General features: G+C 37.8%; 7 protein-coding genes and 4 pseudogenes across 9 annotated transcripts in view; 8 read left to right on the plus strand and 3 right to left on the minus strand.

Annotated features, from left to right (window-relative positions):
- LOC116124046 (flavanone 3-dioxygenase 3-like) overlaps positions 1 to 1,917 on the minus strand; it is a 3,158-nt gene extending 1,241 nt beyond the window's left edge. The window contains exons 1-2 of the mRNA XM_031409760.1: positions 1,891 to 1,917; positions 1,673 to 1,778 (exon numbers count right to left, since the gene is read on the minus strand). Coding sequence (XP_031265620.1) covers positions 1,673 to 1,778; positions 1,891 to 1,917 — 133 coding nt within the window. The remainder of the gene's footprint in view (positions 1 to 1,672; positions 1,779 to 1,890) is intronic.
- Positions 1,918 to 7,328: 5,411 nt separating this feature from the next.
- LOC116124047 lies at positions 7,329 to 13,471 on the minus strand (annotated as a pseudogene).
- Positions 13,472 to 34,141: 20,670 nt separating this feature from the next.
- LOC116124048 lies at positions 34,142 to 60,242 on the plus strand (annotated as a pseudogene).
- A 475-nt stretch (positions 60,243 to 60,717) lies between these two features.
- LOC116124049 (probable LRR receptor-like protein kinase At1g51890) lies at positions 60,718 to 61,963 on the plus strand. The gene is made up of 3 exons (XM_031409763.1): positions 60,718 to 60,800; positions 61,258 to 61,374; positions 61,540 to 61,963. Exons 1-3 carry the CDS (start codon positions 60,718 to 60,720, stop codon positions 61,961 to 61,963), a joined length of 624 nt encoding a protein of 207 aa, XP_031265623.1.
- Positions 61,964 to 70,868: 8,905 nt separating this feature from the next.
- On the plus strand, positions 70,869 to 73,302 carry LOC116124023 (putative leucine-rich repeat receptor-like protein kinase At2g19210). 2 transcript variants are annotated; one of them, XM_031409740.1, is made up of 5 exons: positions 70,869 to 71,086; positions 71,211 to 71,760; positions 71,855 to 72,324; positions 72,407 to 72,514; positions 72,662 to 73,302. In XM_031409740.1, the coding sequence occupies exons 1-5, from the start codon at positions 70,927 to 70,929 to the stop codon at positions 72,694 to 72,696; spliced, it is 1,323 nt and encodes a 440-aa protein (XP_031265600.1). In that variant the 5' UTR covers positions 70,869 to 70,926; the 3' UTR covers positions 72,697 to 73,302. The 2 variants fall into 2 exon arrangements, with proteins under 2 accessions (XP_031265600.1, XP_031265599.1); XM_031409739.1 differs by having other exon boundaries at positions 70,870 to 71,086; positions 72,407 to 72,542.
- Positions 73,303 to 73,925: 623 nt separating this feature from the next.
- LOC116124025 (probable LRR receptor-like protein kinase At1g51890) lies at positions 73,926 to 75,266 on the plus strand. Its single transcript, XM_031409741.1, has 3 exons — positions 73,926 to 74,091; positions 74,184 to 74,373; positions 74,524 to 75,266. Exons 1-3 carry the CDS (start codon positions 73,989 to 73,991, stop codon positions 74,948 to 74,950), a joined length of 720 nt encoding a protein of 239 aa, XP_031265601.1. The 5' UTR covers positions 73,926 to 73,988; the 3' UTR covers positions 74,951 to 75,266.
- A 480-nt stretch (positions 75,267 to 75,746) lies between these two features.
- LOC116124022 lies at positions 75,747 to 80,081 on the plus strand (annotated as a pseudogene).
- A 3,279-nt stretch (positions 80,082 to 83,360) lies between these two features.
- Positions 83,361 to 92,591, plus strand: LOC116124076 (probable LRR receptor-like serine/threonine-protein kinase At4g29180). 2 transcript variants are annotated; one of them, XM_031409783.1, is made up of 6 exons: positions 83,361 to 83,582; positions 84,106 to 84,501; positions 90,969 to 91,049; positions 91,449 to 91,658; positions 91,836 to 92,004; positions 92,312 to 92,591. In XM_031409783.1, exons 2-6 carry the CDS (start codon positions 84,300 to 84,302, stop codon positions 92,574 to 92,576), a joined length of 927 nt encoding a protein of 308 aa, XP_031265643.1. In that variant the 5' UTR covers positions 83,361 to 83,582; positions 84,106 to 84,299; the 3' UTR covers positions 92,577 to 92,591. The 2 variants fall into 2 exon arrangements, with proteins under 2 accessions (XP_031265643.1, XP_031265642.1); XM_031409782.1 differs by having other exon boundaries at positions 91,449 to 92,004.
- Positions 92,579 to 97,323, plus strand: LOC116124074 (receptor-like protein kinase At3g21340). Its single transcript, XM_031409781.1, has 12 exons — positions 92,579 to 92,798; positions 93,022 to 93,154; positions 93,531 to 93,599; positions 93,972 to 94,043; positions 94,126 to 94,206; positions 94,420 to 94,553; positions 95,306 to 95,517; positions 95,626 to 95,752; positions 95,887 to 95,952; positions 96,055 to 96,238; positions 96,430 to 96,855; positions 96,973 to 97,323. Coding segments are annotated over exons 1-12 (1,572 nt in total). The 5' UTR covers positions 92,579 to 92,731; the 3' UTR covers positions 96,974 to 97,323.
- A 4,780-nt stretch (positions 97,324 to 102,103) lies between these two features.
- On the plus strand, positions 102,104 to 106,323 carry LOC116124050 (annotated as a pseudogene).
- Positions 106,324 to 112,219: 5,896 nt separating this feature from the next.
- On the minus strand, positions 112,220 to 112,636 carry LOC116124051. The gene has a single exon (XM_031409764.1). The coding sequence runs from the start codon at positions 112,634 to 112,636 to the stop codon at positions 112,220 to 112,222; it is 417 nt and encodes a 138-aa protein (XP_031265624.1).
- Positions 112,637 to 115,593: the final 2,957 nt, after the last annotated feature.

The following is a 115,593-nucleotide window of genomic DNA, read 5'->3' on the forward strand; positions in this document are numbered from 1 at the left end:
CCAGGCTCTGTACTGGTCTCTGAGCAACTCGTTGGAACTGATAATTACAACATTTGGAGTCGAGCCATGACAGTCTCTCTTTGTGCCAAAAACAAACTTGGATTTGTTAATGGTACTTGCACAAAATCGACTGTACATTCTAGCTTGGTTCCGCAATGGGAGAGATGCAACTCATTAGTACTTGCATGGATTTTTAATTCAATTTCAAAGGAGATCTTTAATGGTATAGTTTACTCCACGAATGCTGCACAAGTCTGGCAAGATTTGAAGGAGCAGTATAACAAAGTGAATCGGACTAGAGTTTTTGGATTACATCGAGAAATTTCTAATCTGACTCAAGGAACTAATACAGTAGCTAGCTACTACAGCAAACTCAAGTCATTGTGGGATGAACTGGATTCTTTGGTCAGTCTCCCTGCACCTGATAGTGTCTCAGCAAAGGCATATTTGGAGCACTTAAATCAGCAAAAGCTATTGCAGTTTTTAATGGAGTTAAATGAGTCTTATTCAATGGTTCGAAGCCAAATCTTGCTGATGAATCCTTTACCGAGTGTCAAACAGGCTTATTCAATAGTCAATCAAGATGAAAGCCAGAAAATATTGGCAGGAATGAGTTTGAATCCAGAGATAAGTACTGCACTTTATGCCAATCATACTGGAAATGAAAAAAATCAGAGTCAGGGCCAAAAATATAAGGGAAAAAAACCTTATATTGAATGTGAATTTTGCCATATTCCTGGACACAAACGTGACAATTGTTACAAGCTACATGGTTATCCACCTGACTATCAATTTACTAAAGGAAAAGGAAACTCTAAGTCAAAAGCCACTGCTAATCAAGTGCAAACTTTGGAACCATTGGATATTGGAAATTTGGGATCAAACACTGGGAATTCAGAGTCAATGGTTGGTCCTATTTTGATTGCTGAGCAATACAACCATATCCTTCAATTGCTAGGAAAGGAGAATGTTTCTCCACCAGCTGCAANTATAAACATTAGTAATTTACTAATTTACACAATACTTAATCAAATTATTATAACATTATATTATAAATTTATGGTATGATTATTTAATTAATTATAATATTCTATTATAAACAGTATTACAATACTTAATTAAATGATTAACAATTCAAGTGTTGCTTAGAGATTACAGGTTATGAGTTACATTGGACACAAATGAATGAATAATAAAAATTTGTTAGGGGTGTATTTGTAAACTTATAAGGTGTTTTTGTTATTTTTTAAACTAGTAGGGGGGTAATTGATTTTTTACAGGGTACCCTGAAAAGGAATCGGAACCTGCATTTTAGGCTTCGGTTCCTTGAATTGAAGAACATGCACTGTGCGGTTCCGGTTCCGATTCCTTTTTTTGAGAACCTGCACTGTGCGGTTTCGGTTTCGGTTCTCCCGGAAAATGCAGGGGACCCGGAACCGCTCACCCCTAAATTCTAGATTCATACCTTAAATTAACACAATTAGTTAATTTTGAATTTTGACTTATGCTATTACCATCATACCCTTCACTTTTTATTTTTCTCCACGTAGCCATCATCACCATCACCATCACCATCACCATCACCATCACCATCACCATCCAACCACCACCACAACCCAGCTGCCAGTGTTTTTAGCCTTGTTCCGGCTAATTTTTCACCCAAAATCACAGCCAACCTCTTCCTTGTAACCCCTACACCAAAACCTACCAAACTCCTTCACCGTTGCACCTTCCGATAGTCGGAAAACAGCCCCCTTGGCATTTGCGTTTTCTCCCAACTTTGTGAAATTCCAGACAATTCCCTCATTGAAAATTCACCCCAAAGCCACCAGTTGAATCCCCTTCATCGCCTCTGCAAACCCCAACCTCTCATCGGTCGTCATCACTCACAGTTTGCTGCCCAAGTTCCATTCCCATTGCCGTGTGATAGCTTTTTTTCGCCCTTTTTCAACATTTTTTAATCCTTTTTTTTTTTTGACGCCCATCCTCGTCTTTGTTGTGCGTTCTTTGGCCACTAGTTATCATCCATCAGCCCAAAATCTTCATTCAAAGTCACGCCCACGCACATGCTGTTTTCCAACGATTGAAGGGTGCAACGGTGAAGGATTTTGTGGGTTTTGGTGCAGGAATTACAAGGAAGAGGTTGGAGGTGATTTGTGTTGAAAAATAGCCGAATAAGGTTGAAAACGCCAGCAGCTAGTGCTGGCGGTGGCTGGATGGTGATTGTGGATGTGTGGAGGAAACAAAAAGTGAAGGGCGGATGTAATAGACAAGTCAGAATTCAAATTAATTAACATAGTTAGTTTAAGGGTTTGAATCATGAATAAATATAACCAGAGGTAGTGAAACTTCGATGGGAACATGTCGTTTGCTAAAAAGAAAACAATAAAACTTTTAAACAAGACATATGAATGCTATAACAGGTGAAGATAAAATACAAATCCTATCTAAAGTAAGTCGTATCACGTCATTTTGACATAACATTCAGAGAAGAAAAATCCTTGAATATATAATATTAATACTGTTCTACAAATTAAATTTGGCTTGGGGAGACTAACTTTGACCATCTGAACTGTGTGTTAAGCGTACATCTATACGCCCCCAACTTAGAAAAAGATAAGATCTCATCGATAAAAAGACTGACTTTGACTATTTGATTAGACATTAATCGCAGAGATTATTAAACAAACTGGTATAAAACCTAAGAAATATAGCCTTGTGGGCTACAAACAAATCGAATTAAAAAACACACGGCACAAAAGAAAAGTGCAAAAAAAACCTTTTTTTTTCTTCTCTATTCTATTTCCCTCTCAATTTCCCCTCTGTTGCCTTTTCTCTCGGTTACTGCCACCTCCAAAGGAAAAAGTGGAGAATCTTGACTCCTTATAAGCTCCCAATTAGGCAGCGCTTTGTTTATTTTGGAGCATTTAATGCTTAAGGCACAAATCTCATGTTGAATATCTTCTGAATTTGCCGACTTGCATTTATTACGTTGTCCTGGCGAACTTATTTGTCACCCCAAAGAACTATACTCTTACGTTCATAATGATCTTAATATTTAATATCTTAAACCCTATATTTCACCTTCTTCTCTCTAGTTTTTTAAGACCAATAAAGATTGAATTCTTTCAATCAATACCCTAAACTTTCAAGATACTTGAGGACATCAACATTCTCTTTCCTTTCCTCGAGTCACCCACTCTAATTATTATGTTAGAAAACAAGCTAATCCCAATTGACAATAGACAAATGACTTACACACTTATCAACCAATAAAAGTACTCTTCTATTTTTGAAATAAAGTCGTTTTAAGTCATTGTACGCTTTTTATAAACTAATTTTTTAATGTAAATTTTTTTTTCTTTGCTCCTCCCCCTGAAAGTGCACGGGAAATGGAATGAAGAAAAAAACAATGTTGATTGATGGAAAAATTGTGTTATGGCTTTTAAAGAAAAGAGAAAGAGAGGAGAGAAGAGAGAGAAAGAGGCGAGGGAAGAGAGAGAGGAGACATGGGCATACTTCGAGAAGAGAGAGAGGATTGCATTTGACCAAACAACATTTATTTGGAAAAAATTTATAAGGCTAAAACGATTTTTATTTCGAAACAAGGGAGTATTATTTAACATTTGCATTATATCATATTCATTTACCATTTTAACCTACAACATAAATTGTACCCATATAATCTAATTACCCCTCTAATAAAAATTCTAGTCATGTTTTCAATTGTTAAAAAATTAGAAGCTTCAAGAAGAAGTGAAGGAGTTTCTCAACTTTCGATAATTTAAGGGGGTGTAATTTGTACAGAAATATCCTTTGCAATTTAAAAACCGATATGAAATGCGAGTATTATAAACGACTTATTATCCACATATTATCATGTGAGCAAATTTGGGAGTCCTGGTGAGCTCTGGAGAACTATTGTGAAGCAACTATAAACTGAATGTGGGAGGCAACCCAAGTGCAATATGTGGTTTTGGGCACGGTAGGTAACAATTGACTGCCATTACTTGCATTTCGTCATCTATTTTGTTTCCTAAATATGTGGGACCTAATCCAAGACTTTCTGTAATCGCCACCATTAGCTCCAATGCTAGTTTTCTCTACTTCACGTAATATTTTCCCATTCTTTCCCTAAAACAAGGAAATTTACAGAAATAAATACATGTAGAAGAAGTGACAAGAACAATGACTTGTGATTTTTTTATATATAATATTCACATGCATGCAATGGAATGTTACTCATGTGACAGTGACATTGAAAAACTCACAAAGAAGGATTTTGGTACATGGAGATATTTAGTCTCATGTTATCCTGTTATAAGCAATTGCATGCGATAATATAATAAATATACTACATTTTAAAATATAAAAAGTCCATTTGATGACAATACGTTATCCTGATGGATGTCCATAGCCTTTATGATCCTGATTCACCTGGCGGCGCTCTAATTTATTGACTAAATAACATATATAAAAAGTATCTATTCACACATGCGGGTGCATTTATTGCTTTTATTTTAAATTGAATGTATGGACACTTACTGCCGCAAAATTACAACCTGACATTAAATGTAGAAAATAGATCTGTTATCATCAAGTTGCATGTAGAAAAACTTGAAATCTGATATTAGATGATGCATGGTATATAAAACATTAAGTTTATGAGCCCCTTCTTGGGCGCTTTTGCCTGTTAGAATGAGCTAGAACTCTTCTCTTTTTCCATTCAAAATATGAATATCTTAGACAAATGGATCGAATTTGTCTTCGCAGAAGAAAATATATGATTCATGGAAAGATTTGGGAAGAGTATTTATAGACTAGCTAATTGGCACAGTTCACATATGAAGGTTAACTTTGTATCGACTACAGATTAGAAACAAAGATCGTGTCACATCCACAAGAAAGGCCGGAGGTAGAAGGTTCAATGTTTCTCATGATAACAAATTAAAAATATATCGTATAATAGTAATAAAAACAAAGCAGCAGAACTTTAACATGATTCTTTTATGAAGGCCAAAAAACTGGAGCTAGAAAACATGAGCACTTTATGCAGAATATGGGGGATTAATCTAAATATATAAACTGGTTGAATCTGGTCATAGGTGTTTGGTGAGAAATATATTAATGGCCAGTGGCCAGGGAGTATGTATTGGGTCTACTTCAATTGGAAATGCTAGCTGATTATTAAACAGACTGGTTTTGGCTCATGCATTGCTTGTCTACTGACTAAGTAGTTAAAACGACTGTTGTGGCTTCTCTTGCGGCTTTCACTATTCTTATTATAAGTTCCTCCGACATAGAGCTACACAGCTAGCTCTCATGTACAGTTGCAAGTTGAGCGAAAAGTATTCATCAAATTATCATACTTTATGTATATATAAAGATAAGACGGATTCCATGGTATTTGTAATCTAGTTATAACGAAAACTCAATTGATCATTTTGTGAGGTTTTACTAGGTTTTTACGAGTTTTACATTAAATATAGGTCCTGTTTAATAGGATTTTTTTCTTTTTTTTTAATTGTGGCCTCTCGTAAGAATTGATGACTGCATCTTTTATTCAGAATGGCCTATAAATTATTAAAACTTCCCCTAGAGTTTGTTATTAAAGTTTTTAAAAAGCTTTGGATTCATGATAATTAACCAATATAATCTCCACATGAATTGTTTATTCTATCCATTTTTAAATATCTACTTCAACTCTATATTTTGAATTCATTCTTGCGTTTATAATCCCATTATCATAATAACAATGTTTGTCACTACGCTTATGCAATCAATTTTTCTTTGATCATCAAATTGCTGTTTGGTTGTGAAATGATATCTTCACAACATCCTAAATGACAGACGTTATAACTGATTAGATTTCGGTTAAAATGGTTTCCTTATTCAGATAATAGAGAAGAGCTATATGGAAAATCTTCAAATGAAATTTTGCATTTAAAAGATGCACAAGGTATATATATGAGCTACAATTTCTTTCCTTTGAATTTTTTTTCCTCATTTCTCTAACCCAAGTATGCCTAGAAAGTATAAGATATATATGAATTTGTTTTATATCTTGAAACATTAGAATTTGAATAAAGAATTGAAAAAGAAAATAGGATGGTAATGTCTAAAAATTCAAAAGATTATTTTCAGTGAATGATTTATATCAACTTTTGCAATTAACAATTAAAAATCAAATTTAACGAAATCAAAAGTGAACTATAACCAGGGAAACGTAGCTCAGACGGTAGAGCGCTCATTTGCATGCAAAAGGCAAGGGGTTCAGTCCCCTGCATGCAGTACTTCATCATATCAGATCTCCGAAGTTAAGCTTGATCAACAAGCTCGAGTTTGGTTGACCTCTCTTCGACTCCTTCCCTTTGGCTTGCTCGTGCAACTCGTTGTGCAGGCCGCACTTTGCCAAGTAGTCCATACTTCCTACACAATTATATCATTTATAAAAATTTCGTATGAGATTTATCTTAATCATGATCAAACATAAACTAATTATATGATTTCTATTTAAATGTCTCCTGTCTAGTTGCCTACTAAATAAATTCAGTGAAAAGGTGCAGAACCAAGGGCAGGGCACGTGTCCCTTTCCAAGGTCTTTTATTATCTTTACTAAGCGTAATAGAATCTTCGTAGACAGAGGAAGATTTAGTTCCTTAAAAGACATTATTAGACATCAATTTGGTTCAGGATATTATATCCAATTCTGACTTAAAATGAGAAATAAATTAATCTATCCTTCATTTGATTCTAATTTAATAGTTCAAAGAAACTTGAATGAAAATTTTTCCCTTGTTAATTTTTCACCTGAGAATTCCTATAGGATTTTTTATACTTTCTAACATAATCTCCAAAATTAAAATTGCGTGAACTACCTATTTATATACTATGTTTTTTAATTAAATTGGCAGTTAAGTTCAATAAAGCTGGTTGTGGCTCAATTCCAAGTCTTTACCGACAAGTTAATGGAATCATCAGTAAAAATAAAAAACAAAAGAAAAAGAGTGGTTAAATAAAAAGACTGCCATTAATACATTTTATATATTGAACAGGGGAATACAAACAGAGGACAACAACACCTTAAATCTTAAAATCCTAAGATCGTCCGCTTGTTGCAACTAGACATAACAGTTGACTCCAAAAGAATAAATAAATACAAACATTTTACGTTTGGACTCTCATAGATGCTGCTTTGTTCCCATTCTCTCGACAAAACCACACAACATATAATAATATTATATATATTATTATTATATATATATATATGAGCGGAAATAGAGAAGGAAATAACAGAGACTCAGATCAAGCATATGAGTAGTTATTATTTAATTCTTCATCTTCAGTGTATCCATTAAAGTTTTCCCCTCACCAATGTCATTCTGGAGATAAAATTCAGAAAACCTTGACGCTACTCTCTTTATATCTCTTCGGATTTTGTTCATCCACTAGCTCTTTAGCCGTTTCCATTTTCTCTTCCAACTCCAAACTATGTAAACTAGCAAGCGATATTCTAGTCCTTTCACTATTCAGAGTCGCCCTATGCACAACACTCTTGTAATGCCCTTGCTTAGCACTTCAATATGGTCTCCAAAATGGACTTCTAGGGCACCATGAACTTCAGGAACCGATTTCCATTTGCCATTTTTTGAGTCCAATTTGGAGACCCGGCGAGCTCTGAAGAAGAATGGTGAAGCAGCTATATCCGAATGCGGTGGCAAACCTAGTGCGATATCTGGTTGTGCGCACGGTGGATAACAATTGACTGTCATTACTTTCATTCCTTCATTGATTTTTTTGGCTAAATAGTTGGAACAATTCCGAGGCTCTCAGTAATTGCACCCATTAATTCCAAGGCTAATTTCCTCACTTCTACGCAATAATGCCCTGAAACAAAGTTTGAAAAAGGTGACCATTCAAGTCAACATGCCAATATTTTTCTTTTTTCATGCACTTTGTATGGGACAAGTGAGAAAGGGAATTGAAGAATCAGCTTATCCCAATTTCTCTCTTGTCAGCATATTAGCGGGAATTAGCTATACAGGACATTTGTGTATTTAAATTTCTGTTTAGTTAATTAACTGTTGTTGAGTTAGTTTTATTGCTACTGTTTAGTTAGTTAACTCATAAGTTGACTATTGTATATAAAGAAACAGTAATGCATTAGTAAAGAGTGACTTTCATTTTCCCAAAATACAATTCGTCTTCTCTTTTTTCCTGCTTTGTTACATGGTATCAGAGCACTCTTAATCTGGAAATGGGTCAAATCGAATAGCTTCTCTTTACTTCAGCCAAGCTCACTCAAGCTTAAAACCTGATTTTCTTCTTTCATTTCTTGAATTTCTAGTTCGAAATCTTGGATTTTAGGTTTTTTGTTTTAGCTCAAAATCTTGATTTAGGTTTGATTCAACCTGAATTCTTTGCTGATTTCTACTTGAATTTGATTTTGGAACAATCAATTTTGGTATTGGTTAACTGATATGGCCATCGACAGAAGAAGTAACTATTCAGACGATTTGATCTCCATTCGCCCTTGTATGTTCATCCATCGAATACACCAGGCTCTGTACTGGTCTCTGAGCAACTCGTTGGAACTGATAATTACAACATTTGGAGTCGAGCCATGACAGTCTTCTTTGTGCCAAAAACAAACTTGGATTTGTTAATGGTACTTGCACAAAATCGACTGTACTTCTAGCTTGGTTCCGCAATGGAGAGATGCAACTCATTGTACTTGCATGGATTTTTAATTCAATTTCAAAGGAGATCTTTAATGGTATATTACTCCACGAATGCTGCACAAGTCTGGCAAGATTTGAAGGAGCAGTATAACAAAGTGAATCGGACTAGAGTTTTTGGATTACATCGAGAAATTTCTAATCTGACTCAAGGAACTAATACAGTACTAGCTACTACGCAAACTCAAGTCATTGTGGGATAACTGGATTCTTTGGTCAGTCTCCCTGCACCTGATAGTGTCTCAGCAAAGGCATATTTGGAGCACTTAAATCAGCAGAAGCTATTGCAGTTTTTAATGGGGTTAAATGTCTTATTCAATGGTTCGAAGCCAAATCTTGCTGATGAATCCTTTACCGAGTGTCAACAGGCTTATTCAATAGTCATCAAGTATAAGCCAAAAATATTGGCAGGAATGAGTTTGAATCCAGAGATAGTACTGCACTTTATGCCAATCATACTGGAAATGAAAAAAATCAGAGTCAGGGCCAAAAATATAAGGGAAAAAAACCTTATTGAATGTGAATTTTGCCATATTCCTGGACACAACGTGACAATTGTTACAAGCTACATGGTTATCCACCTGACTATCAATTTACTAAAGGAAAAGGAAACTCTAAGTCAAAACACTGCTAATCAAGTGCAAACTTTGGAACCATTGGATATTGGAAATTTGGGATCAAACACTGGGAATTCAGAGTCAATGGTTGTGTCCTATTTTGATTGCTGAGCATACAACCATATCCTTCAATTGCTAGGAAAGGAGAATGTTTCTCCACCAGCTGCAAACCTGGCAGTAATTCTGTTGCCCTGATGTCTTCTTGATAAAAGTTGCTGGATAATTGATACTGGAGCATCTGATCATATGACATTTGACCATTTTATCTTACAATCATCCACTACTATAGAACCTTCTACAAAATACCTTGTAGGGTTACCTAATGAAACAAAGACTTATTGTAAACACGTAGGATCTGTAGTTCTGGACAGTACTTTACACTTGTCAAATGTCCTGCATGTTCCAGATTTCCATCACAATTTACTTTCAGTCTCTAAACTTGCTGTCTCTAACAATTGTTTGTTACTTTTATCCTGATTTTTCCTCTTCAAGATCTTTGCAATGGCAAATTGAAGGGATTGGTAAGCATAGGCAAGGTCTTTATTTTTTTTAAGATGCAAAGTCCAATATTTCTTCTTTTGTATCAGATTTAGGACAGTTAAATAAGGCTATTTGCCATACTGTAGAGTCATCACAGATTGTACCTCTTGAAATGAATTTAAATAAAATGCCTGTTTCTTTACTTTCGTTATCATCATCTAATCATTTTGAGTTATGGCATAAAAGGTTAGGGCATGCTTCTTATTCTGTTTTGCCCCTTATTCATCCTAGTCTGTCAAAGTCTAAAACAGATATAAACTGTCCTAACTGTCCTCTAGCTAAACAAACTAGAATACCTTTTCCAAATAGTACATCTCAAACACAGAAAATTTTTGATTTACTACACATGGATGTATGGGGTCCCTACAAAACACCTACACATGGCAACACAAGATATTTTCTCACTATAGTAGATGATTTCTCTAGGGTTACTTGGTTGTTTCTTATACAATTCAAGTCAGACACTTATTCTACTATTAAACATTTCTTTCAAATGGTCCATACACAATATAGTTTGACCCCAAAATGTATTAGAACTGATAATGGTTTAAAGTTCTTTAACAAAACCTGTCATGATCTCCTAACTAGTCAAGGCATCCTTCATCAAAGTTCATGCGCTTATTCTCCTCAACAAAATGGCATTGTTAAGAGAAAGCACAGGCACATCTTGGAGGTTGCTAGGGCTTTAAAATTTCAGTCCAACATTCCTACTCATTTTTGGGGTTACTGCGTCCAAACTGCTGTATACATTATTAACAGACTGCCCACTGCAGTCCTTAAAGGTCAGTCACCATTTGACAAGTTTTTTGCCAAACCACCATCTTTGGATCATTTTAAGGTTTTTGGATGTTTAGCCTATGCTACAATCTTATCGTCTAAAGACAAATTGCATCCTAGAGCTACACCTTCAGTATTCTTAGGGTATTCTCTTACACAAAAAGGGTATATTTTATACAATTTATCCACTCACATTGTCTTTGTTTCCCGGGATGTTTCTTTCCATGAGAATGTGTTTCCTTTCACTTTGCTAACTCCTTCCTCAAATCCTTTTCCCATAGATTCAGATTTTCTTGTTCTAGAATCAGTTCATTCTTCTTCTACAGATTCCACTCAAACTAATTCTTCTCCCTGTCTTGGTTCTCCATCTGTCCAGACTATAGACACTACTGTTTCACCTAGTTCTGTTCCAGTTTATTCAACTCCTCATGTGCCCAATAATCCTCAAATTTCAGCACCTCCTATTAGAAGATCTAGTAGACTTACCAATCCTCCCATTTGGACACAAGATTTTATTTGCCCTACAATCCATAATAATCCTACAGCCAATGTTTCTCATTATCCCATTACCAATTTTGTGTCCTATGCTAATGTGTCCCCTTCCTACAAAGCCTTCTTGTCCAATCTTTCTTTAGTAGAACCTCCCACTTTCACACAGGCCTCTAAGGATCAGAATTGGGTGAATGCTATGCAAAAAGAAATTCAAGCATTAGAAACTAACCACACCTGGTCTTTAGTGTCATTGCCCCCTGGAAATGTTTCCATTGGTTGCAAATGGGTGTACAAACTTAAATACAAGGCTGATGGCACTCTAGATAGATACAAGGTACGTTTGGTTGCTAAGGGGTATACACAGCAGGCTGGGATTGTTTATGCAGAGACTTTCTCTCCTGTGGTCAAAATGGTTACTGTTCGGACATTTTTGGCTTTGGCTTCTATAAATAGTTGGCCACTTTATCAACTTGATGTGGACAATGCTTTCTTGCAAGGGGACTTGCAAGAAGATATTTACATGACCTTACCCCAAGGTTTTCCAAAACAAGGGGGGAGAAACTTGTATGCAAGCTTCATAAATCTTTATATGGGTTGAAGCAGGCCTCTAGGGCCTGGAATTTTAAGCTGACTACAACCCTTTTGGATGGTGGTTTCCAGAATAGGTGTATTGAGATATTTCCTAGGATTTGAAGTAGCTCGATCATCTAAAGGAATTAGCATCTGTCAGCGTAAATATGCATTGGAACTTATCTCAGAATCAGGTTTATCAGGTTCAAAACCATCCTTGGTTCCCATGGAGTCCAATATTAAGCTTACCTTAGCAGCTTATGACCATCAGTTTCCTTCTGACAGTGCACAACATGATCATCTCCTTGAGGATCCAACTGTTTATCAAAGATTGGTAGGAAAACTATTGTACCTTTGTATGACCAGGCCAGATCTTAGCTACTCAGTTGGCCTATTAAGTCAGTTTATGCATCAGCCCAAGCAATCCCATATGGCAGCAGCTCTAAAGGTGGTCAGATATGTGAAATCAGCTCCTGGCCTTGGTTTATTTTTTCCTGCCCATACTACTCTATGTTTATCAGCATATAGTGACTCTGATTGGGGTTCTTGCTTAATGACACGGAAATCCATTACTGGTTTTTGCCTCTTTCTTAGCTCTTCTCTCATTTCCTGGAAGTCTAAGAGCCAAGCCACTATTTCAAAGTCTTCCTCTGAGGCCGAATATAGAGCTATGGCCTCTACTGTTTGTGAAATCATCTGGTTGGTCCAATTACTCAAAGAACTTGGCTTCTCAAATTTGCTTCCAGTCACCCTTCACTGTGATAATCAAGCTGCCCATCACATTGTCTCTAATCCTATGTTTCATGAGCGGACCAAACACATTGACATTGATTGTCATATTGTCCGTGAGCAGCTCAAGAATGGCCTTATCACTACTGCGCATATTTCCTCCTCTGAGCAGCCAGTTGATATTCTCACTAAGGCCCTTGGAAAGACTCCTCATCATCACCTATTACACAAGTTGGGTGTGCTAGACCTTTATCACCCTCCAACTTGAGGGGGGTATTAGCGGGTATTAGCTATACAGGACATTTATGTAATTTAAATTTCTGTTTAGTTAATTAGCTGTTGTTGAGTTAGTTTTATTGCTACTATTTGGTTAGTTAACTCATAAGTTGACTATTGTATATAAAGAAACAGTAATGCATTAGTAAAGAGTGACTTCATTTTTCCCAAAATACAATTCGTCTTCTTCTTTCCTGCTTTATTAACACAGCACATGCAATTTGCATGAGTTTCAAATCACTGGACTTGGCATACATATTTTTCTGGACCAAGGTCATGTCATTGTGTATGATTAGTAATTGCATTTTGGAATAAAAAAATTTCACGACTCATGTCATTGCTTATGTTAACAACGTGATATATTAAATGCAGTGTAGGTGCTTCCTCTGAATTTTGTGTGAAAAAAGGGATTGACAGTTTCTGCCGCCAAATTAAGTGTGAACCAGAGACGAAGCAGAATAGAAGAAAGATGCCCAAAAATATCCTAAGAATATCTGGAGAACGAATGAACAAGATGTGCTTAACTGGTTAATAGTTGAAATTTGAGAGAAAAATTAAGTTAAGAATTAGTATAACATACCTATAATTAGGAGGATTCTGGGGCCATGAATCAATCTAGTCATCAAGAGGATGTGCATAATGCTTAAGGAAGACCCTCCAGAACTGGATTTTGTCAATTCTATCCTTCAAGCTTCTGCCATACCTGACTGGCTTGTACACATCGTTAGACATGAATTTCACTTTCTCTTCTGCTGGTAACTTAAAAAAATCAAATGTCGAAGAAAGCGCTTCATCTAGTATTGATTGGCAAATTCCATGACTCACAATCTGTATGAAAATTCGTTAACACACAATGTATCATTATACAATGCTAATTAAAAGATAACACAATATAGAAGATTAATAAAGCCACCAAATTGCTTGAAAGAAACCCATGTGACGACAAGCATTTCTAAGTTCTTTGATGACCATTGATCATTGTTCCTCACTCCGCCTCAACCTAGCAAAATTAATAACAGGCATATCAACTGTCTCAGGTGTCAAAATTGGACGATGTGAAGATGGAATTTTGTAGCACTCCGGTACATATGGCAAGCCCATCTCCTGCGCGCTCTTTCCCATTGCTAATGAACTTGAATTCTCATGGTTTTCCATGTTAGATATGAGTATATCTTTAAGAGGAGTATCAAACACAAAAAGAAAATGAAAATATGATTGGGCGAAAAATGTAGAATTGGATATTTAAAGGATTCCGCAAAGTATCGCTTATGACGGTTATACTTGTTTTGTAAGTTTGTTGGAACTTTGTATAGGGACCATAGTCTAGGAACACTTCAGGAGAGAAATAAGCTGTTTATTGCTATTTTGTTGTTTTTACGCCAAAAGCGCGTTCATCCCAAGAGGCAAGTTTTGAATTTTTCTTAATTTTTTATGAAATATATATGTTATGCCTGAAAAAGTAGGACTGGCGCCAAGCCTTGTTAGCGTGGATGATCAGAGCTTAGGTAGGTTCTGTACCCGTTCAGACACAGCCACGTTGCATGCTAACGTTAGCGGCATGCTCCTGCCAGTTTAGTGGGTATACGCCAGATTAGCGAAAGGCTGGAAAAGGTCCACGTGTCCAATCCCTGCATAAGTCGAGGAAATCACTCGAGCAGCTGAGCAACGGGACACAAAGAAGGATTTGCATGGCAATCTGACCTACTCACAGATTTAGTAATCATTACTTCAATTCATCCCACTATAAATAGAGGGCTCCTTTTCTGTTTGTGGGATTATCTAATTTTTCTCTGAAATAGCATACATTATCTCTCTCTCTGGTGTATTTACTTGTATTCTCTAAGCTATAAATCAGCTCGCTGAACGCGACATGATCTCATATATTAATACAATATCAGTGGACGTAGGATTCGCTTATTTAAGAACCCGAACCACTTTAAACATTGTTTTTCTTCTCTTAATCAATTCAATACCCCCAATATACACATGTGTCTTTTGAGTCAGCTCAGCATTTCCCACGTGCGATTAGTTGGTGTCAAAATCAAGTATCAACAGTTTGGCGTTAGAAGCAGGGCCTGATTTAATACTTCTTCTTCATCAAGACACTCCCGAAGAGTTCGTTCGGACTCTCATCATTGCGGGAGTTCGTCCACAGACAGATTTGTGGAAAGAACTGCAATCTGAGGATGATGTTTCCCTTACTCGCTTCTACAGCCTTACGGAGAAATACCTCCGTATTGAGAACTTCGTGGCGGCGCTCAACCGCCACGACCCCGGCCCTTTGGGCGGTGCACTTGGTCGGGGGGAAAATAGGAGGGCTGATCACAGATGGGCTAATGACAATCAGTGAAAAGGAAAGAAGCAGCGAAATGAGCCCAAAAAATCCTATGCCCTAGTTCCTCGTCGCGATCGCGATAAGAGTCAGTACATTCCTTTGAATGCATCAGTCTTTGCTATTCTTGATAAGTTAGAAGAGGTTAGCCTGCTCAGGGAGACTAAGCCTATGAAAAATCCCTCTTCGGCCAGAAATAGTAAGAAGTACCGTCACTATCATAGGGATAACGGGCATCACACTAATGAGTGTCGGGCCCTTAAGCAAGCAATTGAAGACCTCATTAAGCAGGCATTTCAAAGAGTATGTTGATGACTCTGCTCCCGTGCAGGAGAAAAATCAGGAGGAACTAGGTAAGAAGCGTCGTGGTCGCAAGGGTATCTGCAGCATAGGGATAATCTTTGGACCACACCTCGAAGGGATTTCGCGAGGTGCCCAAGAGAGGTATGCTCGCGCAGCCCATCACGACCCTATCCGTGTAATGAACACGACGCGACGACCATCAAAGGTTCGTAGGGAGAAGGAAATCACCTTTTCGGAAAAAGAAGTAGTCTGATTGCATCATCCCTATGATGATGCTCTCATCATCACGCCCCAGATAGGGCATTGCGATGTCCACAGAATGTTAGTGGATAACGAAAGCGCTGTGAACATCCTGTTCCAACGGGCTTTCAAAAGAATGAAATTGGATGAGGCCGACCTCAAGCCTGCCTCCATCCCCCTATATGGTTTCACCGGGGATTACCTGATCCCTAAGGGGACGATCTCACTCCCGGTCACATTGGGTGACTTTGATGAGGTGACCAAGATCACTAAGTTCTTAGTAGTGGACTGGCCGCCTGCTTTCAATGGCATCTTAGGGTGACCTCTACTGAGAAACTTTAAAGCAGTCACTTCGATTTACCATTTCAAGATGAAGTTCCCCACCCTGATAGGGATAAGAGAAGTAAGTGGATCTCAGCGTGTGTCTCGCAACTGCTATGTAAGGGCAGTGCAAATGGCATGGAGGGGAAAAGGCACTCCAAATGACATTCCCAAACAGGCAATGGGGATCAGCCAGATCGAACCACAACCTGGTCCAGCGGAGGATAACTTGGATCCTCGTATCCATGAATGCCCTTCCAATAGGCTGGTTAAGGATTTATCTGAAGTGTCAGTCGACCAAAGCGAGCCGAGTCGAGTGTTGAGGGTTGGAAGCAATCTCAACCATAGCTCGCCAGCGACTTGACCTGCGTCCTAAAAGAAAACATCGACGTGTTCGCATAGACGAATGCCAACATGCTTGGGATTAGCCCAAATATCATTTGCCATGCCCTGAACGTCAATAGTGAAGCCAGGCTGATCCGCCTGAAGAGAAGAGCAATAGATCCAGAGCGATATGATGCCTTAAAGGTTGACGTAGATAATCTCCTTCAAAATGGATCCATCCGAGAGGTGCTCTACCTGAGCTAGGTTGCCAACCGGTTTTGGTAAAGAAGCCCAACGGTAAATGGCGGACGTGCGTTGACTTCACCGACCTCAACAAAGTATGTCCTAAAGACAACTTTCCTCTGCCAATGATTGACCAGCTCGTTGATGCCACCTCTGGGCATAAGCTACTGAGTTTTATGGACGCCTACTCGGGATACAATCAGATTCTGATGTACGCGTCAGACGAAAAGCATACCTCATTTGTTATAGAATGGGGGCTGTATTGCTGGAGCTACCTACTAGCGCCTAGTTAACCGGATGTTTTCCGAGCAGATTAAAAAGTTGATGGAAGTCTATGTTGATGACATGCTGGTCAAATCGCATGTCACTTCAGATCATATAGCGAGATGTTCGGCATACTCTGGAAGTACAGAATGAAGCTCAATCCTCTCAAATGCTCATTCAGAGTATCCTCAAGAAAATTTCTGGGGTACATGGTTAACCAAAAGGGAATAGAGATCAACCCCGAGAAAATCCAAGCTCTCCTCGACATGAAAAGCCCGACCAACCAAAAACAGGTTCAGAGTCTCAATGGGCAAATAACGGCACTTAGTCGCTTCATATCGAGGGCAATAGATCGATGCTTGCCATTCTTCAATATACTCCGGGCCAATAAGAAGTTTAAGTGGACTCCCGAGTGCGAATAGGCATTCTAGAGCATTAAAGAACACCTCGGAAAGCCACCTCTTCTGTCCAAACCTCTCCCGCAAGAAATTCTCCTCCTGTATCTGTCCGTCTCTCAGTGCGCGATCAGTGCAACTTTAGTTCAGGAAGAGAATAGGGTTCAATGGCCAGTATACTACGCGAGCAAGCGTCTGCTGGATGCCGAGATATGGTATCCAGAAATGGAGCGATTGACTTATGCCCTGCTGATTGCCTCCAGAAAGTTACGACCTTACTTCCACGCCCACACAATCCATGTAATGACCAGTTACCCGCTCAAGCAAGTCCTCTACAAGCCAGAGGCATCGGGTAAATTGCTCAAGTGGGCTATGGAACTAAGTCAGTTTAATCTGCAGTACAGACCGAAAGTAACCATCAAAGGGCAGGCTGTTGTCGATTTCATCTCAGAATTCTCATATCATCTAATGAAGGAATTCGAGCAACAAGCCAGCGAAGTCACTAGGAAAATATTTAGAACCTATCGATCTAGAGCCTCTATGTCGATGGGTCATCAAATAGGAAAAGGGTCGGGGCAGGCCTTCTCCTTCTAAGTCCCGAAGGGACTCGCATTCATGGCATTCTCCGTTTCGGGTTCAAAGCGACCAACAATGAGGCCGAGTATGAAGCTCTATTCGCTGGATTGCGATTGGCAAGAAAAATGGGATCAACCACGATCAGCATCCACAACGACTCCATGCTAGTTGTCAACCAGATTTCGGGCGAATATCAGGCCAAGGAAGAAAACATGATCGGTTATTTGAAGAAAGCTAAGGCCGCACTCGAGCCGTTTAAGCACTTCACGATCACGTAGAACCCTAGAGATAGCAATTCTATCGCGGATGCCTTGGTAAAGATAACCTCATCGTTGGACTTGAACACGCCAGAAAGCATTCATGTTCGGTTCATAGAGGCCCCCAGTATCAGCTCGCTCGAACAGGTCATGAATGTGGCCGAGTCGGTCTCCTTGATGACCCCTATCATTCAGTATCTCTGATGTGTAACAGATGAAGAAGCAGACTATATCAGGAGAGAGATACATGAAGGGATCTGTGGTAATCACATGGCCGCACGATCTCTCGCCAACAAAGTTGTTCGTCAAGGGTATTACTGGCCCCTGATTCAAGAAGACACCTACAACTTTGTTAAAAAGTGTGACAAGTGCTAGCGGTTCACGAACATACCGCGAGCTCCTTCCCACCAGCTGATAACTATGTCCAGCTCCTGGCCATTCTCCATGTGGGGAATCAATCTTATTGCACCCATGTCGGTTGGTAAAGAGGGAGTCAAATATGCGGTGGTCACGGTAGACTACTTCACCAAGTGGGTTGAAGCAGAGCCATTGGCAACGATCACCACCAAAAAGCTCAAGGATTTCATCTTCAAGAATATTGTGTGCCACTATGGGATTCCTCATACTCTCATCTTTGATAATGGGAAGCAGTTTGATAACGAGGAGTTTAAGCAGTTTTACGACGAGCTGGGTATCCATAAGAAATTTGCCTCAGTCGCAAGACTGTAAGCAAATGGTTAGGTTGAAGCTGTCAACAAAACCATCAAGCACACGCTGAAGGCTAAATTTGGCGTAGCCAAGGGAAATTGGGCCGATGACCTCCCTAAAGTCCTATGGGCATATAGGACAACTCCGAGAACCTGTACCTCAGAAACACCCTTCTCGCTAGCATATGGCTGCGAGGCAATGATCCCTGTGGAGGTAGGAACTGGTTCACTTCGGAGAGACCTGTTCAACGAAGCAGACAATGAAACGCTCATGCGCGCAAGTCTGGATTTAGTTGAAGAACATTGCAGCAAGGCTCAACTAAGAATAGTAGCCTATCAGCAGCACACAAAAATGTTCTTCGACTCTAAGGTTAGAAGAAAAGACTTCCAGGTCGGCAACCTCGTTCTGAAGGAAGTCCTTCTCGGTACGAAAGAACCAAGTGCAGGAGTATTGGAGCCAAATTGGGAAGGCCCATACCGCATCGCCAAAGTGATAAGATCGGGGACTTATCACCTCAAAAGGCTAAATGGTTCCGAAGTACCGCGAGCTTGGAATGCTGAGCATCTCTGCCCATATTATCAGTAATTCCGAACTCATTTTTTCCTTGTAAAGATTTTTACTTTTCTCAAGCTTTGTAAATAATATAAGTTCTTTTGTAATAGCTTTTTCTACATGTATACAATTCTGTTCACATAGATATTATTTGTACAAATGCTATTGTAAGCAGTTAGAATACGACCTCATGTGTAATGTTTGTGGGGTACGAAAAATTATAAGTACTCACAAAAGATTTAGAAAGCGATGTCTTTATTTATTATGATAAAAATAAAAAGTACAAAAAAGCGAGCATATGAAGGGCAGTACAAAAGCAAAGGCAATCATTGGCCTTCATCCCCAAGTCCTGGAGGCGCGACCTTAGTGTCCCCAGGGTGGTCACCAACCATCTGGCCAGCCACGAGCTCCTCTGGGACATACTTCGAATGCTGTTTCGGGTCAGGTCCTCGGGCTGCCTCCTCATCCTCAATTTGCGCCATGGAGGCAAGGATGTCCTGGTATTCGTCCGGGAGGTCGGTCAGATTGATATCAAGATTCTTCGGTCGTAGGGCATAAATGGACTGAATTGCCCATTCAGCAGCCCTCTTCTCGATCTCCAACTCTTGTCACTACATCTCTTCAGTCAGCGAAGCGACGCGACCCTAGTTGAGTTAGAGTTTGGCCTCAAGCGCCCACCTTTGCTTCTCGGTGGTCTCCTACAGCTCCGTTTTTTCCCACTCTACTCGCAAGGCCCGCTCGGAGTTCGTTTATAGCTCATTTTCTTTCTCGCCAGCCTCTTTGGTGAGTCTAGCCACAGTCCTTTGCAGCTCCTTTACCTTCTCTCCTCGTTTCTCCAGCTTAGCCTTCTGGAAGTCCACCGTGCGAAGAGCAACATTCCTTTCAGACAGATATTGATTCGCCTGAATAGTGGATAAGTCTTTCTCTGCTTAAGCAGTTTCTAAGTCCCGTTTAAGCTGCGTGTTCTCCTCTCTCAGCTCGACCAGCCCCTCAGCAACTCCCAGCTGAACCTTCTACAGGAACAAGTGCATGGAGAGCAGGGCTTGTGAATGAAGAGAGTAAAAAGTTAGTTTATTTTCTACTGAAAATAGTAAGTGCAAAGTCCTCACCGAGGACAGCCCGTTTTACCTGGCTTAGGTGCTGAAAGGATGTGGACATCAGGTCCCTGGGGTTGGAGGCCACGAACTTCTTGAACACCTTCATGAGCTTGCACTCTAGCAGGGTAAAAACCACCGGTTGCAGATGATCCAGAAGTTGCCCCATCGAGTCCAACACGGGTGTGCTCGTGCCTATGCCTACAACAGGTAGCGTCTCGCCTGCTGGTTCCTTGCCCGGTCTCCTCCCAGGATTCGTGGACTTGTTCTGCCTCACTTGCGGCCCCCTTAGAGCAATAAAGATGTCGGTTATGCCCTTGGAAGGCCCTCCCGAGCGAAATGCTTAGTAATGTTGTCACCTCTCGGGCTGAACACCCAGGCCCTCATGTTCGGACTCTAACTCTTTGGCCCGAAGTTGCTTTTGCTTCTTGGACTTTTGGGCCATGGTCTTATGCTTCGGGCGAATAGCCAAAGACTAGGGAGCACTTGTAGGCTGAGCTAGAGCACCTATCGCTGACCCTCTGACGAGGGGACCACTGGGAGCTGCTCAGCCGGTCCGATGACATTTACTTGGGGGAAGGTGAACTACCTTGGTCATGGCGACTTGGGCACTTTGGGAGGCATGGTCGCTGCACGTGAACATCGTTAGTAAAATAGTTTGCTGCATGTAAAGTTAAAAAAGAACAAGCTAAGGTTATGGTACTCACTCGGTATGGTCTTTAAGGTTGTCTCGGGATTGAAGAAACCATATCTCCGTAAGTTCGAGGTTGTCATGAGTAGTCTTGTGTCGCGACTCTCTTCGGGCAAAAAGTTGAAAGCGGTGATTCTGTCAGGATCCTCGAGAGTCGATAACCTGGTCGTCTTGTTAACTACGAAGAAACAAAAGCTCATTAGCGAAGACTAAAAGCAAATTCGCGAAATCAAAGAAAAGAGAACCTACTAAGCTCCTAAAATTGGCAAATGCCATCATATCGAAAGAAGAAAAACTTCATCTCGTACGCCCTAACATTGCTGGGGTAACTATGTATTTTTGCTTCGATTGTAGGTCGCTTCGAGAGATAGAAGGAATCCTTATCCTTACTCTTCTTCAGGATATACGAGCAACCGACCTCTAGCACAGTTAGCTCGCCCAAATCATTTTCGTCGCATGCGATATACATAGCCATGACTATCATATACGCATTTGACGTAAGCTATAGGAGTGCGATCCCGAAGTGATATAGGACCGACCTAACGAAAGGGTGGAAAGGGATAAACCCCCCACTCTTAAAGATATTCTTAGAAATCGCAGCCATTCCTTCTGGCGGATTCTGAGCTGTGTATGTTCTATGCTAAAAGACCTCTACGCTAAGGGCGTATTGGTCTACCACCTTCTAAATCTCCTCAGCAGTGATTGCCGACAGAATCTCCTAAGAGGGGTTGGTTGGAGCATTCTACACTGGCGAATTGGTTCCTTTATCTGTCCTGGTCGTTGAAGGGTCCATTCTTCTGCGGTCAGAAAAAAGCGACATGTAGGGATCACTCAGTCGTCATACACTGTTTTGTAGATGACGTGAAAGAAAAAATAAATACTTCCTCCGTAAACCCTAGAAAAACCCTAAAAGAATCCTTGAGCCACCCCCAATGGCTCAAACCCTAGCAGAAAGCTTATTCTCCAGCCAACCACCAGCAAACGATCATCGTTACCGCATGGCAACTATCAAAAACAAAAAAGAAATAAAATGGCAGAGGAACCATTCTTACCTCTTGAGGATGAAGGTTTATCCCTATGCTCTAAGTGTCAAGCGCGCACCAGTCTAAAAGACAAAAAACCAAGGCTCACGAAAGTTTCTTACTCTCTCTAAAGAAGTGAATATTGTGAAATTACCTGAGGTGAGTCTTGGGTTTTATAGTGAAGGAAATGGCGTTTTGTTTTCCCGAAGTCAAACGACATTTGAGCGGAAATCACTTCTCACTATTGATTGTGACCACGTGTCTCTAATCAGCGAAGAAGAGTGACTGTCATGCTTCGAGAAACCAAATCGTCGTTCCTTTCCGTTGAAGCACTCAAGTGACAGCTCGTTTCCTTCCTCCACATTAAATGCACTCACATCCGCATTTAATGGTCTAATAGGGAATGTCGTTTCAGCATGGCTCGCATTTGATGCGTATGGCTGGCACTTATTGCGCACAGGACACGTTTGCCAAAGCAAAATCTGCTTCATTTAATGTATCAGCTACAAAAGTGTAACGGATAACATCTAAAGAGGTTGTTACATTAAACACTCTTTGTCATGTCAGTCGCGAAGCGACGTGACTCTTTGCCCTCGTCGCATGTCAATTGCGAAGCAACGTGACTTTGCTTTCAACAAAAAATTCGCCAAGTGTAAATAGGTCGAGAACCTCGGTTGAAGACCATAATCATCGTTATGGCACTGGATAAGATCTAGAACAGGTCACGAACCTTGAGGAAGATCATTTTAGGTCGCTTGCATGGGAATATTTCTGCGGCTTCTTTGCAACTAGGTCGGATCGACCAGTGTCTATTTGAAGCATCAAATCAAGGCATAATTGTGTAGTTCTCAAGGTTCGATCCTCAAACCTTAAAAACTAGGGGACTTCTATTATGCCTAAAAAAGTAGGGCTGACGCCAAGCCTTGTTAGTGTGGGCAGTCAGAGCTTAGTTAGGTTTTGTAGTCGTTCAGATATAGCCACGTCGCATGCTGACATTAGCGGCATGCTCCTGCTAGTGTAATAGGTATGCGCCAGATTGGTGAAAGGCTGGAAAAGGTCCACGTGTCCAATCTCTGCACAAGTCGAGGAAATCACTCGAGCAGGTGAGCAACGGGACACAAAGAAGGATTTGCACGGCAATCTGACCCACTCACAGATTTAGTAATCATTACCTCAATTCATCCCACTATAAATAGAGGGCTCCTCTCCCGTTTGTGGGATTAGTTAATTTTTCTTTGAAATAGCATACATTCTCTCTCTCTGAGGTGTATTCACTTGTATTCTCTAAGCTATAAATCAGCTCGCTGAACGCGACATGATCTCATATATTAATACAATATCAGTGGACGTAGGATTCGTTTATTTAAGCATCCGAACCACTTTAAACATTGTTCTTCTTCTCTTAATCAATTCAATACCCCCAATATACACGTGTGTCTTCTGAGTCAAATCTGAATTTCCCACATGCGATTAGCTGGTGTCAAAATCAAACATCAACAATATATAAGAGATGATATCGTAGTACTACTCAGAGTGAAAACAAATTATCACTCTATTGAAGGCAAAAAGTCAGACAAGAAAACAAATTAGCACTTCATCAAAAAAAAAAAAAATTAGGAAGAATATTCTTAAGGAACTGTAAATTGACTGGCCTACATATTTGCTTGAATTTGGACATAATGTATGTTCTGATAGCTTTGTTTACATGATTACATTCATGATTCTCTGCTGAAACGCCTATAAAATTTTTACAGACTGGTGGATTGGCATAGTTGTTTTATGGTGAGGAGATAGATTAATGCAACTGGTTCGGTTTAACAATCCAAATAGATTCCACTCTTCTGTGAACTAGCTAGGGTTCTTTTCATATTTACCGAGGCAAAATAAGATGTTTGAGGGTAGGTTATGCATCCGAGGAGATAGCTAGCTAGATTGTGCATCCTATATATATGATGCCGACACGTTTCGCCTTCGCCTGAATATTGAGAAAATAAGGCATTAATTTGTATATTGGAATATCTTTAGCGGCAGTAGCGTCATAATTCATGAGTTAGATACACTGCTAATTCCAGTTCGCTAGCTTCATTGGTCAGTGTGGCTAGTGTTAAGAAATATGGGTTATTTTGTTTTATTGTTTATTAAGGGTAGATCTGTCTTTTCATTATTTCCTTTGTTTAGCCTATATATATCTTTGTATTTAGGTTAAATCATACTTTTTTGTATTCAATTGAATTATGCAGTATCAATGAAACCCTAGCCTCCTCTTTTTATTATTTCGTTGGTATTCGTTCAATTTCGGCAATCTGGTATTTCATTTTCCTCTCTTTTGCATTCTGGTTTTCTTTGTTTCTTGAATATGGCTACTAAAAGAGACGATTCGCTTCAGTCTATAAGTGTGAGGTTAGATGACAAGAATTATTCGTATTGGAGTTATGTGATGAGAAATTTTCTTAAGGGTAAAAAGATGTGGGGATATGTTAGTGGAATTTCTATGAAACCTAAGAATACAGAAGAGGGTTATGATGCTTTGATAGATACCTGGAAAGCAAACAATGAAAAAATTAATACTTGGATTAAAAATTCTATTGGGCATTCCATAGGTACACAGTTAGCGAAGTATGAGACAGCAAAGGAGGTTTGGGATCATCTACAAAGGTTATTTACTCAGTCAAATTTTGCAAAGCAATATCAATTGGAGAATGACATACAAGCTCTTCAGTAGAAGAATATGACTGTTCATGAGTTTTGTTCTGCTATGACAAATCTTTGGGATCAATTGGCTCTTACAAAATCTGCGGAATTAAAGGCATGTGGTGCCTATATTGCTTATAGGGAGTAGCAATGGTTGGTACAGTTTTTAACGGCACTTTGCAGTGATTTTGAAGGACTTAGAGGTTCAATTTTGCATCGTTCTCCAATGCCTTCTGTTGACTCAGTTGTCAGTGAGTTATTGGCTGAAGAAATACGTCTTAAGTCTCATTTGGAAAAGGGAATTCTTTCTGCTTCTACTTCTAATCCTTCTGTGTTAGCAGTACCTTCGAAGCCAATCTTTAATAATCAGAATAAACCTTACACAAGGGTTGCTTTCGACAAGTGCAGTTTCTGTAAGCCAAAAGGTCATTGGAAGGCTTAGTGTCCTAAGTTGAGGTAGCAGAATCAATCACAGTAGCAATCTCAAGCTTGGAAGCCTGGCAACCAGTCACAATCTAATGCTGATAGACCATCTCAAGGTTACAAACCACCACAGTCTAATACTGCAGCAGTAGTTTCATCAGGTCCTTTCACCGATCCTAGTACTCTGGCTGAGCAATTTTAGAAGTTTCTCTCTTTACAGCCACAAGCTATGTCTGCTTCTTCTTCCATAGTTACCTCATAGTTCTTCAGGTATGTCATATTCTGTATGGGTTTTGGATTCTGGTGCTTCACATCATATGTCTCCAGATTCTTCATCTTTTGCTTCTGTGTCTCCTTCATCTTCTATTCCTGTCATGACTGCTGATGGCACTCCTATGCCTTTAGCAGGTGTTGGTTCTGTTGTCACACCTCACTTGTCTCTCTCTAATGTTTATCATATTCCAAAACTTACATTAAATCTTGCTTCTGTTGGTCAGTTATGTGATTCTGGTAAAGTTAGTCATCTTTAGTCCTCTGGTTCTGAGTGTTAATGGTGAGCATCTACAGTCTCAGAAGCTGATGGGACAGGCCGTAGGAAGGGGGGACTATATATTTTGGATGAGTTAAAAGTGCCAGTTTCTGCTGCTACTAGTGTTGAGCTGTCGCTACTAGTGTGATGTCTTCTTTTCATCGAGTCCTTCTTCTTCTAGTTTTATTTAGGCATTCTCGTTTAGGTCATGTTCGTTTCTCATTTGAGATTTGGCTCCACAGGGCTTTAGAAAATTTGCAAACTTGTGATATTTCTGATTGTAGTGGATGTAAAACTGGCAAAATTTCCAGCTTTCCTTTTAATCGAAGTATTGTTTCTTCTTCTCCATTTGATTTGATTCATTCTATGTATGGGGACTTCCCTGTTGCCACAAAAGGAGGGTCTCGATATTATGTTTCTTTTATTGATGATCATACTCGTTATTGTTGGGTTTATTTAATGAAACATCGTTCTGAATTCTTGAGATAATACAGCCTTTCGAGCTCTTGTCAAAACTCAACATTCTGCTATATCAAATGTTTAGGTGTCATGGGTGGGGAATACATTCTAATAAATTGTGAGTTTTTGCATTAGATGGAACTGTCACCAAACCTCGTGTACAGATACTCCTGAGCAAATGGCGTTGCTGAAAGAAAACATAGGCACATTGTTGAAACTGCTTGTTCTCTCTTATTGTCTGCCTCTGTCCTAGTGTGTTTTGGGGTGAAGCTGTTCTTACTGTTGTGGTTGAGTATTAATACAATTCCATCTTCTCATATTTCAAGTTTTTCTCCATTCGAAAGGTGTATGGGTATGCCCCTGATTATTCTTCCTAAAGTTTTGGTTGTATTGTTTGTTTTTGTTTCCTCATGTAGAACGCAGCAAGTTGTCCTCTATCTCATTTGTGTCTTTCTGGTTATGGTGAAGGTAAAAAGCGGTACGTTGTTTTGATCCAATAACTCAAAAACTTATGTGTCTCGTCATGTTGTTTTCTTGAGCATATACCTTTCTTTTCTATCCACACCTACTCATACCTTGACTAGATCTGATCTAATTCGTATAGATCCTTTTCTGAGGATTCTGATAGTTTTTCATCTCGGTTTCTAGTACTGATCATGCAGGTACTGACATTTTACTCTCCAGCACACCTGAAGCTCCCTCTTCTCCTATGGTCATCAGACTTCGTCTGAGATTGTGGATCACCTTACGTCAATCCATACGCATTTGTAAGTCCACAAAGTACAGATTTGCTTATTCTTTATTCTTCATCTTTTTGCTTCTTTTTTAGCTTCTATACATTGCTCTTTGAGCCTCTTATCTATAAGGCAATTCTTGATCCTCTTTGGCAGCAAGCTATGGATGAGGATATTCTGCTTTGCATAAGATAGGTACTTGGGATCTGGTTCCTTTACTCCTGGAAGACTGTTGTGGTTGTCGTTGGGTTAAGATCAGACTAATTTGTATGGTCTATTAAGCGATACAAAGCTAGGTTGGTGCAAAAGGGTACTCTCACACAGATGGTATGAGTATGAGGAGACATTTGATCCTATTGCAAAAATGATTACTATTCGTACTCTTATTGCAGTAGTTGGTTCGGCAGTGGCATATCTCTCAACTTGATGTTAAAATGCCTTTTTGAATGGAGATCTTCAAGAAGAGTTATATGGCGCCCCCTCCTAGTGTTTCAGATGATTTGGGTATGTTTGCAAGCTGAAGAAGTGTTATATGGTCTTAAACAGCACCTCGTGCTTGGTTGAGAAATTTTCTATTGTGATCTCTTCCCTTGGATTTGCTTCTAGTAGTCATGATTCTGCTCTTTTTGTTAAGTGCACTGATGCAGGTCGTATCATTCTGTCTTTATATGTTGATGACATGATTATTACTGGTGATGATATTGATGGTATTCAGTTTTGAAGACAGAGTTAGCTCAACAGTTTGAAATGAAGGATTTGGGTTCTCTACGATATTTCTTGGGTATTGAGGTAGCCTACTACCTAGAGGTTATCTTCCTTCAGTCAAAATATGTTGCAGATATTCTTGAGCGGGCTAGACTTACTGATAATAAGCTGTCGATACTCCAATTGAGGTTAACGCAAAGTATTCTTCTTCTGATAGTTTACCTTTGTCAGATCCTACTTTATACCGTACTGTTGTGGGAGTTTGGTATATCTCACTATTATCGTCTAGATATTGCATATGTTGTTCATGTTGTTAGTCAGTTTGTGTTCTCACTACAGTTATTGGGCAGCGTTTTCTTATTTTGCGGTATCTTCGGGGTACAGTCTTTCAGAGTCTTTTACTTCCATCCACCTCTTCCTGGAGCTGCGTGCATACTCTAATGCTGTCATGGCAGTGATCCCAGGATCACAAGTCTGTTACTGTTCTGTATCTTTTTGGGTGATTCTCTTATTTCTTGGAAGAGCAAGAAACATTGTTTAACACAAATCAACGTGTTACTCGAAGCACAATAGCAGATTAGTGCTGACTTGTTAATTAGATTAGCTTTGTTGAGATAGTCATTCGATGGAATCGGTTTTATCCTCATGCCCAGTTAGAGAGGATATGGTGTCATTCTTTGAAACCAGGTAAACGTATTTATGAACTAATGTATAGATGAGATTGTGTTCATATTGTCATGCACTAGCATGTTGTAACTTTCTCTGCAGATTGCAGATTCTTTACAAGTGCTTCTATTTGTTTTCTTTTTTAGTGGCAAACTCTCGTTGCTTGTAGCCGCCGATCGTGAGTTTGAGGGGAGATGTTAAGAAATATGGTTATTTGTTGTTTATTAAGGTTGAATGTCTTTCATATTTCCTTATTTAGCCTATATACCTTTGTATTAGGTTAAATCATACTTTTGTATTCAATTGAATTATGCAGTATCAATGAAACCTAGCCTCCTCTTTTATTATTCTTTGGATTGTTAACAGCTAGCTAATGGTGCACCACCACATGGCTGAAGATTGGCTACACTAACAGGAGTTTGAGCATTGGTTATACCAGATGGGATGTGGTGTGGATTAGAGTGGCTACTTCATCTTCATTTGCAAATTGCACCATACTATCTGCTGTTTAATTTCTAAGTAATTAATTAAATTCTTAGGGTTTGGTATTTCGGGTTGATTTCGGAGACTAATTCCTCAACCCGCTCCGAACATGAAACTTAACAAAGAAAAGGTAAAACGTCATGCGCTCGCACGCACCATCATTTTCTCAAATTATAACAATAAATGTAAATGATAGACAAGCAAAAGGATCAAAATCTCTAAGGATCAGAGTCGCCCCTTGATCTGAGCTTTAAAGCTTGCGATTGATGTTACAAAATAAGAATTTATTAGATAATTTAAATCTGAACCATAAATAACACAAAGTATAAATATCATGAGATCCTTAAAAATTCAGTGAACTAAGAATGACTATATGTTTAAATAGTAACAACTAACAATAGACTTATAACTTTAGCCACAATTTGCCGCCCTGCACACTATCTTGGTTTTTTTTTTTTTTTTTTTTTTTTTTTTTAAAGTTACGTAGTGTTAATTAATTCGATTTTTTTATTATCTATGTATTTGGAAGTTTATCTCTATTTTTTCTCATTGGACTGCTATCAATTCTGAACTTTTTAATTTTAATACTTTGACGTTAAATCTAATTAATGAATCTAAATAGTAATTCATCAGAGTCCGTATCTTTCTAGATATTATTTCTTAAGGTCCCCTTCATCAAAATTCTTAAGACTGCCAAAGGACAGCCTTGAATAATTATAAAAAATTGTAACTACAGGCTCAAACAAACAATATTATAGGTTTCTATTGATAACAATGTTTTAAAACCCAACCCCAGGGTGAAACCGGCAAAGCTTCCGGGTCCCGGGTTGACTGGTTGAATTTTTTTAAAATTCAGCAAAAATACCCCTAAAAATTACAGTTAAGTCCCTATATATTTGAAAATTATCAAATACACCCCAACTGCAAATTGACCGGCGACTGATTAGGGCGATGACACCCCCAAATGCAACCCCAATCTCCCTGAGCCATTCCATCAAATATACTCAGAGCTGGCGAAATAGGTTCGATTTCGGCCGAGATCTCACCAACGTTGACGTCGGTATTCCAGGCCAGATCCCATCGACATCGATGTCAGTATTCCAGGCTAGATTATCTATTCCGGCAACAACAACCCTCCCCATCACCCCAGAATTACTCTTTTCCTCCGACCAAAACCCACCTCACACCCATGTTAGCCCTGTAAATCGCCAGAAAAATTCATCGTTGCGCCGCCAGTTTTGTTCGATTTCGGTGATTTACTCACGGAACAACTCTTTCACCACCATACATCACCGGAAATTGCTCTTAAAAAACCCCAACCATTCCGACAGTTAATCGTTCGCCGATCATCACGAAAATCCTGAGTATTGGGTGAATAGGAAAAATTAAACCCGACCATTGAGCTTCCGAGTCCCAGTTCAACCGGTTCAACTGGCCGGGGTAGGGCCGGGTTTTAAACATTGATTGGAACATATTTTCTCACTCTCTCGCTCTACCTGGACTATGATTATGATTTATGAATGCCATATCATATCTTATTTGATTGAGCCTCGGTTGTCATCTTCCATGTGTCAAAATGTCCAATCTGACAATTACCAAAAAACTATTAAAAACACAAAAAGGGGATGCAATGAGGCCAATGATTCCAGAAAGTGATTTGTATTATATACATGTATATATCCTGCGGTTGGCGACCACCATCCTGAACTGGTATTGAAGATTGACTATCTAATTAAGTTGGTGGAGTGGGTGACGGTGAAGTTTTTTTGGTGAGGGAGTTAAACACCTTTCAATCTCAAACCTTCTCGTTGACGTCGCCAATTACCATGTGCTCTTTTCAAGCAACATTACGATCGAAATTACTTTCATTTCAAAGCAATTTTATTTTTGCCAAAATATGGTTGATACTAACAATATCGTACTCGTAAGTTTCTTCCAAAATTGAGAAAAATTTTCATATATTTTATTAATTCTGTAGAAACCTCCCTCTGAGTTTATTGTGTTAAAGATGAATCATCCAATGTAGATAATTAACTAAGGTGGGGTCATTGACAAAAAATTAATCTTCAATCAAGCATGTACTTTATATTAATTTAAAAAAAAAAATTATGGAGTTTATCGAATGATAATAACATAACTAAAAAAAGATAAAGAAAGTTTCAGCTCAACACGATGAAAGGAATTTGAGTTAAATATATAGTAAGCCACTCAGTCAAATGCTCTTGAATCTTTGACTGTAAATGGGAGAAGTTATAACAAGTAAAATATGGGGTAGTTATTTTAAAGCATATTGCCTGTAATAGGTTGATAGCCGGCTATATATTTAGCTTCATTTTTTCCCTAACATTTGGATTGGAAGACCAAATTTTACCTGAAAAGCGGAGATTGGTAGCTTACCACATACGTATATAGTCTCCATAAAACAATAAATTAAACATGTCCATAGGTGATATATTGAGCAAAACCCATTGCCAGACTGACCTTGTGATAGCAAAAAGAGAAGAAATCAAACTGTAAAATCCTTCAAGAAAGAAAAATTATCCCAATTTTATTACAAACATGATCATTGTACTTTAGAATAACGAGAAAACTTATCTTAGAGTTTGAAGAGAAAAACCCTCTTTACAAAATTAACCGCTCTGAAGAAAAAAAAATGGAAAAATAATAACCCGCTTATTTAAGGGCAATAGTTCCCCAACAAAAACTTCCTAAAACACAACTTTAAATCTCTAAAGTGACATGATAATTTTCATCAAAAATCTTTCATTTATTAAAACTATTTAAAATTATGGCCATAATTTCCAATAGATTTTGACGAAATCATCATCTCTTTATGCTAAGGTGTAGATAGGGTATATTCAACTAGATTCCACTCAATCTTTAATTGAATTAGACAATGGATGTATCACAAGCACAAGTATTTACAGATTTTTAAGTTGGTCATCTAAATTATAAGACCCCTCACAATAATATATTATAGGAGACCAATCTTCCTCTGCATAATCATAATAATTCATTCATCAATCTCTCATTAACATGGCGTAAGTTCTTCTGGTTTATCGTCTTGTCCTCTTAGCATCGCATTAACAAACCAATGCGACGACCTATGTGTAGGAGATAGCTCCGGATGGGACATCAGCTCCGACCTCGATTCATGGGTACAGGACAAAGTATTAAAAGTTGGCGATTCACTCCAGTAAGTCTACCTGGTCTCTAATAACATATAAAGATTTTAATCGCAATAAAAGAAGGACGTAAAATTTATGTGTTATTTGGTTTTGTAGGTTCCAAATACTCATCATCCAACAGGTGAGTGAAGTGAAACGAAAAAGCTTTAAAGCATGCAACACAAGACGATGCTCTGAATACATTGCAATGGAACACGACGGTTCCGTGACACAGCCAGGCGAGAGGTACTTATTATGGCAACAAGTTATATGATTGGGGGGAATGAAGCTTCAGGAATGTGGTGGGCGATGCATCTCATCACATTGTTTCGCCTCAGAGCAGCCGGAGTATAATCTTCCACGGTCTCTTCAAAGAGCAACAACCTCCATCTGTTATTTCCAATTCGTCTGAGTTTCTTATGTGAAGGGGTCTCTTTTAGTAGTTTTTCTGGGTTTTATGGCTACTATTTTGGGGTAGTGTAAGTTTGATGTTTTGTTTATAAACAATATTAAAATGATGTCTAATTCAGGGTGTTTTGGTCTCTTTTGGAATACTAAATCAAACGATTGAATTTCTTTGTTTGAGCAGTTCCGCTTCATGCAGACAAGTTTTTTTAAGTTTTTTTTTTTTTTAATGATTTTAGTAATATAATCGCTTCAATCCAATCTGCAGTACTTATCAATTGAATGCGGGTAGTCCATTAAAGTAATCAAAATTTATTTGCACTTAGGAAACCAATTTTAGGTTTGGAATATCATCAGTTCCGAAGAAAGTGCACTTATTCATATTTGGTTTGAGTCATGGAATGGGTCAGTATAAAGAGAATCGATGTAAAGGAGAAAAAAAAATGTATAAGAATTTATAAAATTACTTATTCATCCCGTATTTGAATTGAAACAAAGATTTATATATATATATATATATATTATATCATATATAGAATATATATATATATATTGTGAGTAGTTACGAAAATAAGGGGATTATTATTTTGGAAATCATCAATAAAGACTAAGGATATGTATTTCATGTATGCTGCATAATGAAAAGTAAAAAAATACCTCCTAATCCTCTCATTCATTACAGATAGCTATGGTACACACATCACCCGTACCACCGATTAATACATTGTTGCCACATAGACCGTAAAGATACTAGTAGAAAGAAAATTTTCATAGATGGTGTGAATACATTGATGGGTGGTATGGGTGATGTGGTTATCCTTGCTCATATTCTAGTTTTTCATTCACTTAACAAAATCTCGTCGTCTTCTCTCTTTTTTCATTTACTATTGTGTGCTCCATTTACATTACTAACGTGCTTATTTGATTTCTTTGTCCGATTATTGGACCGTTAATTCATTAATCATATAAGGATGTATATAGATATAAAAAAACAAAAACAAAAAACAAAAAAAAAAAGCTCATATATATATTGATTACCCATTATCACCGTTATTCATTAGAGTCATAGTTAATAATGTATGACTAAAAAAAATCAGAGCTGACGCAAGCTTACAATTAGCAAGTGTCAATCAAGCGTCAGGAAGGCTTTGTGTCATCCAAGAGCTGCCACATCGTCAAAGACAAAAAGAGTATGGTTGTCATCAATTGGCGACTCAGGTTTTATCTATAGTGGATGAGTAGTTGCCCACATGTCACAGCCTTACACGATTTGAGGATCCTCCTATGTAATCAGCCAATAGAGAGTGTGGTAGGAATTGTACTACACCTGCCCACTTGTAGATTTGTAATCATTACCCTGAAATCTACTATAAATAGAGGTTCCCCCTCTCATTTTCGCGATTTTGATATAAAAAAAAAAAAAAAAAAAAAACCCGCATTCTGATTGTAACATTTTATTCTCAAAATATAGATAACTTGCAAGAAAGAGACTGACTCGATATTCTCTTTGAATAATCAGTCATTTGTACCTCTGCTCGCTATTCGCTATACGCGACCTCCTGTAACCTCATATATATATATATAAGAACAGTGGACGTAGGATTCGCTTTAAGCACCCAAACCACTTCAAAAATCATCTTCCATTTACTTCATTGCATTGTTCATTCACGTGTAATTTATAAGTCAGCTCAGCACTTTACACGTACGAATCGTTGGTGTCAAAATTAAGCATCAACAATTTGGCGCTAGAGGAAGGGCGCAATTTAGTATCCACTCTTCACCAAGAATCTCTGATCAATCAGCTCTACTCGCTAACGAATGGCTCGTGGTTTTGAAACCGAGCGAACTAGCCTCAACCCCGAGGAGATCCCTCATGTACAAGATGATAATTCTTCTGAAGTACCTCCCATTCCGCAGAATACAGCGACAGATTTTCCCTCGAGCTCACAGCTTGATCCAACTGTCAGGAGTTACTAGGAGAGGTTCAACAATACTCTCTAAACGGTTAGCCAAAGGCTAGACCGTTTGGATCAAGTCGTATTGCCCAATTTTGATAAGGTGATGCCACCGCCAAAGACGCCTGTAGGTCACGCTAAAGCACGAAAATGAGCACAAGCCCATGCCGCGCGCACTACAACGTGTAAAGACAAGGGAAAACATGTGGCAGATAATGGGCCAAAGGGCTCCAAGGGAGAAGCAAATGCTGGTCATGAAACAGGTAGAATACCTGTGGCTTTACGACTTGGCAATATATTGCATCATGAGCCATCCCATGGCACATCGCATGGGCATCCCCGTAAGAGTGCAAGGTAAGGAGATTCCCTTCATCACCAGCGTGATGGTCTCGACCATCACCGCGAGGGAAATGCCCACCATACACGGGTCAGTTCTAACCACCGTGGAGGTCGGTAGCTCCCCTGGATGTTCAGTGCCTACACATGGCTCTAATCAGTATGTGTCAAGGCACATCGAAGGCCTTGGATGAGGTGAGGAAGAGTCTAACCTACGGTTTTTCCTCAACCGTAATCGTGAGGGTTGAACCCACGTTGCAAAAAGCCATCTCCAAGTAGCTCCGCTTCCTCATATTGAGGAGCTACAACAAACTCTGGAACAACTTAGAGCTCAGTAGAATAAGCGCAGGCAAGCTGCTGAAGCGTCTCCTTTTTCTCCAGCAGTGTTAGCTGGTCCTCTCCCTTCAAGATTTAGAATGACCGATATGCGAGCATTCGATAGGAATTCTGATCCGCAGAATCACCTCTATGAGTTTAACGACCTCATGAAGCTTCACCAAGTTTCCAGCTTGGCCAAATGTCGCTGTTTGGCGGTGACTCTAACTGTCCATGCCAAGCACTGGTTTAGATCGCTCCCGCTAGGATCTATCAACTTGTGATAGCAAATGAGTTCGTTATTCTTGAGACACTTCTAGGCTAATAGGAAGTTCTCAATGCCGTTGAGCCATCTGAGCAACATACGGCAGGAGAGGAATGAGTCTCTCCAGTCCTATATTGACAGGTTCCATAGAGAGTTGTATAAGGTGGCTAATACACCCGAGGAGTCAGTTCGGACTCTCATTATTGTAGGTGTTCGTCTACAAACCGACCTGTGGAAAAAGCTGTAATCTAAGGATGACATTTCCTCACCCACTGATGGGAATGCAAAATGTCATATTTAACCCCCTTAATGTTTAGTCTTTTATATGTATTTGTTTCCTAATTGTACTCATTATTACTTTATTTTGGTTTAGGAAGCAAATGGAGGTGTTAATTGAAAAACGGAATTAATTAGGGGAATTCGGACAGTTTCGCCACTGCTTCATATTCTGGGCATAATTCTCTCATCCGAGCTCCGATTGAGATGATTCAAAATGCTGTGGAACTCTAAGAAAGAGATCTACAACTTTCATGTTTTTCGTTTTTAGAGATACTGGCTGAATAAAGGTTGTAATCGAGCTTGAAGTTGACGCACCTGCATTGCCGACGTCCTAGAGCGTTCTAACTTGTTATGCAAGTCAGTCTGTTATTGCACGTTTTGAAGACATACATGCTGCACGAAATTACAGCTGGAAACACCACTTTCCTATTTTATTAGGACTCTATTTTATTTTATTTCCAATTAGAATTAAATTAGGATTAATGTTATTTTAGGATAGGAGAATATTTCTTTTAGGAGATTGAGTGGGATTCGAATTCTAAAATTGGATTTTAAAAGGGAGATCAGATTAGGTTTTAAGGACCACGCCTCTCTCTCTTTTCCTCTCTGGAATTTTCTTTCTCTTGAGTTTTTGTGATGGCCATGAGCGGCTAGAACTTTTGTAACTTGGTCGAAGGAAACGGAAAACTCAGAATCAAATAAACTGTGAGATCTTTCTGTTTTTAGTGTTAAATTCATGTTTGAGTATTGAATGTTATTCTGTGCATATTTTCATGATTGATGCATTTAATTACTAGGAGGCCTACTAGTGTATTATTTGTTGAAATCTACTGCTAAGTTTGATATCAAATCCGTAATTGTTTGATCCCTCCAACTTGTGAAGCAATTAGGGTTAGTAATTTGCTGCGTCAGGAATTAGTAACCTTACAAAGAACATTCAACTAAATTAAATACAACCGCTTGTGTTTGTGTTGTTTAGCTTCATCGATCTCTCTAATTCTTAAGGCTGTCACTAGATTAAATCTTGAGCGCTTGTCTAGGGTTGTTTAGGGGTAAGATTAATTAGGATCGCTTGCTTCCTGATTAATTACAATTAAGGAGAGATAGGAAATTAGTTCCAACAGTGAATATTCAATGTGTGAATTGATTATCTTTGCATCAATGATCAGTAGTAAGATTCCGATGGTGGATGTTGACAGAGACCAAGTTCGTCATTTTGATTAAATTCGAATTAAATTGTTTTTGTTTTTGCTGAGATTGTTTTCTATTTTTACACAAACCCCCCAGCCTTTTTCACATCAAAGAAAATTCGGCTAGACACTCTTCATGGGATCGACCCTTGCTTACCCTATTTACAGTTCAGTAGTTAGGTTCGGAAGGTTTTAAATTCTGGGTGCCTACAACAGCACGCCACCCACTTCTATAATCTTGTTGAGAAGTACCTCTGAATCGAGAATTCCATTGCTGCTCTAAATTGCCATGACCCCGATCCTTCGACCAATGCCCTTAGCCAGGAAAAAAAAGGCTGGGGGGAGAATAGTAGGAGAGTTGATCGCAGATGGGTCAATGACAATCAACGAAAAGGAAAGAAATAACAATTTGATCCCAAGAAATCTTATGCTCAGGTTCCTCGTTGCGATCGTGACAAGAATCAGTATACTCTATTGAATGCATTGGTATCAGCTATTCTGGACAAATTAGAAGAAGATAGTCTGCTTGGAGAGCCAGAGCCCATGAATAATCCCCCTGTGGCAAGGAACAACAAGAAATATTGTCATTATCATTCGGATAATGGGCACCATACCAATGAATGACAGGCTCTCAAGTAGGCAATTGAAGACCTCGTTAAAAAAGGGGACTTCAAGGAGTATGTTGATGGTCCAACTCCCTTTCGAGAGAAAGATCAAGGGGACGAGGGAAAGAAGCGTTATGGTCGCAAAGGTCTCCACCTTGTTGGGATCATATTTGGAGGACCACATCTCGTAGGGAATTCTTGAGGTGCTCAAGAAAGATATGCTCGGGAAGCTCGTCACGGCCCTGTGAGTGTGATGAGCACGACATTGTGACCTGCTCAGGTGCACAGAGAAGAAGAGATTACCTTCTCAGAGAAAGACACAGTGCGATTGCATCACCCCCATGAGGATGCATTCATTATCGTGCCTGAAATACGTCGATGCGAAGTCCACGAGATGCCCGTGGACAATGGTAGCGCTGTGAATATCCTATTTTAGTGAGCTTTTGAGGAAATGCAACTAGATGAGGCAGATCTAAAGCCTGTCTCTATCCTTCTATATGGTTTTATTGGGGGTCATCTGATTCCCAAGGGAATGATTGCACTTTCTATCACTTTGGATAATACCCACGAGGTGACCAAAATGACAGAGTTTTTAGTAGTAGACTGTCCGTCCACTTTCAATGGCATTTTGGGACAACCTCTACTATGGAATTTGAAAGCCATCACCTCCATCTATCATCTGAAGATGAAATTTTCCACACCGACGAGGAGTGGGAAAGTTAAAGGATCTCAGAGTGAATCCCGTGACTCTCAGAGTGAATCCTGTGACTGCTATGTAAGAGTAGTGTAGATGGCATGCAAAGGGAAAGGGAGGCCAGTGGGCATTCCTGAACAAGCTATGACGATCAGCAGGATCGAACTACAGTCGAGTCTAGTGGAAGACAGCATAGATCCTCATGTTCAGGAGGAGTATTCCCACAGTGAGCCTGTTGAGACTCTATCCGAGGTATCAATCGACCAGAATGAATCAACTCAGGTGTTGAGGATCGGAAGCAATCTTATCCCCAAGCTCGTTGCCAACCTAACGAGTTTCCTCAAATAGAATATTGATGTTTTTGCATGGACTCATACTGACATGGTCAAGATTAGTCTCTGAATGTAATATGTCATACACTTAACATCGACAGTCTGATCAAGCCGGTGCTAGAAGAGAAGAGTCATGGATCTAGAGCGTTATACTACTCTTAAGGTTGAGGTGGATAAGCTCCTTTCAAACGGGTTCATTCGAGAGACTCATTACTCGAGTCGGGTCGTCAATCCTGTTTTGGTGAAGAAACCCAATGGCAAGTGGTGAACTTGTGTTGATTTCTCTTATCTCAACAAAGTCTATCCAAAGGATAGTTTCCCTCTACCCTGAATCGATCAGCTCGTCGACGCCACCTTTGGACACGAGCTATTAAGCTTCATGGATTCCTATTCGAGGTACAATTAGATCCCAATGTACATGTTTGACGAAGAGTATACCTCATTCATTACAGATTGAGGACTATACTGTTATAAGGTCATGCCCTTTGGTTTGAAAAATGCTGGGGCAACTTACTAGTTTCTGGTTAACCGTATGTTTTCTGAACAGATCGGAAAATCAATGAAAGTCTATGTTGATGACATGCTTGTCAAGTCACATGTCGCTTTAGATCACATAGCCAATCTCGCAGAGATGTTCGATGTACCCCAAAGATATAGAATGAAGCTTAATCCTCTTAAGTGTTCATTTGGAGTATCCGCAGGGAAATTCCTAGGGCATATGGTTAACTATCAAGGAATTGATATCAATCCCGAAAAGAGCCAAACTCTCCTAGATATGATAAGTCTTGCCAATCAAAAGCAAGTTCATAACTTGAATGGGAGAATAGCGGCTCTCAGTCGCTTCATATCAAGAGCAACAGATCATTGCTTGTCGTTCTTTGATATACTTAGGGTCAACAAGAAGTTTGAATAGACTTCGGAATGTGACCAAGCCTTCTAGAGTATAAAAAAGCATCTCAGAAAGTCACCTCTTCTGTCCAAGCCTCTTCCCAAGGAAATTTTATTTCTTTATTTGTCTGTCTCTCAGTATGCAGTCAGCACAGCTCTCATTCAGGAAGAAGGCAAAGTTCAATGGCTAGTATATTATACAAGCAAGCGACTACTGGATGCTGAGACATGATATCCAGAGATGGAACAATTAGCTTATGCCTTGCTAACCACTTCCAGGAAGTTGTGACCTTATTTCCATGCTCACACCATCCATGTTTTGACCAACTATCCACTCAGACAAGTTCTTCAGAAGCTGGAGGCTTCGGGTAAGTTTCTTAAATGAGCTATGAAACTGAGTCAGTTTGATTTGCATTACAGACCAAAGACAACAATCAAAGTGCAGACTATTGCTAATTTTATTTCAGAGTTCTCTTACTAGCCAAATCAGGAACCCAAACAGTTACCCAGCGGAGTTGTCTAAGAAACTATTCAGAATTTATCAACCTAGAGCCTTTATGTTGATGGGTCTTCGAATAGAAGAAGAGCTGGAGCTGGTCTTCTGCTCCTCAGTGTTGAAGGGACCTACATTCATGGATTCCTTAGGTTTGGGTTCAAAGCTACGAATAATGAGGCTGAATCTGAAACACTATTTACTGGTCTGTGACTAGCAAGAGAATGGGGTCAGATGCAATTGACATCAATAGCGACTCCCAACTGGTTGTTAATTAGATTTTGGGAGAATCTCAAGTCAAAGAAGAGAACATGATAAGCTATCTAAAGAAAGCCAAGGCCACACTCGAGCCTTTCAAGCATTATATGATCAAGCGAATCCCGAGAGACAGTAACTCTGTCGCGGATGCTTTGGCAAAAATAGCCTTATCGTTGGATTCTAATGCTTTGGATAGTATTCCAGTTTGGTACATCGAGGTTCCCAGTATTAGCTCACCTGAGTAGACCGTAGTTGCAACTGAATCTACTTTTTGGATGACTCTGATCATTAAGTATCTCCGAGATGGGACTCTGCCTAGTAGTAAAACTAAGGCAAGACTCATGCGAACTAGAGCTGCTCGTTACACACTTATCGGGGATCAGCTCTATAAGCGAGGGTTTAGCACCCCTCCTCCAATGTATAACTAATAATGAAGCAAACTACATCATGAGAGAGGTAAATGAAGGGATCTGTGGTAATCGTGCACTGTTGCACGATATCTCGCCAATAAAATTGTCTGCCAGGGATATTATTGCCCCCTACTTCATGAGGATACCTTCAACTTTGTGAAGAAGTGTGATAAGTGCCAGAGGTTTGTGAACATCCCGCGAGCTCTTTCCCACCAGCTAACGACAATGACCAATCCTTGGCCATTCTCTATGTGGGGAATTGATGTCATCGGTGCCATGCCAATGATGTGCAAATTTAATACTTGTAAGCGTAGGAATCACTAATAGCTAACGATAAGTTTACTCCCAATGTCGATCTCTCGCGGAATTGCAGTGATCTAAATTCTTAATTTATTTTCTTTAACAACTAGACTAAACATTTAATAAAATCCTAAACACTCTAACCAAAAGTTGGATGAAATTAATCTAAAATAAAACTGTAAATTAATTAAAACTAACGAATGCAATATGTTGAATGTTAATTAAACCAATGAGAGTGATAGTGGGGATTTAGCTAACTTCTCAATCGTGTATTGGGATATTTGGCAAATAAAACAATTAAACCCTAAATTCAGATTGTTGATTTTTCCTCTAAACCATAGAGAATTCCAATGATCATGTTTATTCTCCATTTATAATTAACTAATTAACTTCTATGATCAAGTTGTTAACTAATTAACTGTAATATGCACTAGGAAATCACACAACCATCCAAATCAAAACAATGATCATGTATTCAATTTGAACTCTTGTTTAATAAAGCTTAATTAAGGCAAGATGATCACTAGAACCCTAATTCTGAAGTTTAATTATAAAAAGTAGTTGGCCAATCAAGAAATTATAATTAATATCATGAAGAACAATTAAACAAGAAACAATCTAAAATCTTCATTAAACAAATCACCAAATACCCAATACAAGCATGATAGTTAAACTAAACTCCCATAACAAATTTAGTTGTTCATAATCAAACTCAAACCAATGAACTCAATGAATGAAAAACTAATCATATTGCAAAATAAGATGTAACTGAAAATAAATCACCTAGGAATTGAAGTCATTGATCCTCTTCCTTCTCTCCCTTCTTGAGATCTCACAATTTCTCTCCATAAAGCAACACTCTCAAAAGCATAAAACTCTCAAATTAGGTCAAAGAGAATTCTTCTAAAATAAATTACATGTCCTATTTATAGTTTTTCTTTACTAGGGTTGTTTTGGGGAAAGTACAAATTCAAGTCAGAGTTGGAAAAGTTGAGAATTTTATTTTCTCCACGATCCGCGTCGTGGCGCCAAATCTTCCCGCAAACCTTAAACTCTTTCATGTCGTGGCACTGAATTCTTCACGTCGCGGCATTAACTTTTTGGCCAGATAACTTTTTTCACGTCGTGGTGCAGAAAAACTATGTCGCGGTGCCATCTAGTTGCTTCGCATTTTTCTTCCTCTTTTCAACTCTGATTCTTAACCTATTTTGCACGATTTCTTCCAAATGCATTCCAAAAGCTCATGTACCTTCAAAATTGTAAAAACCACCTCAAAGTAACATATTCTTAAGGTAAAACACAAATAAAAACAAAAAAAATAGCAAAATACTAGGACAAATATTGGTTTATCAGCCAACTGGTAAAGGGGGCGTCAAGTATGCAGTGGATTATTTCACTGAGTGGGTCGAAGTAGAGTCTTTGGCCGCGATCATTGCAAAAAATCTCAAAGACCTTGTCTTCAAGAATATAGTGTGTTGCTATGAGATTCCTCATACACTCATCTTTGATAATGGGAAGCAGTTCAAAAACAAGGAATTCAAGCAGTTTTGCGACGAGTTAGGGATTCATAAGAAATTTGCCACAGTAGCAAGACTGCAAGCCAATGGTCAGGTTGAAGCTGTCAACAAGACTATTAAGCACACATTGAAGGCCAAGCTTGGCACAGCCAAGGGCAATTGGGCCGATGATCTCTCATAAGTTCTATGGGCATATAGAACAACTCCAAGACCTCTACTTCAGAAACACCCTTCTCGCTGGTGTATGCCTGTGAGGTGATAGTTCTAGTGGAAGTAGGAACTGGTTCACTTTGGAGGGAATTTTTCAATGAAACAGACAATGAGGCACACTTACGTGCAAGCTTGGACTTAGTTGAAGAACACCACAACAAGCTTCCTACCAGTAGTGGGCAAAAAGATTCTTCAACTCTAAAGTCAAGAGAAGAGATTTTCGGGTTGGCAACCTAGTTTTGAAAGAAGTCCTTCTTGGCACAAGAGAACCAAGTGCGGGGGTATTGGGACCTAAATAGGAAGGTCCATATCATATCGCTAAGGTAGTACGATCTAGAACGTATCACCTCAAAAGGCTTAATGGTTCTGAAGTGTCGTGAGCTTAGAATACTAAACATCTTTGCCCTTATTATCAGTAATTCCAAACTCACTTATAGTTTTGATCATTTTTACTTGTAAAGTTCTCGCTGTTGTAAATTTAAGTTCTCGCTATTGTAAATTTCACGAATAAGATTGTTCTAGTTCTCTTCGAAGAAACACTTGTGTCGTAATCTCAAGTTTTTAATAATCTTGTTATTTATAACTCTCTGCGAGTTCGATGATCAGATATGTCATATTTGTTTTGTGAAGTGCTTAAGTATAAAAGTCTATCACAAGTAGTCAAAAAGTTCTTTTTATATATGTTCGATGAATGTGTACAAAGGAGCGACCTAGAATTACAATAATGATAAGTAGAAAAGACTTAAAGCAAAAAGGGAGGAATCACTGGTCTTCATTTTCGGGACCCTTGGTGGCGGCCCCAGGATCCTCTTGCTGGTTACTGACCTCTGGATCATCTATCTGATCTCTAGGAACGTTGATGTCCAGTTGATCGTCCTCTGGGAGACGTTCCTATTCCTCTTGTTGTTTGGCCTCTTCGGCTTTGAGCATGACAACAAAAGTGGCTTGGTAATTGTCAAGGAGGTTAAAGATGTCCATTTTCGGGTTCCTTGCTCGCAAGCTATAGATAGCTTGAATTTCCCAGTGGGCAGCCTTCTGCTTTTCTGTGTTTTCCCACAGCCAAGCTTGATTCTCCTCTGCTACCTTTGCGCAATCAATGCTCACTTACAGCTCATTTTCTCTCTCGCTCAACTCTTTGGTGAGCCTTGCCACTATTCATTGGAGCCCTTTATTGCCACTGTTCGAGCAGAATCTCTTTCAGTCAAGTACTGATCTGCCTGAATGCGAGCTGCTTTTGCCTCTACATCTATGGCTGTGAGATCTTACTTCAGCTTGGCATTCTCCTCCTTCAGCTCGTGGAGTCTGTCAACAGAGTCCATGTCACTCTTCTGCTGGGCCACAGTCAATGCGAGCAAGGATTGTAAGGGAAAAGAGACAAAAGTTAGTTTTTTAAGATCTTAAATAACTACGAGATTGGTTGGTATTGAAAAGCTCTTGAAGAGAACAGGCTGTTTTACGGTGGCCACTAGGTCAGTTGGTCGAGAAGCCACGAATCCGTCAAAGGGTGAGTTGGCATTCTAATAGGGTGTATACCACTGACTATAAGTGTTTCGGTAGTTGCCCTAGTGAATCCAACACAGATGGGTCTGGCCTCGAGGAGGCAGGCACTTCTTTGATCTGTTATTTGTCTGCTCTCCTCTAAGTAGCTATGGTCGTTCCCTCTCCACTAGGCGAACTCTCGGGGGCAATTGGAGTGTCGAGGGCGTCCCTCAAGGGCATCCCTCAGCGAAAGACGTGGTATGGCTGAGATCAATCTGGCAACACCCCGAAGCCTTCTAGTTTAGACTTCGATTCCTCTTCGGTGGGTAGTTGCTTTCTCTTCCTGGTCTTCTGGCCTACGGTTTTCTTCTTCGAAGCATGAGTAGCCATAGGCTGGGGAGCTTCTTTGCGTCACTTTGTGGGTTGTTGCCTTTCGGCACCAATTTGTATCCCTCCCGTGGGGCCATCGCTAAAGGTTGCTCCAGCCGGTTCAGTGGGTCGATTCTGAGGAATGTGAATCCCCCAGCTCTCCTCGATGTCTTCGGGACCCTTGGTGGCATGGTTGCTGCACGACATGAAAGTGTGTCAGCAAAGAAAGTCTTTTGTTAATAAAGAAACAAAGCTCTCCTGCATAGGAAGATACTTACGAGTTAGAGCTTCCAAGGACGCTTCGAGACTAAAGAAACCATACTTTCATAAATTGGAAGTGGTCACAAGCAGCTTGGCATCACAACTTTGGTCAAGCAATAGACCGAATGCCTCGATTCGACTGAAATTTGTCAAAGCCGACAACCTGATTCTTTTGTTTTCTACAAGAAAGCAAAGGGTGCGTTAGCCTTATTTATTAAGGAAGGGTTAAATATAAGGGATAAATAGTTTGGAAATTAAAGGGAAAACCTACTCAGCTCTCTAAATTTACAAACACCATCATACTTGAAGAAGAAATATTTAGTTTCGTAAGCCTCGACGTTGCTGGGGTAGCCAAATATCCCTTCCTCAATTGTTGATCGTTTTGAGAAGTAGTATGAATACTTATCTTTACTCCTCTTCAAATAGTAGGCGTAGCCAGCTCCACAGCTATTAGCTCACCGAGTCTATGTTTGCCACATGCAATATACATAACAACCACTATCATATACGCATTGGGTGTTAACTGGAACGATGCGACCTCGAAGTGGTCAAGGATCGACCTGATGAAGGGGTGAAAGGGTATCGTCACCCCACATTTGAAAATTGTTTCTAAGATCGCAACCATTCCCTCTGGAGGTTCCTGAGCAGTGTGCGACCTGTGTTGATAGACATTTGCATTGACCACAAACTATTCTATCGCCTTTTGTACTTCCTCTGCAGTGGCTACTGATAGTACTGCCTGTCTGGGACCTACCGAGGTGCTTGGTGGCTGCGAGCTAGTCCCTTTTGTTGCTCTTATCTCAGGAGCATCCATTGCTCTTAAAGTCTAAAAATGTGCAACATGCAAAGATGACTCGATCTCCATATGCATTGTCTCGTACGACAACTTAAAAGAATAAAAGAAACCCTAGTTTCTCTCCCATAACCCTAAAAACCCTAAAAATTCTTAAGGATGGTTTCCTAAAGATCTGTGCCCTAGATTTTAACTCTTAAAAGTGTTCCATTTCAATCACTACCCGCAAATGTGCATTGTGTAATCCTAGAAGACATCTACTCCCACCGTTATTGTGAAAAACTAAGTTTTTTAACAGAAATGAAAAAGAGAAGAAATTTTCTTTACCTCTGGATTATTGGGAGTAAACGTTCTATTGTAACAATGAGTGCGCATCAACCAGGAAGAAGATGAACTAATTTCTTGAGTATGAAAATGTTGTTTTCCTCTCTGAAAATGCAAGTTTTGTGAAAAATGTGAAATAGGCTTAGGGTTTTATAGGGAAGAAGGCGACGTTTGGCTTCCCTTGTAAGTGATGTTTGGCTTCCCTTGTAAGCAACGTTTGGCTTCCCTTGTAAGCGATGTTTCGGTAGGACGCGTTTTAGCCATTGGATGCGACCACGTGTTTTCAATCCTCGTGAAGAGTAACATTTACACTTAGTGGAGATCAATCAACGTTTCCCTCCATTGGAGTCGCCAAACGTCGGCATGCTTATCTCTTCCACTTTAAATACACCCTCATTCGCATTTAATCCTTTAAAAGAGAATATCGTTTCAACGTGTCTTGCATTTAATGCTTATGGTTGACACTTATTGCGCAAAGACACGTCTGTCAGATGGAGCTTATTTTATTGACTAGGACAACTATCAAGCGCAACAGATAACATCTGAAGAGGTCGTTCGAATAAAACACTCTTCCCCATATATCAAACTCAGAGCGAAGTGATTTTCAGCTTTCGACAGTAAAATACTCTAAATATTTTCAGGTTGTGGATGATAGATAGAGTTTAAAACACATTGGTATAGCACTGGGCAAAATCCGACATAGGTCACTGAACCTTTTAGGACGATCACCTCAGGTCGCTTGTGTAACTCTCAAAGATCCATCTCGTGACCTCTATTTAGTTCGGTGCTCGAGTTAAGCCATCGTCCTCATGTCGTTCAGGCTGTTCTCAACTAACAATTTGAGAAGATGCTCTTCGAGACAAGTCAGGTCACGGCATAATCATGAAGTTCTCATGATTCAATTTTTGAACCTTAAGAACTGGGGAGCTTTTGTTATGCCTAAAAAAACAGGGCTGATGCAAGCTTATATTAGCAAACGCCAATCAGAGTTCAAGAAGGCTTTGTTCCATCTAGGAGTTGCCACGTCATCCAAAGACAAAAAAAGTATGGTTGTCATCAACTTAGCAGACTTAAGTTTTGTCTATGAGTGGATGAGAGTCTCCCACCTGTCCAAGCCCTACGCGATTTAAGGATATCTCCTATGTAATTAGCTAATGGGGAGTGCGATAGGAATTGTACTACACCTGCCCACTTGCAGATTTGTAATCATTACCCTGAAATCTTTTACTATAAATAGAGGGCTCCCCCTCTCATTTTCGGGATTCTGATAAAAAACTCGCATTCTAATTGTAACATTTTATTCTCAGAACATAGATAACCTGCGAGAAAGAGACTGACTCGATATTCTCTTTGAATAATCGGTAATTTGTACCTCTACTCGTTGTTCGCTATACGCGATTTCCTGTAACCTCATATATATATATATATAAAAGAACAGTAGACGTATGATTCGCTTTAAGCATTCGAACCACTTTAAAAATCATCTTCCATTTAGTGCATTGCATTGTTCATCCACGTGTAATTTCTAAGTCAATTTAGCACTTTACACGTGCGAATCGTTGGTGTCAAAATCAAGCATCAACTATAATCAAATAGAGTTAATGGCTTTTTCCCACCGAAATAATGGCTTAATAACACTTTCCTACCCACAGACTTTTAAAATATCACTTTACTACCAAAATTTATATTCCGATGACAAATAGAGAGTAAACTTATTCCAGGTTATTAGGACTTTTGAAGAGGGAGGCCGATGAGTCTTTTGGTGGTAGAAGTTTGGATTTTGGTGATAGGGTTTGATCGGAATTTGACTTAGGAGGGACGGCTGTGCAAACCCTAATCGCTTAATTAGCAGCGATTGACGAGGTTGACTGGAGTAGGGCTTGAGGGGTTTTGGTGAGTAATGATCAGAGAAGAAAATGATGGTGGTGTAGGGTCTCAACGATACCGAAATCGGAAATATAAAATAAATTTGGGTAATAAAATAGTATTATAAAAGTTTATGGGTAGGAAAGTATCATTAAGCATTATTTGGATAAGAAAGACTCATTTACTCAATCAAATAACCATGGTCTTGGGTCAAATGGAAAGTCTAATTATAATAATTCAAATTGGGTCTTATGACTTTGGGCCGGGTTGAGATAGATGGGATTATGTAAAGCCCATTTTGGGTTCTGATGTATACATGCATATAGAGTCCAATCACATTGAATCTGTAAAAAGAAAGCCTTGTCAGTTACTACTCAAGAGAAAAAAACTGAAATTTTGTGGAACTTACGTATTGCTTTCACTAGATGAGAAATGCTATAGTAGTCTTTGTAAGACGTGGACACTGATGTGGCAAGCCACGTCATCACTTTCACATCAACATTTTCTTAAATATTTAATAATTAATTAATTATATTAATTAAAATATTTCAATTAACCTAAGTTTAGAAGAAAAAAAATGATTATACTAAATCAAAACTCCATTCTCATCCTTCATCTTCTTCCTCTTTCCTTCTTCTCTTCTCCTCCTCTTTCTTTTTTATTTGTTTTTTTCCCAATCTCAACCGCACCACCGCCGTCTATCCTCTTCCACCACCACTCACAACCGCATCGCCACTATTCACAAGGCACTGCCAATGTGCAACCAACCACCAATCCCTTGCCTCTTACGACACTGCCAACTTCCTGCGGCATTACCAGCCACACCGCATGTGGCCACGGTTTCGCCAGCCACCAGGCCACCCGAGGCCAAGGTGCAGCCAACCACCAATCCCTTGTCTTCCTTTTCTTGAAATTTTAGTTTTTTCTTTTGTTTTCTTTTTTTCTTACTCTCAATCACAAATACATTATAAAACATAATTAATTACAAGCCTTCAATCTTCAAATTCACCAAATCCAATTTCTTAAGAAAAATTAATAATAAACTAAAGAAATAAAAAAATTGAGCCAAACACCAGATCGAGGCAGTGGTGGCAAGATTCAGCCACTGCCCAAGTGCAATTGGAGGAAGATGGAGAAAGAGGATGAGAAATAAGGACGTGGAGAAGAGAGAAGGAAGAGGAGAGAGAAAAAAACAGATAAGAAAGGAAGAGGAGGAGAAAAGAAGAAGGAGAGAGGAAGAAGATGAAGGATGAGAAAGAACAATGGAAGGTTAGGGTTTGAATAATTGAAATTGGGGATTTTTTATTTAATGGAATCAATTTTTTTATTTTTTTTATTTTTTGAATTTGGATTAATTAAAGTATTTTAATTAATATAATTAATTATATATTATATATTTAAAAAAATATTGATGTGGAAAGTGATGATATGACAGGTGATATGATTTGTCACGACAGATGCATGTCTTTTTGGGGGCAGTTTATTATAAGGCCATCTCAAGTTTAAATTTAATTAAAAGACTATAAAGTTTTAAAGTGTCAACTAAATAGCTTTATTATTGATTAAGGGTAATTAAACTTGATTAGTGTTTAATTAGGATTAATGAAGTATTATGTAATCTTTTAAAAATTATACTATATTCCTAAAAACCCGAAATTCTTGCAAACAAACCCAAACACCTTCTTCTTCCTCCCGCCATTAACGCATCTCTACCTTGGTTGCTGTTTCTTCTTAGCTTCATCTACATCTTCTTCTTACTCAGCATCTTCTTCTTCGTCTACATCTTCTTCTTCCTCCTTCCTCTACATCTTCTTCTTCCTCATTCCTCTATATCTTCTTGTTCCTCCGCCATTAACACTTTCTTCTTCCTCCATCATTAACATCTTCTCCGCCAAAGATCCCCCTCCTCCTCCTCCTGAAATTTCGTCTAAGTATGTATATCTCCTCTTTACATTTTATATTTAAATTTACAAAGATTTAATAATTGATAGGGTTTGGGTTATGATTTTGATTTAGTTGTTTAGGTTGTTGGGTTGTGTTTGATGTAATGCAAGTTGAAATAAGTGAAATTTGTCGAATATTTTCTTGCATTGTGAGTAGCTAGGGGTGATAGCACCGATTGTAGGTGGAGATGGCTGAAAATGTATTTTGGATCTGATGGATCGCTCAAGCGATCTGATATATGACAGAAGATCACTTAAGCGATCTGGTATAAGTCTGGTATATGGCAGCAGACCGCTTGAGCGATCAGGCTTATTTGTACTAGATCGCTTAAGCGATATACTAGATAACTTAAGCGATGCAGTAAACAATATACTTAGGTGAGAAATTATATTCCATAATGTTTATTTAATATTTAGTCCTTTTTTATTAATTATTAATTATTTTTTTCATTTCAATAGAATGTGAAAAGAACACTTCGGTCTTTGTCAATCAGCACCATACATAAAACTGAAAAATCTATTCTTATTCTATTATTTTTGTTAGTTCTTGGCAAGAAAGTAATATAAAAAAATATAATATTGATATAAAATTGAACTCTGCAACCATCTACTCTGCACTCTATAGACCAAGGCTAAATAGACGAGATCGCTTAAGCGATTAAGGGTAATTTACTTCAATATTTATTTTCCATGTTTATGGACATATGTTTAATATAGACGTAAAAGAACTAATTTAATTAAAATATAATAATGGTCATGGTCCACTGAATGAACCGTACACCTGATATGTTTAGTAGATGTAAACATTCTACACCATATATGTTTAATATAGCCGTAAAAGAACTAATTTAATTAAAATATAATAACGGTTATGGTCCACTGAACAAACCGTACACCTGATATGTTTAATATAAACGTAAACATTCTACACCATATATGTTTAATATAGCCGTAAAAGAACTAATTTAATTAAAATATAGTAATGGTCATGGTCCAATGAACAAATCGTACACTTGATATGTTTAATATAGACGTAAACATTCTACATCATATATGTTTAATATAGCCGTAAAAGAACTAATTTAATTAAAATATAATAACGGTCATGGCCACATGATGAATCGTACACCGTTATGTTTAATATAGACATAAACATTCTATACCATATATTTTAATATAGCCGTTAAAAAACAAATTTAATTAAAATAATAACAGTCATGGTCTACTAAACGAATCGTATATCTGATATGTTTAATATAGACGTAAACATTCTACACACATATATGTTTAATATAGCCGTAAAAGAACTAATTTATTAAAATATAATATCGGTTATGGTCCACTGAATGAATCGTACACCTGATTTTTAATATAGACATAAACATTTTACACACATATATGTTTAATATAGCCGTAAAGAACTAATTTAATTAAAATATAATAACGGTCCTGATCCACTGAACAAACCGTACACCTGACATTGTTTAATATAGACGTAAACATTCTCCATCATATATGTTTAATATAGCCGTAAAAGAACTTTTAATTAAAATAATAACAGTCATGGTCCACTGAACGAATCGTACACCTGATATGTTTAATATAGACGTAAAATCTACACCATATATGTTTAATATAGCCTTAAAAGAACTAATTTTTTAAAATTAATAACGTCCTGATCCACTGAACAACCGTACACCTGACATGTTAATATAGACTAACATTCTCCATCATATATGTTTAATATAGCCGTAAAAGACTAATTTAATTAAAATTATAACGTGCATGGTCCACTGAACGAATCTACACCATGATATGTTTAATATACGTAACTCACACCATATATGTTTAATATAGCCGTAAAAGAACTAATTTAATTAAAATATAATAACGGTCCTGATCCCTGAACAAACCGTACACCTGACATGTTTAATATAGACGTAAACATCTCTCATCATATTGTTTAATTAGCCGTAAAAGAACTATATCAATATAATAACGGTCATGGTCCACTGAATGAATCTACACCTATATGTCTAAGATAGCGTTAATCGCTTAACCAATCTAGTGAAGTACAATAAAAATAATCCAAATACACTGGATCGCTTAAGAGATTTCATTTCTCGCTTAAGTGATCCTGTGTATTAGACTTAGTCGCTTAAGAGATCTGGTTGTATTTATGTTATCGCTTAAGCGATTCTATCTTTACATTTGATTGCTTAAGCGATCACGAACAAGACAGAATCAATAAGTGCCCAGACGCACGATCGCTTAAGCGATTTATTCTATCGCTTAAAAAATCCTTTGCTTTTAACCTTGGTCGCTTAAGCGATTACAATCGCTTAAGCGATCAGTCCGAGGCAGAATAAACTTCTGCCTAGATGCACAATCGCTTAAGCGATTCTTCGCTTTTACTATTGGTCGCTTAAGCGATCTACTTAAGCGTTCATGAACAAGACAATAATCGCTTAAGTATCGCTTAAGCGATTCTTCGTTTTTTATTGTTGGTCGCTTAAGCGTCATGAACAAGACAATAAGTGCCCAGACGCATGATCGCTTAAGCCGATCCTTTCTTTTAACGTTGTCGCTTTAAGAGATTTATAATCGCTTAAACGTCATGTCCGAGGCAGAATCAACTTCTCCCAGATGCATATCGCTTACAATCTAAAATCGCTTATACTAGATCGCTTAAGCGATCTTCTGTCATATACCAGATTGCTTAAGCGATCCTTTGCTTTTCCTCTTGGTCGCTTAAGCGATTTTGATCGCTTAAGAGATCATGTCTGACGCTTAGAATTTGCGTCGGCATCCTCCTCTTCAGTTTCAATTTCACTCTTGCCCTCCCTTGTTTCACCATAGAATATCTTCCGTCGACGCCGTCTCCTCTCCTAAGGAGCCCTTAGTCATCGGAAGTTACTCCACCACAACTTCTTCTTCTCCTCATTTTGGTAGACCCAATCATGCCTACAATTTGGGAGTATATAGGTTTTTTCTGTTTCTTTAAGGACTCAGCCATTATAATTAATCGGGAATGGCAAGGAATAATAATGCAAAGAGCAAAAAGAAATGTAGAAATGCAGAAATTGGAAGAAAAACGAGAGAGAAATGTGTTCTGCCCTTCAAATTTTAAATCAACTTCTTTTTATTATACTCTAACCCCAAATGTTTAAACTTTTCACCTTAATCCTTTTTATCTGCTTTATTACAGTTAAGTACCACGTCATATTTTTTAACCTAAAAAAAAATCAAAAAGATTTTCATGGCGATTTGTTAATGGAAACTTGGGATGGCCGACAGTTAAATTCCTCAAAAGACTCACCGGCATCCCACATCTTCAAAAGCTCCAATAGTGTGGACCGATTTTTCTCTGTTGCCATCGAATCAGAAGTTATTCTGGAATCTGGATAGTAACTAATAGATACTTTGGTTGGAAAACTGGTATTTTGAAACTTTTGGGTGAGAAAGTGTCATGAAGGCGAACCTTGGGTGGACAAAGTCGTTTACTCTTTTAATGGCTAAATTAGGAGCCAAAAAATATAGTATCTATGTGAGTTTTCAAAGGGCTGTTTTTGTAATTTTCTTATTTCATTTTCATCCTGGAAATCCCATTTATGAGCTAGACTGGGACATGCAACTGGTTCAATGCCATTAATGACGAGATGAAGCTCAAGTCTTGTTAAAGCTGGCATCGATATTAATTGTGTCTGCAGGTGCCAAACTGGCATTAAGATAATACGCACCCTTGCTACAAATTCTGAGAACCAGACACAACGGTATTGACGGCCATCAATTGCAATTAACCAAAAAATATGTCAAATTGCAATTTGCTCCTAATAATACAAGTTGGTATATGGTCTCTTTCATGTCTGCAATTTATGCTTTATAACCAGTTCAAATGAGTCCTTTAATGGCTACCTTGAAGAAGAAATGGCTGCCAAAGTAGAGCTAAAGTGGTTGGACTTCCATAGTTTTTTTTATTATCATATCACTCATGACCATTTTGTGATTGTACTGAAGAAGAATCAAAGTTTTGGCTTCTGATGTTGCTTTAAAGCAGGCTAAAGGAAATTAGATGACATTGGAGGTAAGTATTCTAGTACTTACGTTCTTTAATTTGTGTATATAACTGAATTCAATAAGAGACTTAATTGGGTTCATAATCAAACCTTGTTTGATTCTTTTTCTGGTTTTATGAATCATTATAGCTCCATCCTCGTTGCGGTTTACCGCTGGGTTTCAGTTTATACTGATGAGATAACAGATATGATTTACACATCTGATGGAGCTTATTAACACTGGAGTGAATAAGTCCATATCTTCCAAGTTTAAGTCTGGTATTCTTCAGACTCTTGAAACGTTAGAAGTTTTCCCCGGGAGAAGAATTGTTACACACTAAACCTCTACAGGGAATGATACAATCTACTTGATAAGAGCTCTCTTTATGTATGGATTATGATGATGACGACAATTGCCAGAATTTGATCTCTATGTCGGAGTTAATCGATGGGATAATGTGGAATTTGATAATGAATCTCATGTTGTGATTAAGGAGATTATTCATTGGCCTTAACGGGTGAAATTTATGTTTGTCTCCTCAACATTGGTAAGGGACTCCTTTTTATCAGCTTTGGAGCTAAGGCATTTCCATAATACCATTTACAGAACTCAACCAGAATCGGCTTTAGTTCTGTACAGGCGTCTCGTGTGTTGGTTCACAACCAATCAAACAGTCAGGTAAGTTTCTTTCATACTGTTTGGATTTGATATCTGAATCTGGTTTACCTTGACTGCAAATGTCTATCATGTTGTTGATATTGCACTCAGGTACAAAGATGATAGCTATGATCGGATGTGGGTTCCTTACCCGGGTTCTGGATCTATCAATACTCTCGTCCCCTGTCGATTCCCTGCTTGAATCAGAGTATAGTTTGCCATCAAAGGTCATGCAAACTGCTGCTAAGCCAATGAATATTAACGTTTCGTTGGAATTTGAGTTTGAAACTGGTGATTCTTCTCTTAAGTTTTATGTGTACATGCACTTTGCAGAACTTGAAATCCTCCAGTGAATCAGTACAGAGAATTCATTATAGAGTTAAAGGTAATCTGTGGAAGAACTGTTGTTCCTGAGTATCTTAACTCAACTACTAGATTCAGCAAATATCCTATGAAAGGAAGCAAACTAAGTTTTTCTCTAGGAAAACATCGAAGTCTACCCTTCCTCCCATTTTAAATGCATTAGAAATTTATGTTCAAAAGATTTCTTACAAGCATCAACGGACCAAGGAGAGGTATGTTTTTGCTGATATTTTTCTTCTCTGTTGAAGCATATATTAGTCATTTCTTCTAATCTTTCTTCTAATATTATAGTTAATGCAATCATGAACATCAAGTCGAGTTATCAGGTGGGTGAAGGCTGGCAAGGGGACCCATGTGAACCAAAATACACTCTGATGGCCTAACTTGCAGCTACAATGGTTATGATCCCCCCAAAATCATCTCTTTGTGAGTGTTATCTTGTGCAAGAAGAATAAGGCTATTGAAACATTAACCAATAAAGAACAAATTGATTAAGCTATTTTCTAGCTTACTTATTTACTAAATGAAATGAATTACCTGGAATTTATCATCGAAAGGATGGCAGGCAGGATAGTTCTTCCCTTTTCGATCTTAAGTCATTACAGCAGCTGTAGCATAAGTACAATGTGATTATTTTCCGGGTGCTTATAAGATAATGGAAATTGCTAATTTTTGCAATACTTTTATCAAGGGATATGTCCAACAATAGCTTAACGGGATCACTGCCTATTTACTTTCTCAACTACCACACTTAGAGTTCTGTAAGTGACTGGATTTAATGACATAAGTTGTACTCATTTCAGGCAAAATGGAATTGTTTAATCCTGTATTTACTTGCAGGAACTTGGAAGGAAACAAACTCTCTGCTTAGTTCCTAAATCTCTGTGGGAAAGGTCACAAAATCAATCACTCATATTAGGTTCACATCTTACCTAACTTAAAAGTTACTTCTAGTTTTGAGGTTAACAAAACCATTTTATCTATTTCTCATTTCTCCAACATTATTTATCCCTAAGAAAAGCTGATTCAATGATAGTATTGATGGAATCTGGATCATGTTGTTCGCACATGCAAAAGGAGAGAAATATTCTAGCCACTTGTTGCAGCCATTGTTTCCTCTTGTGATCATTTGATTGCATTTCTTATCCTTTGGATCCATGAAAAAAGTATTTATATTCGTTGCACTTCACAATATTCTTGGTTGGATGATAACATTCAATTCAGCTCCAGGATTTTGCTTAGCACAATGCTAACTCTTGATAACTTTTTGTATAGCTGCTAAGGTGAGATGTCAATCTGTTGCAAAGAAAGAAGGGTCACTGAAATCGAACAGTCGAGAGTTCACATACTCTGAGTGTGAGCATGACCAATAATTTCGAAAGAGTTCTTGGAAAGGAGGTTGGAACTGTTTACCTTGGCTACTTGGTTGATGGAACCACAGTTGCTGTCAAAATGCTCTGTCCATCATCAACTCAAGCATCTATCAATTCGAACTGAGGTTAGATTCTATCCGGAAACCAACAGACTAATATTAAGTATATCAATTGGTTATAACATACATTTTATCTGGAGTATACTTGAATCTGGTTATATTAAATGTTATCTTGATCAACAGCCTCAGTTCTTGATTAGAGTTCATCCACAGGAACTTAGCTTCTTTTGTCGGATACTGCAATGATAGCAGAAACTTTGCAATCCTATAGTACATGGCATATGGAAACTTAGAGGAGTATCTATTGTAATAGTCATGTTAATTTCCCTGAAAGGCATTCCTAATTTCACACTTAAATATTAATTTCGTTTACAAAAATGGTAAATGAGACTAGTTTGTCACAATTCTTGCTCCAGATAAACGTAAAGAACTCTGATGTTGAAAGAGAGAGTTGAGATTGCACTTGGTGCTGCACAAGGTAATAATAAGCGAATACCTTTTAGTATACTAATTTTCAATTTTCATGTGTTCTAGCCAAGCCAACAATTCTAAAATTCTCTGTACAGGGCTAGAGTACTTGCCCATGGTTGCAAGCCCCCAATAATTCACAGAGATGTGAAGCCTGCAAACATTTTGTAAATGAGAAAATGGAGGCCAAGATCGGAGATTTTGGTTTCTCCAAGTTTTTCCAATTGAAGTGGAAGCCATATTTGCCATCAATTGTCGGCACAGTGGTTTCTTGATCCGGAGTAAGTAATATAAGCAAAATGTAGCAAAAGTTTAAAGTTTGTTAACAGATACAAACAATTCTGATAATTTCAAAATCTTGTAACTCCTTACTGCAGTTCTTTGGTTGTGAACCTACTTTTCTATCATTTCTCTGGTTTCTGCAGGTATTATTTGTACAGGTTGGCCGAGAAAAGTGATGTGTATAGTTTTGGAGTCGTACTCTTGGAACTGATTACTGGTCAGCCTGCTGTGATGAAAGGCAATGTTGAAACATTCATATATTCACTGGTTTAGTCCATTTCTTGAAGGAGGTGATGTAAGAAGCATTGTTGATCAGAGGCTAGAGGAAATTTTGACACAATTCTGTTTGGAAAGCGTAGAGACAGCAATGGATGTTTGCCACCATTTCCATCCAGAGGCCAATATGAGTCATGTGGTAATGCAATTGAAAGAGTGTTTGGAGATGCAATTGCTCGTGAACAAGCGTCACAATTGAGAGTCAAATGATGGAATCAAACAATTCAATGGACATGAGTCCTGTTGATCTTGAAACAGAAAAGGTCCGGAAGCAAATAGAAAGTAGACTATTGAATCATGTTTTTAGTTTATAATCTTATGAAAATGAGAATATGTACATTTTAGGATTTGGTGCCCTGGAATGAGAAATGAAACAGAATATTGTTAGCCTTCACGTTAATTGGCAGTAGAAATGAAAATTCTGAAAACCAAAACTTTTTACCATTCAATCGATGAAAATGACAGCAAATTTCCAGTTGGGCTGCATTTGATTTGCAGAGATAAATAGCATGACCTTCTGGAGCTTAAAGACTGGCAAGTCATTTTTTCGGCTCCCCTTTCTGTACGTTATAACTAAAGTTAGTCAACTATTCGGCTAGACCCAGACAAAGGGTTAAGTTGTGACTTTTTCTAGAACTCTATATTTAGCTTGAAAGTTTAGAAATTATGCCAAATTTGTGTTGGAAATGAGGCCACTGCAAGGCAACTTCAAATCAATAATTGGAAATTAAGACATAAAATACTTGTTGATAAATTAAACCCTTTTATAGTGCTCTAGTTTAAACTCTTTTCACTAATGATGTGTGATGACACCTCACAGAAGCCTGGACCCTATACAACTTCTAAACCGCACATGCTGAGAACACTAGCTGTACTCTCTTCCGCAACATCCGCTAGATTAATTGAAGTCCATTGCATGCTTTATGAACCAACACACAGGTAGGACTTATATAAATGTCCCACAACATTTACTGATTCGAACCAAAGAGATCAGCATTGTTGGTGGTGTGGGCAGGCCATTTTTTGTCCGAAACTATGTGTGGTCTTTTCAAGTCATCATCTGTCAACAACTCAAAACTAGCGGGGGCAGATAATGAACATCTGTCATGAAGGTTGCCAGTGACCATTCTGGTTAGTTACATTTGTCTATAGAATTCGGTGTATAATGCTTTGGTTCTGTTTTCAATCCTAAGTCAAATACTTTTCAAGACACTTTATAGCTCTCTGTCCTTATGATATCAAAATTTATGGTCAGACATCTTAATTGCCTGATTGACTCCTTTTTTTCTGTCAAATATGATTTCTAGGTTTTATACATTGATTGCGGAGCGACTGGAGATTACATAGACATGTAACTGGTCTATATTACGAGTCAGATGCAAAATATATTGATACAGGAGAAATCCATGAGGTATCGTATCTCCCAACTTCGCCAACCTCACCCTGGCAGTTTACCAACAGCAGGTAACCATTTGAGGAGCTTTCCTCAAGGAACGGGATTGTTACACACAGAAGCCTAACAAGGTGCAAACCATAATTATCTATCAGGCTGTCTTTGTATATGAATTTATGTGGCAAAAACCAGTTCCCTCATTCGAGCTATATCTTGGTGTCAATAATGGTTGACTGTGGTCAACAGTGATATTTGAGATTATTCATGTTCCCTCAGTGGATTACATAGATGTGTGTCTTGTAAAGTCTGGCTATGGAGTACCCTTTATTTCAGTGTTGGATCTAAGGCCTATGGACGACTCCATTATCGGATTCAAGATGGTGCACTCTCCTACATGGGGAGAAGTGATGTTGGTGGTATTTCTCGCTTACCAGTAAATCATTTAAAGCATTCCAACAATGTTGTTTTTATCAAAAAATTCTTGAACTTACGGATTGATGAAATAACATACTGCATTTCATTATTTTCCTGTGGCAACCATTATTCATCACATTGATTCACATTTTCGGATATCAATTTTTCTCATTTAGGTACCCAGTTGACGTCTATGATCGCTTGTGGACTCCTCTTAATGTCAGTGACTCGACTGTCATTTCACACACGTCACAATATATACTCAAAGTTTGGATGTGGTTATAAAATACCAGCTGAAGTGCTGAACTGCTGCAAAATCACAGAATGCTAGCTTCCCCTGCGTTTATACTTTAACCTTCCAGATTTTTCTTCTCCAGTTTCTTTACTTCCACTTTACAGAGATTGAAAAGCTTAAGGAAGGCCAGAAAACGGGAATTGCGTATTGAGCTAAATGGTGAACGCAATCTTACAGAATCTATTAGTCTTGAATACCTAAGCCAACGACCATAGCTCCAAATACCCACCAATCAATGGCAATGGTAGTCTTCTTCATTTTTCTATTTATGCAGCGGAAGGTTCAGCTCTCCAATCCTTAATGCTGTCGAAGGTTTTGTGTTTGTAGAGTTACCACTTTCACCAACAAACATTAACGATGGTATTTTTCTTCTCTTCTGTTGTGAAATTAGCCAGTTTTTTTGTCTTCACTTCTCCTCAAATGGTTAATAACTGAATTCCTGTTTTTTCTTTTAAACCAACAGTTATGCTATCAAGGACCTCAAACAAAATACGGAGTGACTAGAAACTGGCAGGCGATCCATGTGTTCCAAGTAGTTTCTCATGGAAGGTCTGAATTGCACCATATGTTTGGCCAGGATCATCTCATTGTGAGTACACCTTCAAAGACAAAGTTCTCAATCAATGTAGTATAACTTTACTAATATTGCAAATATTCGGTGGAATTCTGTGGAAGGTCCTTCAACTTGGGGAAATTGGTTTGCACTTCTTTTTTCCATCGTTTTCTGAGTTAATGGAGATGCATTCTCTTGTGAACTTCTGCAGGAATTTGAGCTCAAGCAAATTGACAGGGGAGATAGCAACCTCACTGTCCAATCTTGAAGCATTACGATATTGTAAGCATAGTATATATATTAGTGATTGACTCTTAGCATTCAGTTACTGTATTAAGCCAAAGAAGATTACATTGGAGATTACCGGAAACTGTTGCACTAAGCCCCATCATAAAAATGACTACACATAAAGAGAACCCTTTTTTTTTATTCAGGGATTATCATACAACAACTTGATTGGGCCAATACCAGAATTTTTGGACAATTGCAAAATCTAAAGTCTGTAAGTATTCAACTTTGAGTTTAAAATCGGAACAACATTTTGGAGTAGGAGTGAAGATGATGTACATGTTTTTGAATTGCAGGAACTTAACTGGGAACAAACTCACTGGTTCAGTTCCAGATGCTCTTATGGAAAGTCCAGTGTAGAACATTGCTGTTAAGGTAATCAATTTCTCAGTGATATAATGCTTATGGTTCTTTCCTAATTCCTTATTATTATTATTTTTTAATATCTTTGTTGTTCTTTTTTTCTTTTTGTGTCATGCAAGACTTGAAGGAAACCCAGACTTTGCATGTCAGTTCCATGCCAAAAACAAAATGAAATTCATTATTCCACAATGTAACCACTCTAGTCATCTTGCTCATTCTGCTCCCCGCAGTGCTCTGGCTGTGTCCAAATTGAAAGAAAAAGAGTGTATATATCTTTCTTTCATTCTCCCGCAATTTACTTTGGAGCGTTTTTAAAAGATTATTATAGTCATTGGTGTTGAAATAATAGGTACTGTATCCAAGACGGAAGGGTCTCTGATCAAAAAATCGAAAATTTACTTTCTCTGAGTATTGTTACTATCACTGATAACTTTAAAACCGTTATCGGAGAAGGAGGATTTGAAAAGTTTACATGGGCACTCTGAAAGATGACACTGAAGTTGCTGTTAAGGTTCTCCGCCGTCATCAAGACACTATAAGGAATTTCAAGCAAGGGTCAGCCAGAGTTTCAATCACTTGAATTTCATCAATATTGATCTATAACAGTATCAATGTGAATGCAGGCACAACTCTTGATGATTGTTCATCATAGGAACTTGGTTTCCCTGATCGTTACTGTGATGACCGTGACATAAGGCATTAATTTTATCATAGGTCAATGGAAACTTGAGACAGTATTTATTAGGTATGCAAGATTTTATTTCTTTCCTGACTTGAAATAATGTTTAAAATGTATTTGATAATGGATGTTGGAAATCTACGCTGAAAAGCTCTTATGTTTGATTGATTACGAGATGGACACAAATTTGCTGACTGGAGTGATAGACTCAAATTGCGGTCGATGCAGCCAATGGTTTGGAAGCAGAACTAATTCATAGTTATATATCTCTAATGATTTTGGCCAATTTCACTTTCTTTACAGCTACTTAACTAGTCTGAACTGGCGTTGCAGGTTGGATTATCTACACAATGGTTGCAAACCACCAACAATCCACAGGGACTTGAAGCCTTCCAACATTTTACTAAATGAAAACATGCAAGCAAAACTAGCCGATTTCGGACTCTCCAGGTTAATCTATAAAGAAGTGATTCGGGTCTAGAAACTTCCCTGCTGGTACTCCTGGATACATAGATCCTGAGTAGTTCTAAAACTTAACAAAATATTTATGCAGTTATGTTATTTAAGTTATTAATATTCTTGGTGAATGTTCATCTCACTTCTGTTTTCTGATAGAGTCTATGTAAGTGGGATTTATAAACAAGAAAAGTGTGTTTATAGCTTCGGATTATTCTGTTTCACTTATCACTGGACAACCTACAATAAGAGAAGCCTCGGCGACGCCAGAGTACTACTTCAGCGTGTGATTCCGGTAATTGAAAGAGGGGATATCCAAAACCTTGTCGATCCAAGATTAGAAGGACAATTCAACGATAATGCAGCTTGGAAAATAGCGGAGATCGCCATGTCATGTGTATTACCAAGCGCAGCTCAAAGACCGGACATGAGTCATGTACTGGCTGAACTGAAGGAATGTTTGGCTACTGAGGCGGATCCTAGAAGACCCTACCGAACAGAAAGCATCAACACAAGTTCAAGTGATTTACTTAATGAGGTCTGCATTGAGCCTGGAATGGGGATAGTCCCCATCACAAGGTAACTACTGAATATGTTTTTCAGTATGCAGGTAGTAACAGCATAGCATTCCAATATCAGATTTTACATCATTACCGAATGAAAATTTAAGTTACTTTATAAGCTTTGAGTCTGCCTCAACGGCTCAACCAAGTATAATATAGCATTTCTGGTGGCTATTGTATTGTATGTGAGTTTGTACAATAAATTTCCTTTTCCTAACTAATTGTTGCGAATTTTTTCCACGTCTGGCAATGAAATTTTGGCTAGTTTTTGTTGTGATTCAAAATTAGAATTTCAAGAATTAATATACAATTTCAATAATTTTTAGTTGAATTCTCAGGGTAACAATATACCGTATAGATAAAGATTGACTCACAACTTAATCTTATAAACTTTCTCTCATAATCCCGACGTGGCAGCTTGCAATTGGACAAAGAGGATTCATAGCGAGCAAGCGGAACCCATTTGCGAGATAACTAATTACGAGCTGTCACGTCAAGATTGTGTGATAAAGTTTGTGAGATTGAGTTGTAAGTATAGTATTACCTATATTGTATACATGCTATGAATTATTGTCCATAGTAGTGGATTCCTAACTATATTCTCTATATCCTTAACTTTTAAAACAATTTTAATCATACATGTTCTAATCAACCAAATGCCTCATCAAATATTATCATCTAAGAATAAAGGCAAGTCAACTCAACTGGACTGTTTGATGCTCAAACTTGAACGAGTTGAATCAATCAAATTATGCTCCAAGAAAGTTGCCTGCAAGATCACCCCTTATCAGGGTAGACCCGAAATATTTTCTTGTGGTTTCAACTATAATGTTCAATGAACTAGTTAAAGTTCAGAGAATAAAGGGATCATAAAAGGCCAAAGAGTATTGACTGACTCGTTAACTTTGTCATTTAAAGTAAGTCAAGGTCAAGCAACCAAATATGAAAGTGCCGAATTACATTTTCGTACCTTATGTTTGGCGCAGGAATATTGATATTGTATTGACTCCTAAGTCAACAATTAATATATTATACTATAATTTTTTTAAAGCGATGGACATTAACAATTAAGATCACATTTTTCTTTGTAATTAAATCTCCTCTTACCGCACTCTCTCATTTTCCACTTCTTGTCCCTTAATTGATAACTATATAAATGTTTTTATGAAATTATTTTTACCATCTACTCGATTAACTATATTTAAAGGTTATCTTCACATAAAAAAGAAGCTAATTGTGTTTTAAAATGACCAACCCACACTTATCCCAGTAAAGTGAAATTAGCTCCTAATACTTTATATATGTCCTGATACAAGTGTACTATTTTTTTTTTTTTTTTTTTTTTTGTATTTTTTATGACCGAGGGTGTCCAGACCAGTTTGTATGCATCATAACTAATTCCTTGGGACCTTGGAACTATCAGTTGCGTAAGAACTCCAGTGGCCACCCTTATTAGGGGTCATGGGGACTCAAACTTGGAAGACTATGTTAAATTCTTCTTTTACTCTTTTACCATCAAAGAGACTCGAAACCTAGGAGACCATGTTAGATCCTCCTACTTGAGAGACCATATTAGATTCTCTTCTTACTCTTTTACAATTAAGAGTACTCGCAATTTGAGAGATTATGTTAGATCTTCATCTTCATTTGCTCTTTTAATATCAGGCTACCCAGTGGTAGTTAAATATTCTAAGTTGCTTTCATCTTGTTTCACAAAAGTCCAAAAATACTTTAACAAAATGTGTAAAAAAAAAAAAAAAAAAAAAACCATAATATTGCCAATTAGTTGATATTAAAGGCCAACAAGATGATCAAATTACTTAATTTAGTTATAACTAGAGGCACATAGTTAATGAATTTGGCTAAAGTTCATTCATGTTCAATAAATAGTACTGATTTTAGTTTTAAGAGTAATTCTACAAATATAAATTTTGTATATAAACTCAATTTGTATTGATTTATTTTATATTAAATCGTGTATTATTCTAGTTTTAAAGCTGAAACTTATGGTATGCATAAATGAAATTAATTTATAAGTAATAATTTATTGACTAATGTCAACAAAGATAATACTAAAAAGATGTGTGACACTTGCACATATTGTAGGATTAATTAATTAATTGGGCAAAGGAGTACCCACACGCCGGATAATTCAAAAAGTATGTGACAAAGTTGACGTGAATGAATTAACAGTAACAAAGTTGATGTGGATGGAATAACTCTAACAACTAATTGCTATAAATAAATTGTGTAATTATGTGACATAGGCCCTATTCTTCATTAATTTTTGTTGCATATGCATTGACTTAAAGTCAGATTAATTAATTCTATTATTCTACTTTTGACACCTAATTGATTGAGTTTGTGAAAAGGAATTAATATATTTAATTAAATACCAACCATAGGCCTTCAAATATTAACTTTGTTGGATGTAGTTTGTTAATTAGGTAAACTAAGGTAAATCGTGGTATTACTTATTCTTTTTACTGTTTGTGTTTGTGTGTTTACTGTTGTCTTGGTTTCGTATTTGTCTTTATTTTGTTCAAAGCATGACTAACCAATTTGATATGCGACAAGCATGCCATTTGAGTCCTTTACAAAAAATTCCCAACATATTTAGTGAATCAATTCAACATATGAGGAAACACACCATCACCAGTCAAATATCTACAATGTGCTTTTTTATTTGAACATAAATAAATGAAAGGATTGAGGTAGAAATACTACGCATAATTTATTAATTTGGTCTTTGGGCTAGATACAAAATTTGATTCCTTTGTGATAGGGGTGAGCACGGGTAGCGGGTAGAACCGGAACTGGAACCGAAACCTACTTGGACCCGGTACTGTACGGATTGGTTTCAGTTCCATTTTATTGGAACCAACATTGTACGGTTCTGGTTCCGGTTCTTATGTGTGGAGGAACCGGAACCGAAATCGGAACTTGAAAAAAGAACCTGAAACGGGTACCCGGTTTGGAACCTGCTTGCAACCTGTAGCGGATACCTGATTTGGAACCTGTTTGGAACTGATTTTTGGAACCTGTTTTAGAACCTGGACTCCAATGAAATATTTGTGAATAATGGGGGGTTTTATTATTTTACATATAAAAAATTCAAAATAGAAAAAGTTAAAATTTTAGAATAACTTAATTAAATAAATATACAATGATACTTATTACATATAAACTACATCATATTAAAAACTTTAATATATTAATATTAAAGCTTTGGTTAATTAAGTGTATAATTGAAATTAGGATCCAATTAAAAGTGTTTTAATGTTATTAAAATAATCATTTTTGAATAAAATAGTATATTTGATTGAATAATAATATATTTAGTTATTTACTTCAATTATCAAGTTCTAAGTATATCTATAGTAAATTAGCAATTAATTAATTATATATGATAAATTGATAAACATTAATAAGTTTAATTACTAATTAAATATCATACTTAATCAATAGTTAAATGATTATTTAATTAATTATAATTTTATAACATTAATTAATTGATTTATAGTATAATTAATTATAGCATTACATTATAAATTTATAGTATAATTAGTTAATTACTTAATTAATTATAACATTTCATTACAAATATTAGTACAATACTTAATTAAATGATTGAAAATTTAATTAATTATAATATTACATTAAAGATTTATAGTATGATTACTTAATTCACTATAACATTACATTATAGTATGATCACATAATTAATTATAATATTACATAATTCAATGATTACTTAATTAATTATGATATTATGTTATAAACATTAGTAATTACTAATTTACTACATAAACATTAGCACAATACTTAATGAAATGATTAAATTTTTAATTAATTATAACATTACATAATTAGATGATTATGACATTATATTTTAAACAAATGATTACTAAATTAAAAGATTAAAAATTTAATTAATTAAGTGTTACATTATAGTTAAATAATTACTTAATTAAATTATAACATTATTACATTACATTATATTATGATCACTTAATTAATTATAGTATTACATAGTTAAATGATTACTTAATTAGTTATAAATTTATAACATTACATTATAAACATTAGTAATTTACTACATTATTACATTACTTAATTAAATGATTAAAAATTTAATTAATTATAATATTACATTAAAGATTTATAGTATGATTACTTAATTCACTATAACATTACATTATAGTATGATCACATAATTAATTATAACATTACATAATTAAATGATTACTTAATTGATTATGACATTATATTATAAACATTAGTAATTTACTACATAAACATTAGCACAATACTTAATTAAATGATTAGAAATTTAATTAATTATAACATATTAACATTACATTATAAATTTATAGTACGATTACTTAATTAATTGTAACATTACATTATAAACAAATGATTACTTAATTAAATTATTACGTAATTAATTATAACATTATTACATTACATTATATTATGATCACTTAATTAATTATAGCATTACATAGTTAAATGATTACTTAATTAGTTATAAATTTATAACATTACATTATTTACATTATTAATTTACTACATTAGTCATTAGTACATTACTTAATTAAATGGTTAAAAAATCTAATTAATTGTAACATTACATTATAAATTTATAGTATGATTACTTAATTAATTATAACATTACATTATAAACATTAGTACAATATTTAATTAAATAATTAGAAATTTAATTAATTATAACATTATATTATACATGTATAGTATGATTACTTAATTAATTATAACATTACATTATAATTAAATAATTACTTAATTAATTACAATATTATTATATTACATTATAAACATTAACAATTTATAACATTAAATTAACAATTTACACATGAATAATTGTTTGTGTCTTGGTTTTGATTGAGAAATTTTATGTGAATTGTGATGAATTGATTCAATTCAAGTGTTGCCTAGAGATTAGAGGATTTATGAGTTACATTGGACACAAACGAATGAGTAATTAAAATTTGTTAGGGGTGTATTTGTAAACTTTTAAGGTATTTTTGTCAATTTTAAACTAATAGGGAGGTAATTAATTTTTTATAGGGTACCTGGGAAAGGAACCAGAACTTGCATTTCAGGTTCCGGTTTCCTGAATTTAAGAACCTGCACTATGCAGTTCCAATTCCAGTTCCTTTTTTTGGGAACTTGCACTATGCGGTTCTGGTTCTGGTTCTCCCGAAAAATGCAGAGTACCAGGAACCGTTCACCCCTACTTTGTGGTAACTTCCTGGAACCGTTCTAATATTTTTTTGAATACGTACTTCAATTATGGTGGCAATTGTATTGTATGTGAGTTTGTACAATGGATTTCCTTTTACTAACTACAATTGTACGGCAATTGAAATATCATTCTTTAAAAGAAAAAATCTATTAATAAATAATTTTAATATGATTTTTTATCTTCTTTTTTAAGAAGAGTCTGTAATGAATAAAGATTGGTTAACAAACATTTTTTACTAACTTTCTCTCGTAAACGCGATATGATAATTCACAATTGATTAGCTTCTAATTAGTCAAATAAAATCCATTGTGAGTTGTCATATTGCGTTTATAAGAGAAAGTTAATGAGAATTGTTTGTCAGTATAATATTACCGACGTGTAATAGTATTTGAATCAGCTCAGACTCTTCTGCATTAGCTCACCACGAACTGGAGAGTTTTGAAAAACTTGTCTTAGAAGGCCAAAGCGTGTTGACTGACTTGTTAACTCGTCAATTAAAGTAAGTCAAGCCACTCAATATGAAAGTGCCGAATTACGTTTTCGTACCTTACTTTTTTTGCAGAAATTTGATAACCCTTGTTTTACAAACCACCTACCTATTCTCAACTTCTAGCGGTTAAAGGATGTTTATATCTTTTTCCATCGCATACATAAGCTTCTTCAACCCTAAACTTGAGAAAACTGTAATCTTTCTCAAATTCCTCTTGAACATAAGAAATTAAAATTATTTCAATATAAAGAAAACTGTACAAGATAAAATAAAATTTAACAAATGATGGGTAAGGTTATCTTTCATTTTGTGCTGTTAAATTATTCCTATCACTCTTTTCGGATTGATCCAATGGCCTCCATCACTTTTTCGTAGGTTCCAATAGTGAATACCATGGAAACCGTCACCCTGTTTCATAGAAATTCCCTCATTTCTCAGCATAATATTCTTCAAGATTTCTGCACATGTTGAACCCCCACCTTTTGCTGACTGGTTATTTTGTTCACTCATCACATGCGTGCCACAAAAAAGGACTGAGTTTCTTGTTTTGTCCAACTTTGAGAGGATGATTCCAAGGCATTGGAGAAAGTCCTTTTGATCCAATAGGTTGGGAAAGTGACACTACAATCCCAGCCGGTTAAATGATTATCATTAGAGGATTTTGATCACATTTAATGAAAGTTTTATATTATGGTAGTGGCAGAGGATTGCAGTATCACTTTCTAAATCTAATGGACTGAAGTTTTTTTCCCAAACATTGGCACAAATATCAAGAAATGACCTAGTGAGCAAGAGCAATGTATGTATAGAATAAAGATAAACTGACAAACACATCTCACAAATTTTCTCTTACAAACCCCACATGTCACCTAAGTTGGCAACCCCCACTAGAACTATCGCAGCAACCCCCACCAAAATTGTCGTAGAATGATTTCGACTAGAACTAAAAAACGATCATTTCTACATAGGGAACGACCGTTATGAATGGAGGAATGGTTGTTCCTTGGATGATGAACAACCATTCCTTGGATGAAATATGTCGTTCCTTGGATGGAATGGTCATTCCTTGGATGAGGAACGATCATTCCTCAGAACTGCTACGTTGAGTCTGTAAGAAAAAGTTTATATTACTGTATTTTATAAGTTTACCAAATTCACAGTAATAAAATTCTACGAGTCTTTGTATAAAATGATACTTCTTCTATATATACATAATAAGACAGCACAATTAAATGCATCAGTGATTAAATTAACCTGATCAATCAAATTCATCAATGTTTCAGTCAGTTGCCATCAATTAATTCCGACTTCCATTGTTTTTTCTTTCTGTAATGCAGACAAAACTCAGTTAAGCTTAGTCTCAATAACTGTTTACAGAGAATTGACTTTTGAATTTTGACTGAAAATAGACGAAGTTAATTGAATGAACTGACTTCAAGTTCAAGAATTTACAGTGTTTCATGGTGAAAGAACTTCCAGCTGCCATCTTAGGCTATAATTAATTAGTGTTGAAATTCAAACACTTGGACACAAGAAAGTCTCTGTTGCTGACTCTCTTCATCTTTGCCGTGGTGTTGTCTTCAACTTTGCCATGTAATTTAGCTGGAGTAACCCGGTCATGGTAATCAAATATATATCAACTTTAAATTACGTTAGTGTTCAACAATTAATATATTTGGGTTGAGTTCGAGAATATAACATTTTTTGCAGGTGATCGTCGTCTCCAGCAGCTGGGAGCTGTACAGCCAAAGCGACCAGTCTGTCCAGCTTATGTGTGCTGCACGGCTGCACCACCAGGTCAATGTTGCCGGTGCTGCGCTGTTCCTATTCAAACCCAATCATTGTTCATCTTTCCTTTTTCGCATAATATAAAAGCTGAATCTTATGGGATGATAACCATTTCATCCCTGAGGTTTGGCTTAACTACCTGTAGTCTTATGGAACTATAGAAGTTTTTAGTAAGGTTTGCTATTGACACTATGACAGGGGCTAAAATGTTACTAAAAAATTCTATGAGAGTAACGGGAAACTTAATCCAAATCTTGGGATGAAATTTATTTTCCAGACAAGTCTAAAGTCTTGCATATCAGGCTAGGCAGCAGGCCCAACCGCCCAAGGACGCTGAACAACGAGCGTTGAGATTTACGTATAGGGACAAATTTTGGGCCCTTGCGGCCCAAAAAAATTAATTTTCAATAAAATAAATTAAAATTTTAAAATTCAGGTAAACTCATATTTACAGTCCAAATTTTTCTGGTTGATGTATACCTGAAATCAGGAAATGTGATTTTAATGGGAGTAAACGACTGGTTTGCCTTAATGACTCGTTTCTACTCAAAAAGTTTCAAAATACCACTTTCCCACCCAAAGTTTATATTCCTATCAATCGTCAACCGATTCCAACATCTTTGTGACCCCACACCACCACTATTCTTTTCCCCGATCACTATTCACCAAAACCGCTCAAACCTTGCTCCCGCCAACCCCGCCAATCGCCGACAATTGAGCGACTTGTGTAATACACAACAATCCCTGCCAAGTCAAATTCCGACCAATCCCAACTACCAAAATCCAACATGCCACCATTAAAAGACTCATCGGCATCCCACATCTTCAAAAGCGCTAACAGTGTGGACCGATTTTTCTCTCCATTGTTCTGCAATTTGGATAGTAAATGAAATATAGACTTTGGGTGGAACACTGGTATTTTGAAACTTTTTGGGTGGAAAAGTGTCATGAAGGCAAACCTTGGGTGGGAAAAAGTCGTTTACTCTTTTAATGGCTAAATTAGGAGCCAAAAAATATAGGTATCTATGTGAGTTTTCAAAAGGGCTGTTTTGTAATTTTCTTATTTCATTTTCATCCTGGAAATCCCATTTATGAGCTAGACTGAGACATGCAACTAGTTCAAATGCCATTAATAACGAGATGAAGTTCAAGTCTTTGTTAAAGCTGGCATCAATATTAATTGTGTCTCCAGATGCCAAAAGCTGGCATTCAGAAATAAGAAGCACACTTGCTTACAAATTCTGAGAACCAAGACACAACGTTATTGACTATGACATTACCAATCACCAATGGCCATCAATTGCAATTAAAGACCAAAAATATCAAATTGCAATTCTCTCCTAATAATACAAGTTGGTATATGGTCCCTTTCATGTCTGCAATTTATGCTTTATAACCAGTTCCAATGAGTCTTTAATGGCTACCTTGAAGAAGAAATGGCTGCACAAAGTAGAGCTAAAGTGGGTTGGACTTCCATAGTTTGTTTTATTATCATATCACTCAAGACCATTTGTGATTGTACTGAAGAAGAATCAAGAGTTTTGGCTTCTGATGTTGCTTTAAAGCAGGCTAGAAGGAAATTAGATGACATTGGAGGTAAGTATTCTAGTACTTATAGTTCTTTAATTTGTGTATATAACTGAAATTCAATAAGAGACTTAATTGTGTTCATAATCAAACCTTGCTTTGATTATTTTTCTGGTTTTATGAATCATTATAGGCTCCATAAGCATCGATTGCGGTTTACCGCTAGGTTTCAGCTATACTGATGAGATAACAGATATAATTTACACATCTGATGAAGAACTTATTAACACTGGAGTGAATAAGTCCATATCTTCCAAGTTTAAGTCTGGTATTCTTCCAAAGACTCTTGAAAACGTTAGAAGTTTTCCCCAGGGAGAGAGAAATTGTTACACACTAAAACCTCTAGAAGGGAATGATACAATCTACTTGATAAGAGCTCTCTTTATGTATGGGGATTATGATGATGACGACAAATTGCCGGAATTTGATCTCTATGTCGGAGTTAATCGATGGGATAATGTGAGATTTGATAATGCATCTCATGTTGTGATTAAGGAGATTATTCATTTGGCCTTAACGGGTGAAATTTATGTTTGTCTCCTCAACATTGGTAAAGGGACTCCTTTTATATCAGCTTTGGAGCTAAGGCATTTCCATAATACCATTTACAGAACTCAACCAGAATCGGCTTTAGTTCTATACAGGCGTCTCGATGTTGGTTCAACAACCAATCAAACAGTCAGGTAAGTTTCTTTCATACTGTTTGGATTTGAATATCTGAATCTGGTTTAAGCTTGACTGCAAATGTCTATACATGTTTGTTGATATTGCACTCAGGTACAAAGATGATAGCTATGATCGGATGTGGGTTCCTTACCCGGGTTCTGGATCTATCAATACTTCGTCCACTGTCGATTCCCTGCTTGAATCAGAGTATAGGTTGCCATCAAAGGTCATGCAAACTGCTGCTAAGCCAATGAATATTAACGGTTCGTTGGAATTTGAGTTTGAAACTGGTGATTCTTCTCTTAAGTTTTATGTGTACATGCACTTTGCAGAACTTGAAATCCTCCAAGTGAATCAGTACAGAGAATTCATTATAGAGTTAAATGGTAATCTGTGGAAGGAATCTGTTGTTCCTGAGTATCTTAACTCAACTACTAGATTCAGCAAATATCCTATGAAAGGAAGCAAACTAAGTTTTTCTCTTAGGAAAACATCGAAGTCTACCCTTCCTCCCATTTTAAATGCATTAGAAATTTATGTTCTAAAAGATTTCTTACAAGCATCAACGGACCAAGGAGATGGTATGTTTCTGCTGATATTTTTCTTCTCTGTTGAAGCATATATTAGTCAATTTCATTTCTAATCTTTCTTCTAATATTATAGTTAATGCAATCATGAACATCAAGTCGAGGTATCAGGTGGGTGAAGGCTGGCAAGGGGACCCATGTGAACCAAAATACTCTTGGGATGGCCTAACTTGCAGCTACAATGGTTATGATCCCCCCAAAATCATCTCTTTGTGAGTGTTATCTTGTGCAAGAAGAATAAGGCTATTGAAACATTAACCAATAAAGAGACAAATTGATTAAGCTATTTTCTAGCTTACTTATTTAACTAAATGAAATGAATTACCTGCAGGAATTTATCATCGAAAGGATTGGCAGGCAGGATAGTTCATTCACTTTACGATCTTAAGTCATTACAGAAGCTGTAAGCATAAGTACAATGTGATTATTTTCCGGGTAGTTTATAAGATATATGGAGAATTGCTAATTTTTGCAATACTTTTATCAAGGGATATGTCCAACAATAGCTTAACCGGATCACAGCCTGATTTACTTTCTCAACTACCACACTTAAGAGTTCTGTAAGTGACTAAGATTTAATGACATAAGTTTGTACTCATTTCAGGCAAAATGGAATTGTTTAATCCTGTATGTACTTGCAGGAACTTGGAAGGAAACAAACTCTCTGGCTTAGTTCCTAAATCTCTGTGGGCAAGGTCACAAAATCAATCACTCAAATTAAGGTTCACATCTTACCTAAACTTAAAAGTTACTTTTAGTTTTGAGGTTAACAAAACCATTTTATTTCTATTTCTCATTTCTCCAACATTAATTTATCCTCTAAGAAAAGCTGATTCAATGATAGTATTGATGGGAATCTGGATCTATGTTTGTTCGCACCATGCAAAAAGGAGAGAAATATTCTAGTGCCACTTGTTGCAGCCATTGTTTCAGCTCTTGTGATCATTTTGATTGCATTTCTTATCCTTTGGATCTATAGAAGAAAAAGAGGTATATATATCGTTGCAGTTCAACAAATATTTCTTGTTGGATGATAAACATTCAATTCAGCTCCAGGATTTTGCTTAGCACAAATGCTAACTCTATGATAAACTTTATGTATAGCTGCTAAGGTGGATGTCAAATCTCTTGCAAAGAGAGAAGGGTCACTGAAATCGAACAGTCGAGGGTTCACATACTCTGAGATTGTGAGCATGACCAATAATTTCGAACGAGTTCTTGGAAAAGGAGGGTTTGGAACTGTTTACCTTGGCTACTTGGTTGATGGAACACAAGTTGCTGTCAAAATGTTCTGTCCATCATCAACTCAAGCATCTATACAATTTCAAACTGAGGTTAGATTCTATCCGGAAACTCAAACAGACTAAATATTAAGTATAATTAATTGGTTATAACATACATTTTGTCTGGAGTATACTTTGAATCTGGTTATAATTAAATGTTATCTTGATCAACAGGCTCAGTTCTTGATTAGAGTTCATCACAGGAACTTAGCTTCTTTTGTCGGATACTGCAATGATAGCAGAAACTTTGCAATCATCTATGAGTACATGGCATATGGGAACTTAGAGGAGTATCTATTAGGTAATAGTCATGTTAATTTCCCTGAAAGGCATTTCTAATTTCACACTTAAATATTCAATATTCGTTTACAAAAAATGGTAAATGAGACTAGTTTGTCACAATTCTTTGCTCCAGATAAACGTAAAGAAGCTTTGAGTTGGAAAGAGAGAGTTGAGATTGCACTTGGTGCCGCACAAGGTAATAATAAGCAGAATAACCTTTTAGTATACATAATTTTCAATTTTCATGTGTTCTAGCCAAGCCAACGAATTCTAAAATTCTCTGTACAGGGCTAGAGTACTTGCACCATGGTTGCAAGCCACCAATAATTCACAGAGATGTGAAGCCTGCAAACATTTTGTTAAATGAGAAAATGGAGGCCAAGATCGGAGATTTTGGTTTCTCCAAGTTTTTTCCAATTGAAAGTGGAAGCCATATATTGACATCAATTGTCGGCACAGTGGGTTATCTTGATCCGGAGTAAGTAATATAAAGCAAAATGTAGCAAAAGTTTAAAGTTTGTTAACAGATACAAACAAATTCTGATAATTTCAAAATCTTGTAAGCCTCCTTACTGCAGTTGTTTGGTTAGTGAACCTACTTTTCTTATCATTTCTCTGGTTTCTGCAGGTATTATGCATGTAACAGGTTGGCCGAGAAAAGTGATGTGTATAGTTTTGGAGTCGTACTCTTGGAACTGATTACTGGTCAGCCTGCTGTGATGAAAGGCAATGTTGAGAACATTCATATAATTCACTGGGTTAGTCCATTTCTTGAAGGAGGTGATGTAAGAAGCATTGTTGATCAGAGGCTAGAAGGAAATTTTGACACAAATTCTGTTTGGAAAGCTGTAGAGACAGCAATGGAATGTTTGCCACCAATTTCCATCCAGAGGCCAAGTATGAGTCATGTGGTAATGCAATTGAAAGAGTGTTTGGAGATGGAAATTGCTCGTGAACAAGCGTCACAAATTGAGAGTCAAATGATGGAATCAAACAATTCAATGGACATGAGTCCTGTTGATCTTGAAACAGAAAAGGGTCCTGAAGCAAGATAGAAAGTAGACTATTGAATCATGGTTTAAGTTTATAATCTTATGCAAAAATGAAACACTGAGATATGAGAATATGTAAACATTTTAGGGATTTGAGAGCCCTGGAATGAGAAATGTAACAGAATATTTTGTTAGCCTTTCACGTTAATTGGCAGTAGAAATGAAAATTCTGAAAACCAAAACTTTTTACCATTCAATCGATGAAAATGACAGCAAAATTTCCAGTTGGGCTGCAATTTGATTTGCAGAGATAAATAGCATAGGACACTTAACTGGAGCTTAAAGAGCTGGTCAAGTCATTTTTTCGGCTCCCCTTTATGTACGTTATAACTAAAAGTTAGTCAACTATTCGGCTAGACCCAGACAAAGGGTCAAGTAGTGACTTTTTCTAGAACTCTATATTTAGCTTGAAAGTTTAGAAATTATGCACAATTTGGTGTTGGAAATGAGGCCAACTGGGCAAGGCAACTTGAAATCAATAATTGGAAATAAAGACATAAAAATACTTGTTGATAAATTAAACCCTTTTATAGTGCTCTAGTTTAAACTCTTTTCACTAATGATGTGTGATGTGACACATCACAAAAGCCTGGACCCTATACGACTTCTAAAACCGAGCACATGCTGAAGAACACTAGCTGTACTCTCTTCCGCAACATCCGCTAGATTAATTGAAGTCCATTGCACGCTTTATGAACCAAACACACAGGTAGGACTTAATATAAATGTCCCACAACAATTTAACTGAATTTCGAACCAAAAGAGATCAGCATGTTTGGTGGTGGTGGGCAGGCGCAATTTTTTGTTCCGAAACTATGTGTGGTCATTTTTCAAGTCATCATTTCTGTCAACAACTCAAAACTAGCGGGGGCAGATAATGAACATTCTGTCATGAAGGTTGCCAGTGACCATTCTGGTTAGTATACATTTTGTCTTATAGAATTCGGTGTATAATGCTTTGTGTTCTGTTTTCAATCCTAAGTCAAATAGCTTTTCAAGACACTTTATAGCTCTCTGTCACTTATGATATCAAAATTTATGGTCAGACATCTTAATTGCCTGATTGACTCCTATTTTTCTGTCAAATATGATTTCTAGGTTTTATAAACATTGATTGCGGAGCGACTGGAGATTACATAGACAATGTAACTGGTCTATATTACGAGTCAGATGCAAAATATATTGATACAGGAGAAATCCATGAGGTATCGGTATCTCCCAACTTCGCCAACCTCACCCTGGCAGTTTACCAACAGCAGGTAAGGCATTTGAGGAGCTTTCCTCAAGGAACGAGGAATTGTTACACACTGAAGCCTAAACAAGGTGCAAACCATAATTATCTAATCAGGGCTGTCTTTGTATATGAGAATTATGATGGCAAAAACCAGTTCCCCTCATTCGAGCTATATCTTGGTGTCAATAAGTGGTTGACTGTGGTCAACAGTGATATATTTGAGATTATTCATGTTCCCTCAGTGGATTACATAGATGTGTGTCTTGTAAAGTCTGGCTATGGAGTACCCTTTATTTCAGTGTTGGATCTAAGGCCTATGGATGACTCCATTTATCGAATTCAAGATGGTGCACTCTCCTACATGGGGAGAAGTGATGTTGGTGGTATTTCTCGTCTTACCAGGTAAATCATTTAAAGCATTCCCAACAATGTTGTTTTATCAAAAAAATTCTTGAACTTACGGATTGATGAAATAACATATTGCATTTCATTATTTTCCTGTGGCAACCATTATTCATCACATTGATTCACATTTGCGGATATCAATGTTTCTCATTTAGGTACCCAGTTGACGTCTATGATCGCTTGTGGACTCCTAATAATTTCAGTGACTCGACTGTCATTTCCACACAGTCAACAATATATACTCAAAGTTTGGATGATGGTTATAAAATACCAGCTGAAGTGCTGAAAACTGCCGCAAAATCACAGAATGCTAGCATTCCCCTGAGTTTATACTTTAACCTTCTAGATTTTTCTTCTCCATGTTATCTTTACTTCCACTTTACAGAGATTGAAAAGCTTAAGGAAGGCCAGAAAAGGGAATTGCGTATTGAGCTAAATGGTGAACGCAATCTTACAGAATCTATTAGTCTTGAATACCTAAAGCCAACGACCATAGCTCAAATATAACCCACCAATCAATGGTAGTCCTCTTCATTTTTCTATTTATGCAGCGGAAGGTTCAGATCTTCCTCCAATCCTTAATGCTGTCGAAGGTTTTGTGTTTGTAGAGTTACCACTTTCACCAACAAACATTAACGATGGTATTTTTCTTCTCTTCTGTTGTTAGAATTAGCCAGATTTTTGTCTTCACTTCTCCTCAAATGGTTAATAACTGAATTCCTGTTTTTCTTTTAAACCAACAGTTAATGCTATCAAGGACCTCAAACAAAAATACGGAGTGACTAGAAACTGGCAAGGCGATCCATGTGTTCCAAGTAGTTTCTCATGGGAAGGTCTGAATTGCACCAATGATGTTTCGCCAAGGATCATCTCATTGTGAGTACCCCTTCAAAGACTAAAAGTTCTCAATCAAATGTAGTATAACTTGACTTAATATTGCAAATATTCGGTGGAATTCTGTGGAAGGTCCTTCAACTTGGGGAAATTGGTTTGCACTTCTTTTTTCCATCAGTTTTCTGACTTAATGGAGATGCATTCTCTTTGATGAACTTCATGCAGGAATTTGAGCTCAAGCAAATTGACAGGGGAGATAGCAACCTCACTGTCCAATCTTGAAGCAATTACGATATTGTAAGCATAATTATATATATAGTGATTGACTCTTAGCATTCAGTTACTGTATTAAAGGCAAAGAAGATTACATTGGAGATTTTTACCAGAAACTGTTGCACTAAGCCCCATCATAAAAATGACTACACATAAAGAGGAACCCAATTTTTTTTTTTTATTACCGGGATTTATCATACAACAACTTGATTGGGCCAATACCAGAATTTTTAGGACAATTGCCAAATCTAAAAGTCTTGTAAGTATTTCAACTTTGAGTTTAAAATCGGAACAACAAATTTTGGAGTAGGAAGTGAAGATGATGTACATGTATTTGAATTGCAGGAACTTAACTGGGAACAAACTCACTGGTTCAGTTCCAGATGCTCTTATGGAAAAGTCCAAGTGTAGAACATTGCTGTTGAGGTAATCAATTTTCTCAGTGATATAATACTTATGGTTCTTTCCTAATTCCTTATTATTATTATTATTTTTTTTTATGATCATTTGTTGTTCTTTTTTTCCTTTTTGTGTCATGCAAGACTTGAAGGAAACCCAGATCTTTGCATGTCAGTTCCATGCCATCAAAACAAAATGAAATTCATTATTCCAGCAATGATAACCACTCTAGTCATCTTGCTCATTCTGCTCCCCGCCAGTGCTCTGGCTGTGTACAGAATTGAAAGAAAAAGAGGTAATATCTTTCTTTCATTCTCCCAGCAATTTACTTTGGAGCTTTTTTTAAAAGATTATTATATTCATTGGTGTTGAAATATATAGGTACTGTATCCAAGAAGGAAGGGTCTCTGAAATCAAAAAATCGAAAATTTACTTTCTCTGAGATTGTTACTATCACTGATAACTTTAAAACCGTTATCGGAGAAAGAGGATTTGGAAAAGTTTACATGGGCACTCTGAAAGATGACACTGAAGTTGATGTTAAGGTTCTCTCGCCGTCATCAAGACAAGGCTATAAGGAATTTCAAGCAGAGGTCAGCCAGAGTTTCAATCAGTTGAAAATTTTCATCAATATTGAATCTATAACAGTAACAATGTGAATGCAGGCACAACTCTTGATGATTGTTCATCATAGGAACTTGGTTTCCCTGATCGGTTACTGTGATGACCGTGACAATAAGGCATTAATTTATGAATACATGGTCATGGAAACTTGAGACAGTATTTATTAGGTATGCAAGATTTTATTTCTTTCTTGAACTTGAAATAATGTTTAAAATGTATTTGATAATGAGATGTAGGAAATCTACGCTGAAAAGCTCTTATGTTTGATTGATTACAGAGATGGACACAAATTTGCTGAGCTGGAGTGATAGACTTCAAATTGCGGTCGATGCAGCCAATGGTTTGGAAGCAGAACTAATTCATAGTTATATATCTCTAATGATTTTGGCCAATTTCACTTTCTTTACAGCTACTTAACTAGTCATGAACTGGCGTTGTAGGGTTGGATTATCTACACAATGGTTGCAAACCACCAACAATCCACAGGGACTTGAAGCCTTCCAACATTTTACTAAATGAAAGCATGCAAGCAAAACTAGCCGATTTCGGACTCTCCAGGTTAATCTATAAAGAAAGTGATTCAGGTCTAGAAAGTTGCCCTGCTGGTACACCTGGATACATAGATCCTGAGTAAGTTCTAAAACTTAACAAAATATTTGTGCAGTTATGTTTATTTAAGTTATTAACATTCTTGGTGAATGTTCATATCACTTCTGTTTTTTGACAGAGTCTATGTAAGTGGGATTATAAACAAGAAAAGCGATGTTTATAGTTTCGGGATTATTCTATTTCAGCTGATCACTGGACAGCCTACAATAAAGAGAAGCCTCAGAGACGACAGATACATACTTCAGCGTGTGATTCCGGTGATTGAAAGAGGGGATATCCGAAACCTTGTCGATCCAAGATTAGAAGGACAATTCAACGATAATGCAGCTTGGAAAATAGCGGAGATTGCCATGTCATGTGTATTACCAAGTGCAGCTCAAAGACCGGACATGAGTCATGTACTGGCAGAACTGAAGGAATGTTTGGCTGCTGAGGCGGATCCTAGAAGACCCTACCGAACAGAAAGCATCAACACAAGTTCAAGTGATTTACTTGAAGAGGTCTGCATTGAGCCTGGAATGGAGATAGTCCCCATCACAAGGTAACTACTGAATATGTTTCTCAGTATGCAGGTAGTAACAGCATAGCATTCCAATATCAGATTCTACATCATTACCGAATGAAAATTTAAGTTACTTTATAAGCTTTGAGTCTGCCGCAACGGCTCAACCAAGTATAATATAGCACTTTTGGTGGCAATTGTATTGTATGTGAGAGTTTGTACAATAAATTTCCTTTTCCTAACTACATTGTTGCGAATTTTTTCCATGTCTGGCAATGAAATTTTGGCTAGTTTTTGTTGTGATTCAAAATTAATATACAATTTCAATAATTTTTAGTTGAATTCTCAGGATAACAATATACCGTATGGATAAAGATTGACCCACAATTTAATCTTACAAACTTTTTCTCACAACCTCGACGTGGCAGTTCGCTATTGGACAAACAGGACTCATAGCGAGCAGACGGAACCCATTTGCGAGATAACTAATTACGAGCTGTCATGTCAAGATTGTGAGAGAAAGTTCGTGAGATTGTGTTGTAAGTATAGTATTACCTATATTGTATACATGCTATGAATTATAGCCCATAGTATGGGATTCCTAATGATATTCTCTATATCCTTAACTTTAAAACAATTTTAATCATACATGTTCTAATCAACCAAATGCCTCATCAAATATTATCATCTAAGAATAAAGGCCAGTCAACTCAGCTTGGATTGTTTGATGCTCAAACTTGAACGAGTTGAATCAATCAAATTATGTGAGTTACATCATTACCGAATGAAAATTTAAGTTACATTATAAGCTTTGAGTCTGCCTCAACCAAGCATAATATAGCATTTCTGGTGGCAATTGTATTGTATGTGAGTTTGTTCAACGGATTTCCTTTTCCTAACTACATTGTTACGAATTTTTTTCCATGTCTGGCAATGAGATTTTGGCTAGTTTTTGTTGTGATTCAAAATTAAATTTTCAAGAATTAGTATGCAATTCAATAATTTTTAGTTGAATTCTCAGGATAAACAGTATACTGTATAGATTCTATGAACGATTGCACATAATAGGGGGTTCCTAACAATATTCTCTGTATCCTTGACTTTAAAACAATTTTCATCATACATATTTTAATCAACCAAATGCCTCATTAAATGCAAGTCAATTCAACTGGACTGTTTGATGCTCAAACTTGAACGAGTTGAGTTAACCCAATTATTCTCCAGGAAAGTTGCCTGCAAGATCACCCCTTATCAGGGGTAGACCCGAAATATTTTCTTGTGGGTTCAATTATAATGTTCAATGAATGAGGCAGCCAGTGTGTTTGAACTTAGGAAGTTGCATTTATGAGGGTTATGGTTCAAGTTCAGAGAATAAAAGCGTCATAATGTAGGAAATTGCTATTTTAATGAGAAAAAAATCAACTAATTACAATTGTACCGCAATTGAAATATCATTCTTTAAAAGGAAAATATCATTCGTTAACTTTCTCATTTAAAGTAAGTCATGGTCAAGCCACTAAATATGAAAGTTATAATTTTTTTTTTTTTTTTGAACGGAGGTATTCGGCTCAATCGAACTCAAGATCTTTTAAGTAATATATCAAAAAATCCTAATTGACTGCTGAACCACTTAGTGGTGTTTATGAAAATCACATTTTGCTTTGTAATTAAATCTCTTCTTACCTCACTCTCTCCTTTTTTACTTGTTTCCCCTAATTGATAACTTTATATAAAGGTTTCTACGAGATTATTATTGTCACCTAATTGATTAACTATATTTAAAGGTTATCTTCTTTATTTTCTATCAAAATTTTCAAGAAAAAGGAAGTTAATCGTGTTTTAAAATGAGTAGGCCATATTCATCCTAGTAAAGTGAAATTAGCTCCTGATACTTTGTATATATCTTGATACACCTAATTTTTGTCACCTAATTTTTTTGTTTTCGATGATCGAGAGTGTTCAGGTCAGTTTGCATACATCTTAACTAATTCTTTGGGACCTTGGAACTACCAACTGGGTAAGAGCTCCAATGACTACCCCTATTAAGGGTCATGAGAACTCGAACTGGAAAGACCATATTAAATCATTTTCTTTTTTACCATCAAGGAAACTCGAACTTGAGAGACCATGTTAGACCCCCCTCTTACTATTTTACCATCAAGGATACTCGAACTTGAGAGATCATGTTAGATCTTTATTTGCTCTTTTATTATCAGGCCACCTAATGGTAGTTAAATATTCTAATTTTTTTTTTTTTTTTTATCTCATTTCACACTAAACCAAAAACTTAACAAAGGTGTTATAAAAAAAAAAAAAAAAAATCACAACTTGCCAATTACTTGATATTAAAGGTCAACAAGATGATCCAATTACTTAATTACTTAATTTAGTTATAACTAGAGGCACATAGTTAATGAATTTGACTAAAGTTCATTATTGATTTTAGTTTTAAGAGTAATTGTACAAATATAAAATTTGTATATAAACTCAATTTGTATTGATTTATTTTACATTAAATCTTGTATTATTCTAGTTTTAAAGCTGATAAAAAAACTTATGGCATGCATAAATGAAATTAATTTATAAGTTATAATGTATTGACTAATGTCAACAAAGATAATACTAAAAAGATGTGTGACACTTGCACATATGGTGGGATTAATTAGTTAATTAATTGGGGAAAGGAGTACCCACACACCCCATAATTCAAAAAGTATGTAACAAAGTTGATGTGAATGGAATAACACTAACAAATAATTGCTATAAATAAAGAATAATACTACACCAATAACCCTCTCTCACAAACATTATCTCACAACTCTGATGTGGTAACTCACAATTGGTCAGTTCACAACGGATTTCACATAGGTTTTACCAATTAATTATAAACTGACCAATTACGAATCATCACGTCAAAAAGTTTGTGAGATAAAGTTATTGGTTAAATATTATTTATAAATAAATTTGTGTAATTATGTGACATAAGCCCAATTCTTCATTAACTTTTGTTATATATGCACTTACTTAAAGTCAAATTAATTAATTCTATTATTCTACTTTTGAGTTTTGACACCTAATTGGTTGATTAATTAAACTCTGGTTCTTTTATTCTCTTTCGGCATACTCAGCAACCAAGTTGCTTCTCTTGCCTCTCCAGCCTTCTTCTGGGCATATTTCGGTAGTCCAACAACCTCTCTTGTCACTCCAGTTCCAGATTCTTAAAGTGTGTAACGCGAAACAAAGTTATTAATTTTGTCTGATTCATCTTCCAGATGCAAGCCTTTTGAATTTACGATTTATGTTTTGCAGATACATTTTCAAAGAGATTGGAGCAGTTGTATAAAGTGAAGATCAGAGGAGTTGAAGATTTAACGCCCTTGAAATGTCATTATTTTGTTGAAATTTTGATATAAAGAAAGCAATATACTGGTTAATTAACGGCGGTGCGGTGATATTGGAGGTATGGAGTCGTGTGATATAAACAAGAATTTCTCAATTTGACTTGAGAATGGTTTTCCCTGGTTGCAGTTTCTAATCGGCTTTAGTGTTTGATTTTATTTCTTTTCTTCGTATTTCGGTTTTCCAAACTAAGTTCAACTGAGCTCTGAATTGAGATTTTCAGGTACGCCGGCCATGCTTGCCATAAATTTCAGTCGCTGGATCAATTCGACCTGTTTTGACGAAATACTTTCTTGATTCGATATGATTCTTCTGACTTGGTCTCTCTTTCTGGGATGGATTTTTCCGATTTTACGGTGAATTTTCTTCAGTCTCCTCTTGGACTTTCACTCGATGGCTGCTGTACAGTCTTTTCTCCAGCTACGCCTCGTCTGTTCACCAAGATAACTGAGGCAAAAGAACATCTTGAAACCGTTTCTTCATCTAAAATCTTAGATAATTCAACCAAATGTTTCTGCTTTCTGATGCCCCTCTTCGTCGCATCATCCGGCCTATCTTTCTCGTAGTTTTTTTTTTTTCTCACTCAAAAAGTTTCTGCTTTCTGATGCCCCTCTTCTACAACCTTCACTTATTTTCGGATTTTCTTTTTATTGTGTTTATTATAAGGTTACTCACTTTCTATTTGAAATTTGGGGGAACTTCTGAGCCGTCAGATACTATCTTTGACAACTATCAAATGTTTTTATCTTTTTATAATTTAAATTTTAATCCCAATTGTCTTCTTCTGTTCTTAGTTTCCACCCTAATGTCCTAGTTAACCTTTGATTATAGAAACTAATCGTAGTTTAATTTTAATTAATGTTTTTCGGAATGGGACAGGTCTACGGAAGGAGATGGAAAAGAGTCCTTTGAGAAGTAGTAATAACGGTAGCAGTAGCGGTATCACCAGTGACGACAGAGATAGAAGCGGAGGGGACGGGGGGTTATTAAGAGCGAGCTGAGAGATTAACATAAGGCAAACGACATCGACTGATTTTGTCTTGCAATGGGGTAACTGGAAGTGGCTCTGATGCATGACAGTACAGGTCAAGGACGACTCGGCCACCCCGGCCCATCGGACAACTGTTCGGGTCATCAGAACCGACAAGGACACTTTAAATCAACCGAGCACTGCTACTGCTAATAATAATGGTAGTAATAATGACGGTAATGGTTACTTTAATCTCCGTCAACGGCCCTCTTTGCCTCCACCTCCGCGTCTCAGCGTATTCTCAGGTACTAATATATTAGTTGGATAAGTTTCTCTTTTTTGTTAATTTCTTTACACAGAAATGGATGTATACGTGATTTGTTCGACGCGTCTTAAGTACTGCCCGATGAGATGGTGGATCTTGGGTGTTTCGGTTCAGTCTGGTTTTTTTTTTTTTCCACCCCTACGTGGTGTCTGGTTAGGTAGACGTTGGATCGTTAAAAACGTACTTCTTATACAAGACATTACTTGCTAGGAATTGATGATTTTGGTGGGTGATAATTCTGTTCTGTAGACGTTACAAGAAAACTCGCTGGGCTACAATGTTCATGGGCATGGGCTTCTCTTACCAAGAAAACTCCTTGCCATTGGACCTACAAACACTTTTAAAGCCCAAATTGGACCTAAACCAAACATCCAAACATGGACATCCCAATCCCAGTAAACTTCTACACTAGTTTTGGTTATTCTAACGGACTCATTGCCTCTGAACTACCATTGAAGGTGTTTGATATGAATAGCTAGCTTCCCCTCCACTCTTATCTGCAATTCTGGATCAAACCCACCAAATAGATGACCTACCCAAATAAGTGACCTACGCCTACACCTAATGAAATTTAACCAACTCAATACTTCCTCTCATTACTTAGCTATTCACCCCCCAAATAGATGAATTTTTTCATGTCTTCAACTGATTACATGAAAAATAAGAACCAAATGGCGCTATCAGTGGCTACTCTAGCTCATTACAACTACACAATCTCATATTTCTTCATTTCAAAAAAATAAAAACATAACTATAAGTTGGAGACTTGGAGTGGAGTCATTTCTCACCTCTTTTGCACAACCCATGGACTGAAGGACCAGAAATTGAAGAAGTGGTTTTCACCGTTCATGACTAAATTCAATCGGCGTCGGGGTGAAAGTATGTGGCGTGAAGCACTCGTGAACGTCGTCAATTGATCAGCATTGGCGTCTGCAGCGTCTCCGATGGCAAGATGAATAGAAAAAAGTGGCGAGATTTCACGGCTGAGGGATTTGCAGTTTTGGGTGTTTAGGGTTAGTGTTTGTCGACACACCGGAAAAATGATTTGGGGGTTTAGGGTCTTGTTTTACAACTAATGACGTTGGGGGTTAAATGTTGTTTTTTACAAATTTTAAAAATTGATTAGTACACTTTAGTCTCCCACATTTTATAAAACTCACAAAAGTAACCCTACTTAATGCTTATGCGAGCCACCTCAAGCTCGCGAGCCTGTCGAGCCAAGCCTCCTCCTGATTGAACTTGACTCATTTTATATGACGAGCTCAATCCGAGTCATAAACGAGCTTCAAATGAGTCGAGTCAAGCCGACTCACGAGCTACTTAGCTCGTCTGACAACCCTATTTATAGATACTTTATTACAATATTACTATTATTTTGTAATAAAATGTATTAAAATAATCAAGTTTTCGTTGGTTAATTAAAATTTTGAAGTTGGTAATTTTGATGTGATTTTAAAGTCCGTATAAAAATCTTAGGTGAATAATTTTGAAGTTAATAAGTTAAGGGTGAATATTAAGCAGGAGGGTTTGGAAATATTTTTAAAATTTTTTAAAATTGTTATATATTATTATTTTAATTTTATAAAAAAAATATTTGTTAATCATAATAAATAGTTTGAATTCTCTAATTTCCTATACTTTTTTTTTTTTGTGTAAAATTCAATTTACTCTTTTCCTTTATTTTTAAATTAAAAATAATTTATTATTTCTTTGTTGATGCAATTTTCTTATATTAACAAAATGAATATTTTTTTAATGCATATTAAAAAAAAATCGACCCCAAAAATATTTTTTGTTTCATGATATTGTAATAGGATGATACTAGAAGCACAGGATGACGTGATAATATGTAGACACTCAGGACAAATGGACAATGCTTTCAAAGAGCATGCTTGGTCCTTGTCCACCTAAAATCTATCGAACAAAGGTTCGGCTGGATGAGCCCCACGTGTCGCCTTACAATGAAGTCTCATTTTTGGATGCGCATTGTTGAGGGAACTCCTACTTCAAACTCCAGCACTCATGTGCTGTCACGTCGTTTAGAATCTCCTAGATATCTGGAATGTCGGGTTCACGTAGAATATACGACCACCAAACGGCGTCAGTCAGTGTCAAGTCTTATTGAGGTAAGGGAAATGAGGGTCGTCAAGATTAACGTCCATTGGCCTCGAGCCGCGGGACGAGAAATTTGTCGTATATCTGTTAAGTAACAGCTTCAATCATCACAAACACCTTCATCATCGTTGGATTGGATGGGCAAACAGCATACTACTCATATTATTTCACAATTTTGCCCTCACGATTTTTACACATTTTCAGGAGCGTGCCATAGATTAAAAAGGTTTTAATGGCATCAACATATAACTTAATTGTATTTAATTTCAAGTTATAGAACTTTTTAGTTTTTATAAAGAAACAATAAGGCCCTGTTTGATTCGCTTTTGGGAATACTATTATTAGTATTCCAAAAAAAGTTAAACAGTAAAATTGCAAAAACTCACAATATTATTCAACTTTTTTTAAACCCCTTAAATTTGTTAATTTAATTAAATAACCCTAAATATTTTTTTAGAAATTGTAAAAACAACCAAGAAACCCACATTTACCAGATTCCAGCCACCATTGCCGGAAGATGGCTGGACTCTGGTATAACGACGAACAATTGACTGAATCTGGCTGATAGTGTGCCGATCCAGCCTTTCCTGGCCAGATCCACGGTGGATCTGGTTGGAAAATGCCAGATCTAAGACCGAAGATTTGGCCATCAATGGTCAGATCTTTGGCCGTAGCCAGTTGACCATCAACGACTACCATATCTTTGGCCGTCGTTGACAAACAAATGCGGCCAGATCTGGCCGTCAATGGCCAGATCTAGCAGTAGATCTGGCCTTTGCTGGCCAGATCCACCGTCGATCTAACCAGAAAAGGCCATATCGGAGCACGACCGGCAAGATCCAACCGATCATGCGTCGATACGGCGACTCCGGCAGCCCTCCGACGGTAGTGGCTCGCTGTCCATATTTAATGGGTGGATTGGGGATATTTTTGTTAACTTTTAATGTTTTATTATAGAGGTGTTTAGTAAATAAACAAACATATGGGGTATTTTTATTAATTTCCAAATCTTACATCGTAATACCCGCTCAATTCAACTTCTTTTAACTTTTTTCAAAAAACTTTTCTAAAAAGTGTAACAAAGTGAACCAAACGGAGATGAATTCATATTACACACATTATTTGAAAATTAGAATTTAATAATATTTAAAATGTGTAATATTACTTTATATTATTACTTTTACGATAATATACTCCAATACTTATTATTATTTAACTATTTGAACATTAATCTTCTAATATTCTTTTTAACTTGATCATCTTATAATAATTTAATTAGACATATGTTTTGTACTTGTTATGATAATACCTTATTTTAATAGATTAATTATTGTGATTAGACTAATGAACAATGTCAATCACATTAATAATCATAAGGTAGCTTGATGGTAAAAGAGTAAAATGAGATTTTATGAGTTTTTGAGTTTGAATTCTCACATGAACTAATAAGGGTGGTTGCTAAGGAGCTTACTTGATCATCAACTTCAAGACTCCGATGAATTAATTAAAGTGCGTGCAAGCATCATAATATCGTTGACTCATATTTAAACAAGGAAGAATAAAGCCTGTAAGATTGTTATGAGAAAGATCCATTAAGACATAATTGGTCTAACTCGCACAATTGCAGAGGCAGTTCATTTTCCAAATTATTATTAGCCAAGAGGAGGTAACGTAATAGAAAAAGCCTGCCAATCCAGTTTGGAAGGTTACCGGTGAAGAAATTATAGCTAAGATCTAATGTCTCCAAAGAAAGGCTATAATAGAATGTATCTCCTTGTAGCTTACTTCTTGACAAGTGAACTTGTTTGATTTTTTAAGGTTGTAAACAAGATGGTAAATACCAGACCTGGCAAAACGGGTCTGGACCCGCGGGTTGGCTCGTACCGGGGTAAAAAATATAGGGTACGGGTCTAATTTATTAAACCCATTTTTTGAGACTCGTACTCGTACCTGTACCAGACCCAATTACACATGGTTTATACGGGTGAACCCACGGGCACCTGTATTTGCACTAATGAATTTGAATCCCTAACCCTTTTGCATCTCATCTCTTAGACTCATAGTAACTCAAATCTCTCCTGCGGTCCTGCCTCTCAATCTCTCATCAGTCTTCTTCGTGCCTGAAGTTCAACTCCTTGTCTCGGTGTCTCCCTATTTGAATAATCGTCAGTTCAAGGTTCTGCCTCCCAATCTACCTCGATTAATTGAATAAGTCGAGACTCAGCAAGTGAGGAAGTTTCTAAAGCTGAGGCCGCGAGATCTCTAGAGCGTTTCCACGAGGGTTTTGAGGCTACTGAGATGTTGAGAAAGAGTTGAAAGGTTTGGGTCTTTGGAAAGGATGGTGTTGGACTCGGTCTGGAGCTCGAGGAGAGCTTTAATGGCAAAAGAATTGAAGTCGTTTAAACTAGAAGAGGGGTGGGCTTGGAGGTCGTGAGAGGCTTGTTTGAGAGCTTCTAGGACGTTGAGAACTGTAGGGGGTTCTGGGTCTGCCATGGAAGATAAAGAAGAAGAGGGGAAGTTTTGGAGAGTTAAAGAGTTTGGATTTGATTTTAACTAGTGAGAAAAGAAGAGGCAACGACTGGTCAGTGAGTCGTCGTCGTCTTTGTTTTTGTCTGTAATTTGTATCCAACCACCAACTTCCACCTTCCTCTTCTACATGTTAATCTTTATTCTTTAATTATATATACAAGTACAATTCCATTTGGTATCATGATATTCCTTGAATAGGTTCTGCCTCCCAATCTACATCGACAAATGGGAGCATTGATAAAAATCTCAATTCAAGGTCAAGTTCAGATGTTCCAACACCACCTATAAACACTGTTGTGGGAGGAAAAGCTTCTCTTCAGCCAAAACGTACACCCGTCTCTGAGAAGGAGATAGAGGCCATTCTGGTGAGAAAAATATCCTTTACCATATACAATAGTGGAACTAACTGTACCATTAAAGGTTAAGATTTTTGACAAGGAGTTATGTCGAGTCATGCTTCGAAACAATCTACATTCTCTAAGCTTCTACTTGGATCTACCTAGTTGAACTATAAACAATACAATTTTACAATGTTCACTACTTTACTAGGAACAATGAGATCTCACCAATGAGCTTTTCAGGGTCAAGGGGGGAAGCACCAGACGGGGTTCGATATTGTTTCTGTGCATAGTAGTTTAGACTTTAGATTCATTGTAGTGTCAATTTGAAAACTTCAAGGCGATTACGAAATATTATGCAAGGGGTGACTCATAGAATAGAGTAAAAAAATAAAAATTGGTTTGGTATTTTAAGCCAGTAAATTTTCTGTATGCTGATTTTAGCTTCTTGTTTCTCATGCAGTTGGGAGGTTGCTTCTGATCTTAGGATTGGTATGCTGTATTGAGGAAATGCAATCTGCAATAAAAAACTTCTAAGGGAATCTTTATGATTTTCATATTTGCATGTGAAGAAGTTGTAATCTCTTTTATTCCTTTAATCATCAATTTTCCTGATTTGAGTAGTTGATTTAGGGGGTGTAAATGTAAAAAATTAAAACTGCAGGAATTTTGGGGGTGTAACTGTCATAATTGAAAACTAAAATCTAGAGAGAGAAAAAACTAAAATCTGGAGAGAGAAAAAACGAGTCCACCCGCGGGTCCACCCATACCCGTATAGGGTAGGGCACGGGTCCAATATTTTGGACCTGTATATCTCGGCCCATATAAGGACCTGTACCCGTTTGACCCGGACTGTACCCGACCCGCCCACTCGTTTTGCCAGGTCTAGTAAATACCCAGAGATTATATATTTGGTTACTCTCACCATAGAACTTGTTGAGTTTCGAATGGTTGAAAAAAGGTCCAAGTGAAATTGGGATTATGAAGTAATTGTTGGAAAGTCGAAGGGGTGATGAGGAGATGCTTTCACTAATTTGATTGGAGGAGATATCTTATAGTCCAAGAGAAGTCAAATTCGCCAACCACCAAGTTAAGGTGCCCCTAAGGTTCATATACAGCTTGCACGTTCAGTCATCAACTTTAGAGATGAAAAGACGCGTAATTCAAAGAAAGAAGGGTTGGAATTGTGGTTTGTTGCCCAAACGACGCCGTATTAATATAACCCTCGGAATTTTGCACGTGAAATAGGGTATTGATGATTGACTTAATGCAATGAATAATAATATAATATCTTTCTTGGGGGTTAGTTTAAGATGTCGACATAAAGCTTCGTGTCGCATTGATTTTTCTGGCTGCATATAAATTTTTCATCATTTGACAAAGTTAATTGCCATCTCTTTTGGAAAATACGAAATGCTTGATAGGCAGGTTGTGTTTTTGGCTGTAAAGCTGTGTCTGGTCTCAGTTTCAGTGGTCTGCAACTCAAAGCTAGGTGAGGCATATGATGAACACGCTGCAACGAAGCTCTCCGATGACGTCTCTGCTGGTGATTTAACAACTTCCACTTTATATTTGAAGTTAAAAAAATTGGTTATTATGCTCATCTTTATTTCATAGTTTGATGAAATTAAAAGGGTTCCTAGCTAGCTATAGAAGCTTGTAAAACCTCCTCTTTGAAGCTTTTAAAGTTTGATTCCTTATGATATTACGCCTTGAATTCCATCTTAATGAAACAAAACTACTTCCTGAACGATTTTATATTACAAAAAGAAGTGTTTTCATCTTAAGTGGATTTTTATATTAGAATCCCCGAAGAAAAAAATAGTTTTCCTCTCCCTTTTCAGTATATCACATTTATGTGTGTTTTGTGGACCTTAAATTCATCTCTATTCTCTTAGAGGTTTCAGTCTAACTCAATTTTCTTTCTGTCAAATGTGACGTCCAGGTTTCACAAGCATTGACTGCGGGGCTAGTGGAGATTACAAGGACAATGAAACTGGTCTATTTTATGAGTCAGACATGAAATATATAGACACAGGAGAAATTCACCAGCCATCTCCTAACCTCACCGAAGGGCTTTATAAACAGCAGGTGAAGAATTTGAGGAGCTTTCCTCACGGAACAAGGAATTGTTACACCCTGATACCCAAACAAGGTGCAAATAATAATTATCTCATCAGAACAGCCTTTATGTATGGGAACTATGACAACAAGAATCAGTTCCCAATATTTGACCTGTACCTAGGTGTTAATAAATGGGTGACTCACAATGCTTCAACTGCTTCAAGTTACTATTATGAAATTATTCATGTTCCCATGGTGGATTACATAGATGTGTGTCTGGTAAACACTGGCAACGGAATACCCTTCATTTCTGCGTTAGAGTTACGGCCGTTGGACGACACCGAAATATATCAAATGCGAAAAAACGAGGCAAAGAGAACCGTTAGGAGATATGACGTTGGTGGCCAACATAATCAACAGGGTACTGGCAGTATCAGGTAACTGAGATCTGTGCCAACCGAAAAGGGGTTCTTAACAAAATACTTATCGACATTGTTATATTTATCAAAAGAATCTTTTCTGGATAAAAGTTTTGGGTCCAAGCGTACTATACTGGATTTCATAAATTTTCTAGCCGCAACTATATTTCAATTATCGGTGACCTTTTTCATATCATAGATTCATTTTTATGACCTCTAATATTTATTCTTTGTGTACGAACTAGTATTATTTGAGCCAACTGTTCCACTAATTATGGAATGTATTGTCTCATTATGCACTTTTATACATCTCATATATATTTAGGTACCCTGGTGATTCCTATGATCGCATTTGGATTGATCTCAACTTCGATGACTGGAATCGCATTTCCACAGACTCAACCATATACGCTCCAAACATCGATGATGGTAATTATAAAGTGCCAGATGAAGTGCTGAAGACTGCTGCAACATCCCAGGATGCTATGAGTCCTTTGAGTTTGTTTTTCAACCCTCAGATTCTACTTCTCAATGCTATGTTTACTTCCACTTTACAGAAATTCAGAATCTTTACCAGAAGAGGGTGTTGATTATTCAGCTGAACGGAAGAAATCTTACAGAAGTAACACTTGACTACCTAAAACCAACAACAATAACCCCAAATGATCTTACAATTACTGGTACCGGACTTCACATTTTTATCTATGCAGTAGAAGGTTCCCACTTTGTTTCCGACTTTCCTCCGATGCTTAATGCTGTCGAAGTATTTCTGTCTTTAGAGCTTCCACTTTCACCGACATACCCTAATGATGGTATTTTTCTACTTTTTTTTGTTGTTTCTAGAGTTAGAAATAGCTGTATTTACATCTATCTGGTATTGCATAAGCCTTCCTCAAATTTATGACACATAGTCCTCGTTGTAAATAAGATGCATGAACCATGTCAGCCTGCTAATTACTCAAATCATGATAGCAATAAGTTTTTATATGTCCAATAAAAATGAACTGACTCTTTGCTTGTCTCGGGAAACAACAGTTAACGCTATGAGGGATATAAAGACAACTTACAAAGTGATTAGAAACTGGCAAGGCGATCCATGTCTCCCTAGTAGTTTCTCATGGAATGGTCTGAGTTGCAACAATGACACAAATCCAAGGATCATATCACTGTGAGTTCCCTTCTAAATTAAGCAGCCTGAGGTTCTTTTATAAAATCCACCGGAAACTTGAACAGGCACTAAATGTCTTTCAGGCTATTTAGAAGAGAAAGTCCTTCCTAAAGGAATGGAATATGTATAAACAAAATATCAGATTATGATGTTTGACTGGATTAATTCTCAGTTGTATGGAATTGAGGAACATATTCGGAACTAATTGAATATGTTCCTCAATTCCATACAATTGAAAATTACATCAGTCAAAGTTCAAAATCTATTTGGATTCAGATTAACCTGTTATTGGTTTGAATTGCTCATATTCTTTTCTTTTCCTTTGTGAATTAGGAGATAATGGTAATTAGGTTTTTGTTCTATGAATTTGAAGCAGGAATTTGAGCTCAAGCAATTTGAGTGTGATAGCTCAGTCATTGTCGAATCTTGAAGCAATAGAAGTTCTGTGAGTATAAAACTATGTTATGTGCTTTGATAGCATTTATAGCTATAGAAAAATAACCCTTTTACATTTTAATTAGTAAAAGTATAGAGGAGACGCTACTTGGACACTTGATTTTCTACTCACTCACACTAGATACGATTTTAATTCTGTGCTAATAGATAAAGAAAAATGGTATTAAAATGTACACTAATGAAGCGTTTTACTGCTTTTATCCGGAGTCTAATATTAGAACTTGGGATTTTATTTTTTGAATTGTTATGCTGGGGCCATAAAAGTGGGAATATGTACAATATTAACAGGAACCACTATACATATTATATGGGTTATACTATTCCAGGCCCTCTAATAAGGTTCCATCTCCTTTTGCTACAGGGATTTATCGTATAATAACTTGACTGGGTCAATCCCAGAATTTTTAGCACAACTGCCCAATCTGAAAGTCCTGTAAGCAGTTGACTTTCAAGTTTATATTACAATTATAAGTTTTTAGATTTGAAGTGCTGGTGATCTATTTTTTGAATTCTAGGAACTTAACTGGAAACAGTTTCACTGGTTCAGTTCCTAGTGCTCTTCTGGAAAAGGTCAAAGATAAAACCTTGCTGTTTAGGTATTCTACTCATATTAATGCCTATGCTTCAGTTTCTCAACTTGATTATAGTTCATTTCAGGTTTAGTTTTTTTTTTTTTTTTTTTAACCCTCCTATTAACAGCTTTCTTAATGTACAAAATTACTGGCAAGAATTCTGTTCCTCAGCTTTTTGTATCTGATTTGCTACTTTTCTCTCTGTATACATTATCATGTAAATTTACCCTCCTCAAGTCTGGAAGGACTGGAAGCTCCAACCCATGGAAAGCGAAAGAAGAATAAATTTCCAGTTCTGCTAACCATTCTTGGTGGCATTATTGTTGTGCTCATCATTCTGTCGCTCGCATATTGTATACTGAATAGAAGAGGTAATACTTTTTTTTTCTTCCTTCATTGCAAATTTATAGCTCTATCATAACTAGTCTAATGAATTTCCAAGAAGATCAAAACTCACTGGGAACTTTGCAACTTAATTTAAGATTTCAAAATTTAACCATTGGAAACTGAATCAATTAAATAATTACCATACTTTCACAAACTGAATTAATTCGATTAGAAAGTCATTAAGCTGATAGTAGGTGACAAATCTGAATTGTGAAAGATAAACAAAAGATTAATACATAGTCTTTAATTAAACGAGTAATTTTATTGAGAAATTATCATTGTTGAATGTCAACCCTGCTTAAATAGGTTATCAATCCTATTAAACAAGAGAACAATTAAAATGATAAACTTTTTGTACATTTAATAAACATAAGGGGTATTATAACTCAGAGGATACTTGTTTTCCTGAAACATTGATATTTAGAGGATACAAGTTTCACAAACTACAGTTAAGAGACAACATTGAAAAATGTTAAAATTAACTGAAAAAAAAAAAAAAAAAAAAAAAAAAAAAAAAAAAAAAAAAAAACAACAACAACACTTTAAGGTGAAAGATGTTAGACTTAACTGAAAAAAGGGTACAAAATTAAAACTTGAAATTGATATTGTGGAACAGAAACGAGACAATTCTATAAGTGAAGAATGGAACTATTCTTGGAATCCATTCAACATTATGATCTTTTTTCTGCGAAATATTGTTGAAGAAAACTGACCATATTTATTCATTTGGTGACAGGAAATAGATACTGGAAGAATGTGTCAATCAAATCTCAGGGCGTAGCATATACTTACTCTGAGATTCTCACTATTACTAAAAAATTAAAAACAGTCATCGGAGAAGGAGGATTTGGAAAAGTTTACCTCGGCAAGCTGAATTATAACACTAAAGTAGCTGTTAAGGTGCTTTCTGGTACATCAAATCAAGGCTATAATGAGTTTCGAGCTGAGGTAAGATACATCAATGCAGCCAGCCAGAGATTTAAATCACTAGAATTTATGTTCGATGTTGAAGCTGTAAATACTTTGGTAAGGCAGACAGTTTCAATTTGATTGCAGGCAGAACGTTTAACGAGGGTCCATAGCAGGCACTTGGTTTATCTCATTGGGTACTGCGATGAGGATGAACATAAGGCCCTGATATATGAATTCATGGAAAATGGAAACTTGAGAGATCATTTAAGAGGTATGCAAGATATTGAGATCATCCAGGATTTCCTGGTTTGTGTTTTTCTGCTCTCTAACTCGCGACGCAACTCCCGAGTTCATTTGCGTCAACAAGTCTGACTAAAAAGAGAAGATGCTGTGCTTTGATTGCAGGGTACCGAGATGCAAAATTTCTGAGCTGGAAAGACAGAATTAATATTGCCATAGATGCAGCCAAGGGTTTGCATGCATATCTAAATACATAATTGTTTTTCTTTATTTTCTTTCGTTGTTCTTTCACATCTTTACAGTAAGTTAACTGTTGTCTTATTGGAGTTGCAGGATTAGAGTATCTGCACATTGTTTGCATGCCACCTGTACTCCACAGAGATTTGAAGACTTCCAACATCTTACTTGACAAAGAGATGCGAGCGAAACTAGCTGATTTTGGGCTCTCTAGGGTCGTCACAGAAAGTGGTCCTAATTCAACAAACCCTGCTGGAACACCTGGATACATGGATCCTACGTAAGTATTAAAACATGATGAATTCATGTACAGTTATGTGATTGAAGTTATCGAGTAGGTTTTATGAAATTGTGTTGATATTGGATTAAAAAATCCTAATTCAAATGTTGTCAAAGTTAAGAATAAGAAGTGCTGCAATCTAATCGTTTTGCTGGATGTCTTTGAACTAATGAATCAAATTTCACATGCAGGCTATGGAATTCTGGTATCTTAAGTAGGAAAGCTGACATTTATAGCTTCGGGATAATTCTGTTTGAGCTGATCACCGGCAAGCCAGTAATAAATGAAAGAGGCCAAGAAAGTCCAGTACATATTCTTCATTTGGTTGGTCCTCTAATTGAAACAAGGGATACCCAATGCATGGTTGATCCCGGGTTTAATGGACAATTCAATGCCAATGCTGTTTGGAAAATGGTGAATATTTCCAATTTATGCACACAACGAGATGGAGATGCAAGACCAGGCATAAGTTATATACTGGCAGAATTGAAGGAATGTTTGGATATAGAGATGAATCCTGGAACAACCTGCATGACAGACAGCTTCATGTCGGCTTCATCCAATCTGCCGGAAGGGCCTTCTTCCGATCACGGTTTAGAGTTGGCTCTCATTCCTTGGTAAGTACTGAACTCTCACCAACCAAAAAGAAAATTATACCTAGTATTCTCCTCTCACAAGATTCATAGCCATATTTATTGAGTCGGCACTCACATATTTTCTCCACCATTTTGCAGAGTAAGCTTTTTGATATAAGAGATATGGGCTCCTGATAATCGATGGAGTAGTTTGAGGATTTCCGGACTCTGTCATTTCGTACAAGACCTGTTTCATTATATCTTTTATTGTATATTGGAGTTGAGGATTGAGTTTGAGGTGTGATTAATTTCGGGAATTGACCATATCTTGTTAAGCATATTTTGATTGGTTGGTTTTGAACTTATTGTTCTGTGTCATGAACTACTACAATTTGGCATGACGACCCTCTGAAAGTTTCTCTAAGGATTGAAACTCCCAATAGGGTTAGCCTCGGGAATAAAGATCCCAATTGACTAGTTGTATTAGGTTTCTCTTATAAAGATATTATTCTCTCGTATGAATGTGATGACAAATCATAGTATATAAGAGAGATGAGAAAATATTTCAATAATTTTGACTCTGCTGAACGTAATCCGAATTTGGGTGAATTGGGATAAATCCCGCATGTTTTTTTTTCTTTACTAATTCGATATTTGTGTGTGGTTATTTGTTTCTTGNGCTGTCGGAGCAAATCATTACAGATACTGCTGGTGTTAGATGACGACGACTCTGAGAAGAACGAAAACCCACCAGAAAATGAAGAAAATCACAGTCAAGAGGGAAACGACTTAGCTCTGTCCATGAACTCCATCGTGGGTTTAACGTCAGACAAGACTTTGAAGGTAAAGGGTCAGATTAGGGGTTCAGAGGTGGTGGTGTTGGTTGACAGCGGGGCGTTACACAACTTTATTTCTCTGGAGCTGGTTGAAAGGCTTGGGATTGCAGTTGAAAAAGGGAAAATGTTTGGGGTAATGGTGGGAAATGGCGTAACTGTGAAAGGAGAAGGGGTATGTCAGCATATTACTCTGGATGTGCAAGGGATTCAGATTAAGCAGGATTTCTTTCCCTTTGAACTCGGAGGAGCTGACATCGTTATCACATGGTTGAGCTCATTAGGAGACGTCTGGGCTAACTGGAAGAAGTTGACGATGAGTTTTGAGGTGGATGGGATCAGATTTAGTTTACAAGGGGACCCATCCTTGGTGAAGGCAGCTGTCTCCCTGAAGTCCATGTTTCGGACCATCAACCACAATGGGGGAGGAATTCTGGGGGAATGCTACTCATTGGGGAGAGTTGTCACGACCACAGAGGAAGAAGTCAGTCCAAGAGTTCAGGCAGTTGTAGATCAATTTAGACACCTTTTTTACCAACCCACCAAACTTCCTCCACACCGCACCATGACCACGCCATAAACCTTAAAGAAGGAGCACCAATCCCTAACATCCGCCCTTATCGGTATCCTTATTTTCAAAAAAATGAGATTGAGAAGTTGGTGGAAGAAATGTTAGCTGCCCGAATCATTCAACCCAGCACCAGTCCGTTCGCCAGCCTGGTATTGCTAGTTAAGAAAAAAGATAGAAGTTGGAGGTTTTGCGTTGACTATAGGGCTCTTAACGACATAACAATTCCGGACAAATTCCTAATTCCCACCATTGAAGAGCTGCTGGATGAATTAGCATGGGCAACTATTTTCTCTAAACTCGATCTTCGATCCGGATACCACCAGATTAGAATCAGGGACACAGATATTCCCAAGATAGCCTTTCGAACACATGACGGGCACTACGAGTTTCTGGTTATGCCGTTCGGCTTGACTAATGCTCCCTCGACATTTCAGTCTCTGATGAATAGCATATTTAAACCAGTTTTGCGTAAGTTTGTGCTTGTTTTTTTTGATGATATTCTGATTTACAGCCCCGACTTGGAATCCCACATCAAGCACCTACGGCACACTCTTAGGATTCTGGATGAAAACAAATTGGTTGGAAATTTAAAAAAAATGTTTGTTTGGGTAGCAGAAGATGGAATATCTGGGGCACCTAATTTCAGCCAATGGGGTCGAGGCAGATCCGCAGAAAATTGCCACTATGGTTTCTTGGCCCACACCCACCAATGTGAAGAGTCTTCGTGGTTTTTTGGGATTAACAGGTTATTATCGCAGGTTTGTAAAGGGATACGGTACCATCGCCCAGACACTCACAAAACTACTGAAGAAAAATTCCTTCAGTTGGGACCAAGAAGCACAACAGGCCTTTCAGGCCTTAAAAGATGCCATGACTTCAGTACTTGTTTTGGCAGCCCCGGATTTCAACTCTCCATTCAAGATTCACACAGACGCCTCGGGCTACGGAATGGGGGCTGTCTTAGTTCAGAACAAACGGCCCATAGCTTACCTAAGTAAAGCCTTCTCCCCTCAAGCTAAACAGAAATCAGTTTATGAACGAGAGTTAATGGCCGTCGTGTTTGCGGTACACAAATGGAGTCCATACCTATTGGGCAGGAAGTTTATCATACGCACAGACCAGCGCAGCCTCCAATTCCTCAAGAACCAGCGGATTAAAACCCCAGAACAGCAAAAATGGGTATCCAAGTTAATGGGGTTTTCGTTCGATATTCACTACTAGCCAGGAACCACTAATAAGGTTGCCGATGCTTTATCCCGACGAGAAGAAGAACCAGAATTATCATCCTTGTCAGTGAGTCAGTTTACAGAATTTGAAGAATTGGCAAATGAAGCTCATCAAGACCCAAAGCTTAGACAGATGATTCAGGATTTGGTTGTAGCACCCAATAGCCGACCAAACTACAGACTTCGCCATGGATGTTTATTGTATAAGGACAGACTGGTTCTGCCAAAAAACTCTTGGTTCATCCATAAATTGCTCGCTGAATTTCACTCCAGCCCAACTGGTGGTCATTCCGGCTTCTTCCAAACATATAAAAGGGTAGCCAATATCGCTTATTGGGTAGGCATGAAGACGGATATCCAGAACTATATTAAAATCTGCACTATATGTCAAGTCAATAAACACACAGCCTTGAAACCAACCGGATTACTTCAGCCTCTTCCGATACCCATGCAAGCATTTAATGACTTGACAATGGACTTCATTGGAGGACTCCCACGGGCCAAGGGGTTCGATACCATTCTGGTTGTAGTTGACCGCTTGACCAAATATGGCCATTTTTTGCTCTTATCGCACCCGTATACCGCTAAGGAGGTGGCCCTAATATTCATGAAAGAAATAGTAAAGCTTCACAGTTTCCCTCAAACCATCATTACCGACAGAGACAGACTTTTCATGAGTCAATTTTGGCAAGAGATTTTCAGGGTATCCGGGACAGCTTTGAAGTTTAGCTCAGCTTATCACCCTCAAATGGATGGTCAATCCGAAGTGGTCAACAGGTGTGTGGAGGCATATCTTCGTTGTTTTTGTAGCTCACAGCCTCGTCAATGGCCGAATTGGTTGCCATGGGCTGAATTTTGGTACAATACGACATATCATCGCTCTACCAAGATGACACCGTTCAAAGCCTTGTACGGCCGTGACCCCCCGGTTCTCCTGAAGTTCACAGACTACCCTTCCCAGGTTGCTGAAGTAAACCAACAGATCAGTGAGCGAAATGCCATCATTCAGGACCTTAAACACAACCTGGAAGTAGCACAAGATCACATGAAAACACAAGCAGATCGACATCGCAGGAATGTGCAGTTCTCTCTAGGAGATCACGTGTACCTTCGACTACAGCCTTACCGATTTAAATCTCTGGCCACAAGGTTGAATGANGGTCAGCCTGCTGTGATGAAAGGCAATGTTGAGAACATTCATATAATTCACTGGGTTAGTCCATTTCTTGAAGGAGGTGATGTAAGAAGCATTGTTGATCAGAGGCTAGAAGGAAATTTTGACACAAATTCTGTTTGGAAAGCTGTAGAGGCAGCAATGGAATGTTTGCCACCAATTTCCATCCAGAGGCCAAGTATGAGTCATGTGGTAATGCGATTGAAAGAGTGTTTGGAGATGGAAATTGCTTATGAACAAGCGTCACAAATTGAGAGTCAAATGATGGAATCAAACAATTCAATGGACATGGGTCCTGTTGATCTTGAAACAGAAAAGGGTCCTGAAGCAAGATAGGAAGTAGACTATTGAATCATGGTTTAAGTTTATAATCTTATGCAAAAATGAAACACTGAGATATGAGAATATGTAAACATTTTAGGAATTTGAGAGCTCTGGAATGAGAAATGTAACAGAATATTTTGTTAGCCTTTCACGTTAATTGGCAGTTGAAATGAAAATTCTGAAAACCAAAACTTTTTACCATTCAATCGATGAAAATGACAGCAAAATTTCCAGTTTGGCTGCAATTTGATTTGCAGAGATAAATAGCATAGGACACTTAACTGGAGCTTAAAGAGCTGGTCAAGTCATATTTTTTCGGCTCCCCTTTCTGTACGTTATAACTAAAAGTTAGTCAACTATTCGGCTAGACCCAGACAAAGGGTTGACTTTTTCTAGAACTCTATATTTAGCTTGAAAGTTTAGAAATTATGCACAACTTGGTGTTGAAATCAATAATTGTAAATTAAAGACATAAAAATACTTGTTGATAAATTAAACCCTTTTATAGTGCTCTAGTTTAAACTCTTTTCACTAATGATGTGTGATGTGACACATCACAAAAGCCTGGACCCTATACAACTTCTAAAACCGAGCTGTACTCTCTTCCGCAACATCCGCTAGATTAATTGAAGTCCATGGCACGCTTTATGAACCAAACACACAGGTAGGACTTAATATAAATGTCCCACAACAATTTAACTGAATTTCGAATTGTTAGACCTCCCATACATAAGGTCTATAAATCCAAGGGCAAAAGAAGGAATAAGAATAAAGAGGTGCTGGGTATGAGTTTGTTTTCAGGGGTTGAGGTGTGCAATAAAAGTTGTTAGGATTTTGGAGTCTGTTATGAGTCTGGACAGGTGGCGGGACAGGTGGTTGTCAAGTCTGTTACAGAAGGGAATAACTTGCTTATAAATGGGAGAGAGAGTGGAGGGTAGGCACAGAGTTTATATTCTGGAAATTGGGTGGAAGGTCCCCAGCTCCTCGAACTGCTGGGATTTATCAGTTTTCTAATTGCATTTGTTCTGTTCTTTCATTCAGTAACTCTTAATACAATCTGCCATTCATATTACCTTTGCCTATTGCCTTGTGTGTGTGTGTGTTGGTTGCCGTGAGTTTCTGTGTGACAGGAGGGTTCCAACACGAACCAAAAGAGATCAACATGTTTTGTGGTGGTGGGCAGGCACAATTTTTTGTTCTAAAACTATGTCTGGTCATTTTTCAAGTCATCATTTCTGTCAGCAACACAAAACTAGCGGTAGCAGATAATAAACATTCTGTCATGAACGTTGCCAGTGACCCTTCTGGTTAGTATACATTTCACCTTACAGAATTCGGTGTATAATGCTTTGTGTTTAGTTTTCAATCCTAAGTAAATAGTTTTCAAGACACTTTGTAGCTCTCTGTCACTTATGATATCAAAATTTATGGTCAGGACATCTTAATTGCCTCCTATTTTTCTGTCAAATATGATTTCTAGGTTTCATAAACATTGACTGTGGAGCGACTGGAGATTACATAGACAATGTAACTGGTCTATATTACGAGTCAGATGCAAAATACATTGATACAGGAGAAATCCATGAGGTATCCGTATCTCCCACCTCCACCAACCTCATCCTGGAAGTTTACCAACAGCAGTTAAGGCATTTGAGGAGCTTTCCTCAAGGAACGAGGAATTGTTACACACTGAAGCCTAAACAAGGTGCAAACCATAATTATCTAATCAGGGCTGTCTTTGTATATGGGAATTATGATGGCACAAACCAGTTTCCCTCATTTGACCTATATCTTGGTGTCAATAAGTGGGTGACTGTGGATTACAGAAATATAGTATATGAGATTATTCATGTTCCCTCTGTGGATTACATAGATGTGTGTCTTGTAAAGTCTGGCTATGGAGCACCGTTTATTTCAGTGTTGGATCTAAGGCCTATGGACGACTCCATTTATCGAATTCAAGATGGTGCACTCTCCTACATGGGGAGAAGTGATGTTGGTGGTATTTCTCGTCTTACCAGGTAAATCATTTAAAGCATTCCCAACAATGTTGTTTTATCAAAAAAAATTCTTGAACTTACGGATTGATGAAATAAGATACTGCATTTCATTATTTTCCTGTGGCAACCATTATTCATCACATTGATTCACATTTGCGGATATCAATGTTTCTCATTTAGGTACCCAGTTGACGTCTATGATCGCTTGTGGACTCCTCTTAATTTCAGTGACTCGACTGTCATTTCCACACAGTCAACAATATATACTCAAAGTTTGGATGATGGTTATAAAATACCAGCTGAAGTGCTGAAAACTGCCGCAAAATCACAGAATGCCAGCATTCCCCTGAGTTTCTACTTTAACCTTCTATATTTTTCTTCTCCATGGTATCATTACTTCCACTTTACAGAGATTGAAAAGCTTAAGGAAGGCCAGAAAAGGGAATTGCGTATTGAGCTAAATGGTGAACGCAATCTTACAGAATCTGTTAGTCTTGAATACCTAAAGCCAACGACCATAGCGCCAAATAACCCGCCAATCAATGGTAGTCCTCTTCATTTTTCTATTTATGCAGCGGAAGGTTCAGATCTTCCTCCAATCCTTAATGCTGTCGAAGGTTTTGTGTTTGTAGAGTTACCACTTTCACCAACAAACATTAACGACGGTATTTTTCTGCTCTTCCGTTGCTAGAATTAGCAAGATTTTTGTCTTCACTTCTCCTCAAATGTTTAATAACTGAATTCCTGTATTCCTTTGAAACCAACAGTTAATGCTATCAAGGACCTCAAACAAAAATACGGAGTGACTAGAAACTGGCAAGGCGATCCATGTGTTCCAAGTAGTTTCTCATGGGAAGGTCTGAATTGCACCAATGATGTTTCGCCAAGGATCATCTCATTGTGAGTACACCTTCAATGACTAAAAGTTCTCAATCAAATGTAGTATAACTTGACTTAATATTGCAAATATTCGGTGGAATTCTGTGGAAGGTCCTTCAACTTGGGGAAATTGGTTTGCACTTCTTTTTTCCATCAGTTTTCTGAGTTAATGGAGATGCATTCTCTTTGATGAACTTCATGCAGGAATTTGAGCTCAAGCAAATTGACAGGGGAGATAGCAACCTCACTGTCCAATCTTGAAGCAATTACGATATTGTAAGCATAATTATATATGTAGTGATTGACTCTTAGCATTCAGTGACTGTATTAAAGGCAAAGAAGATTACATTGGAGATTTTTACCAGAAACTGTTGCACTAAGCCCCATCATAAAAATGACCACACATAAAGAGGAACCCAATTTTTTTTTTTTATTACCGGGATTTATCATACAACAACTTGATTGGGCCAATACCAGAATTTTTAGGACAACTGCCAAATCTAAAAGTCTTGTAAGTATTTCAACTTTGAGTTTAAAATCGGAACAACAAATTTTGGAGTAGGAAGTGAAGATGATGTACATGTATTTGAATTGCAGGAACTTAACTGGGAACAAACTCACTGGTTCAGTTCCAGATGCTCTTATGGAAAAGTCCAAGTGTAGAACATTGCTGTTGAGGTAATCAATTTTCAAAGTTATTTAATTGCTTATGGTTCATTACAGGTTTTCCCCTTCTTTCCTTGATCTCCATTTTTATGATCATTTGTTGTTCATGATTTCTTTTTTGTGACATGCAAGACTTGAAGGAAACCCAGATCTTTGCATGTCAGTTCCATCCCATCAAAACAAAATGAACTCCATTAGTCCAGCAATGATAACCACTCTAATCACCTTGCTCATTCTGCTCACTGCTGGTGCTCTGGCTATGTACAGAATTGAAAGAAAAAGAGGTAATATCTTTCTTTCATTCTCCCAGCAATTTACTTTGGAGCTTTTTTTTAAAAGATTATTATATTCATTGGTGTTGAAATATATAGGTACTATATCCAAGACGGAAGGGTCTCTGAAATCAAAAAATCGAAAATTTACTTTCTCTGAGATTGTTACTATCACTGATAACTTTAAAACCGTTATCGCAGAAGGAGGATTTGGAAAAGTTTATATGGGCACTCTGAAAGATGACACTGAAGTTGCTGTTAAGGTTCTCTCGCTGTCATCAAGACAAGGCTATAAGGAATTTCAAGCAGAGGTCAGCCAGAGTTTCAATCACTTGAAAATTTTCATCAATATTGAATCTATAACAGTATCAATGTGAATGCAGGCACAACTCTTGATGATTGTTCACCATAGGAACTTGGTTTCCCTGATTGGTTACTGTGATGACCGTGACAATAAGGCATTAATTTATGAATACATGGTCAATGGAAACTTGAGACAGTATTTATTAGGTATGCAAGATTTTATTTCTTTCCTGAACTTGAAATAATGTTTAAAATGTATTTGATAATGAGATGTTGGAAATCTACGCTGAAAAGCTCTTATGTTTTGATTGATTACAGAGATGGACTCAAATTTGCTGAGCTAGAGTGATAGACTTCAAATTGCGGTCGATGCAGCCAATGGTTTGGAAGCAGAACTAATTCATAGTTATATATCTCTAATGATTTTGGCCAATTTCACTTTCTTTACAGCTACTTAACTAGTCGTGAACTGGCGTTGCAGGGTTCGAATATCTACACAATGGTTGCAAACCACCAACAATCCACAGGGACTTGAAGCCTTCCAACATTTTACTAAATGAAAACATGCAAGCAAAACTAGCCGATTTCGGACTGTCCAGGTTAATCTATAAAGAAAGTGATTCGGGTCTAGACACTTGCCCTGCTGGTACACCTGGATATATAGATCCTGAGTAAGTTCTAAAACTTGACAAAATATTTGTGCAGTTATGTTTATTCAAATTATTAATATTCTTGGTGAATGTTCATATCACTTCTGTTTCCTGACAGAGTCTATGTAAGTGGGATTATAAACAAGAAAAGTGATGTTTATAGCTTCGGGATTATTCTATTTCAACTGATCACTGGACAGCCTACATTAAAGGGAAGCCTCGGAGACGACAGATACATACTTTAGCGTGTGATTCTGGTGATTGAAAGAGGGGATATCCGAAACCTTGTCGATCCAAGATTAGAAGGAAAATTCAACGACAATGCAGCTTGGAAAATAGCAGAGATAGCCATGTCATGTGTATTACCAAGAGCAGCTCAAAGACCGGACATGAGTCATGTACTGGCAGAACTGAAGGAATGTTTGGCTGCTGAGGCGGATCCTAGAAGACCCTACCGAACAGAAAGCATCAACACAAGTTCAAGTGATTTACTTGAAGAGGTATGCATTGAGCCTGGAATGGAGATAGTCCCCATCACAAGGTAACTACTGAATATGTTTTTCAGTATGCAGGTAGTAACAGCATAGCATTCCAATATCAGATTTTACATCATTACCGAATGAAAATTTTAAGTTACTTTATAAGCTTTGAGTCTGCCTCAACGGCTCAACCAAGTATAATATAGCATTTCTGGTGGCAATTGCATTGTATGTGAGTTTGTACAATAAATTTCCTTTTCCTAACTACATTGTTGCGAATTTTTTCCATGTCTGGCAATGAAATTTTGGCTAGTTTTGTTGTGATTCAAAATTAAAATTTCAAGAATTAATATACAATTTCAATAATTTTTAGTTGAATTCTCAAGATAACAGTTTACCACATGGATAAAGATTAACTCATAACACAATCTTACAAACTTTCTCTCACAACCTTAACCTGACAACTTACAATTGGATAAACAGGACCCATAGCGAACAAGCTGGACTTATTTACGAGCTGACTAATTACAAACTGCCATATCAAGATTATGAGAGAAAATTTGTAAGATTAAGTTGTAAATATAATATTACTCATATTATATATATGCTATGAATTATTGCCCATAGTTGGGGATTCCTGACTATATTCTCTATATCCTAAAACTTTAAAACAATTTGTAATCATACATGTTCTAATCAACCAAATGCGTCATCAAATATTATAATCTAAGAATAAAGGGAAGTCAACTCAACTGGACTGTTTGATGCTCAAACTTGAACGAGTTGAATCAATCAAATTATACTCCAGGAAAGTTGCCTGCAAGATCACCGCTTATCAGGGGTAGTTGGATTTATGAGGGTTAAAGTTCAGAGAATAAAGGGGTCATAAAAGGCCAAAGAGTATTGGCTGACTCGTTAACTTTGTCATTTAAAGTAAGTCAAGGTCAAGCCACTAAATATGAGAGTGCCGAATTACATGTTCGTACCTTAAGTTTGGTGCAGGAATATTAATAATCTATTGACTCCTAAGTCAACTATTAATATATTATACTATATTTTTTATTTTTTATTTTTTTAAAGTGATGGACATTAACAATTAAGATCACATTTTTCTTTGTAATTAAATCTCCTCTTCCCTATTAGCTCCTAATACTTTATATATACGCTGATACAAAGGACAAAGGAGTACCCACACACCCGATAATTCAAAAAGTATGTGACAAAGTTGACGTGAATGAAATAACAGTAACAAAGTTGATGTGGATGGAATAACTCTAACAACTAATTGCTATAAATAAATTGTGTAATTATGTGACATAGGCCCTATTCTTCTTTATTTTTTAATTTTTTAATTCTGATCATGATTCTCACTTGAAGAATCTACCCAAAAATAAATAAATAAAGCCAAAACTCTAACCTAAAATTCTAAAGAATAAATAAATTGTCTTTTAGGGGATTCTTCACATTAGAAATCGTAATTGAGTAAATATTTGAAGAAAATTCCTTCTAAATTTCATAATTAATTGCTTTGGCCTCGAGCATTTCCTCTGCTAATCAGTAACATAATTTCTTCATCCTAGCCTTGTTAGCATGAAGAAAAACACAAAGCATTGAGAGAAAGTATTATATAATTGAAAGAATTTTATTTTGCAAGGAAGACACACTGAAAGAAAGGAAATATAAATATAGACTTGAGGAAGCTCACCAAGCAAATGTGAAAACTAGACGTTAAGGACTTCAGCCTCAACGAAGTTTCAGTAGTTATTGATCAATAGAATTTGGTCCTTCAGTATTGTAGACGTAAAAATCTACCTGTACGGAAGGGAAGTCTGATCCTGTGAGGTTGAGGCCACTAGCAATCCGCTGCACCTATACACGTAAAGAAACAAGCGTGAAGCGAACGGAAAACATCGGGGTGGTGTTTGCTGTAGGCACTCCGACGCTCAAGTCAGCAAGGCTGAAAGAGGCTAATATAGTGAGGGCTAGGGAGTAGAGAGGTTACCAAAAGTCTAGTCGGGGACTATGATTACGGTGATGATGTAAAGCTCTCAAGTAAGAGCTTCGGGTATGAAGGTGTAATGTCATGTCCCTTGTGAGAGGGCTGGCCTCTGCTTATATAGTGACTGTCTGGTTTCCCAATCCTGGTGGGAGTAGGAGTCCTAGTGTGACTCTGATACGAACCCTAGAGGAGTTAGGGCGGTGGCGAGCTGTCTTCCCAGTGTTCGAATAGGAAGGTGATCTCGAATAGAAGATTGATCTAGAATAGAAAAGTGATATGTGGGTGCCGTGGGCTCTGAACTCGCTCATAGGTATTGGAAGTGAACTGGGATTGGGAGGCTTGTGCTTGGATGGTTTGGGCCGACTGTATCTCATATAAAATGGGCCTAATCCGGATGAGGCCGCATCGGGATTGGGCCTAGTCTCTTCCTCATTTAGTCCCATTCTCTTATTTGGGCCAAAGACAATTTTTGGCCCTAACAGTTTGCCCCCCACTCTCTGAGTTAAGTTTTTCTTAAGTTAGAGAGTAGGATGTGATCGAGGCGCGCTCGGTCTCCTTTCCTAGACGACTGATTGTTGGCGTAGCTGACCAGTTTGATGTAGGTGATTCGTAGTCAAGGGTCGCTCAATATCAAAGCTGATCCGGAATTTGTAATCACCCCAATGGGGTATGCCCAATCGGTGTGAAGGGTCAAAGGGACTAAGATAACGAGACTTCTGGGGCTCACGTGCTCGTTCGGTGTGTCTTGCTGACTGGAGAAGTGAACTAAAATCCCATGACAAGAGTATCCGCTCGGCATGCCGGGTCGAATGAGTTGGAGACGATGTTAAATTGAAGGTTCGTTTGGTTGGGGTACTCGGGTGATCGAATGGGATGGAATCGGCTCGGTCGGCTTGTTGCACCGTAAGACTTGCGCTTGTGATTCCACGATGCTCTTTACTGGATGCCAAAGGGCCAAATAAAATGTGCAAACATTTGACCCATGGCTACCCACTCGTCCGCTATGGAAGACCGAATGGGCGAAACCCCTCGGCTTGATCGCCTTGAGGGTGAACATGTGCTAGATTGCTCCTAGCCAGTTGCCCCGATTGGGAGAATCTCCAGGACGTGAAGCATGGGAGTGTCGGCTTCGTTGCGGGAGCCAACGTGTTGCAATGTGTTGGCTCAGTCGGGTAGGAAGGGCGATTGAATCTTTAGACATGTTAAGTTTGTGTGTTGATCGGTGGCGTAAGGTAGGGTGAGTGGTGATAGTCAAAATTTGAAAAGACCAGGTCGGTCGGTGGTATAGGGAGAGTGGTGATCCAATACTTGGTTCCTAGAGAGTAAGGATGGTGGAGTTGAGTCGGTCGGTCAATCGGTCGGTTGGGTAGAGTGAAGATTCAATACTTGGTTTCTAGGGAGTGAGGATGGTGGAGTTAAGTCGGTCGGTCAGTTGGGTAAAGTGGAGATCCAATACTGGATTCCTGGGGAGTGAGGATGGTGGAGTTGAGTCGATCGGTTGGGTAGAGTGGAGATCCAATACTTGGTTTATGGGGAGTGAGGATGGTGGAGTTGAGTCAGTCGGTCGGTTGGATTGAGTGGAGATCCAATACTTGGTTCCTGGGGAGTGAGGATGGTGGAGTTGAGTCAGTCGATCGGTTGGGTAGAGTGGAGATCCAATACTTGGTTCTTGGGGAGTGATGATGGCAGAGTTGAGTCGGTCAGTCGGTTGGGTAGAGTGGTTCTAGTGGAGTTGGGGGCAGATGTCAGGAATGAGTACGAGAGTGCTCCAACCATGGTGATGATGCCTGAATGGGGTGTTTCGGTAGTTATACCGACCGGTGTAAACGTGGCGGCCTAAAGGACAAATGCTGCTAATCCGAGTGGTTCGGGCAGGCAAAGGGGGAGTGGGGAAGACTCCGAAGGAGTTGGTAGTCCATCATCGTCTAGCAGTGACTCTGAGGACGAGCCAGGTCAACTGGAAAGTGGGATTCTAAGCAGGGATTATCTGCCCTTGCTTAAAGAAAATGACGTGTGGCGGCTCCGAACAATGTATCACAGTCCAGATTTGATCCAGATCAGGGTGCCACGTTCGTATGAACGGGTTGACTAGGAGGTAAAAGGCTGGGTGAGTGTTGGTGATAGGGCGACCGAGTCGGAGATAGGAGAGACGACTCGCACCGATGACACTTAGTTTTATTTTTCTTTTGCTCATGTATCTCGGGGCCTGCGATGCCTTTTCCTGGCGTGTGTGCCTTTCATTGTATTCTGAACTTAGCCACTTGAGGCTTCTTTTATATGGTACATGTGATTCTGTTTTTGATGCTTTTCCTTATGGTGAATGATTTGTTGATTGCTTATTTGTTCATAGATGTGCTAGGGGTTGAGCCGTATGCGTGTGTTATGATTTTGGTGCAGCCTAATGGCTGAGTCGTGTGAACTCTCTGTTGGGTTGGTTCGATGACTTGTCGATTTTGAGGTGTAAGAACCCTTCACTCAGTCTGACCGACTAAATGTGTAGCTTCATGAACCGAGCAGGGCCGATCGAAGGTGTGGATCCATGAATCGGGCAAGGCAGATCCAAAGATGAAACTGTGGATCGAGTAGGGTCGATTTAAAGGTGTAAGTATATGGATCGGGCAGGGTCGATCCGAAGGTTTAAATTTGTGGATCGGGCAGGGCCGATCCGAAGGTGTAAATTCATGGATCAAGCAAGGTCGATCCGAAGGTATAAATCCGTAGGTTGAGCAGGGTCGACCCGAAGGTGTAAAAAATTCGTGAATCGAGCAGGGTCGATCTGAAGGTGTAAATCTGTGGATCGAGCAGGGTCAATCCTAAGGTGTAAATCCGTGGATCGAGTAAGGTCGATCCAAAGGTGTAACAAACATTTGATCGAGCAGGGTCGATCTGAAGATGTAAATCCGTGGATCGAGCATGGTCGATCCAAAGGTGTGATTAACATTTGATCAAGTAGCGTCGATCTGAAGGTGCAAATCCGTGGATCGAGCAGGGTCAATCCGAAGGTGTAACAAACATTTGATCGAGCAAGGTCGATCTGAAGATGTAAATTCGTGGATCGAGCAGGGTCAATCTGAAGTTGTAATTAACATTTGATCGAGTAGGGTCGATCTGAAGATGCAAATCTATGGATCGAGTAGGGTCGATCTGAAGGTGTAATTACGTGGATCAAGCAAGGTCGATTCGAAGGTGTAACAAACATTTGATCGAGCAGGGTCGATCTGAAGATGCAAATTTGTGGATCGAGCAGGGTCGATCCAAAGGTGTAATTAACATTTGATCAAGCAGGGTCGATTTCGAAGATGTAAGTCCATGGATCGAGCAGGGTCGATCCAAAGGTGTAACAAACATTTGATCGAGCAAGGTCGATCTGAAGATGCAAATCCGTGGATCAAGCAGGGTCGATCCGAAAGTATAATTAACATTTGATAGAGTAGGGTCGACTTTGAAGATGTATATCTGTGGATCGAGCAATGTCGATCCGAAGGTGTAACAAACATTTGATCGACCAAGGTCGATCTGAAGGTGCAAATCCGTGGATCGAACATGGTCGATCCAAAGGTGTAATTAACATTTGATAGAGCAGGGTCAATTTTGAAGATGTATATCTGTGGATCGAGCAGAGTCAATCCGAAAGTGTAATTCCGTGGATCGAGCAGGGTCGATCAGAAGGTGTAACAAACATTTGATTGAGCAGGGTCGATTTGAAGTGTGAAAACTCATGAATCGGGCAGGGCCGATTCGAAGGTGTTAGTTGCTGAATAATGCTTTATTGAATTCAGGCCGTGAGACCGACTGTCTATAAAGGCGGTGGATGGGCCCACTCATCCTTTTTAAATAAAAAATGAAAAGACAACAAATATTTAGATTGATTTTACCTAAAAGTAATAGCATGTGGGATGGATTGCATTCTAACTGTTGCTGATGTCTTTGCCTTTGGGAGTTTGGAGCAGGTAGGCACCCTTCCCTGCTTCTTTGGTGATCTTGTAGGGCCTACAATCGATCTGAGCTTTGGCCTCCTGTCGTTCTGCATTCAATCATACCTGGCGTGAATTGCCTGATTCATCTCATCTTCCTCCCACCTTATTTGAATCGTTGCTCTGGCCAAGGCGTTTTCCATCGTGGTGCAGCCTAGCTTCGTTAGTTCTTTGTATAGTTCACCATCCGGGAGGAGACCTTTTTTGAAGGCGTCTACGGCTGTCTCAAGGTTACAAGAAGGGATGGAAATCTTCTCTTTGTTGAATCTGCTGACATACTCTCTCAGTGGCTCTCTCCTCCTTTGGTATACTCTGTATAGATTGGCCAACAGCTTCTCGTGTTTCTTGCTACTGGCGAACTGCTCCACAAAGGTGTCCTTGAGCTGAGCGAATGAGTCGATTGAACTGTTCAGGAGATTTGTGTACCACTGGAGTGCTGGATCGGATAAGCTTGAACCAAAACTCTTGCACATGCAGGCTTCCCTCAGCGCTCAGGGTATTGAGACAGTGAACATCCGCTGCTTGTACGAGGCTATGTGATCATCTGGGTCGGTTGTGCTGTCGTAGGGTTTCATGCAAGGAATAGTAAACTTCTAGAGCATGTCGGCTAGGGCGATCTCGTCCACAAAGGGTGAATCCTCATAACAGTGAGGCCTGCTCTTCTTGGTCGGGACCAGCATTCCTTGGATACGCCTCATCACTGCGTCTACATCAGCCAGCCTCTTGGCTAGTACCTATTCCATAGGAGAGGGGGATACCACTAGGTCATCCCGTTTGACTGGGTCAGTCATTGCATTCGTCCTTGGCATATTCTGTTGGGTCATCTCGCGCGATGTAGTCTGGTTGATCATTCCTTCGTGCACACCCTGGTAGCCTGGATCTCCATTCATTCCCTTCGATCGGATGACTCCCATGGTAACTGATCTGGTGTTTCGCCCTACATGAATGGTCATGAGGGTTGTTTGATATTCGTTCGGTCCGTCAGGATGGGTGGGCTTGAGTGCTATAATTTGGTTGGGTTGGCCATTCAACCCGTGAGGGTGAGCCGAGCTGAGCTGAATGGTGTTTGTGCGGGGATGGTTGACTGGAGGTAAGGCTGGATGGTAAGAATGGGTTGGTCCTACAGGTGTGGGCTCTCTGTCTCCTGAGCGTCTTGATCTCGAGACTGGGGTGGATCGAATGAATAGGGTTCTATTGGCAGATCCTTTCCTCCATGAGTCAGGATCGAGTCGTTGACCACCGATGAACTTAATGGACGTGGCCTTTTACCGGAGACCGAGGGTCTGTGCTCTGGGGTTTGGAGAGGTTGCATGGATGGAACTGGGCCGCAGAATCAATTGGGAGGTACCTGGCAAGGCAGAAGCTCCAGATCATAGAACTGACTCACATTCTCTTTAAAAGACTGGTTTTTGGTCCTGATGGATGCGTTTTTGGTCCGGATTGCATTGTTTTCAGCTTCCAGTGCAGCAACCTTGTCTGAATTTTGTTGCATGAGAGCGGTCAGAGCCTCCAGTCTGGCCTCGAGGCCGAAGTTAGCGTTGTCTGAAGGGTTAGCCATGGAAAATTCCTCTATGTAGCAAGGTTCGTTGAGCCGAATGATTGCTAGAGGCCCCACGGTGGGCGCCAAACTGTAGACGTAAAAATCTACCTGTACGGAAGAGGGGTCTGATCCCATGAGGTTGAGGCCACTAACAATCCACTGCACCTGCACACGTAGAGAAACAAGCGTAAAGTGAACGGAAAACACCGGGGTGGTGTTTGCCGTAGGCACTCCGACGCTCAAGTCAGCAAGATTGAAAGAGGCTAATATAGTGTGGGCTAGGGAGTAGAGAGGTTACCAGAAGTCTAGTCGGGGACTGTGACTATGGCGATGATGTGAAGCTCTCAAGCAAGAGCTTCGGGTATGAAGGTGTAATGTCATGTCCCTTGTGAGAGGGTTGGCCTCTGCTTATATAGTGACTGTCTGGTCTCCCAATCCTGGTGGGAGTAGGAGTCCTAGTGTGACTCTGATATGAACCCTAGAGGAGTTAGGGTGGTGGCGAGTTGTCTTACCAGTGTTCAAATAGGAAGGTGATCTCGAATAGGAGATTGATCTGGAATAGGAAAGTGATCTGTGGGTGCCGTGGGCTCTGAACTCGCTTATAGGTCCATGAAGTGAACTGGGATTGGGAGGCTTGTGCCTGGATGGTTTGGGCCGACTGTATCTCATTTAAAATGGGCCTAATCCGGATGGGGCCGCATCGGGATTGGGCCTGGTCTCTTCCTCATTCAGTCTCGTTCTCCTATTTGGGCCAAGGACGATTTTTGGCACTAACAAGTATTTTCTCTGCTGATTGGTAAAGGAGCTTTAAATTCTTGGAATAGCTAACATGAGTAGCAAATGATTTATGGATATTAAAAGAAGCATAATAGTCAAACAGTTATATGATATACGCACTCTTTGATTAGAACTTAAACAAATGAAGAAACAAAACAGATCAATGACGACCATGTTAGAGTTGTCGACCACTTCAACATTAATAGGTCACGCAAACACATTCGGGGGTCCCGTTGAAGGATTTTTTTAACTTATTAATTCTTTATCAGGTTTAGGCTTAAGAATAAGAATTTTTATAATACTAGGTTTCAGTCTTTTAAACCTAGTATATAAACACACTTTTCTCTTGTAGTGAATATAGAAAATAATTGGGCAAATTTATTCATTGTAAACGAGAGAGGTGAGGCAATATTGAAATAATATTGACTTTGCTGGATGTAGCTTGTTAATTAGGTGAGCTAGGGTAAATAACAGTATCACTTATTCTCTTTACTGTTTGTGTTTGTGTGTTTATTGTTATCTTGGTTTCATATGGGTCTTTATTTCATTCAAAGCATGACTAACCAATTTGATATGCGGCAAGCATGCCATTTGAGTCCTTTACAGAAAATTCCCAGCATTGTTAGCCTTAGTAGCGAATCAATTAAGCATATGATGAAACACAGCATCACCAGTCAAATATCTGCAATATGCTTTTTTATTTGAACATAAATAAATGAAAGGATTGAGGGAGAATTACTACGCATAACTAATTAATTTGGTCTTTGGGGTAGATACAAAATTTGATTCCTTTGTGGTAGGGGTGAGCACTGGTAACGGGTAGAACTAGAACCTATGGGTAGAACCAAAATCGGAACTAGAACCCACCCGAAACCAACACTGTGCAGTTCTGATTCCGGTTCTTATATGTGGAGGAACTAGAACCGAAATCAGAACCTGGAAAAAGAACCTGAAACGGGTACCCGGTTTGGAACCTACTTGGAATCTGTAACGGGTACCCGATTTGGAACCTGTTTGGAACCGATTTTTGGAACCTGTTTTGGAACCTGGGCTCCACTGAAATATTTGTGAATAATGGGGGGTTTCATTATTTTACATATAAAAAATTCAAAA

The sequence above is a fragment of the Pistacia vera genome, unplaced genomic scaffold, assembly GCF_008641045.1.
Source record: "Pistacia vera cultivar Batoury unplaced genomic scaffold, PisVer_v2 Contig147, whole genome shotgun sequence".
Lineage (NCBI taxonomy): Eukaryota > Viridiplantae > Streptophyta > Magnoliopsida > Sapindales > Anacardiaceae > Pistacia > Pistacia vera.

Excerpts from the sequence above, each read along its gene's own strand:
- LOC116124049 (XM_031409763.1), top strand. The coding sequence starts at position 60,718 with ATGGGCACTCTGAAAGATGACACTGAAGTTGCTGTTAAGGTTCTCCGC. Across the intron at positions 60,801-61,257 it reads ATAAGGAATTTCAAGCAAGG|GTTGGATTATCTACACAATG; the intron begins GTCAGCCAGAGT and ends CTGGCGTTGCAG. Across the intron at positions 61,375-61,539 it reads GCCGATTTCGGACTCTCCAG|AGTCTATGTAAGTGGGATTT; the intron begins GTTAATCTATAA and ends GTTTTCTGATAG.
- LOC116124023 (XM_031409739.1), top strand. The coding sequence starts at position 70,927 with ATGGCTGCACAAAGTAGAGCTAAAGTGGGTTGGACTTCCATAGTTTGT. Across the intron at positions 71,087-71,210 it reads GAAATTAGATGACATTGGAG|GCTCCATAAGCATCGATTGC; the intron begins GTAAGTATTCTA and ends GAATCATTATAG. Across the intron at positions 71,761-71,854 it reads ACAACCAATCAAACAGTCAG|GTACAAAGATGATAGCTATG; the intron begins GTAAGTTTCTTT and ends TATTGCACTCAG.
- LOC116124025 (XM_031409741.1), top strand. The coding sequence starts at position 73,989 with ATGGTAAATGAGACTAGTTTGTCACAATTCTTTGCTCCAGATAAACGT. Across the intron at positions 74,092-74,183 it reads TGCACTTGGTGCCGCACAAG|GGCTAGAGTACTTGCACCAT; the intron begins GTAATAATAAGC and ends TTCTCTGTACAG. Across the intron at positions 74,374-74,523 it reads GTGGGTTATCTTGATCCGGA|GTATTATGCATGTAACAGGT; the intron begins GTAAGTAATATA and ends TGGTTTCTGCAG.
- LOC116124076 (XM_031409782.1), top strand. The coding sequence starts at position 84,300 with ATGACAGTACAGGTCAAGGACGACTCGGCCACCCCGGCCCATCGGACA. Across the intron at positions 91,050-91,448 it reads CTCCGATGACGTCTCTGCTG|GTTTCACAAGCATTGACTGC; the intron begins GTGATTTAACAA and ends TGTGACGTCCAG. Across the intron at positions 92,005-92,311 it reads CAGGGTACTGGCAGTATCAG|GTACCCTGGTGATTCCTATG; the intron begins GTAACTGAGATC and ends ATATATATTTAG.
- LOC116124074 (XM_031409781.1), top strand. The coding sequence starts at position 92,732 with ATGCTTAATGCTGTCGAAGTATTTCTGTCTTTAGAGCTTCCACTTTCA. Across the intron at positions 94,554-95,305 it reads TTGTATACTGAATAGAAGAG|GAAATAGATACTGGAAGAAT; the intron begins GTAATACTTTTT and ends ATTTGGTGACAG. Across the intron at positions 95,518-95,625 it reads ATAATGAGTTTCGAGCTGAG|GCAGAACGTTTAACGAGGGT; the intron begins GTAAGATACATC and ends ATTTGATTGCAG.
- LOC116124051 (XM_031409764.1), bottom strand. The coding sequence starts at position 112,636 with ATGTGCAAGAGTTTTGGTTCAAGCTTATCCGATCCAGCACTCCAGTGG.